Source organism: Procambarus clarkii, chromosome 15 (genome assembly GCF_040958095.1).
Source record: "Procambarus clarkii isolate CNS0578487 chromosome 15, FALCON_Pclarkii_2.0, whole genome shotgun sequence".
NCBI classification, from domain to species: Eukaryota; Metazoa; Arthropoda; class Malacostraca; order Decapoda; family Cambaridae; genus Procambarus; species Procambarus clarkii.
In genome coordinates, this window is record NC_091164.1 from 48576009 (window position 1) to 48711781 (window position 135773).

Genomic DNA, 135773 nt, shown 5'->3' on the forward strand with positions numbered 1-135773 from the left:
GGGATATTTAATGCCTCTAACCTCTCCTCGTAGCTCTTGCCCTTCAGTTCTGGGAGCCACTTAGTAGCATGTCTTTGCACCTTTTCCAGTTTGTTGATGTGCTTCTTAAGATATGGGCCAACTTCTGTTCTTGGGCACCACACAACAGCTGCATATTCTAGCTTTGGCGTAACAAAAGTCATGAACAATTTCTTTAGTATATCACCATCCATGTATTTAAACGCAATTCTAAAGTTAGAAAGCGTAGCATAGGCTCCTCGCACAATATTCTTTATGAGGTTCTCAGGTGATAGTTTTCTATCTAGAACCACCCCTAGATCTCTTTCTTTATCAGAATTCTTTAAAGATTTCTCACATAATGTATAGGTTGTGTGGGGTCTATGTTCTCCTGTTCCACATTCCATAACATGGCATTTATTAACATTAAATTCCATTTGCCAAGTGGTGCTCCATATACTTATTTTATCCAGGTTTTCTTGAAGGGCATGACAATCATCTAAATTTCTTATCCTTCCTATTATCTTAGCATCATCAGCAAACATGTTCATGTAATTCTGTATACCAACTGGTAGATCATTTATGTAGACAATAAACATCACTGGTGCAAGAACTGAACCCTGTGGTACTTCACTTGTGACATTTCTCCAGTCCGATACATTGCCTCTGATTACTGCCCTCATTTTTCTATCAGTCAGAAAATTTTTCATCCATGTTAGAAGCTTACCTGTCACCCCTCCAATATTTTCCAGTTTCCAGAACAACCTCTCTATGTGGAACTCTGTCGAATGCCTTTTTTAGGTCCAGATAGATGCAGTCAACCCAACCATCTCTTTCCTGTAATATATCTGTTGCTCGATCATAGAAACTGAGTAAATTCGATACACAGGATCTTCCAAATCGAAAACCATACTGTCTGTCTGAAATTATATCATTTCTCTCCAGGTGTTCTACCCATTTAGTTTTAATTATTTTTTCCAATATTCCAATTCCAATTTTTTCCAATAATGTGTGTGTGTGTATGTATATTTGTGTTGTTGAATATGATCGAAAGTCATAGTCTTTCTGCCCCTCTCCTTACTGCTATTGTTGTTTCTCGCATCTTTGTATTGCTTGTATGTTTGGGCAATTTTTCCCCTTTTCCTAGTTCTGCATCTCTGCTTTAGTATAAATTTTGTTGTGCCATTATCATATATTTCACAAAACTTGACATACATCTCATTTACTTCATGTCCTAACAGCAAGTGTTTGTCAAATTCCTTAAGGAAATATCTGAGTTCCCCATAATGACCTCTCCACAAGTCAGGTTTTTCAACTGCTTCAAGCTCATTTTCTTCCAGATTATAATGCATTGCATACTTTATTCCCAAAAAGACATGGTCACTTTTACCCAAGTGACAATGTCACTTGGGTAAAAGGAGGGAGGTACTGAAAGGAGGAAAAAGGGAGGTACCAAAGGAGGGAGGTACTGAATGATAAATATATCTTTCTCTTTCCTGGTAAATATAATATCCAGCATGGAGGGAACATCCCCTTCCCTCATCCTCGTAGCTTGTTTAACATGTAGAAACATGAATGTTTACAGGGTGAGGTTTACGAAATTATATATATATATATATATATATATATATATATATATATATATATATATATATATATATATATATATATATATATATATATATATATATATATAATATATATATATATATATATATATATATATATATATAATATATATATATATATATATATATATATAATATATAAAGTTTGTGTGTGTGTAATTTATATAAATAAATAATTAAATATTAATTTTGTTAATATCTTTTCAGGGAAAGCTTGCAAGTACAATTCGTATACAAGAGGGGCAACAAGAGCCAGAGGATGTCTACTAAGAAAATATATGTCTTTATCCTCACACTCTTGATATATGGTCTTCTCTGGTCTCTTTATTTTCTCTCCTCACAAATGTCCCTTTTTTTTATTTCTTTTACGTTTCTCTCCTGTTTTTCTTAACTTTTAATCTCTCCTTTCTTCCTCTCTTCTAACACCTCTCGTTTCCTGTCTCTTCTAGCTTCTCTCTTCCTTTACTTTTTATATTTGTGGTATTCATTTATGTCATTTTTATCTTGTATATTTTTCTTGTATTTTTTTCTTATCTTGTGTTTCTCTTCCCCTTCTCTTCAATGATTTCTCATTTCTCTCCTCTCTCTGTTGTTTCTGTTCTGTCTTCTCTCTCCTTGCCTTAATTTTGTTCTGTCTCCTCTTTTGTTGTGTGTGTGTCTTTCTGTCTCTGTCTGTCTCTCTCTCTCTTTCTCTGGCTCTCTTGCTCTCTCTCTCTCTCTGGCTCTCTCTCTCTCTCTCTCTCTCTCTCTCTCTCTCTCTCTCTCTCTCTCTCTCTCTCTCTCTCTCTCTCTCTCTCTCTCTCTCTCTCTCTTTCTCTTTCTTTCTCTTTCTTGCTCTCTCTCTGGCTCTCTCTCTGGCCCTCTCTCTCTCTCTCTCTCTCTCTCTCTCTCTCTTTCTCTTTCTTTCTCTTTCTTGCTCTCTCTCTGGCTCTCTTGCTCTCTCTCTCTGGCTCTCTCTCTCTCTCTCGCTCTCTCTCTCGCTCTCTTGCTCTCTCTGGCTCTCTTGCTCTCTCTCTGGCTCTCTCTCTCTCTCTGGCTCTCTTGCTCTCTCTCTGGCTCTCTTGCTCTCTCTCTTGCTCTCTCTCTGGCTCTCTTGCTCTCTCTCTGGCTCTCCTGCTCTCTTGCTCTCTCTCTCTGGCTCTCTCTCTGGCTCTGGCTCTCTCTCTCTCTGGCTCTCTCTTTCTCTCTGGCTCTCTCTCTCTCTGGCTCTGGCTCTCTGGCTCTGGCCCTCTCTCTCTCTCTCTCTCTCTCTCTCCCCCTCTCTTTCTCTCTTTCTCTGGCTCTCTCGCTCTCTCTGGCTCTCGCTCTCGCTCTCTCTGGCTCTCGCTCTCTGGCTCTCTCTCTCTGGCTCTCTCTCTCTCTGGCTCTCTCTCTCTGGCTCTGACTCTCTCTCTAGCTCTGACTCACTCTCTCTCTGGCTCTGGCTCACGCTCTCTCTCTCTCTCTGGCTCTGGCTCTCTCTCTCTGGCTCTCTCTCTGGCTCTGGCTCTCTCTCTGGCTCTGGCTCTCTCTCTCTCTCTCTGGCTCTCTCTCTCTCTCTCTGGCTCTCTCTCTCTCTCTGGCTCTTTCTGGCTCTCTCTTTCTCTCTGGCTCTCTCTTTCTCTCTGGCTCTCTCTCTCTCTCTCTGGCTCTGGCCCTCTCTCTCCCCCTCTCTCTCTTTCTCTGGCTCTCGCTCTCTCTGGCTCTCGCTCTCTCTGGCTCTCGCTCTCTGGCTCTCTCTCTCTCTGGCTCTCTCTCTCTGGCTCTCTCTCTCTCTCTGGCTCTCTCTGGCTCTGGCTCTCTCTCTCTGGCTCTGACTCTCTCTCTAGCTCTGACTCACTCTCTCTCTGGCTCTGGCTCACGCTCTCTCTCTCTGGCTCTCTCTCTCTCTGGCTCTGGCTCTCTCTCTGGCTCTGGCTCTCTCTCTCTCTCTCTGGCTCTCTCTTTCTCTCTGGCTCTCTCTCTCTCTGGCTCTGGCTCTCTCTCTGGCTCTGGCTCTCTCTCTCTCTCTCTCTCTGGCTCTGACTCTCTCTCTCTCTGGCTCTGGCTCACGCTCTCTCTCTGGCTCTCGCTCTCTCTCTCTGGCTCTCATATTTCATTTGATTTAAAAATGTCTGAGATTTTTACTTAATCTAAGTTATATTGCATGGTGCTAATATGAATATTATACATGACTTTTTTCTTTTCTTTCTCTCTCTCTTTCTCCCTTTCTTTCTTTCTCTTTCTTTCCTTCTCTCTCTCTTTTTCTTTCTCTTTCTACATGAATATTATACTTGACTGTTTACATTCACTTGTAGATTTTTATTTTTAGTTAATTAGTCCTAAACTTTTGATTAATAGATTTTTATTATTAGTCATAGAAAAACTATAGTGTTATATGTATACTCGGAAAATTTTACTTGTTTTAGTTTTAAGTAACAATAACTGCTTGTAACGTCAGACTGATCTCTGCATGACATGAATCACAGGCTGCTTGATCACAAAATCTATTGTGTTCACATATTGCATATATAGATTTTTATAGATTTTTAAATTTTTACTTTTATATTCTGTTATAGATATAGTCTATATATTTCGAGCTATTACATATATTTTGTTGTATTACTCATTCTTAATTAAAAAAATATAATATTTTAATTCTCTTTTTGTACCCTATTTATTTGTAATTTACACATACATATATAGGATGTCCATTTCTTTCTCAGATATGTCTTCTTTCTTTCTCTCCCTTTCTATTTCAGATATGAATTACAAAATTATTATACCCTAATTTACCCTAAACGTTTTAATGTAGGTAATTAAAAGATTATAAAAAAGTTTTTAGAAATGTTAATTATTTACGTTCTAAGGTCGTATATAAAAGTTCTCAAAAAACCTTTTCTAAACGTAATTATAAACGTGCTGAAAACAATGAAATGTCGTTTTTAGGATGTTTTAAAAACATGAAAATGTTTGCTGGGTTGGTGCTGGACCTGTAGCTCCAGCCCTCACTCTACTGGCAAGGGGTTGGTACTGGACCTGTAGCTTCAGCCCCCCCCCCCTCTACTGGCAGGGGGTTGGTTCTGGACCTGTAGCTCCAGCCCCCCTCTACTGGCAGGGGGTTCGTGCTGGACCTGCAGCTCCAGCCCCCCTCTACTGGCAGGTGGTTGGTGCTAGACCTGTAGCTCCAGCCCCCCTCTACTGTCAGGTGGTTGGTGCTGGACCTGTAGCTCCAGCCCCCCTCTACTGGCAGGGGGTTGGTGCTGGACCTGCAGCTCCAGCCCTCCTCTACTGGCAGGGGGTTGGTGCTAGACCTGTAGCTCCAGCCCCCCTCTACTGGCAGGGGGTTGGTGCTGGACCTGTAGCTCCAGCTCCCCTCTACTAGCAGGGGCTTGGGGTTGGACCTGTAGCTTCAGCCTCCCTCTACTAGCAGGGGGTTGGTGCTGGACCTGTAGCTCCAGCCCCCCCTCTATTGGCAGGGGGTTGGTGCTCGACCTGTAGCTTCAGCCCTCCTCTACTGGCAGGGGGTTGGACCTGTAGCTCCAGCCCCCCTCTACTGGCACGGGGGTTGGTGCTGGACCTGTAGCTCCAGCCCACCTCTACTGGCTGGGGGTTGGTGCTGTAGCTCCAGCCCCCCTCAATTCGCGGGGGGTTGGTGCTGGACCTGTAGCTCCAGCTTCTCCTCTACTGGCTGGGGGTTGGTGCTGTAGCTCCAGCCCTCCTCTACTGGCAGGGGGTTGGTGATGAACCTTTAGCTCCAGCCTCCCTCTACTGGCAGGGGGTTGGTTCAAGGCCTGTAGCTCCAGCCCCCCCCTCTACTGGCAGGGGGTTGGTGCTGGACTGTAGCTCCAGCCCTCTACTGGCAGGGGATTGCTGCTGGACCTGTAGCTCCAGCCCCCCTCTACTAGCAGGGGTTGGTGCTAGACCTGTAGCTCCAGCCCCCCCTCTCTACTGGCAGGGGGTTGGTGCTGGACCTGTAGCTCCAGCCCCCCTTCTACTGTCAGGGGTTTGGTTCAAGACATGTAGCTCCAGCCCCCCTTTACTAGCAGGGGTTGGTGCTGGACCTGTAGCTCCAGCCCCCTTCCCTCTCTACTGGCAGGGGGTTGATGCTGGACCTGAAGCTCCAGTCCCCCTCTACTGGCAGGGGGTTGGTGCTGGACCTGTAGCTCCAGCCTACCTCTACTGGCAGGGGGTTGGTGCTGGACCTGTAGCTCCAGTCTCCCCCTCTACTGGCAGGGGGTTGGTGCCGGATCAGTAACTCCAGCCCCCCTCTACTGGCAGGGGGGGGGGGGTGTTGGTGCTGGACCTGTAGCTCCAGCCCCCCCCCTCTACTGGCATGGGGTTGGTGCTGGACCTGTAGCTTCAGCCCTCACTCTACTGGCAAGGGGGGGGGGTTCTGGACCTGTAGCTCCAGCCCTCACTCTACTGGCAAGGGGTTGGTACTGGACCTGTAGCTTCAGCCCCCCCCCCTCTACTGGCAGGGGGTTGGTTCTGGACCTGTAGCTCCAGCCCCCTTCTACTGGCAGGGGGTTCGTGCTGGACCTGTAGCTCCAGCCCACCACTACTGGCAGGGGGAGGGTGCTGGACCTGTTGCTCCAGCCCCCTCTACTGGCAGGTGGTTGGTGCTGGACCTGTAGCTCCAGCCCCCCTCTACAGGCAGGGGGTTGGTGCTGGACCTGTAGCTCCAGCCCCCATCTACTGGCAGGGGGTTGGTGCTGGACCTGTAGCTCCAGACCACCTCTACTGGCAAGGGGTTGGTGCTGGACCTGTAGCTGCAGCCTCCCTCTACTAGCAGGGGGTTGGTGCTGGACCTGTAGCTCCAGCCCCCTTCTACTGGAAAGGGGTTGGGGCTGGACCTGTAGCTCCAGCCCCCCTCTACTGGCAGGTGGTTGGTGCTGGACCTGTAGCTCCAGCCCTCCCCCCCCCTCTACTGGAAGGGGGTTGGTTCTGGACCTGTAGCTCCAGCCCCCACTACTGGCAGGGGGTTGGTGCTGGACCTGTAGCTCCAGCCTCTCCTCTACTGGCATGGGGTTGGTGCTGGACCTGTAGCTTCAGCCCTCACTCTACTGGCAAGGGGGGGGGGGGGGTTCTGGACCTGTAGCTCCAGCCCTCACTCTACTGGCAAGGGGTTGGTACTGGACCTGTAGCTTCAGCCCCCCCCCCTCTACTGGCAGGGGGTTGGTTCTGGACCTGTAGCTCCAGCCCCCTTCTACTGGCAGGGGGTTCGTGCTGGACCTGTAGCTCCAGCCCACCACTACTGGCAGGGGGAGGGTGCTGGACCTGTTGCTCCAGCCCCCTCTACTGGCAGGTGGTTGGTGCTGGACCTGTAGCTCCAGCCCCCCTCTACAGGCAGGGGGTTGGTGCTGGACCTGTAGCTCCAGCCCCCATCTACTGGCAGGGGGTTGGTGCTGGACCTGTAGCTCCAGACCACCTCTACTGGCAAGGGGTTGGTGCTGGACCTGTAGCTGCAGCCTCCCTCTACTAGCAGGGGGTTGGTGCTGGACCTGTAGCTCCAGCCCCCTTCTACTGGAAAGGGGTTGGGGCTGGACCTGTAGCTCCAGCCCCCCTCTACTGGCAGGTGGTTGGTGCTGGACCTGTAGCTCCAGCCCTCCCCCCCCCTCTACTGGAAGGGGGTTGGTTCTGGACCTGTAGCTCCAGCCCCCACTACTGGCAGGGGGTTGGTGCTGGACCTGTAGCTCCAGCCTCTCCTCTACTGGCTGGGGGTTGGTGCAGTAGCTCCAGCCCCCCCTCTACTGGCAGGGGGTTGGTGCTGGACCTGTAGCTCCAGCCCCCTCTACTGGCATGGGGTTGGTGCTGGACCTGCAGCTCCATCCCCTCCCTCTACTGGCATGGGGTTGGTGCTGGACCTGTAGCTCCATCCCCTCCCTCTACTGGCAGGTAGTTGGTGCTGGACCTGTAGCTCCAGTCCCCCTCTACTGGCAGGTGGTTGGTGCTGGACCTGTAGCTCCAGCCCCCCTCTACTGGCAGGTGGTTGGTGCTGGACCTGTAGCTCCAGCCCCCCTCTACTGGCAGGGGGTTGGTGCTGGACCTGTAGCTCCAGCCCCCCTCTACTGGCAGGTGGTTGATGCTGGACCTGTAGCTCCAGCCCCCATCTACTGGCAGGGGGTTGGTGCTGGACCTGTAGCTCCAGACCACCTCTACTGGCAAGGGGTTGGTGCTGGACCTGTAGCTCCAGCCTCCCTCTACTAGCAGGGGGTTGGTGCTGGACCTGTAGCTCCAGCCCCCTTCTACTGGAAAGGGGTTGGGGCTGGACCTGTAGCTCCAGCCCCCCTCTACTGGCAGGTGGTTGGTGCTGGACCTGTAGCTCCAGCCCTCCCCCACCCCCTCTACTGGAAGGGGGTTGGTTCTGGACCTGTAGCTCCAGCCCCCACTACTGGCAGGGGGTTGGTGCTGGACCTGTAGCTCCAGCCCCTCCTCTACTGGCTGGGGGTTGGTGCAGTAGCTCCAGCCCCCCCCTCTACTGGCAGGGGGTTGGTGCTGGACCTGTAGCTCCAGCCCCCTCTACTGGCATGGGGTTGGTGCTGGACCTGCAGCTCCATCCCCTCCCTCTACTGGCATGGGGTTGGTGCTGGACCTGCAGCTCCATCCCCTCCCTCTACTGGCAGGTAGTTGGTGCTGGACCTGTAGCTCCAGTCCCCCTCTACTGGCAGGTGGTTGGTACTGGACCTGTAGCTCCAGCCCCCCTCTACTGGCAGGTGGTTGGTGCTGGACCTGTAGCTCCAGCCCCCCTCTACTGGCAGGGGGTTGGTGCTGGACCTGTAGCTCCAGCCCCCCTCTACTGGCAGGTGGTTGATGCTGGACCTGTAGCTCCAGCCCCCATCTACTGGCAGGGGGTTGGTGCTGGACCTGTAGCTCCAGACCACCTCTACTGGCAAGGGGTTGGTGCTGGACCTGTAGCTCCAGCCTCCCTCTACTAGCAGGGGGTTGGTGCTGGACCTGCAGCTCCAGTCCCCCTCTACTGGCAGGTGGTTGGTGCTGGACCTGTAGCTCCAGCCCCCCTCTACTGGCAGGTGGTTGGTGCTGGACCTGTAGCTCCAGCCCCCCTCTACTGGCAGGGGGTTGGTGCTGGACCTGTAGCTCCAGCCCCCCTCTACTGGCAGGTGGTTGATGCTGGACCTGTAGCTCCAGCCCCCATCTACTGGCAGGGGGTTGGTGCTGGACCTGTAGCTCCAGACCACCTCTACTGGCAAGGGGTTGGTGCTGGACCTGTAGCTCCAGCCTCCCTCTACTAGCAGGGGGTTGGTGCTGGACCTGTAGCTCCAGCCCCCTTCTACTGGAAAGGGGTTGGTGCTGGACCTGTAGCTCCAGCCCCCCTCTACTGGCAGGTGGTTGATGCTGGACCTGTAGCTCCAGCCCCCCTCTACTGGCAGGTGGTTGGTGCTGGACCTGTAGCTCCAGCCCCCCTCTACTGGCAGGGGGTTGGTGCTGGACCTGTAGCTCCAGCCCCCCTCTACTGGCAGGTGGTTGATGCTGGACCTGTAGCTCCAGCCCCCCTCTACTGGCAGGGGGTTGGTGCTGGACCTGTAGCTCCAGCCCCCTCTACTGGCAGGGGGTTGGTGCTGGACCTGTAGCTCCAGCCCCCTCTACTGGCAGGGGGTTGGTACTGGCATTGTTTAGGAGTTTGTTGGCAGTTTCAAGGCTTCAGTCTCTTGGAACCCACCAGTGGTCTGTTTAGGTTCGCTGTCCTCCTGGATGCTTTCCCGGTAGGTTGGTGGAGTATCACGGGCTCTCTGTGCCTCTGTGAGGGGGGCCAGGATCCCGGGTTCAATAGAGGATCACGGGTTCAATCACCATGCAGGCCAGAAATGGATCCCATGTTTCCTTTCACCTGATGTCCCTGTTCACCTACCAGAATATATTTATCCAGGAGTTAGACAACTATTTTAGATTGTATGTTAAGGAAAGTCAGTAGTTGACCTTGGGGAACCTTGATAAACCTAAGAATTGGCTTCCTCTCCTCAAAACGCAACTCAATATCTTGTGATATGACCTATGCGAGAAAATAAAAAACTTACTGTTAATTGCTTCTGGGGGATCTCTCTAGTGATTTCCTGAACTTTATTCATGATGCTGGAGGCTGAGTCTCCCAGGTGTACGGTGTCAGCTGTGGCACCTGTCTCTGTGGTCATCATCTCCAGGGCCTCCCTGATGGTCTCCTGCACCTGTCATTACCAACACAAACATTAATGTGGAACTTGGACTATAATGAAGCATCAGGCTCTGATTAAAGTAACTGGACTATAATGAAGCATCAGATTGAGTAAAGTAATTTGACAATACAAGTAACGTTGTTTCTCTACACTGACCACAGTGTAGAGAAACACCAAGATGACAGTTGACTTTATTAATAAAAATGTTCCAGGTGTTAGAGCAAAAAGTTTCCTATACATAAAGTTTACTCTCATCTTGATGTGTCTCCATGTCAAAAGTGTTTATATAGAAGCAATACTACACTCAGTTGGGTGAGAACAATGTGACCTTCAGCAGCGTACCTTCACTGAGGTGTGGACAGTCTTGACATCTGGGAAGAGTTCCTGGCACTTCTGGAGCCAATCTTCTACCTTCATGCTGCACTCATCAGCTGTGTCTATGGTTGTGCCAACCTCCTGTGGGGTGTTGACTGTGTCGAGGCTCCCCAACATGGCCTGCAGGTTAGTCTTCCCTTCCTCTCCTTGTGTTGTCATATCCACCACACTGGTATCCTCCAGTTCCAAGAGCTTCATTGCTGACTTGTTCTCCTCTACCAGAGCATAGAGTCTGTCCTGGAGCTGGAGGTGGTGAGTCTTCCAGTCCCCCAGCTGCCCCCGGTACTCCCCCAGCTGGGACAGTACTTCTTCACAGCTAGAAATGAGGCTGCTGATGATGCTCTTCTGCTCCTGCACCAGGGAACGTAACTTCTTACTGATGCCTCTGGGGGGACCTTCAGAAGGTTTTGCTGGCACTACTTCCTCAGTTGTTAGCTGGATATTTTTGAGTTTCCTAACAAAAGCCTCCACAGCATAGTTAATTGGGAACTGAGTAGCAGCTGTGGCAGTGTGCTCGGCACGGCAGCTGGGGCACGGCAGCTGACCATTCTTGATAGCATTGTGAACACACTGGGAGCAGAATGTGTGGCCGCATAGCAGTGTGCGAGGGCGTAGCTGATTGTCATCATAATCGTTAAAACACACTGAACATTCCTCTGGTTTGTTATCCTGTGGATAAAATATTTGGTAAATCTAGATGTATTTACAACAAAAAATAATATTACAGTACTGCACAATATTTCCTGATAAAAATTACATAATATTTTCATAATTTCTTTGTACAGAGGAACCTCGCTATTTGCACTACTCTCAATTCGCACTGCTAACCGGCCACTGAGGCCGAGGTGTGCAGATAACGGCAGGGAGCCGCAACCAGTGTGAGCCAGTGAACGAGGCTTTGTGTACATGCGTGTATTAGGAAAAAAACAAAAAAAAATAGTGAACGGTGATTCGTGGAACAGTGATGTGGAACGGGTATCACAACAACATATAAGTTGGAAGTGAATATTATAAATATAGAATACTAGAAATATAGAATAGTGGCAAGAGGCGGCATCAGTGGTTATAAATCAGGTATCTGGAAACTGGTGACATCACCCTGGGACAACACGAGGTCACCTGTACCGACTGGGGACCAGCCTCGCTACCCTACGCTAAGTACCTGCCATAAAGTTTGAACAAAATAACATACATAATATTACAAATATACGGTATACATATATTATTATAATTATTAAACATATAAATATATATACATATATATTGTTACAAATATACAATATACATATAATATTATAAATATATAGATATATACAACAAAACAAGGCAAAATGGGAGTAAATAAACAAATTTGTGGCCACTGTAACAACTCCTTAAAGACGAAGGTAACGGGAATTAAATGTTATATCTGTAAGACTAGATTCCATTCGGCTTGTACAGGAGTAACACTACGGCACTGAGAGCTGGTCACTTGCTCTGGGTGTGTAAAAATGACCTGCCAGCTTGGAATATCCTAAAAAACCTTCTAGATAACATGATGCATGATCGGAAAACATCATTCATTGGAAGCCTACCAGCCATCCAGGAGTGGGAAAGGAACAACAATTCTAATATACAAGGGGCGGAGGCTATAGTCAGGGATGAAACTGAAGCTGAAACTCAGGAAGTTGTAAACTCTGACTCAGTAGGCCAGGATGTAGATGACAGTAAACTAGAAAGTGTACCAGACAGCACTGACAGCTCGATAGGTACAGACACTACGACGGTTCCCGATAGAGCAATTCAGAATAGAAGGACAGACTTATGCAAATTTTATGCAAAGGGCATATGCAGACATAGATATGCTGGTAATAAGAAAGGATTAGAATGCAGTTACCAACATCCCAAAAATTTTTTAAATATGCTTAGGAAAGGTGAGTGTCGATTTGGATCAATATGTAGGTTTTTCCATCCTGACATGTGCCAAACCTCACTGGAGGACAGAAAATGCTATGACCTCAGCTGCCCACGATTTCACGTGAAAGGCACGGAACGCTACATAAAGAGTGGCAAGCAGGATAATGAATTTGGAGGAAACTATAAATTTTTTATACCAGACCGGCAGAGAATTCAAAAGGAGCAGCATGGAGAGTGTATGGAACTGGATGCCAGATCCACTTGCATTCCAGAATTACAGATACAATTATCCACCGAAAGGGAACTACAACTACGACAGACAACTGCCCTACAAGAATCAGTACTGGTCAGAACAAACACATTATGTCCACGCATAATGGGCTTGCCGAAAAAGTCTCCCATTCAAACTATCACTAATAGAGTAACCTCATTCATCTTTGCCAACATACAAGGACTGAAAACAAGAACAAACAACAAAGTACAGTTCATAAATGGCCTCCTCACTGAGTCAAAAGCAGTATTTGGAGCTTTCACAGAAACACATGCAGGGGAATTGTTGGACAGTGAGATCTGGATTCCAGGATATAACCTATACAGGTGTGAGAGGAAAATTAGGTCACATGGAGGAGTGGGTCTGTATATTAGGGAAGACCTTGTATGCTCGGAGCTCCTAAACGTTACAAATGAGGTGGTAGAGGTACTGGGATTAAAAATAGAGAAAATATAGTGATTATTCTAATATACAAACCGCCAGATGCAACGGCTGAGGAATTCACAGAACAGATAAGCAAAATAGAGAATAGCCTTGATAATTTGGAGAACCCGATACCAGATATTATCGTCCTAGGTGACTTCAACTTGCCTAGACTCAGGTGGAAAAGAGCAAACAATAATATTATACCAGGAAATCTATCAGGACCTATCCAACCACAGATTAGAGAACTACTTAGATTCTGTGACAAATTTTCACTCAATCAGCAGATATCGGAGCCAACGAGAAATGAAAATATTCTAGATCTGGTCTTTACGAACAATGAAGACATTATCAGAGACATTACGATATCAGATACCACATACAGTGGAACCTCTATTAACGAGTGGCTCTATTAACGAGTTTTTCCAGTAACGAGCAAGCCACTCGCAGCAAATTTGTCTCTATTGACGAGCTCGCCTCTATTAACGAGTGAAACCACATGGCGCTTCCTAGCGTCTCGCGGGTTCTCGCAAATTCTCGGATGCCTCCGACGCCAGTGTTGTTGTATCTCACACGACAAGCATCCCTCTGGATTTATTTGAGCTTTTCTTTGGGGTTTTAGTGGTTTTGCGACTACAATTTGTAACACACGATGTCTCCAAAGAAGCTACTTGCTAAAGATAGTGTTGTCAAGAGGAAGAAAGACACAATTACTGTGGATTTAAAGAAGGAAATTATAGCAAAGCATGAGTGTGGTGTCTGTGTGATTGATCTCACAAGGAAGTATGGCAGGTCCTCATCAACAATTTACACCTTTAGTAAGGGAATGAGGAGGTAAGGGAGGATGCTGCCTCTTCCACTGAGATCAGGGAAGTGTTTGGAATGTTTGAAAAGGTGAACGCATTCTTGGAAAAGCTGCCCTGATAAAGCAGTGACAACCTGGTGTGTGAAAATGTTTGATTAATTTATCACTTTGTGATAACACTTTATGAAAGTGTTATCACTTTCGCAGGTATATGTCGCTTGAATGTAACACACTTTTTTTCTCTTGAATGCACCCAAACACCGCTCTCAAGCGTCATTTGAGCAAATATTTCTATAAAATCCAATTCTTATCCGATCGAGATGGGGATTGTATACATGTTTGCCATGAAATTTCCGTTTTCTTTAATAACCACATTGCCTATTTGAGAAAACGGCATTGTATTGTATCTTCGTGGTAAGACTATTATATTGTTGACACAACGAGTGTAATCAACGTAGTTTTTTATTTGGTGCTGGTCTAACGCATCCTTGTGTGACATTTGAAATGAAATTTGGGTGAAATTCCCAAGAAGAGAGAGTCCGCTTGACTCAGAGGTGGATTCTCCTTCCACACCATAACCCTTCTCATCCTTCCTACCTCCCCATCGTCTCCCTCAAGCCAGCAACTACTCTTCATAAGGTAAAGTAAATATTAAAACACTACAACAAAACATTTATATTTACATGTGCAATATTATATTTACATAAAAAAAGTCATACAAGTATGGATGTTTTTGGGAGTGGAACGGATTAAATTTATTTCCTTTATTTTAAATGGGGAAATTTGTTTCCAAAGACGAGTTTTCCAGGTAACGAGCTCGGTGCCAGAACGGATTAAACTCGTTAATAGAGGTTCCACTGTACTCAGATCACAAGCTCATTGAAGTGCAAACGACCATCAATACTCAGAATAGACCTAAAACGTTGATAAGCGAGAGGGGCTATTCAGTAAATTCAATTTTAATAATAAAAGGATAGACTGGGAGATAATAAACAGGGAACTTACAAACATTCCATGGGGAACTGTTCTAGGTAATACAAGTCCTACAGAAGGAATAGAAAAACTGACTTCAGAAGCGTATCAAGTCTGTCTGAAACATGTTCCTTTGAGGAAAGCCAGAAAGAGATCTAACGTAGAAAGAGAACGCAGACGACACTATAAATGCAGGAAAAAAACCAGCGTTGAATGTAATGAAACGCCATTTTCTGGGTGAGTCCCGGAGGCTCCCCGGAGCTTTACCGGCTGATATGCTAATGTCAGACTTTGGCATCAGTCATGTGTATGGAGTTCTAGGGCCTACCGGGGACCACGAGCCAGAACCTGGCCCCCTCAGAGAGGCAAGGGGAGCAATGGCCTATAGAAACCCCCGTGTGGTTGGAAGCATTCTATGTCTGCCATCGACCGGGTCAAGCATCCAGAAAGGTAAGCATTCCAAAACAAACCCCTATTCTGGTGAAAATTGCTACCTAAGCCGAACTAGTGAATAGAACTCTTCAACAGAAAACACGGAAACTAGTATGACGTCATACGTCACCGCGCCGCTGTCTGCGCAGCTCCCCCCTCCCCGGGAGGGGGAAGGGGGAGCCCCAGACCTCCCACGCCGGCTATCCACCCATCAGTTCTGAGGCTGGATGTCAAAACACGCGAAAAACGCCGACCGGAGGGAGGGAGGGTTGCCGGGGAGCCTCCGGGACTCACCCAGAAAATGGCGTTTCATTACATTCAACGCTGGTTTTCTGGGGGGAGCCCCGTCGGCTCCCCGGAGCTAACTACCCACAGAGGAAGGTCAAAGGGACAAAACCGGGAGGCGGACACCACGCACCCCCCAAGGAGGCGAGACAACCGGCAGCAAACGCCAACCCAAGGCGCCACAGCCCCGAAAATCCCGGGAACAACACGAGAACCACGAGCAGCAAGGCCCCTGCACGAACACCAAAAATCCATGCCCGAAAGACTGCAAGGCCACGTCGCCCAGACGGCAGCGAGAGCAGCGAAGCCACGAACGCCACAGGCATGAGGGAAGAACACAGGCAGCTTAGCCGCAAGAACACGGCTGACCACCCGGGACACCATCACCCGCGAACCGGGAAGAACAGAACCGGATCAACGCAAAACGCGCTCCGGACCCAAACGCCGTGGCACGCAAACAACAGCAGAGGGCCGCCACTGAACACAAAAACGACACACCCCCGGCCCGACCAACAAAGCACCAACAAACCCTGGACCCCTCCAGAATGCAGCAACCCCACCCCGCGCCAGAAAAGATGGAGACTGCTGCCATCAAACAACCAAAACGCTAAAACCGAAGGAGCAAGAAAACACAGCGAACCGACCCCCAGAGGCAAAGGCCCAAAGGAAAGAGCCGACGAAAAAACACACCGGAACCGAAGGGGCACTACCAACCGAGGAGAAGACAGAGCACGCTGACCAGAGACCAGGATGGTGCAAGCGGCGCACGAACAGGCCGGAGGTGAAATGACGCACAAGACAGCTGACTAACGGTGCAGAAGCAACACCAAGACCGAAAGCAAGCTGAAGCGGCTCCGCCTGCGCCGCACGAAAAGAGGCGACAGTATGTGGCAAGACGACGGCCCCCAACCCCCACTAGAAAACCAAGCCGAGAGTAAACCAAGCCAACAAGAAGGACCCACCGAAGAAGGGACAGGAAAAGGAAGGACCGCCAAAATACCCCATACTGCCGCCAAGAAAGCACGCAGGTGGGACACCTACCATGAAGCCACCCGACCACCAACCGGAGGCGAGACCACGAGGCAGAACATAAGCAGCCCCGACAAGGCCCCCCCGAGCCCAGGAAAAAGGCGGAGCCGCGAGAAGATCTCGGGCGCGACCACCGAAACCCAGGCGGCACAAGGAGATGGAACGTCTGCCGAACAGAAAAACTCCGAAGCATGCAAGCCCGCCAGGAGTTCAGAAACGACGGGTCCGACGCGAGACATCGCAAGAACCCCCCCAAAAAAATAAAACAACAACAACCGGCCAGGCAAGCTAGGAAAACCAAAGAAGGCGGAAGGGTCGCCGCCAGAACAGGACCCGAACCAAGGGGCACGAACAACTGCAACAGACCGAGACAAAGAAGCACATCACAGGACACAGGCTGACAAACGCCTAAGAACACACGCAGAACATTCCTGCTGCAGAAGAGGCAGGAAGAAAGAGCAGAAGCACAAAAAAAAAAAAAACCAGGAGAACAACCAGGGGTGGACAATCAGGCAGGGACAAAAACCCCACGCAATCCCCAGGCACAAAACGGCAGCAAAGCGCCACTCCACAACCGGACACAGGAACAAGGACACGCCACCGTGAAACACGGTACCAATGCTCACGTGCAGCAGCAGCAGCAACAGGCACCACTGCAACATGCAACATGTAAATAGCAACTCCCCTCTGCAAAGGCAGAGAACGGAGCAGGCAGACCCCAGACAGGGCCAACGGAGACACGACAAAACCCTGCAGGCCCAGAAACCTGCACCAGGCGACCGACGGCGGAGAAACCCCGCTCGATACCTGCTGGATGAGGTACTGGGAGCTCTTTTACACCTCAAGCCCGGCCCAAGGTCAGGCCAGACCGGCCAGAGGATGGCCCACCAGGCAGCTGCTAGGAGCAGTCCACCGGCCCACATACCCCCACAACCAGGACGGGCCGGAACTGCCATACGAAAACAGGCCAGTGCGCCCTGGAAGTCCACGGACGAACCAGCAAGAAGGCTTATGCTCGCAAGTAGGTCGTGTAACAAGCACAGACCACTGATGGTAATACAGTGTTCCCCAAAAGTGCCAATAGCACCACTGCACTCCACTGGTACTATCCCGCAAGTTCTACCAGATAGGCGGGACCCAAGAGCCAGAGCTCAAATCCTGCAAGCACAGCCAGGAGCCTCACCAGGTGAGTACAGAACCAACCCTACAACCCCCACACCTCACAACATTAAAAAAGGAGGGTCCCCTGAACGACTCCAGCATGGGTTGGACATGCACATGAGGGGGACAGGAAGGGGTGATAAAGGGACAGTCACAGGTGTGCGAACGGTCTCAGTCGTACAAAATTATACCTAAATAAAGACAGGTATATGAACACCGCCGCATCCAGCGCCCGGCCAAAAGACGCCAGACCGCAGAAACTCACCTGGCGAATGGTGGCTCGAACTTGACACGACTCAACCGTGCCCAGAAGAACTTGGGAGCACCGCCAGGTGAAGACGCCAGAGCCGGACCCGCAGGAGAACAGGGAGAGGCGAAGGAGGCGGTCCACACCCATGACACAGAAAACCGCGGTGTCCTCCCCACAACTGGGAACCAGGACACCCCTGGCGCAAAGGGGCACATACCGCAGCCAGGGAGAAGAACGAGAGGCGAAGCACTGTAGCAAAAAAGGGCGCAAAACCCCAGCACTGAACCATCGCCCAGACCAAAACAAACTCCACGGCGCATGCGCATAACACGCTGGCCGAACCGCACACCCTCCCTGCGGGAAGGCGCCAGCCAGGACTATTGCACGAGAAAAAGAGCCAAAAGAGGAAGCAGGAACAATAAAACCGGCCAAAGAAGCAAAGAGCCCAAAAAAAGGGAACCCAAACGGGCGACAAGTAGCCCAAACGGGCGACAAGTAGCCCAAACGGCCGACAAATAGCCCAACCGGGCGACAAGTAGCCCAACCGGGCGACAAGTAGCCCAACCGGGCGACAAGTAGCCCAACCGGGCGACAAGTAACCCAACAGGGCGACAAGTAGCCCAACAGGGCGACAAGTAGCCCAACAGGGCGACAAGTAGCCCAACAGGGCGACAAGTAGCCCAACAGGGCGACAAGTAGCCCAACAGGGCGACAAGTAGCCCAACAGGGCGACAAGTAGCCCAACAGGGCGACCGACAGACGTTCCAATAATGCGGGAAGTAGCGAAAAACCTTCCCGTACCCCCGAGAACACAGAAGCCAACACTAGTCCCGAAGGCACACGAAGGCGCAGGCGCACCCGAGATCAAAAGTCACGCAGAACCCCATCGAACGGGGAAACATGACAAAAACACCGTCCCAAAAAGCGGGGGAGGAAACATCCACCCACAGGACGGAACCAACCGACTCAAAGGCCAAGGAACCGAGCCCGGGGAGGGGGCCGACGTCCAACAGCACGTACAGCGAGTGGGGAGGAAAGACCCCACTCCGCGTAACCACAAGCCCCGCCGAGAGGGGGATAAAACCCCCCACGGGGTCTAACGGGGCCAAGGCCCCCCCAAGTCAGCCCCTCCCCAGCCCCGGGAACCTACACGACAGGCCCCGGGGCCGAGCCGTTCCCCCAAAGCCCCGGCCGTACCAGAAAACTGGGGCAGCCGTGAAAACACTAAGGAAGGGAGCCCACTGGCAGACTCATACAACACGGCTGGAGGAACAGGCCCAAATGCCCCCGTCACTACCCCGGAAGGGGAATTCCCCGAGACTGCCCGAGTCTCAACACCACCAAACACCCCGCCCTGAACCTACAGACGGTAAGGAACCGGATACAGGCAGGAAGGGTGAACCAGGGGAAAGACAAGGGGGCGTGGATGGAACCGAAGCAACCAACACCCCCAAGTCCCAAAACGAAATACAACGGGGCAGCCCCGGGGCTCCCGGGGAGGAAACCACGAGAACGTTGCCACCACCAAGGCTCAAGTGCAACGCCCCTGCTGCCCGCACCCGCTTTGTTAGCACAACTGGGTAACCGAGCCACAACGAGCAACCAAACTCGCAGGACACCGGGTCGAAGGTGTCACCGACCCCACAGGCAGCAGACGGAGGCAAAACAGAGTCACCCAGAGACAAAAGGTGAGAGCAACCCTCAAACACGCTGGAAGCGAGGGGGGGGCTCTGGGGTCACATCCATCGGACCCGCGCGCCCCCAGGGGTTTCCCAGGGTCCCGAGCGTTTACTTTAAGAGGACTCGCGCTCAGGTAATCCCAGGCAGGGTACTGCTAACCGGCACCCAAGCTACCAAACAACTTTCTAAGAGCTGAACCCCCGGGACGTGTACACTCACGGGGACCTAGCAGGGGGTACCACCAGAAATACTCAGAACACAAGGGACACAAGCTGCACAGTACCCCGCGCCCCACCAGTGCAAACACTGCCCCTTACTCTAAGGCGAACAAGGGAGACAGAACACCCGAGCACACAAAGAGCGGCCGAAAACCAAGCGGTAAACGGCCAAGCAGGGGCAGGACCCAAGGAACTTGTGGAAGGTGGCCCCAAGCCCCAAGGGCAGTACTTACAGGGCACCTAGGGAAGGGAACCCTAGGCGCATGCAGCCCGAGTACTGAAGAATCACACCCGGCTCACGCACCACCTAGAAAACAGACACCACACTCTAGGTACAGTGCTGAAACAACCACTGGAGCCGGAGCACATAACCATTGCCTATAGCATCAGCCGAAGAACTGATGGGTGGATAGCCGGCGTGGGAGGTCTGGGGCTCCCCCTTCCCCCTCCCGGGGAGGGGGGAGCTGCGCAGACAGCGGCGCGGTGACGTATGACGTCATACTAGTTTCCGTGTTTTCTGTTGAAGAGTTCTATTCACTAGTTCGGCTTAGGTAGCAATTTTCACCAGAATAGGGGTTTGTTTTGGAATGCTTACCTTTCTGGATGCTTGACCCGGTCGATGGCAGACATAGAATGCTTCCAACCACACGGGGGTTTCTATAGGCCATTGCTCCCCTTGCCTCTCTGAGGGGGCCAGGTTCTGGCTCGTGGTCCCCGGTAGGCCCTAGAACTCCATACACATGACTGATGCCAAAGTCTGACATTAGCATATCAGCCGGTAAAGCTCCGGGGAGCCGACGGGGCTCCCCCCAGAAAATAACGGAACTGCTTATGCAGACACAAATTTCCCGTCAAAGAAGGAATAATTTAAATAGGGAGATTCAAGAAATCGAGCGGAAATTGAAACACTCATATGAAACTGAAGAAAGGCAGTTAGAACAGAAAGCAATTCAGAAAAAAAAGCATAATTCAAAATTGTTTCTTCTCATATGCGAAATCAAAAGCAAAAACCACTGCCAGTATTGGACTTATTCGTACAAGTGAAGGTTCATACACGGAGGATGAAAAAGAAATTAGTGAAATCCTAAAAAAGCAGTATGAGGACATGTTTAGCACTCCAATAAACAACATGAAGGTGGAAGATCCAGACAATTTCTTTATGCGGGATATTCAAACCCCTGTATATATAACTGATTTAAACACGAGCGCACTAAATTTTGAAAGAGAAATTGAAAACATGCCCATGCACTCGGCCCCAGGTACAGACTCATGGAATTCAATATTTAGAAAGAAATGCAAAGTGCCGGTAGCACAGGCACTCAGTATAGTGTGGAGGAAGAGCTTGGACACGGGGGAGATACCAGATGCACTTAAAGTAGCAGACATAGCCCCTCTACACAAGGGAGGGAGCAAAGCATTGGCAAAATATTATAGACCAGTTGCACTAACATCGCACATCATAAAAGTATTTGAGAGAGTGATTAGGAGTCAGGTCACCAATTTCATGGAGACCAATGACCTTCACAACCCAGGCCAACATGGATTTCGAGTGGGAAGATCGTGCCTCTCACAGCTACTTGAGCACTACGACAAAGTCACTGAGGCATTAGAAGAAAAACAGAATGCTGATGTGATATACACGGACTTCGCAAAGGCTTTCGATAAATGTGACCATGGCGTGATAGCACACAAAATGAAGTCAATGGGAATAACCGGTAAAGTAGGACGCTGGATACTCAGTTTTCTGTCAAACGGGACTCAGCGAGTAGCGGTCAACCATATAAAATCTAGTCCAAGTGCAGTTAAAAGCTCTGTACCTCAGGGTACAGTCCTTGCACCGCTGCTTTTCCTTATTCTCATATCAGATATAGACAAAAATACAAGTCACAGCTTCGTATCATCCTTTGCAGATGACACAAAAATCAGTATGAAAATTACCTCGGCTGAAGACATTGAAAAACTTCAAGCTGATATTAATAAAGTTTTCGACTGGGCATCAGAAAATAACATGATGTTTAACAGTGATAAATTCCAGGTACTCAGGTACGGTAAAAATGAGGACCTTCAACATAATACAGAGTACAAAACACAATCAAATGTACCCATAGTAGGAAAACAGCATGTAAATAATTTGGGAATAATAATGTCTGACGACCTAACGTTTAAGGAGTATAACCAAGCAAATATTGCGACAGCCAGAAAAATGATAGGATGGATTACGAAAACTTTCAAATCCAGGGATTCCATCACAATGGTTGTACTCTTCAAGTCACTTGTGTTGTCCCGTCTTGAGTACTGCTCAGTACTCACTTCCCCCTTCAGAGCAGGAGAGATTGCTGAAATAGAGGGAATACAGAGAACATATACGGCACGCATAGATGCAATAAAGCACCTAAATTATTGGGATTGTCTCAAAGCCCTCCAAATGTACTCACTAGAAAGAAGACGAGAGAGATATCAAATAATATACACCTGGAAGGTACTGGAGGGCCAAGTACCAAATCTACACAGTAAAATAACAACGTACTGGAGTGAACGATATGGAAGAAAATGTAGAATAGAACCAGTGAAGAGCAGAGGTGCCATAGGCACAATCAGAGAACACTGTATAAACATCAGAGGTCCGCGGTTGTTCAACGTCCTCCCAGCAAGCATAAGAAATATTGCCGGAACAACCGTGCACATTTTCAAGAGGAAACTAGATTTATTCCTCCAAGGAGTGCCGGACCAACCGGGCTGTGGTGGGCCTGCGGGCCGCTCCAAGCAACAGCCTAGTGGACCAAACTCTCACAAGTTAAGCCTGGCCTCGGACCGGGCTTGGGGAGTAGAAGAACTCCCAGAACCCCATCAACCAGGTATAGGTATAGGTATAGGTATAACCAGACCCAACACATGATGTACTCCCAGCCTGATCAACCAAGCATCAATGTTCCAAGGACCCCCTCCAGAAAGCCGCCGTCTCAATCTCCACCACAAAAGAAATAGACGGCTGCAACTGAACAAGCCAACCACCAAGACTGAAAGAGCAAAACCCCTGCACAGGCGAGCATGAAGCTCACCAACCCAACCCCCAGAGGCCAATGCCAATAGAAACAGAACCTTGGAAAACAATCTTGAACTGAAGAGGCCACCACAAACCGAGGAAAAGAGGGCAAAAGCACCCAGTCCAAGGACCAAGACGGTTCCGGCAGCGCATGAGCTGGCCAGAGGTGAAACTATACATGAGAAAGCTTGCAGAATGGGGCGGAAATGACATCCACCCTAAACACAAGCTGGAGCGGCTCCGCCAGCGCTGCAAGATAAGAGGCAACAGTAATAAGCATCAAATGATGGTCATGAAAAAGCAAAAAAAGAAAGGACAAAACAACCCGAACAGAAATAGAAGACAGCCTACAAAGAGAGAGGAAATGGCGAAAAGAACACCAGGAAACTTCACATTGTTGCCGAGAAGAAGCTCGCAGGTGAGACACCTTCAATGAACCCACCTGATCACCATACAAGTGGTGATACACCCACGCCAAAAAGACCAGACACGAAGAGCAAAGGAGTAGACCAAACCAGCCATGTGCCAGACCATCCCAATCTGCTGAAAGAGGCGGAGTCGCGGAAAATGCCCCGGGAACATAGGATTAACCCTTAAACCACGCAATACATACATACATATACGATGGTAGTAACTTTCCCAAAACTGCTCAATTCATACATATATGATTGAGGGTCTAGCGAACAATTTGAAATGCCCCGTGAGGGATAGGAGCAGCTATAGTCAAGCCGACCCCGAATGTAAACAGACACCACCTGGGGAAAAAATCCAGCGTAGGCCGCCATTGACTGCAGGCCTCAGTTGCCCGACAGAGACCATGGCGAGCGCATCACGTTCCACCAACCAACCCCGCTCAGTAAAGCGTACATAGCGGCCTTTGACTGAGGATGAAATTAATCAGAATTTTTTCCTGGATGGAGATGAACCTGATATTGACTACTCCGAGTGAACATGCTGGTGCCACGAGGGCTAGGCCTAGCTCCTCACCCATGCCTCCCCGCCCCCAATTGACACCACTTCATGCCAATCCACATAGTTCATGTGTTACTTTGTCAGATTTTTATGTTTTGGTTGACAATTCAGAGAGAGGTGAATCATTTTCTGGTTTTAGTGATTTAGAATCAGAAAATAGTTTTGCTGCCGCTAGTGCCAGTGGAGTGTGTGGTGTTGCCAAGCAACATTTTGTTGTGTCAGCAGCATCTAGTCCAACCATGCGGCACCGCATGGCACCACATGGGGACACTGATGAACAAAGCCCCTCAACATCAGCTAATTTTCCATCATCGTCCCTTCCCACCCATACTGTTTCTAGACGGGCTTCAGTTCCTGGTCCATGGATTCCTCGCCGTGGTGCCGCTGTTGCCTCTCGAAAGACACCAGGTGTATATGTGCAGTGATGGGACAGATTTTGTTCCAGAAATTACTGCCTTTGACAATTCAGATGTTGGGATTACTGACCTTTTCCCTGATACAGGTGACGATATGTTTGAGATGGACTACTTTACTGCATATTTTGATGAGCCGCTCATGCAACATATTGTTCAGGAAATGAACAAATATGCAGCTGATCTCATTCGTGAGGAGTTATCCGATTTTTCACGATTACAATGATGGAAAGATACAACTTTAGGTGAAATGTATGTGTTTTTGGCACTGTGTATGTTGATGAAGCATTGTGTCAAACATGTACTCGACCATTATTGGTGCAAAGACCAGACTGTTCCAACACCATTGTTCGGGAAATATGTCTCGAGACAGATTTGCGATACTCCTTATGTGTCTTCATTTTGCATGAAGACACATGAATGAACTTGTTGGAGAGTACTGTACAGTGATTTCTATGTACCAGCTCACAAGATGGTGATTGACGAATCCCTTGTGCTTTTTAACCCTTAAACTGCGCAAGACTGCATATAAAGTTTTGAGTAACTGACACAAAAGTGCGCAACACTGCAAGTGCAGTTTTGGAGTACTGTACTTTGCAAGATTTAAATGGCAGCGGATACACAGGGTTCACATCACCTTCCTCAGGGCTCTTGTAAACAGACGCCATTTAAAAAAAAATCATGGGCAACATTCCCGGGTGCGAGAGCCTCAGTACTGAGTGAGCCACAAAGGCTGGTGCACGCAGCATGAGCTCACAGCATTGCTGTTCAGCTTGTGACCACAGCATCGCATAAAAATGCTAAAAATATATGTAACTGGTATTATTTAGAGATGATAGTATTACAGAAGATCCCTGACTGTGATATAAATGACTAGGATTCTGATAACAGCAGGATTGTTGTGATAATTTGCACTATACTGTGTGAGGAGTAATGTTGAGGGTAGGAGGGCTGTAGCGTAGTCTGCCGAATCTATGTGGCCACCTATTACTCTTTGCACTTACTATATACCATCTTAATGGTTTGCTATGGTGAACAAATCATGTGATACTTATATATAATGTCTGTATTTAGTGAATTAAAGCACAAGCAGTATGGTGGGAGGAGGCTGTGGGTGAGTCAGGTGAGGTGAGGGAGGGAGTGGCTGCCAGTGGCAGGCTGCCTGATGTGCCGGCCAGTCCTTGCTGCCTTTTGACTTAGCACACCAACTTAGTGGTTCGTTATGGTGAACAAAAATGTAGATACAGTGGTACCTCGAATAATGAATTTAATCCGTTCCGGCGCCGTGATCGTCACGTGAAACAGACGTCATATAAAACGAATGTCCCTTTTGACAATAATGGAAATCAAATTAATCCGTTCTACCACCGAAAAACATCAATATGATATTCGATGTTTTAAATAATGGAGCAGCCTACCTTACATTCACTGAACAAACCTTTAGGACATTTTTCTTTCTTCAAATTTGTTCAGTATGTCTTTTTCATTTGTCTTATAGCAAAAGGTTCGTTCGGTGTTCGGCAGGTGGTCTGCTCCATGTTTCCTAAGCTGCTAAGAGGTCCTTAGGAGATTTACAAAAAAAAAAATCTAAAAAATAATTTTGTTTTCTAAAAATGTTAATTTGTGTTCCCTGAGCACATGAAAAATAAAAAATAAATCGTAGGCGACATATTTTGGCCACAATTGGCCGAGGAAGTCTGGCAAAATGTGGGCGTTGACAGAGCGGTCGTGAGTGGTGGTCAGCGTCACCCGAGCTATCAGGCGAGAGTTGCCACAAAGATATTATTACCTAATGAGTTCAATGTTTCTGATTGATTTTTCTTCGTTTTTTTTTGCAGTAATATTATTCAATAGTGTGTAGTGTAATAGATTTATATAATAAAAGGGGTGGATCATCGCTATACTCAAAAGTATGGTGTGCATATTAGTGATTCAATTATTATGTTCATAAAACAATAAACAAACAGTTTTACTGTTATTACACTTTGGACATAGGTTATATATAAGTATCTGCATGTTTTGTTCACCATAACGAACCACTAAGTTGGTTTTATGAGTTGAAAAGCAACGAGGAGTGACCGCCACACACCAGCCAGTTACTCGTTGCCATTCCCTCAACAACGCCTCACTCACCCACTTTCTCCTCCCACCATCCTGTTTTTTATTTTATTCACTATATACAGACGCTATATATAAGTATCACATGTTTTGTTCAACACAACTGTACAACTAAGCTGGTATAGTTAGTTCAGGCACTAAGAGATGTTGCTACACAGTCAGCTGGGGTCTGCATCCCTCACTCATTCAAGGTCAGGCGCGGGTCAGGCGCACTAAAATTTCTCTCTTCTCTCCCAACAATACTGTTTGCAGTGTTATTACACTATATACGCACATTATATATAAGTATCTACATTTGTGTTCACCATAGAGAACCACTGAGCTGGTATGGTGAATGCAGACAATAACAGGTGGCCACACAATCAGAAAACGATGCAATCTCCCTCCGTTCCTCAGCATTACTCCTCTCACAGTGCTAATTATCACAACAATCCTGCTATTATCACAATCCTGGTCATTTTTATCACAGTCAGGGGTCATCTGTAATACTGTCATCGCTAAATAATAGCAGTTACATATTTATTTTGACATTTTTAGGCGATGCTGTGGTCACAAGCTGAACAGCAATGCTGTTAGCTCATCCTGCGTGCGCCAGCCTTGGTTGCTCCAACAGTACTGTGGCTCTCACACCGGAGAATATTGCCCATGATTTTTTTTAAACATGGCGTCTGTTTACAAGAGCCCTGAGGAAGCTAATGTGAACCCTGTGTAGACGCAGGTCATTTGAATCATACCTGGCAGCCTATGGCATTTATATACACCATGCGCACTGTGGGACATGTTACTCATGGCGTATATACTGTATTGCCATGCCCAGTTTAAGGGTTACATAAATGAAAAAAAATAATGGAAATTTTTGAAAAACAAAACATATGTCACAAAGGTTCATTCTGTGGTTGCCAGGTAGGCTGCTTCATGTTTCTTTAATAAAAAAAAAAAAAAAAAAAAAATTGAAAAAAATTGAAAAACGGACAAATGCCATAAAAATTCGTTTAGTGTTTGTCGGGTAGGCTGCTCCATTATAGCAATCTTTCTTTGTTTAAAATTTGTTCCATTTGTTTTGTATTTTTCATTTACGTCTCAATAATGGAGCAGTCTACCCGACAAACACTGAACGAACCTTTATGGCATTTGTCCGTTTTTCAATTTTTTTCAATGTTTTTTTTATTTAAGAAACATGGAGCAGCCTACCCGACAAACACTGAACGAACCTTTATGGCATTTGTCCATTTTCAATTTTTTTCAATGTTTTTTTTTTTTATTTAAGAAACATGGAGCAGCCTACCTGGCGACCACCGAACGAACCTTTTTGACATTTGTTGTTTTTCAAAAAATTTAATTTCTTTTATTCTACAAAAAAGTCATTGTTTTGCAACATCTCAGCAGTCACCCATTTATATCCCAGCATCATTAGCATCTTTAAACAAAAACAACATAATTTATTTGGATCGTCGGAGGCATCTGAGAATGTGCAAGAAGCAGCGCGACCCCACCATGTGGTGTCGTCGTATTCAAACGAGCGGTCACCATACGAGGCGAATTGTCAGCGATTGGGCCGTTCGTTACGCAAAATGAGACGATCGTCATTCGAGGTACCACTGTACTTACATATTATGTGTATATATAGTGTAATAACACCAAAAGGAGTGTTTGGAGAAGCCATTTTGGTGAGGGAGGTGGCGACATCTGCATGAGTTGTCATGCTGTGTAAGGGTAGCCACTATGCTCTTTGGGCATTATACCAGCTTAGATGAGCAGTTATGGTAAACAAAACATGTAGATACTTATATGTAATGTGTGTGTATATAGTGTAATAATACCACAAACAGTATACTTGAAGGAGGAATGTTAGTGCATCTGGCCTTGAACCATTGAGGGAGGGAGGGAGGGAACATCAGTTGTGTGTGGCCACCTGTTACTGTCTGCAGTCACCATACAAGATTAGCGGTTCACTATGGTGAACACATATATAGATACTAATATATAATGTGCATATGCAGTATATTGAAATAACAGCAAAAGAAGTGTTGGGAGAAGCCAATTTGGTGAGGGAGGTGGCGTCATCTTCCTGACTTGTCATGCTGTGTAAGGGTGGCCACTATGCTCTTTGTGCACTATACCAGCTTAGATGAGCGTTATGGTGAACAAAACATGTAGATAATTATATATAATGTCTGTATGTAGTGAATAAAAGCAAAAACAGTATGGTGGGAGGAGGATGTTGGCGAGTGAGGAATTTTTGAGGGAGGGAGTGGTAGCGAGTGACTGGCTGGCCACTCCTCGTTGCTTTTTGACTCAATATTGTCATGAGAATCTCTCATAAAAGGAGATTTAGGTCTGTTCCATCATCACCTATTCTACCACATCACTCCTGCATAATCAAGAATTTACAGAAAGAGCAACAACAACTACTTTTCAGACATCCAGACAGTAATCTACTCCTCCCTCGTGGGAGGGAGACCGGCTCGAGGGAGCCGGTCAGCCGAGCGGACAGCACGCTGGACTTGTGATCCTGTGGTCCCGGGTTCGATTCTGGACGCCGGCGAGAAATAATGGGCAGAGTTTCTTTCACCCTATATCCCTGTTACCTAGCAGTAAAATAGGTACCTGGGTGTTAGTCAGCTGTCACGGGCTGCTTCCTGGGGGTGGAGGCCTGGTCGAGGACCAGGCCGCGGGGACACTAAAGCCCCAAAATCATCTCAAGATAACCTCCCTACACTCCAATGCCCGTCACCTCCATCGCACTTGGTGGCTGGGAGTTCCCGCCACCGGCCGGGACCAAGCGCAATGGTAATTTGTGTGAGCCGGCCTCCAATTATCGAAGACACCAGCGCCACCTACTTTGGTCCAGCTCCCATATAAATAGAACCAGCAACTACCAATATTCAGAATACTCCTCCGTGCTCAACTGCCTGGATCTGCTAACATACGTCTCTGTGTGGTAGTAGATTTACGCAGCCTGGCCTATAGTATTCCTGCACCATTTTATTGTTTATACTTTAATGTAAAATTAATTTGTCTGTTTGTTTTTTGTATTTTGCTCACTGTAAATAAGCCAAATTTTTAAACTACAGGTACTGTATTTTTAATGTAAATTGATTAAAGTAGTTTTTCAAGGTAAAGTATTTAAATTTTTTCTCTATGTTTTATCCTGCAGTTACCTGTGTGAAGTCAATAAGCAGTCTATTTTATTTTTACTTTTTTTGCTTTATGTGACCAGCATTCCATTTGCCCTATAGAGACTGTGCTAACAACCATTTTCAGGTCACAATATCAACTTAGTGGTTCATTATGGTGAACAAAACATGCAGATACTTATATATAATCTGTGAATATATAGTGTAATAACCACAAGTATTTTTTATTGCTTTATGAACATAATAATTGAATCCATAATATGGACACCATAATTTTGAGTACAGCGGTGATTCACACATTTTATTATATAAATATATCACACTACACATTACTGAATAATATTTCTGCAAAAAACTAAGAGAAAATCAGATACATTGAAATAATTAGGTAATTATATCTGTGTAGAAACTCCCGCCTAACAGCTGGGGCGAAGCAGACCTCGTCTGGTGCCTGTTCTGTCAACGCCTCTTTTTTGCCAGACTTCCCCGCCCTATTGCAGCCAAAATATGCCACTTTCGATTTTTTAATATTTTTCCTGTGATCAGGGAACACAAATTAACAGGTTTATAAGAGTTAAGTTTAATTAATTTATTATGCACCCCATACCCATCTTGTGCGTGGTAGTGGAAAGGGTTACAGAGGTACATAATGGGCTCAGGGATTGAACCCCCACATTTAATTTAGCTAAGTTACAATCTTGATGAGCTAGTTACAAAATTCAGTATAAGTCGTCACATTATCAATGGGTTCGAGATCAACCACAAGTACAGTTTGTAAATTAGCTCTCCACATGTGCCAGTTGCTTAGTGTTACAATTGATATGTTTGTCCGGCACACCACCCCCATCCAGTGGGCAGCGGTGGATAGGTTACAATCACTTAGTTACTACCTACATTTCGCAAACTGGGGTTATTTAGCTAAAATTTCTGGTCGCAGATCATTTTGAATGAAATATTTACACATCGTTGGAACATTTGTTATTGAATTATCTCTGAATCGACATATCTTTTCGCACTCCATCGCATAGTGACAGGGTGCGTGCAAATAATTTTGTTGACACTGTTTACATTTGGTCAGGTCTACATCAGCAGATAATGAGAATTCCCAGAGATACTTGTAATCGAGTCTAAGCCGAGCAGTAGTAACATCTAGAAGTCTACTGATTTTATTGGATAAACCGTAGATGTGTGGCTCCTCTTGCATGATAGTATGATGATAGATGGAATTATGTTATGATCTCAGCCTGCAGGAGAAACGAGTCTCCCTCCTTGAGAGTTATTCAGCAAGCCTGACCTAACTAGAAGGTCTAGCAAATATTGAGGTGATAACCCATATGAAAAATGGCTGGTTGGATATGTAAAACAATTTAAGATTATGGGCAGTAAGTAAGGAAATAGATAAATGACTGGCTAGGAGATGTGGACATTTTGCTGGAGGCGTGAGGCTCGCTTCCGGAGGACCTTGACCTCACTTGAGTGCCAGACATCGCAGGGGGAAGCCGCGCTCCGTTGAGCTCCCGCCAGAAGGGAACCCCTAGTGATATATCTCTAAGAGAAGAGAAGTGTGCAGACGTACCAGCTGTGGAATCGAGCTGGGAACGTTGTGGTCTCAAGTCCGGGTCGACGAGCAGATATTAAATCGCCCAGAAGCATTATTGTGGGCCGTGGGAGCGCCCTGACCAAGCCTCGTCAGAGGAAGAAGCGCCCTCGACCAGACGTTCTGTGGTAAGCACGATATACGCCAGTTCATAGTGATTGCATTGTAGTTGGTCGTGTGCCCAGCGACAGTAGCGATGTTTATTTATAGGTTAGACATGTTTTAATAAGGCAGAAAGCCTGAAATAAGAGAGTGGAGAGGGAGGAACACGGAGCGACGTCCGTCCTCTCTGAGCGCTGGCGGACGACTGAGGGAGCCTGGCTCCGGATGGAGGAAGACCCTCCCAGCGAGTGAGGACGCCGCCAGGCGAGGTGGAGTATGGACCCGCCCAAAACGGGGGAGTCCACTCTCACTGTATGTAGAGAACAGATAGAGGTTTGAGGCAAGCATATTGTGTGGTTATTTTTGTTTATGTGTTAAAGGGGAACATTTTATTGGAACGTCGATGGGTTGCAGGTTTGTCTTTGGGGAAGAAGTTGCTGAGAACTTCGAAGCCAGCAGATGATGTAGCTGATGAGACTCCAAGGTAGTGGAGCAGAGGACCTCGAGCTGTGAGGAGAAGCAGCAGTGAAGAGGAGTGTCACGTGCTTCTGTAGAGGTGGTGTAGCAGCCAAGAGAGCTGTGGAAGAACCTAACAGAAGGGTGAAGCACCGTAGTTGCACAAGGAAACTTCATGATAGCAGCCTGGAGGAGCTGCAGAGGATCCTGGTAGTGAAGCCCGGAAGAACCTAAGGATATTAGGGTTGTGAACTTCCAGAGGTGGAAGGGGAAGTTCTGGTGGATTACTTATAGGGAGTTGATAGTGTTTGGTTGTCAGTAGCGTGCAAGACGCAGTGAGAGGTGAGTGACTGTTGGCATTCTTATGTCAAGGAGTTTTTTTATATTGAAGTATCAATGAACATTTATACTGGTATATGTTATTGCATTCAAATGCTGGTTTTCCTATATATATATGTTATCTTGCTGATGGTGCAACAGTGTATGTAGGCTTGACCAACTTGAGGAGGTTAATAGTATCAGGTGGTGAACCAGGAGATAGGATACCACTTGATAAGCTGATAATAGAGTTCTGATGGTATTGGAGTGCAACCTGATTGTGATATTATAGAGTATAGGATTCATTATTATTATATGTGTGTATGTATCGTGTATGTGCTTTGTTCAGTAAATGTGTCACAATTTGCTGGTGTTTGCCCTTGTCCTAGTGAGGCTTCCCAGGAGGTAGTAAAGAAGGAGAGAGAGAGAGGAAGAACCATGAACCACTGCTGTGGACAGGGTAGGAGGTAATACTAGTAAGTCATAGGGGGATTGAGGAGATCATATCTCATAAGGAGAGAGTGGGGAGTCACAGCGGCTCGAGTGGGTGTGTGCACGTGACAACGAGGCTAAGTGTTGGAGCCGCATCCCCTAAACGTGTGACGTTGAGCCCCTCTCCAAGAGCCAGAAGCGCCAAGGGTGATCTCCTAGTATAAGCACTCTGCCGAGTTGTGGGTTGGGTTGTCCATAGAGAAGGATCGACGACGACAACACCAACCAACCCACAGTCTATAATAAATTGGGGGCCTGTGTCCGGGAGAGTGAACTGACACACCCACACCCTGTCCAAGAGTGGATTTGTACACCCCTGCTGAGATAAACTGTGTGACCGCAGGTGTATACTCTCTCTCTTGGGAAGACTCACAGGACAAAGATGGATAAGGTGCAAGCGTTTGTGGAGTCAGGCAAGCCTGAGGATTTAGAAGGTTGCACGAGGGATCAATTGAAACAAATAGCAGAAAAATGTGGCATCAGGTTGAAAGCATCTAAAGTAGCTGGGATGAAGGATGAGATCCTGAGGCAGTTGAGAGCCAGAAGTGAAGCGGCAGAACAAGGAGCCCAGGAAGGAGCTGAAAGTAGAAAGGAGGATGATGGGCAGGATGACGTGAGATCCCAGGGATCGAGTAGGAGCAGCAAGAGTAGCCGCAGTAGTAGGAGTAGCCGGAATAGGAGCTTGGAGAGATTCCAGTTAGAGCTCCAGATGCAGCGTGAGGACAAGGAGAGACAGTTCCAGCTGGAAAAGATGAGATTGGAACTCCAGATGAAAAATGAAGCCGAGAAGGAAAAAGAGAAAACCAGACTGGAAATAGAAAAAGAGAAAACCAGAGTAAGAGAACTGGAGTTGGAACAAGAAAAAGAAAAAGCCCAGGTCGAAAAAGAAAAAGCCCAGGTCGAGAAAGAAAAAGCCCAAGTCGAAAAAGAAAAAGAGAGAACAAAACAAATGCAGATAGAAGCGAATAGAACCTTGGCTGAGCAAAGGATTGAACATGGGTTGCCAGAGAGCACCACCCAGGTATCACACCCACCAGATGTTAGGGTTAGGGAGAAGGACATTCCCTTGTTTGTTCCCGAAGAGGCAGAGAGCTTCTTCGAGCATTTTGAGAAAGTAGCCAGTATCAAGGAGTGGCCACAGGAGGAATGGGCCCAGCTGGTCCAGTTAAGATTGACCGGTGCAGCCAGGGAGGCATACACCCAATTGTCGCTGGAAGAGTGCCAGGATTACGCCACAGTAAAGAGCAGCATATTGCGCTCGTTTCAGTTAACCCCAGAAGCTTATAGGAAGCGCTTCAGAGAAATGATCAAAGTTGGAGCATGTACGTTTGCTGAGACAGCAAGAGATCTGGAAAGACGATTCCAGAAGTGGATTGAGGCTGCTGGAGTTGGATCTTACGCTGACCTGAAGCAACTGATGGTCATGGAAAAGTTCTTGGAGATGATGCATCCCGAAACAAAGTTCAAGATCCAAGAAGCAGGGATAAAGGAGGTGAAAGATGCCGCAGATAGGGCGGATATGATTACTGAAGCGTACAAGAGCTTGAGGGAGAACAGAGTAAGAAGCGAGGCGAGACGCAGCAATGGCAGATCCAATGGAGTCTGGGGAGGAAGAAATTATGAGAGACCCAGGAGAGTCTGGGGTGAGAAAAAGTTTGATAAATGGGCAGATAAAAGTAAGTACCCTAAAACTCAGAAGAGTAGGTCGCGCACTTCGTCTGAAAGTGAGGATGGAGGAGCTAAACAAGAAACTAAGCGTTATCCAGGAAATCAAGAGTCCAGTAAAGCCCCACAGAGTACGAGTAGTACGTCTGGCCCGAGGAACTCCAATACGAGTGGGCAGAGTCAGAGCTACTCTGGTACATATAGAAGAGACTTTTCCCAGATGAGATGTTACAATTGTAACGGTTTGGGTCACGTGATGCGAGATTGTCGGCAGGGCAAGAGAGTTGTGACCCTGGCCATGTGTGACCCCCGAAGCAAATATATCAATGTGTTCCAAGACAAACCACAGAGAGCGAACTTAGTGAACGAGAGGTATAGGCCGTTCATGAGCAAAGGTTGGATCAGTGTAGGAGGCCAACCTGAGGTAGAAGTTGGTATCTTAAGAGATACCGGAGCTAATCAGAGCTTGATTGCGAGAAGCCTGATTGGGAATGGTCGACGGTTAGCTGGCAGTGGGAAGATGAAAGTATATGGGTTATTGTCGGAGAGTGACATGCCCGTATGTGCTGTCCAGCTAAGGTCGGAATATGTGTCGGCAGAGGTGGTGTTGGGAGTGTGCCCCGACATACCTGTTCCAGGAGTCCAAGTGATCCTGGGGAATGACTTGTGCGGGACAAAGGTGTTGCCGAGAGTCGTAGCGGAGACTGTGCCAGAGGAGTGCCCAGAAGGCCACGGCACGGGTGGGACACCTGAGAGTGCGAACCTGACTGACATCCGAGGAGATGCGTCAGGAGACCGCCAAGCCATTGAGTACCCTGTCTCGGTAGTGACGAAGGCAGAAGTGGCCGACGAGGGAGACGCTGGAGAAGATGAGACAGTGTCGATTCAGCCGGTGGAAGAGATCGATGTAGACATAGCGTGGCTGTTTGATGAAGGTCCAGCCCAGGCAAATGGAGTCTCGGTGAGGTCGAAAGTGAAGATGGCCCAGCCGAAGAAGAATACTGTGGAGAGAGTTGACCTGAGTAAAGCCCAGACTGCTGAAATTAAGAGTCAGAAGGTGAATGCAACTGTGCTGAGTAGGAATGAGGGAAGATGTGGACATGCTGAGGACGGGAGTAGAGCGTCACGTTGTCCACGAGCACAGAGGCATAGGGATAGTGGAGTTAAGTTGTTTGAGATGTCAAGAGTTGACATGTTTCACAGACAACGTGGAGGAGAGATAGTGAAGAAGAGTAATAACCGAGAAAATGAAAGGAGAGGAGACAGTATGTGTGGAGAGATGCTTACGAGCACTTTGGGAGAGGCAAAGCGACATGTATGGTCGAGTGCTGTTGGATGTAGTATAGTGCCCGAAGAAACTTTTAGGGAACGAAGAAGAGTCGAAGGAGAAGAAATGGAGTGGTATAGAGGTAAAAAGTGTGGGAAGAGGAAGATGATACAAGCATGGAGGAATAGAGGAAAGCCGAGGACTCGGTGGGAGTCGAACAGGATGAGGTCTCAGATAAATAAGGAGACGAAAAGGAGGAGCGTCGGTGAAGACGAGGGGGTGAAGTATGATGACAGGAGACGAAAGTATAATGGCAGTAGATGGAAGTGTGAAGACGACAGAGGAGATACAGACAGTAGATGTCTGACTCTGGACGTGAAGAGAAGAAGACGAGGAAACGGAGGGTGGAGACAATAAGTAGAGTGGACCGATGGAGTGCAGGCGTCCAAGGAGGACAGCCTAGCCAAGAGGTGCCAGAGAGGTCAGATCATTTGTGAGAAGAACATGTTCCTGGAGAGAGGTGAGCCAGATGTTGCAAGGAGCAACGAACTAATTGTAGACTCCTAAGAGAGTATATCGGGTGAAGAACGAGACAGTGTGGTGGCGGATGTATTATCCCGAGCTTTGCCACTGGAATAACTCTCAAAAATAAGGGGAGGGGAGTGTTATGATCTCAGCCTGCAGGAGAAACGAGTCTCCCTCCTTGAGAGTTATTCAGCAAGCCTGACCTAACTAGAAGGTCTAGCAAATATTGAGGTGATAACCCATATGAAAAATGGCTGGTTGGATATGTAAAACAATTTAAGATTATGGGCAGTAAGTAAGGAAATAGATAAATGACTGGCTAGGAGATGTGGACATTTTGCTGGAGGCGTGAGGCTCGCTTCCGGAGGACCTTGACCTCACTTGAGTGCCAGACATCGCAGGGGGAAGCCGCGCTCCGTTGAGCTCCCGCCAGAAGGGAACCCCTAGTGATATATCTCTAAGAGAAGAGAAGTGTGCAGACGTACCAGCTGTGGAATCGAGCTGGGAACGTTGTGGTCTCAAGTCCGGGTCGACGAGCAGATATTAAATCGCCCAGAAGCATTATTGTGGGCCGTGGGAGCGCCCTGACCAAGCCTCGTCAGAGGAAGAAGCGCCCTCGACCAGACGTTCTGTGGTAAGCACGATATACGCCAGTTCATAGTGATTGCATTGTAGTTGGTCGTGTGCCCAGCGACAGTAGCGATGTTTATTTATAGGTTAGACATGTTTTAATAAGGCAGAAAGCCTGAAATAAGAGAGTGGAGAGGGAGGAACACGGAGCGACGTCCGTCCTCTCTGAGCGCTGGCGGACGACTGAGGGAGCCTGGCTCCGGATGGAGGAAGACCCTCCCAGCGAGTGAGGACGCCGCCAGGCGAGGTGGAGTATGGACCCGCCCAAAACGGGGGAGTCCACTCTCACTGTATGTAGAGAACAGATAGAGGTTTGAGGCAAGCATATTGTGTGGTTATTTTTGTTTATGTGTTAAAGGGGAACATTTTATTGGAACGTCGATGGGTTGCAGGTTTGTCTTTGGGGAAGAAGTTGCTGAGAACTTCGAAGCCAGCAGATGATGTAGCTGATGAGACTCCAAGGTAGTGGAGCAGAGGACCTCGAGCTGTGAGGAGAAGCAGCAGTGAAGAGGAGTGTCACGTGCTTCTGTAGAGGTGGTGTAGTAGCCAAGAGAGCTGTGGAAGAACCTAACAGAAGGGTGAAGCACCGTAGTTGCACAAGGAAACTTCATGATAGCAGCCTGGAGGAGCTGCAGAGGATCCTGGTAGTGAAGCCCGGAAGAACCTAAGGATATTAGGGTTGTGAACTTCCAGAGGTGGAAGGGGAAGTTCTGGTGGATTACTTATAGGGAGTTGATAGTGTTTGGTTGTCAGTAGCGTGCAAGACGCAGTGAGAGGTGAGTGACTGTTGGCATTCTTATGTCAAGGAGTTTTTTATATTGAAGTATCAATGAACATTTATACTGGTATATGTTATTGCATTCAAATGCTGGTTTTCCTATATATATATGTTATCTTGCTGATGGTGCAACAGTGTATGTAGGCTTGACCAACTTGAGGAGGTTAATAGTATCAGGTGGTGAACCAGGAGATAGGATACCACTTGATAAGCTGATAATAGAGTTCTGATGGTATTGGAGTGCAACCTGATTGTGATATTATAGAGTATAGGATTCATTATTATTATATGTGTGTATGTATCGTGTATGTGCTTTGTTCAGTAAATGTGTCACAATTTGCTGGTGTTTGCCCTTGTCCTAGTGAGGCTTCCCAGGAGGTAGTAAAGAAGGAGAGAGAGAGAGGAAGAACCATGAACCACTGCTGTGGACAGGGTAGGAGGTAATACTAGTAAGTCATAGGGGGATTGAGGAGATCATATCTCATAAGGAGAGAGTGGGGAGTCACAGCGGCTCGAGTGGGTGTGTGCACGTGACAACGAGGCTAAGTGTTGGAGCCGCATCCCCTAAACGTGTGACGTTGAGCCCCTCTCCAAGAGCCAGAAGCGCCAAGGGTGATCTCCTAGTATAAGCACTCTGCCGAGTTGTGGGTTGGGTTGTCCATAGAGAAGGATCGACGACGACAACACCAACCAACCCACGAGTCTATAATAATTACTAGTGTCGATTTCACTTTGCCTCAAATCTACAAGATATTGTTGAAGTTCTCGGTGTACTGCTGCTCTCAGATTGCTCATTGACAATCCAAGGTTACACTCAACGTCTCCTTTAAAGGCAGATTCTTTGAGTAACTCATCAGCTCTATCATGCATTCGGAGGCCAATATGAGATGAAGACCACATGAAACAGACTGTTACCATCATTAATAATTTTCTTGTATTTGTCTCTAGCTTCAGACACGAGCATGTTACAGTTACGTCTTAAAGAATTGAGAGCAATTAAGGATAAGGAGTCACTTACAATTAATATATCAAGTTTGGAAACTTGTACACATTTCAGTGCAAGGAGCAAGGCAAATAATTCGGTCTGAAGGGTAGAGGCCCAGTTGTTTATACGGACTCCCCACACAAAATATAAGCCATCGCCCATTGTCACAACAACTGCACTTCCAGCTGTCCCCTTGGTGTGGTGTAGGAAACCATCAGTGTATATGATTTGAGAGAGAGAATGCTCTGTGGACAGAGCATCAATATGGCTTAAGGCGTTGAGCTTTGCCTCATGACAAAGATTGGGCTGATCTCAAATTTGCTTCTGGAGTGGAAAGGGTCTAATCTCCCACGGTGCTGGAATGTGCTATTGTTGTCTCTCTTGGTACAAATGATAAATCTGATACATTCTGAGTTCAGTTCCAGTTTTAGTTATCCATTTGGAACAATGCTGACCTTCAATAAAGAAATTCTGGAGGGCATCTGTGCAAGGGTTAGAATGAGTTAGCCTAAGCATTTTTATACAAATTTGACAGTTAATTTCAGTAACAAGATCAACAACGCTGGTAATATTAAGTTTCTTTCTCATGTTAAGTATCTTTGTGGTACGAGGGCACCCAAGGATTATTCTCAATGCTTCATTCTGCAATTTTTCAAGCCCTCCAAGCTTACTTTCAGGCATCAAAGCAAGCAGAGGTGCGGCATAATCCACTAAAGATCTGATGTATGCAAGGTACATCATTTTGACAATTCTGACATTGGCACCATAGCCTGAGTGATAACCTGCAACAGCCTTGAGAGCTCGGAGCCTCTCTTTATACTGACGACAGAGTCTGAATACAACAGAACCATACAGTGGCACCTCAATGCCAAGGTATTTGAATCTGTTTACATAGTCAAGCTGGGAGCTATCAGACAGTTGCATCTTGTGAACAGCTCCTCCCTGCCTAGATGGGCGATACTAAATCGGTTTATAAGAACAAAAAAAAAAATTGGATTTTTTTTTACGCACCTGTGGGTTTCAAAGGCCAAATAGTTCCTAGCAGCTTGGAGAATAACCCTTAAACCGCTAATTGTTAAACATAAAATATATGTATAAATATATTTTAAGCCTAAATCTTAAAATTGCATATAGCACACATTTTGCCTCAAATATATACATGGTAATCACTCATTTGCTGTTGCTAAAAGTTTAGTGTCTCCTCTATGGCTGCCCTAAACATTCAGATACTGGATGGTGATGTTGGCAAGCAATGGTCATCATTTTCTTACAAAGGCCCTAGAAGAAAAGTGAAGGACTCTGGATTTTTTTTCAAGATGGGGGATGATTACTGGAGGTCTGAAGAAGCAGATGTGAGCTCTATGTGTGTGTAGGACTATTTTTAACTATTTTAAATATGCAACACATATATATATGATTTGCGCCGTTTTGTGACAGTTACTCAAATCATATATGTATGATTTGCGCTGTTTAACCCTTAAAGTGCGCATCACGTCATATGACGTGCTGGACGTTGTTCCAGTAAACTGCGCATCACGTCATATGATGTGTTGGAGTACTACACAAGATTTAAACAGCCCGCGGATACACAGGGTTCATCACACCTTCATCAGGGCTCTTGTAAACAGACGCCATTTAAAAAAAAAATCGTGGGCCAAACTCTCGGGTGTTATTGGCCTCAGTATTGAGTGAGCAACCAAGCCTGATGCATGCAGCATGAGCTAACAGCACTGCTGTTCAGCTTGTGACCACAGCATCGCCTAAAAATGCCAAATTATACTTGTTCATGCTATTATGTAGCAATGATATTATTACAGAAGACCCCTGACTGTGATAAAACTGACCAGGGTTCTGATAATAGCAGGATTGTGGTGATATTTAGCGCTGTGCGCCATGGAAGGAGGTGTAATGTTGTGGGAGGGAGAGTGGTGGCGATGTCTTTTGACTGTGTGTGGCCACCTTTTATTGACTGCACTCACCATACCAGCTTAGTGGTTCGCTATGGTGAACACAAATGTAGATACTTATATATAACATGTGTATAGAGGGTATAAACAGCAAGAGAAGGTTTGGAGCCGCCATTTTGGTGAGGGCGGTGGCGTTGTCTGCACGGTGGCGTCGTGCAGACGACGGTGTTGTTTACTGGTTACCACGATGGTCTTTGGGCACCATACCAGTTTATTTGTACAAGTATGATGAATAAAACAAGTAGATATTTATATATAATGTGTGTATATAGCGTAATAACACCACACAGTATTGTTGGAGGAGAAATATTAGTGCGTCTGGCCTTGAGAGCGGCCGCCGATCAGCTGACTGTGTGAGTAGCCACATCTCTGTGCCTTTACTCACCATACAAGCTTAGATGTACAGGTATGGTGAACAAAACATGTAGATACTTATATATAACGTCTGTATATAGGATATATAGCGTAATAACACCACACAGTATTGTTGGAGGAGAAATATTAATGCGTCTGACCTTGCGGGCGGCCGCCGATCAGCTGACTGTGTGAGTAGCCACATCTCTGTGCCTTTACTTACCATACAAGCTTAGATGTACAGTTATGGTAAACAAAACATGTAGATACTTATATATAACGTCTGTATATAGTGAATAGAGCAAAAACATTATTGTGGGAGGAGAATGAGGGTGAGTCAGATGACTGGAGGGAGGGCGGGAGTGGCTGGCTGGTACACGGCGGTCACTCCTCGTTACTTTTTGACTCATAATAGCTACTTAGTGGTTCGTTATAGTGAACAAAACATGCAAATACTTATATATAACCTGTGCTTATAGTGTAATAACCAACAAAGTATTTGTTCACTGACTGATGAACATAATTGAATCAACAATATGCACACCATATTTTTTAGTACACCAACGATTCACTCATTTTATTATATAAATATATCAAACTACACACTATTGAATAATATTACAGCAAAAAAAGTATGAAAAATCAATCAGAGACATTGAAATAATTCGGTAATTATCTCTTTGTGGCAACTCTGGCCTGACAGCTTGCGAGCAACAGACCGCCTGGGACGCACGCTGAGTCAGCGCCTATAATTTGCCAGACTTCCCAGCCGTATAGCGGGCAATATATGCCACTTACGATTTTTTTATTATTTTTCCCGTGATCAGTGAACACAAATTAACAGGTTAGAAAGAAAAAATCATTTTTTTTTTTTCAAAATGACCTGCGCCTGTGGGGATGGCAGGATATTAAACCCCGAGCATGTTAAGGGTTAAGGGTTAAAGGACGTCTTGCCTTCAAGCTGTATATTCCCTCCAAACGCCACAGATTTGGATTGAAATTCTTTGTACTCTGTGACTGTGAAACAGGAATTGTGTTACACATGATAATGTATTCACCTAGTTGTGCTTGCGGGGACTGAGCTTTGCTCTTTCGGCCCACCTCTCAATTGTCAATCAACTGTTACTAACTACTGAATAATTTTTTTCCCCACACACACCCCAGGAAGAAGCTCCATAACAGCTGTCTAACACCCAGGTACCTATTTACTGCTAGGTAACAGGGGCATTCAGGGTGAAAGAAACTTTGCCCATTTGTTTCTGCCTGGACTGGGAATCGAATCCAGGCCACAGAATTACGAGTCCTGCACGCAGTCTGCTCAGCTACCAGACCCCCAGTGTATACGGATATATGTATATGGGTACAAATGTAGACATTCCTGCTAATGACCAACATGGCTTCTCGGGTAGTGTTGTGAAGGTACTGCTTGCACCATAACTGAACAAGGGGCCACATATACACAGATAACTATTTTACCTGTTCGTTGCTATGTTCTTGCTTGATAATAGAACTGTTGTGTGTGGCACAGTGAAGACAAAACGAAGGGAAATGCCAGTGTTTGACACTGCTATGCAGGTTGGTGATTGCGAGCTAAGAAAAACTGATGCTATGCTTTCAGTGTGGTGGGAGGACGGACATGAAGTGAACATGTTGACCACCGTTCACGATGGTACAATGGTGAACAGTGGCAAGGTGAACAAAACCACAAAACAACCATTATACAAACCAGACTGTGTTTTGGACTATAACATCAATATGCGTTTGGTGGATAAATGTGATATGATGGTGGGGGCAGTGGAATGTGTACGTAAAACAGGGAAGTGGACCAAGATGATGTTTTTCCACCTTGTTGACGTAACAATGTTGAACAGTTACAATATGTATCTTGTCAAAACAGGTGGTAAACGAAATTTCCGTGCGTTCAGTTTTACTGTAGTGACACAATTCTAGAAAAGTTTGCCAAACCAATTCCTGGCATACAAAGGCCCATTGTGAACCCAGTATTGCACCATGCTCCTACACCCAGGCTTGCTCTCAAGGATGCCTTTCTGATACACAATATAAGGTATTTACCACCAACTGGAAAGTGTGCAGTAGGCCAGTGTGAGTGCATTGTATGTAAGATCACAGAAAAGAGGGAACAGAAAGGTAAATTGGTCTTGGTGCACAGTGTATAAGGTCCCTTTGTGCTATGTCAAATATTTTGACGAGTATCAGTCTCAAGGACTTCTAAGTGTCCAATACTGGTGCAAAAACATGTAAATATTAAGTGAGTGTATATAGTGAAAACAATTCATAATTTTTTTTATATTTCCTGAAAAATAAAACATTTTTGTGCACATACATGTGACTCTAATTTGTGACAATAATAAATTTATAACAGTTGTATTATAATAAAACATCAAGTGACCACATATTGTACCATATCAGTGAAAAAAATGGTTGTAAAATACGCCATAGATACTGTAAATAATGCAGCGAAAATAAATTTGCAGCAACTACCTTAATACCTAAGGTAAATACCTTAGCAACTCGGTCTCCTTCAACGCCGTGCCTGACTTTCCCGGGACGCACCACCCTCCAGCGATGACGATCTGTGACATCGTCGGCCAAATTCCTGGCTCATTTACGCCATTGGTAAGTACAATTAATTTTATTTTATATTGTTCTTGTGCTCAGGGAACACAAATAAACACATTTATAAGAAAACAAAAATTTAGTAATTATTTTTATGTTGTGCCTGGCGGTGTTGCAGGCCAAAAAGCCCTTAGCAGTTTGAGGGTTAAGTAGCGAATGCATACAAGCGATTAACAATCAGCATCTATATAACAAACCATTGTCCTATGGAGTTGATTTCACTTCCTGACACATTTTTTAAAAAATATGAAATGTTTTGTGGCTATTTATGATATTATTGTAAATATGCATTCTGCTAGTTAATATCATTAATTCAATTTGTGACAATTTGAACAAAGAAGTGCGAGTGTGTACAGGAGGCTGATATGCCAGCAAACTCTCCAGGCAACAATATATCCTGGATAAGTTACTCCCAAACATTGTCACTTGGACCACCGACTTCCTATGATATCACCTGCCACATATTTGCAGTGGACCCTTGGTTTACGAATTTAAGTCATTCCAAGAGATGGTTTGTACACCAAAAATTTGTAAAATTAAATGAATTTTCCCATAAGAAAACATTAGCTACAGCTTTATCTGGATGAAGTTTTTCAGCAAAACTTTGCATATTGCACACATTTTCTTAATGATGAAGGGACATCCTCTACTGCCTCTATTTAACTATTTTTTTAGGTTGAACTTTACCACTGATTTTACCCATTGCATGATATATAATAACAACTTTTATGTTCAGAAACCAAAAAAGCAGACAAACAATGAAATTCTTCACAAAGAATTAAATTGCAGTCATCACTAGATGGGATACACTGGTAAACTGAGGGTGCCTTGCCCCACGCCTAACAGAACCCACATGCCCGTCGACACATACATGCATCAACAAACTCGAAATCCGAGGCAAACCTTGTATACCAAGTCAAATTTTACAGAAAAATTGACCTTATTTACCGAAAAATTTGTAAAGAGGGGCATTCGTAAACTGAAGTTCCACTATATTTCTTATTTAATTATGAAATTATATTATTTCAGAGTAAAAATAAGTTTTCATGTTCTGCATTCAGCACTAACTTAATAAATTGTAAATGCTAGTAGAGTGGTGCCTCAGTTTAAGAGTTTAATCCGTTCCTGGAGACAGCTCATATTCCGAAAACTCGTATTCTGAAGCTAATTTCCCCATAAGAAATAATGGAAAATGAATTAATCCTTTCCTGACTACCTCAAAAAAACCCACTTCAAACAAAATTTTATACCTAATTCATCTAAATAAACCTACAAAACTATGTTCAAGATATTACTTACCCTTGTTGATGAATGCTGTAGGTGTATGGAAGATGGTGAGGAGGGGGGAGGAGGAGAGGGGTTACTGTTTGGAAGGGGAGTCCCCTTCCATTATAACATCAGGCAGTGAGGACCTTTCTGGTGTGCACTCCCTTGCACATTTTGCCTGCATACCACTAGGTCCTGGTTGTGGCTCACTGCTCGATTTTCTCACAACAAATCTGTCCGTGGAAGCTTGTTTTTCCCTTCTTTTTCCCTTCTTCGCAAGCTGTCTCTGTAGTAAGGCATCACATTGTCATTGAAAAGATTAAGACAATGGCCTACTACAGCTTTCTCTGGGTGAGTCTTTTCAAAAAAAGTTTGCATCTCTTCCCACATCTGACACGCCTTCTTAATTTCTGCAGAAGGGACATTCGCTACTGCCTCATCCTCCTCCACTGGTGAAACATTCTCAGCTGGGTCTTCTTGCAGTTCCTTTTGAAGGGCTTGGAGTTCTTCGGTGGTCAGTTCTTCGTTGTGTTCTTCCACCAACTCCTCCACATCATCACCATCCAATTCCAAGCCCATTTGCCGGCCCAGAGTAACAATTTCCTCAACAATAAGTGCATCATTTACAGGCCCAAATCCCTCAAAGTCTAGTTCTATCACACATTCAGGCCACAATTGTCTCCAGCCAGAGATCAGGGTTCTTTGAGTCACTTCTTGCCAGGCTTTGTCAATAAGTTTTAAAGAACTACAAATGTTAAAATGGTCTTTCCAGAACACTTTGAGAGTGAGGTTTGTGGCTTCAGTCACTTCAAAACATTTCCGGAAAAGTGCCCTTTCATCCAGTTTCTTAAAATTCGCTATGATTTTCTGGTCCATAGGCTGAATTAGAGGAGTGGTGTTAGGAGGAAGGAACTTTATTGTGAGAAATTTACTGTATCTGTGCATCAATTCATCTTCCAATCCTGGAGGATGAGCAGGAGCATTGTTGAGAAGCAGGGCCTTGAGTGGCAAATGTTTCTCCTGCAGATATTTTTCTATGGCAAGGCACAGCACTTCATTCACCCACTCCGAAAAAAAATCCTTGTCACCCATGCCTTTTTATTAGCCTTCCACATCACACACATTTGGGTGTTCTACACTTTATACTGTTTGAAAACCCTTGGATTTTCAGAATGATACACTAGCAAGGGTTTAATTTTCAAATCCCCACTCGCATTTGAACACAGCACAAGCGTAAACCTATCTTTCATAGGCTTGTGTCCGGGCAAGGATTTTTCCTCCTTGGTAATGTATGTCCTCTTGGGCAATCTTTTCCAGAACAGTCCTGTTTTGTCACAATTAAACACTTGTTGCAGTAGGTATGCCTCAGCATCTGTAAACTCTTTAAATTCTTCAATAAATTGTTCAGCGGCTGGTTTGTCTGAGCTGGCTGCCTCCCAACACTATGAATACCACTTCTTTTCCTAAATTTTTCAAACCATCCTCTGCTTGCCTTAAACTCTTTCTTATCTGCATCACTCGTTCCAGGGGTTTTCTTTACAAGGTCTTCGTGCAATACCCTGGCTTTCTCACAAATGATGGCCTCCGAAACACTATCACCCTTTAACTCCTTGTCGTGTATCCAAATTAATAACAACTTTTCCACTTCAAGTATTTGTGGTCTTTGTTTCGTGATTGTTCTTCGTCTTTTGCCACTTTAGCACTCATAATCTCATTTTTCTTCTTAAGTATAGTGCATATTGTTGATGTGGCTTTGTTGTACTGCCTACAAAGTTCAACAACACATGTACCATTCTCATGCTTCCGAATGATCTCTTTGTTTCTCCTCTATGGTCATCCTCACATGGGCTTTCTTGCCTTGATCCTTACCACTGGCTTTCTTGGGACCCATGGTGAGATATATAATAACAAATTGTATAGTCAAATGACCAAAAATCCAACAAAACACTGAAAATCCGGGTGAAGAATTGATGTGGGATAGTCGCTGGGCGCGAGACAATGGTAAACTGAGGGGCAGAGGGGATATGATCGCCGTACCACCACGCGCTAGGTCGGCCTGAACGCGTATCAACAAACTCGCTTTCCGAGGTAACCCTCGCCTTCCGAGACACATTTTCCAAGGAAATCCTGCTCGTATTCCGAAAAACTCGTATACAGGGACACTCGTATTCTGAGGTACCACTGTACTTATATATAATGTGAGCATATAGTATAATAACAGCACAAACAATGTAATTACCTAAGTGTAGTTACAGGATGAGAGCTACGCTCGTGGTGTCCCGTCTTCCCAGCACTCTGTCATATAACGCTTTGAAACTACTGACGGTCTTGGCCTCCACCACCTTCTCCCCTAACTTGTTCCAACCGTCTACCACTCCGCTTGCGAAAGTGAATTTTCTTATATTTCTTCGGCATCTGTGTTTAGCTAGTTTATATCTATGACCTCTTGTTCTTAAAGTTCCAGGTCTCAGGAAATCTTCCCTATCGATTTTATCAATTCCTATTACTATTTTGTATGTAGTGATCATATCACCTCTTTTTCTTCTGTCTTCTAGTTTTGGCATATTTAATGCCTCTAACCTTTCCTCGTAGCTCTTGCCCTTCAGTTCTGGGAGCCACTTAGTAGCATGTCTTTGCACCTTTTCCAGTTTGTTGATGTGCTTCTTAAGATATGGGCACCACACAACTGCTGCATATTCTAGCTTTGGCCTAACAAAAGTCGTGAACAATTTCCTTAGTATATCGCCATCCATGTATTTAAAAAGCAATTCTGAAGTTAGAAAGCGTGGCATAGGCTCCTCGCACAATATTCTTTATGTGGTACTCAGGTGATAGTTTTCTATCTAGAACCACCCCTAGATCTTTCTTTATCAGAATTCTTTAAAGATTTCTCACATAATATATAGGTTGTGTGTGGTCTATGTTCTCCTATTCCACATTCCATAACATGGCATTTATTAACATTAAATTCCATTTGCCAAGTGGCGCTCCATGTACTTATTTTGTCCAGGTCTTCTTGAAGGGCATGACAATCATCTAAGTTTCTTATCCTTCCTATTATCTTAGCATCATCAGCAAACATGTTCATATAATTCTGTATACCAACTGGTAGATCATTTATGTAGACAATAAACATCACTGGTGCAAGAACTGAACCCTGTGGTACTCCACTTGTGACATTTCTCCAGTCCGATACATTGCCTCTGATCACAGCCCTCATTTTTCTATCAGTCGGAAAAATTTTTCATCCATGTTAGAAGCGTACCTGTCACTCCTCCAATATTTTCCAGTTTCCAGAACAACCTCTTATGTGGAACTCTGTCGAAAGCCTTTTTTAGGTCCAGATAAATGCAGTCAACCCAACCATCTCTTTCCTGTAATATCTCTGTGATGGGAGGAGGAATCTTAGTGATTGAAGCAGCATCAGCTGTGTGTTGTAACCTCTGTTGCTCTCTGAACTCACCATACCAGCTTAGTTGTACAGTTATGGTAAACAAAAAGTGTAGATACTTATATATAATGTGTGTAGTGTAATAACACCACAAACAGTATGGTTAAAGGAGGAATGTTAGTGCATCTGGTCTTGAACGAGTGAGAGAGGGGAGGCAACGTCAGCTGACACTATGGTGTGTGGCAACCTCTGTTGCTCTCTGAACTCACCATACCAGCTTAACCACTGTGTTGCTTGGCCTCTAAATATGGCAACCCCCCCCCCCTCACCCCCGTGCACAGGAAATAAATTCTCTGGAATTTGTTTTTAACCCTTAAACTGCACAACATGTCATATGCAGGGTTGAGAAATTTGCAATAAATTGCGCATCATGTCATATGACGCGATGGAGTACTACACAAGATTTAAACGGCTCGCGGATACAGGGGTTCACCTCAACTTCATCAGGGCTCTTGTAAACAGATGCCATTTAAAAAAAATATCGTGGGCCACATTCCCGGTTGTGAGGGCCTCAGTAGTGAGTGAGCCACCAAGGCTGGCGCACGCAGCATGAGCTCACAGCAGACCAGCTTGTGACCACAGCATCGCCTAAAAATGCCAAAATATATATGTACATGCTATTATTTAGCGATGATAGTATTACAGAAGATCCCCGACTGATAAAAATGACCAGGATTCTGATAATAGCAGGATTGTTGTGATAATTAGCGCTGTAGTGGGAGGAGTAATCTTGGTGGGAAGGGAGGTAGCGTTATCTGCTGACTCTGTGTAACCACCTTTTACTGTCTGAACTTACTATACCAGCTTAGTTGTTCGCTATGGTGAACAAAACTTGCAGATACTTATATATAATGTCTGTATATAGTGAATAAAAGCAAAAACAGTATGGTGGGAGGAGAATGGTGGCAAATTAGATGAGGTGACAGAGGGAGCAAGTGACAGCCAGTGGCGGGCTGCCTCTTCCAGCCACTGTCACTCAGCATACCAATTTAGTGGTTCATTATGGTGAACACAAATGTAGATACATATATATAACGTCTATATTATATAGTATGATAACAGCAAAAGGAGTGTGGGGAAGAAGCCATTTTGGAGAGGGAGGTGGCGACATTTGCATGATTTATCATGCTGGGTAGGGGTGGCCACTATAATCTTTGGGCACTGTACCAGCTTAGTTGAACAGTTATGGTGAACAAAACATGTAAATACTTATATATAATGTGTGTATATAGTGTAATAACACTACAAAAAGTATTGTTGGGGGAGAAATTTTAGTACATCTGACCTTAAATGTGTGAGGGAGGCAGCCACCAGCTGACTGTGTGTAGCGAAGTCTCTTAGTGCCTGAACTAACTATATCAGCTTAGTTGTACAGTTGTGGTGAACAAAACATGTAGATACTTATATATAATGTCTGTATATAATGAATAAAGGCAAAACAGTATGGTGGGAGGAGAATGTGGGCGAGTGAGGTGTTGCGGGAGTGAGTGGCAGCAAATGGCTGGCTGGTGTGTTGTGGTCACTCCTCATTGCTTTTTGACTCATAATACCAACTTAGTGGTTCGTTATGGTGAACAAAACATGCAGATACTTATATATAACCTGTGTATACAGTGTAATAACCGACAACTTTTTGATGAACATAATAATTGAATTAACACTATGCACACCATAATTTTGAGTACAGCGATGATTCACACATTTTATTATATAAATATATCACACTATTGAATAATATTACAGCAAAAAAATAAACAAGAAAAATCAATCAGAGACATTAGTAATTATCTCTTTGTGGCCACTCCTGCCTGACAGCTGGGGCCGAGCAGAATGCCTGGGACGCATGATGAGTATGCGCCTGTTTTTTGCCAGACTTACCCGCCCTATAGCGGGCCAAATATGTCACTTACGATTTTTTTTTATTATTTTTTCCCATGATCAGAGAACACATATTAACAGGTTTAGAAGAATTTTTTTTTTTTTTGGTATGCGCCTGTGGGTGACAATGGCCAAATAACCCTTAGCAACACAAGGGTTAATGCCTAACCACTCCTCGTAGCTCCTGTCCTTCATTTCTGGGAGCCATTTAGCTGCATGTCTTTGCACCTTTTCCAGTTAGTTGATGTGCTTCTTAAGATATGGGCACCATACAACCACTGCATATTCCATTCCAGCTTTGGTCTAACAAAAGTTGTGAACAATTTCTTTAGAATCTTACCATCCATGTATTTACAACCCGTTCTTGCACTTGCCTACAGTCAATATTGGCTTATTTAATAAGTGCATATGTGATATACTAATTGATTGTGAATATTTTAGTTTAACTTGAAAAGCTTCATAGAAAACACCCTCACCTAACCTTCTTAGTATGTTAAGATAAGCATCTTATTGCTTCTTAATTACAATTATTACTTAACCTATAAACAGTATAGGTTAAGTAAAGTAATAATTGTAAATAGAGTGGTACCTCGCATAACGATCGCCCCAAAAGACGAACATTTTGGGTAACGAACGGCCCGATCGGCGTCAAATCGTCCCGTATGACGAACGCTGGTTTGAGTAACGTCAACACCACATGGTGGGCCAGGTGGGGTCGCGCTGCTTCTTGCACATTCTTAGACGCCTCCGACGATGCACATAAATTATGTTGTTCTTGTTTAAAGATGCTAATGATACTGGGATATAATGGGGTGACTGCTGAGATGTTGCAAAGCATTGACGTTTTTGTAGGAAAAAAGAAATGAAATGTCTGATATACAACAAATGTCAAAAAGGTTCATTCGGTGTTCGGCAGGTAGGCTGCTCCATTATAACAATCTTTCTTTGTTTCAAATGTGTTCCATTTGTTTTGTATTTGTCATTTACGTCTCAATAATGGAGAAGCCTACCTTACATACACTGAATAAACCATTATGACATTTTCCTTTCTTCAAATGTGTTCAATATTTATTTTTCATTTGTCTTATAGCAAAATGTTCGTTCGGTGGTCGGCAGGTAGGCTGCTCCATGTTTCTTACATACAAAAAACGTAAATAATAAAAAAAATGAAGATTTTTGAAAACCAGTACAAATGTCAAAAAGGTTCGTTCGGTCGTCTACAGGTCGGCTGCTCCATGTTTCTTAAATAAAAAATAAAAAAACGAAAAATAAAAGAACTGTTGAAACAATTTGAAAAATGGACAAATGCCATAAAGGTTCGTTCAGTGTTTGTCGGGTAGGCTGCTCCATTATTGAGACATAAGTGACAAATACAAAACAAATGGAACACATTTGAAACAAAGAAAGATTGTCATAATGGAGCAGCCTACCCAACAAACACTGAACGAACCTTTTGCTATAACGAATATGAAAGACAAGGGCTGCTGGCTGGGTTAGTACTGCGTGAGCAACCATTTGTGGCACACGTGCCTCTGGCTCTCAAACACCTGTCCCACACGGTGTTGAAAGACTGCGCTCAGTCGGTGCAATTCAGACCCTATTGTTTGAAGAACATAAGGGTCATAACATTGGTGAAGCTAGGCGCAATAAGGGCTTAACACAACGGTCGGATGCCAGTGATACAGCACCTATGAGGATGATACAGCGAGCGTATCCAGTTGTAGCTCTGAGCCCCACCCTTGCCATCTCGAATTTATATAGATGATACATAGATGAATCGTTTTCTGCGTTCAGTGATGATGCATCTGATACAAGTAGCATAGATGAACAGTGTTAGCAGCTTCCATGGTGGTGTTGTTCATTGATATTTTCAAGAATACCTGAATCTCTTCCTGACTGATGGACACTCTTTGAGGCTAGCTGAATCTCTTCCTGACTGATGGACACTCTTTGAGGCTAGCTGAATCTCTTCCTGTGTGGGACCTTACAAAGCGATCTTTTCAAGACTACCTTACAAATTGAGCTTTTCCTATAATCGTTTCAATACTACCATATGCTTTACAAGCTTGGCTACATACCACCTACAAGTACTAAAGCCAAGGGTGCACGCGAGTGCGTTATTTGCAAGCACACAGAACGATGAAACAGGAAACGAAAATCTATCTGTAGCTGGTGCAAGGAGAGCAAAGTCGCGCTGTGTACCATTGACTACTTCATTGACTATTACGCACCTCCAAAGTACTGAGTGTGTAATACAGTGTATTATTGTGTAAATAATATGTGAAACTGTACATATTGTAATTTTAGTGAATTTTTACCACGTAATATTGTGACAATAAACATTTATTGTGGACACATTACTGACACATGTATCACAGTTTCATGGAAAATTATGAACATTCTACTGTATACATATTGTAAAGGTCACAAATATGCATCATATACGATAAAAGAAACAAATAAAACCGCATTGGAAATGCATAGAAAAAATATTTGAAAATATATTTGTGGCAACACGCGGTGCTTGAATGGCCTGCGCGACCGTGTCTGGGAGCTTCACACACGGGCGACCAGGCCCTGATGACGTCACAGCGCACCTTGTCGACTCCCTCACAGCCAAAGTAAGTGGAATTTGGTAATTATTTTTAGATAGACATGTTCAGGGACGGTAATTTATCATTTTGCAAAGAAAAATGATATTTTGGGGAACATTTGATGTCATGCACACTGGGGGAATTTCACAATAAACACAGTGCATCACACTGGTTATATGGGGGACACTCGTTTTGTATGACGTCCGTTTCACACGACGAACATGGAACGGATTAAATTCGTTATGCGAGGTACCACTGTATGAAGCAATAAGATGCTTATCTTAACATACTAAGAAGGTTAGGTGAGGTCGGTGTTTTCTATGAAGCTTTTCAAGGTAAACTAAAATATTCAAAATCAATTAGTATGTCACATATGCACTTATTAAATAAGCCAATATTGACTATCAGCAAGTGCAAGAACGGGTTGGTATTTAGAAGCAATTTTTAAGATAGAAAATATAATATAGGCTCCTCACACAATGTTCTTTATGTGGTCCTCAGGTGATAGTTTTCTATCTAGAACCACTCCTAGCTCTCTTTCTTTATCCAAATTCTTTATCGATTTCTCACATTTCATAGAGGTGTCTAGATATGAAGTGAAAAAATTGCTAAAGGAGCTAAGTAAGAACAAAGCATTTGGCCCAGATGGAGTTTCACCATGGGTCCTGAGAGAATGTGCACCTGAGCTCAGCATTCCACTTCAACAGATTTTTCAGGCATCCCCGTGAACAGGAGTCCTAGCAGATGTGTGGAAAAAGGCTAACACAGAAGAAATGTTTGCACTACAAGGTTGATATTCACTATGCTACCTATTTCAGACTCCCAGTTGATATTAGAGGCCGCAGCAGCACTCTACAACAGTGCCAGCAGGGAAGATCCCATCATATATAGACCTGTATTACTATGCTACCTATTTCAGACTCCCAGTTGATACTAGAGGCAGCAGCAGCAATCTACAAAAGTGGCAGCAGGGAAGATCCCATCATATATAGACCTGTATCATTGACAAGTGTAATAGTCAAAATATAAGAAAAAATAATTAAAACTAAATGGGTAGAACCCCTGGAGAAAAACTATATAATAACAGACAGACAGTATGGTTTTGGATCTGGAAAATCCTGTGTAACAAATGTACTCAGCTTCTAGGATCTAGCCACAGAGATTTTATAGGAAAGATATGGTTGGGTATTTTTATTTTGGCTCTCCTAATTATTTTGAACAGCATTGATGAGTATCTCCTTGAAACTGCTTTGGAGATGACCCCCTAACCTATACTGGTACTTCTTCTCATGGTCATGTTTTTTATTAACAAATTTAGGTATACCCTTAGTAATCCATGGATTGTTTAACCTTTTAGTTGTGACTTGTTAGTACTGGACAGTGGGTATTATAGATGCTACCACAAACAATATGGTGGAAGTGCTGATAATCAAAATAGGGATCCTAAATGTAGTTATTGTCCTTGTATATAAGTCACCAGAGGCAAATCATCAGCAGTTTAACCATTAAACTGTGCATGGCGTATATATACACCCTGAGTAACATGTCCCACGGTACGCATGGCGTATATATACGCCATAGGGTGCCAGGCCCGATTCAAATGGCCCGCAGCTACACGGGGTTCACATTAGCTTCCTCAGGGCTCTTGTAAACAGATGCCATTTTAAAAAATAATCATGGGCAATATTCCCAGGTGTAAGAGGCACAGTACTGTTGGAGCAACCAAGGCTGGCGCACGCAGCATGAGCGAACAGCATTGCTGTTCAGCTTGTGACCACAACATCGCCGAAAAATGTCAAAATAAATATATAATTGTTATTATTTAGCGATGACAATATTACAAGATGACCCCTGACTGTGATATAAATAACCAGGGTTGTGATAATAGCAGGATTGTTGTAATAATTAGCGATGTGGGAGGAGCGATGCTGAGAGACGGAGGGAGATAGCATCGTTTACTGACTGTGTGGCCACCTGTTATTGTTTGCATTCACCATACCAGCTCAGTGGTTCTCTATGGTGAACACAAATGTAGATACTTATATATACAGTAATGTGTGTATTAGTGTAATAACAGCAAAAAGATTATGCTGGGAGGAGCCATATGGGTGACGGAGGTGACGTCGTCTGCACGATTTGTCTAGCTGTTTAGAGGGTGGCCACTATGCTCTTTGGGCACACTACAAGCTTAGGTGTACAGTTATGGTGCATACAACATGTAGATACTTATTTATAATATGTATATATAGGGTAATAACACTGCAAACAGTATTGTTGGGGGAGAAAGTTTAGTGCGTGTGACCTTGAATGAGTGAGGGAGCCGCCATCTGTGTATAGCGACGACTCTTAGTGCCTGAACTAACTATTTCAGCTTAGCTGTACAGTTGTGGTGAACAAAATATATACATACATATATGTAACGTCTGTATATAGTATAATAACACCACAAATGGTATTGTTGGGGGAGAAAGTTTAGTGCGTGTGTTGAGGGAGTGGCAGCGAGTGGCTGGCTGGTGTGTCGCGGTAACTCCTCGTTGCTTTTCGACTCTCAATACCAACTTAGTGGTTCATTATGGTGAACAAAACATGCAGATACTTATATATAACCTGTGTATAGAGTGTAATAGCAGCAAAACTATTTGTTTATTGTTTTATGAACATAATAATTGAATCACTAATATGCACACCATACTTTTGAGTATAGCGATTATTCACCACTTTTATTATATAAATATATTACAATACACACTATTGAAAAATATTACTGCAAAAAAATAAGAAAAAAATCAATCGGAGACATTGAAACAATTAGGTAATAATATATTTGTGGCAACTCCTACCTGTCAGCGCGGGTGACGCTGACCGGCTCTGACGACCGCTCTGTCAACGCCCACTTTTTGCCAGACTTCCTCGGTCAACTGCGCCCAAAATATGTCACCTACGATTTTTTTTTTATTTTTCCCGTGCTCAGGGGACACAAATTAACATGTTTAGAAGACGAAAAAAAAATTTGAATTTTGTTTTTCTTGTGCACAGGGGTGTAAATGTCCTCAGGACCCCTGAGCAGTGGAAGGGTTAAAGCAACGGCCTGTTAGACCAAGTTATCAGAAGTCAAGCCTGGCCGCCCAAGTCAGGCTTGGGGAGTAGAAGAACTGCCGAAACCCTCTCCAGTTATGCTCCGTATGAGAGAGAAACTTTAATGATACTATTAAAAGTCTATCAGAAAAGATAAAAACAATCACCATAGCACCAAAGAGATGCTCACTAAACTCGCTTATCCCAATGATAAGATCTCATTCAATAAACTGCAAATAAAAAAAACATTCTATACATTAACCCTTTAACTGCTAGGGACTTTTTGGCCTGCAATACCACCAGGCACAACAATAAAAAAATCCAAAAAATTCTTTCATCGTATAAAACTATTCATTTGTGTACCCTGATCACGGAAAAATTAAAAAAAAAAATCACAGGTGACTTATTTTGGCCGCAATAGGGCGGGGAAGTCTGGCAAAAAAACAGGCATTGACAGAGCAAGTGTCCGAGGCAGTCTGCTATGCCCGAGCTGTCAGGCGGAAGTTGCCACAAAGATATTATTACCTAATTATTTCAGTGTCTTTGATTGATTTTTTCCTAGTTTCTTTGTAGTAATACTATTCAGTAAAGTGTAGTGATATATTTATATAATAAAATGTGTGAACCATCACTATACTCAAAACTATGGTGTGCATATCAGTGATTCAATTATTATGTTCATGAAACAATAAACAAATAGTTTTGCTGTTATTACTCTATATTCACAGTATAAGTATAAGTACAGTGTGTCCTCACTTAAACGAATTATATGGGGCGAAGCCGATTCGTTCCAGTGCGGAATTCGTTCCATCCGTCCGGCCCCAACAACCTTCTTATTTTTTTTTTTTTAAACATATGCCAGGACACATTAGTTTGTTTCTTTGTTGTGTGGTGCTTCATTATAATATCTTTCATGCTCTTTTGGTGTCAATAATCTGAGATGCGAGAATCACCATCCCCCACCCCACTCACACCATCCCCCACACCACCCACACCATCCCCCACACCACCCACACCATCCCCTACACCACCCACACCATCCTCCCAACCCGTTCTCGCAAATTCGTAAAGTCAATATTGACTTATTAACTACGTGCATAGGTGATATACTAAACATAATAGATACCCTTAAAAATATTCATAGAAAACACCGACCTTACCTAACCTTGTTAGTATCTTAAGATAAGCATCTTATTGCTTCGTAATTACAATTATTACTTAACCTATACCTATTATAGGTTAGGTAATAATTGTAATTACGAAGCAATAAGATGCTTATCTTAACATACTAAGTAGGTTAGGTAAGATCGGTGTTTTCTATGAATCTTTTTAAGGGTATCTATTATGTTAAGTATGTCACCTATGCACATATTTAATAAGTCAGTATTGACTTATTAAATTTGCGAGAACGGGTTGCATCCTCCACACCACCCACACCATTCTCCACACCACCCATACCATCCCCACACCACCCATACCATCCCCCACACCACCCATACCATCCCCCACACCACCCACACCATCCCCACCATCCTCCACACAACCCACACCATCCTCCACACCACCCATACCATCCCCCACACCACCCATACCATCCCCCACACCACCCACACCATCCCCCACACCACCTACACCATCCCCCACACCACCCACACCATCCTCCACACCACCCACACCATCCTCCACACCACCCATACCATCCCCACACCACCCATACCATCCCCCACACCACCCATACCATCCCCCACACCATCCCCCAACACCACCCACACCATCCCCCACACCACCCACACCATCCCCCACACCACTAACACCATTCGCCCCCACCACCCACACTCCCCACACCACCACCCACACACCCCACACCACCACCCACACACCCCACACCACCACCCACACACCTCACACCACCACCCACATCATCCCCCACACACCCCATACCACCCACATCATCCCCCACACACCCCACACCACCCACATCATCCCCCACACCACCCACACCATCCCCCACACCACTAACACCATTCGCCCCACCACCCACACCACCACCTACACCATCCCCCACACCACCACCTACACCATCCCCCACCACACCCCCCACAGCACCACCTACACCATCCCCCACACCACACCATCCATGGGGTGTATTGAAGCAGCAGGCTTGGAAGCGTCTCAACTCGCCCGACAAAAAAAATGATGGGTTGACAGGTCTCCTCTCACACCTACAGGACCCCCCACCCCCCAGGTACCCGGCCATACACACCACAATGCCAAGTCAGCTATTGTTTTCTACAGGAAACAATAAAACATGTTAATGATTAATAATGTATATTAATACACGAAAATTAACATATTTTGGCATAAATATTTTACAGCTAAGATTGAGATTTATAATAGAGAATGAATGAGAGGTTTGGCAGCCATGCGTGGTCAGCACCCTTCTCTCTCCACTTCCACCTCCCTTGACAACACCTTCCACCACTGACCCCACCTGCCTCCTTCCACCACCTGCCTCCCCTGACACCACCTGCCTCCCCTGACACCGCCTGCCTCCCCTGACCCCACCTGCCTCCCCTGACCCCACCTGCCTCCCCTGACCCCACCTGCCTCCCCTGACACCACCTGCCTCCCCTGACACCGCCTGCCTCCTCTGATACCACCTGCCTCCCCTGACACCGCCTGCCTCCCCTGACAACACCTTCCACCACTGACCTCACCTGCCTCTTTCCACCGCCTGCCTCCCTGCCTCCCTTGACCCCACCTGCCTCCCCTGACACCACCTGCCTCCCCTGACCCCACCTGCCTCCCCTGACCCCACCTGCCTCCCCTGACCCCACCTGCCTCCCCTGACCCCACCTGCCTCCCCTGACACCACCTGCCTCCCCTGACACCGCCTGCCTCCCCTGACACCGCCTGCCTCCCCTGACACCGCCTGCCTCCCCTGACACCGCCTGCCTCCCCTGACACCGCCTGCCTCCCCTGACACCACCTGCCTCCCCTGACACCACCTGCCTCCCCTGACCCCACCTGCCTCCCCTGACACCACCTGCCTCCCCTGACCCCACCTACCTCCCCTGACACCACCTGCCTCCCCTGACCCCACCTGCCTCCCATGACACCGCCTGCCTCCCCTGACACCGCCTGCCTCCCCTGACCCCACCTGCCTCCCCTGACCCCACCTGCCTCCCCTGACCCCACCTGCCTCCCCTGACCCCACCTGCCTCCCATGACACCGCCTGCCTCCTCTGATACCACCTGCCTCCCCTGACACCGCCTGCCTCCCCTGACACCACCACAAATGATGCTGGCCACCTTTTATCACCAAGGCCTAACGTTCACACGACCTGTGCTTGTTTTATTGGTCTACTCAAAATTTATTCTAAATAGATATTAGTACAGTACGTAGGCTGTTAGAGGGGAGGGAGGGAGGGAGGGATCCAGGAAACAAACCCCCCCTCCCACCCACCCCCCCAATGGCTCAGGGAGCGACCGGCCGGCCACACAATGCCAGCTGTTATCTACACCCCAATTGTATTAAAAATTCTGTGAAAAGGAAATGTGTTCAAACTGTTTAAAATATGTACTGTATATATTACAATTTTCACCATTATTATTGCTCCAATATGACATTTTTCTAATAAAAAGGCTATTTTCAGTGTAGATAATGATATAATTATCATTAAATTGACTCTTGGCATCTGACGACGAGAGGAGAGTGAGTGGTCTCTGTGGTCAGGTGGAGGAAGGAGGGTGGGGGCGGGGGAGCATGGAGGTGCCAGTCACGTGTTGCCTCTTGCCTCCTGGCAACAACTCTCTCACTAATGCCCCCTGACACCATTTTATCACCATTTTTATCACCATTTCTCCCTAGAAACAATGGGTAAGGATAATAAAACACTACATGACTGTTTACACTCTGGCGAATCATAGTTGATGACAGCCAGCTCCGACGCTCGGCCTCAGTGACCGCTTGGACGAACATTCCTCACTTAATCGAACATTTATATGTTCCACTGAACATTTGGTACCGAATTCAATTTGTTCGGCTCTTCCGGGAATTCGATAGAGCGGGGTTCGTTAGTCTGAGGAAGCACTGTACAGTGGTACCTCGATTAACGAGCGGCTCTATCTACGAGCATTTTGAGTAACGAGAGAGGCACTCGCAGCAAATTTGTCTCTATTGACATACTTCACCTCTATTAACGAGCAAAACCACATGGTGCTTCCTAACGTCTAGCGGGTTCTCGCAAATTCTCGGACGCCTCCGACGCCAGAGTTGTTGTTGTTGTATCGCACACGACAAGCATCCCTCTGCATTTATTTGCGCTTTTCTTTGTTTTTGTTTTTTTTGTGGTTTTGTGACTACAATTTGTAACGCACGATGTTGCCAAAGAAGCTGCTTGTTAAAGATAGTGTTGTCAAGAGGAAGAAACACACAATTACTATGGATTTGAAGAAGGAAATTATAGCAAAGCATGAGTGTGGTGTCTGTGTGACTGATCTCACAAGGAAGTATGGCAGGTCCTCATCAACAATTTGCACCATTGGTAAGGGAATGAGAAGGTAAGGGAGGATGCTGCCTCTTCCAGTGAGATCAGTAAAGTGTTGGGAATGTTTGAAAAGGTAACCGCATTCTTGGAAAAGCTGCCCTGATAAAGCAGTGACAACCCAGTCTGTGAACATGTTTAATGACAATTTGCTGTCTCATTTTAGGAACATCCTAAAACAGAGACAAAAGCAATTGTCAATAAATATGTTCTTTGCAAAAGTAGAGAAAAGAGGAGCCAGTAACAGTGAACCACAACCCGGTCCCAGTGAGGGTGAAATTCCCAAGAAGAGAGAGCCGGCTTGACTCAGAGGTGGATTCTCCTTCCACACTATAACCCCTCCCCACCCTCAAGCCAGCAACGACTCTTCATAAGGTAAACATGAAAACAGCACAACAAAAACATTTATAATTACATATGCAGTATCATATTTACATTATAAAATGTCATACAAGTATGGATGTTTTTAGGAGTGGAACGGATTAAATTTATTTCCTTTAATTTAAATAGGGAAATTTGTTTCTTATGACGCGTTTTCCACGTAACGAGCTCGGTGCCAGAACGGATTAAACTCGTTGATCGAGGTGCCACTGTATATGTATGTTTTGTTCACCATAACGAACCACTAAGTTAGTATGGCGAGTCAAATGGCCGCCATACAACAGCCACCCAGCCACTGGCCGCGACTCCCTCACCTCCTCACTCGCCAACATTCTCCTCTCACCATAGTGTTTTTGCTTTTTATTCACTATATACAGACATAATATATAAGTATCTACATGTGTTGTTCACCATAACTGTACATCTAAGCTGGTATCGTGAGTTCAGGCAATAAGAGACGTAGCTACACACACACAATCAGCTGGTGGCTGCCTCTCTCAATGGTTCAAGGGCCAGATGCACTAATAATTCTCCTCTAACAATACTGCTTGTGATGTTATTACACTATATATACACACATTATATATAGGAATCTACATGTTTTATTCACCATAACTGTACAAATAAGCTGGTATGGTGCCCAAAGACCAAAGTGGCCACCAGTACACAACATGACTTGTCATGCAGATGACACCACCTACCTCACCAAATGGCTGCTACCAACACACTCCTATTACTGTTATTACACTCTATACACACGTTATATATAAGTATCTACATTTGTGTTCACCATAGCAAACCACTAAGCTGGTATGGTGAGAGCAGACAGTAAAAGGTGGCCACACTGAGTCAGCAGACAGCAGACTCCCTACCTGCTACCTCCCTCCCCACCAAAATTACACCTCCCACCACAGCGCTAATTATCACCACAATCCTGCTATTATCAGAATCATGGTCATTTTCATCACAGTCAGGAGGTCTTCTGTAAAACTATCACTGCTAAATAATACCATGTACATGTATGTATATCACGAAAATAAACACGTGATTAAGAATGTGACAATGTCAGACCACGGAGGAAAAATGAAACAGGAAATTTCCTTAAGTACTTTCGTATATTAAATACATCTTCAGAAGGTCATTTTACAGATCGAGTGATGGGTATAAATAGGCAGGAGAGAGTGGTGAAGTAAGGTGAGGTACAATACTTGGACAACGCAGAAGGCCCATTGGCCCATCAGATGCACCCAATTGGCCCATCCGATGTAGCCCAATGGCCCATCTGATACAGCAGACATACAAGCATAATGCATAGGTAATTATAACATAAAGAGGTAAATATATACAATAAATTAGTGAGACAAATGTTTTTCAATGATTCTACTTAAATCGCCCTTTAGCTGATCTATTAGAAATGGATCTAAGTTATATAGACCACTGCTAATATTCAAATTACTTTCTTTGGTGATCTGTATCAAAGCGGATTCAATTATGTTTCTGTTATAGGTGCTTTTACAATTTGTTATTGAAGACGCACTCTCCCAATCAATTTGGTGAGCTTTTTCTGACAAATGCACAAACAAAGCATTAGATAATTGGCCATGTCTTACAGAGTATTTATGCTGCGATATTCTACATTTTAAATCTTTAACATAAATCTATGTCGGGCAAACATCTAAAGATTTAAAATGTAGAATATCGCAGCATAAATACTCTGTAAGACATGGCCAATTATCTAATGCTTTGTTTGTGCATTTGTCAGAAAAAGCTCACCAAATTGATTGGGAGAGTGCGTCTTCAATAACAAATTGTAAAAGCACCTATAACAGAAACATAATTGAATCCGCTTTGATACAGATCACCAAAGAAAGTAATTTGAATATTAGCAGTGGTCTATATAACTTAGATCCATTTCTAATAGATCAGCTAAAGGGCGATTTAAGTAGAATCATTGAAAAACATTTGTCTCACTAATTTATTGTATATATTTACCTCTTTATGTTATAATTACCTATGCATTATGCTTGTATGTCTGCTGTATCAGATGGGCCATTGGGCTACATCGGATGGGCCAATTGGGTGCATCTGATGGGCCAATGGGCCTTCTGCGTTGTCCAAGTATTGTACCTCACCTTACTTCACCACTCTCTCCTGCCTATTTATACCCATCACTCGATCTGTAAAATGACCTTCTGAAGATGTATTTAATATACGAAAGTACTTAAGGAAATTTCCTGTTTCATTTTTCCTCCGTGGTCTGACATTGTCACCATGTACATATATATATATATTTTGACATTTTCAGGCGATGCTGTGGTCACAAGCTGAACAGTAGTGCTGTGAGCTCATGCTGCGTGTGCCAGCCTTGGTGGCTCACTCAGAACTGAAGCTCTCACATGAGGATATGTTAACCAACCATTTTTTTTCTAGGCGGCGTCTGTTTACTATCAGCCGTGGCTGGACTAAAGCTGCCCCTGTCCCTTGCGGGGCATATAAAATTGTGCGCTAGACCCTTAATTGTACATGTATGTATTGCGTGGTGTTCGGGAAAGTTACTCCCATTGTGTATGTATTCCGCGTTTAGGGGTTAATGAGTGCCTACCCAAGCAGCGTTGATCCTCCTCTACAGAATGCATCATATTCGCAAACAAAATCCAAATTTTATCAAGCAGTGTTACACCAGGAATGGAACGATCATTGCTAAGAAAGAGGCAAAAGACATGAAATAAAAAATGTCCAACAATTATAGGCTTTCTTTGTTGATTGTGACACAACTGGAAACCAGCAAACTTCCAATGTCATTGCTGAAACTAACACATGAGTGACCAAGCCTTACCTAGCCTAACCATATTTAAATTTTGGCTTTTTTATATTTCTATATTAATTAATAAATGCTCTTTTTTATATTATTGGCCTCAATTTCATGTAATTTACCCTCTTATAACTATTACTACAATGACTTCAATTTTATAAAATGTAATAATTTTTTGAATGCTTAATTTGTCTAGTTATCAGATTCTTAGTTTACAATATTTGCAACTTACCCATTTATCTGTTGATACTAACAATTCAATTTCCCAAAATGTTATAAACCTTGAACTATTAATTTGTCAAATCATCTGAATCTTTAATTCATTACTTTCTGAATTAAAAATTAATAATTTAATTTCTCACTTATATATCTGCCCATTAATATTAGCTACTAGTCTTATTTGCTGTCTAATATTTCAGTATTGTTAATGGATTCTTAAGCTTTAAGTACATCAGTGCTTCCAGCCCATATGTGTTTGTTTCTATGGCATACGCTTATCCAACTTGTCTTATTACCATATGATATTACTGTACTGTATTACAATCTTAAGAGATTACTGAATTTTTAATTTGATTAATTATGTTTCCTTTTTTATTAATTATTTTGAATCTGAATCCATTTATTTATTCATAATCTTAATCTAATTGTCTAATTCTTTTTTTTTTTTTTTTTTTTTTGCCTGTGTATTGCCTGCTTATATTGCATATCCTTACCCATCTTGTATTATTACCATATAATATTCATGTATTACAATATTAATCTAATTCTTAACTTAGCTAATTATTTGTATTCCATTTGATTAATTATTTGAATCTCAATTCGTTTACTCTAGAAATCTTAATTTAATTAATTATCTAATTTCCCACTCTTCTGTTCTTTATTATTTTTACTTTTATATCTGGTACATTTTATTACTTATATCAGTACAGTATCTGCTAAATGCTATTACAGTGGTACCTCGGAATGCGAGTGTCCCTGTATGCGAGTTTTTCGGAAGACGAGCAGTATTTACTCCAAAAATTTGTCTCGGAAGGCGAGGGTTACCTTGGGACGCGAGTTTGTTGATACGCGTACAGGCCGACCTAGCGCGTGGTGGTTCGGCGATCGTCGCCCCTCTGCCCCGCCGCCCCTCTGCCCCGCCGCCCCTCAGTTTACCATTGTCTCGCGCTCAGTGACTACCCCCACATCAATTCTTCTCGCGGATTTTCAGTGTTTTGTTGGATTTTTGGTGATTTGTCTATACAATTTGTTATTATATATCTCACCATGGGTCCCAAGAAAGCCAGTGGTAAGGATAAAGGCCAGAAAGCTCATGTGAGGATGACAATAGAGGAGAAACAAGAGATCATTCGGAAGCATGAGAACGGTACACGTGTTGTTGAACTTTGTAGGCAGTACAACAAAGCCACATCAACAATATGCACTATACTTAAGAAGAAAAATGAGATTATGGGTGCTAAAGTGGCAAAAGGAGTAAGAACATTAACGGCACAAAGACCACAAAACCTTGAAGAAGTGGAAAAGTTGTTATTAATTTGGATACACGACAAGGAGTTGAGAGGTGATAGTGTTTCGGAGGCCATTATTTGTGAGAAAGCCAGGGTGTTGCACGAAGACCTTCTAAAGAATACCCCTGCAACGAGTGATGCAGATACGAAAGAGTTTAAGGCAAGCAGGGGCTGGTTTGAAAAATTTAGAAAGAGAAGTGGTATCCATAGTGTTACAAGGCATGGGGAGGCAGCCAGCTCAGACAAACCAGCCGCTGGACGATTTATTGACGAATTTAAAGAGTTCGCAGAGGCTGAGGGATACCTACCGCAACAAGTGTTTAATTGTGACGAAACAGGACTGTTTTGGAAAAGAATGCCCAAGAGGACATACATTACCAAGGAGGAAAAATCCTTGCCTGGACACAAGCCTATGAAAGATAGGTTTACGCTTGTGCTGTGTGGAAATGTGAGTGGTGATTTGAAAATTAAACCCTTGCTAGTGTATCATTCTGAAAATCCAAGGGTTTTCAAACAGTATAATGTGCAGAAAACCCATTTGTGTGTGATGTGGAAGTCTAATAAAAAAGCATGGGTGACTAGGCTTATTTTTTCGGAGTGGGTGAATGAAATGCTGTGCCCTGCCATAGAAAAATATCTGCAGGAGAAACAATTGCCACTCAAAGCCGTGCTTCTCCTTGACAATGCTCCTGCTCATCCTCCAGGCTTGGAAGATGATTTGTTGCCTAGATACAATAAATTCCTCAGAGTTAAATTCCTTCCTCCTAACACCACTCCTCTAATTCAGCCTATGGACCAGAAAATCATAGCGAATTTTAAGAAACTTTATGAAAGGGCACTTTTCCGGAAATGTTTTGAAGTGACTGAAGCCACAAACCTCACCCTCAAAGAGTTCTGGAGAGAGCATTTTAACATTTGTAGTGCTTTAAAACTCGTTGACAAATCCTGGCAAGAAGTGACTCAAAGAACCCTGATCTCTGGCTGGAGAAAATTGTGGCCTGAATGTGTGAGAGAACTATACTTTGAGGGGTTTGAGCCTATAAATGATGCGCCTATTGTTGAGGAAATTGTTAGTCTAGGCCAGCAAATGGGCTTGTAATTGGATGGTGATGATGTGGAGGAGTTGGTGGAAGAACACAACGAAGAACTGACCACCGAAGAACTCCTAGCCCTTCAACAGGAACAGCAAGCCAACGCAGCAGCGAATGATTCTGCAGTGGAGGAGGAGGTGGCAGCAGCACCAGCGAATGTCCCTTCTGCAGTAATTAAGAAGGTGTGTCAGATGTGGGAAGAGATTCAAACAACTGTTGAACACTCACCCAGAGAAAGCTGTAGTAGGCCGTTGTCTTAATCTTTTCAATGACAATGTGATGCCTTACTACAGAGACAGCTTGCGAAGAAGGGAAAAGCAAGCTTCCATGGACAGATTTGTGGTGAGGAAATCGAGCAGTGAGCCTCAACCAGGACCTAGTGGCACTCAGGTAAAACGTCCCAGGGAGAGCACACCAGAAAGGTCCTCACTGCCTGATGTGATTATGGAAGGGGACTCCCCTTCCAAACAGTAACTCCTCTCCTCCTCCCCCCTCCTCACCATCTTCCATACGCCTACAGCACTCGACAGCAAGGTAAGTAATAACTGGAACATAGTTTTGTAGGTTTATTTAGATGAATTAGGTAAATTAGGTATAAAAATTTAGTATGATGTGGGGTTTTTGGGGTAGTCAAGAACGGATTAATTCATTTCCCTTTATTTCTTATGGGGAAATTAGCTTCGGAATGCAAGTTTTCGGAATACGAGGCGTCTCCAGGAACGGATTAAACTCGTAAACTGAGGTATGCCTGTACTTACATATCTGCTGAATAATATTTGCAATCACTTCTCTATTCCTGCATTTTTTCTTTTCAAATACAGTGCATCATCACTCTAACAGACCCCACTCTAACGAATTCCCGGATGGTCCAAATGAATTGCATTTGGCACTAAATGTTCAGTGGAACATACAAAAATTCATTTGTGTTGTTCTACTGATGGTGATGACCTAGTCCGGCATGGCAGGGCTGTGAGAGCTGTGTACTGTACACACTCTCCACATCGTTCACTTCAATATCCATATCACTAGTAGCAGATACCTGTGTTAGGTCTTTTTCCAGATTTGGGATATCAAAATCATTGGCATGCTCATCTTCAAGCAATATGCCTTGTATTCCAACATCAGATGATGTTTTCTTAAAAACACGGCCGACTAGGGCTGGGAGCTCGATATGGATGAATACGACATGGTTGCCACCTTGAATATGAGCCTGGCCATGACTGTGGGGAATGCTGGGAATTTTTTTCAATCTGCCAAACACGTCAGGAATCCATCTTGTACCCAAGTCAACACCGCGTTGGACAGGTGTTTGGGAGCCAAAGACACATGTGCCACCCATTGTTGCTCACTCAGTACTAATCCAGCCAGCAGCCCTACGACATTCTGGGAATTTTTTCCAAAATGGCTGCCTCTCACTGGAGGTCCTAAGAGTCCATTTTGTACCCAACCTACCGCAAGCACGCTTTGACCGTATACGAAGAAATAAAAAATACTTTTGTCAGTTGGCGCAGTAAAGGCGAATGGCATTTGTCGTTTGGCGCAGTGCAGTGGTTAAGGTGTTATGCGCACCCCTGATTGAGCAAAATTATGCACTATTTGCATTTCAGAGGGTTAATACACTCAACATAACTGGGTAATAACACCATGATTAACCCTTAAACTGCACAACATGTCATATGATGTGTTGAGTAACTTGCTATAAATTGTGCATCACGTCATATGAGGTGATGGAATACCGCACAAGATTTGAATGGCCAGCGGGGTAGGGGGGGGGGGTCCCCATATGCTGCCCAGGGGCTATAGTAAACCAGCTGCCATTTTGTTAAAAAAAAAATCCAGCTCACGCTACCAATGCATGGGAGGCCCCAATTACGCAGCGGTCACCATGGCGAATGCACGGCCAAACGGCTCCCAAGCACGAACCACGCAATCACTTACTCAAGAGAAAATAACTAGTGAACTATTTTCTGATGGTGAGGAAAGCGATTTTTGATGACTCTGACATTGATAAGGACTACAGACAATTGACCGATGATAGTAGCACAGACAGTGAATATGAGATACAGTACAGTCTCCTCCCATGGCGAGGCCTGCACGCTCACCCGTGCCTCCTCGCCCAGTGTCTACTCCAATTCACCCACGACCACACAGTTCTTGTGCTTATTTAGAGTACGAGGATATTTTGGACGATGAGTCAGAGGAAGGTGACTTATTTTCTGGTTTTAGTGAAGTGGATTCAGAGCATAGTGTTACCGTGCCTGTTGCTAGTACCTGTGGTGATACCGGGGAGAATTTGTCGTGTCAGCAGCGTCTCGCCCAGCCAAGCGCCGCTGCATGGCACCACATGAGGAACCAAGACCCTCATGTTCACGTGATTTCACCTCATGTTCACATAGCGGCCGTACTTTGTGAAGACGGGCTTCAGCTCCTGGTCCACGGTGTGCAACGCTTCCTCGCTGTCGTGCCGCTGTTGCGTCTCGCAGGACAGCAGGTGTACTTGTGTGGAGTGATGGTGACGATTTTATTCCTCTAATTCCTGCCTTTGGCAATAAAGAAGTTGGATTACAGACCTTTTCCCTGATAATGGTGAGGACATGTGTGAAATGGATTACTTTACAACATTTTATGATGAGCCGCTCATGGAATATATTGTACACCAAATGAACCTTCATGCGACTCATCTCATTGGAAAAGAGATAACAGAATATTCACGATTGCAGCGTTGGAAAAACACTACTATAGGTGAAATGTATGTATTTTTGGCAATATGTATGTTAATGAAACATTGTGTCAAACACGCTATCACAGATTATTGGAGCAAAGACCAGACTATTCCAACACCTTTCTTCGGGAAATATATGTCCCGAGACAGGTTTCAGATACTCCTCAGGTGTCTTCATTTTGCATTAATGAGGACCGGACAGAGGATGATAGACTTTGGAGAGTCAGGCACTATATGAATGAAGTGATTGGAAAGTTCAGAGATTTCTACGTACCAGCACAGAAGCTGGTGATTGACAACTCCCTTGTGCTTTTCAGAGGACGTGTTGCATTCAAGCAGTACATTCACTCCAAACGAAACAGATTTGGATTGAAATTCTTTGTTGTTTGTGACTGTGAAACAGGATACGTGTTACACACAATTCTGTATTCTGCTAGCGATGTAGACATTCTCGGTAACGACCAACATGGTTTCTCAAGTGGTGTGGTAAAGTCACTGATGACACCATGGATGAACAAGGGCCACATTTTATACACGGATAACTGCTATACAAGTCCCTTGCAAGCTAGGTTCTTGATTTAAAACAGAACTGGATTGTTTGGCACAGTAAAGCCAAGAAGAAGGGAAATGCCAGTGTTTGACAAACTTGAAGTTGGTGACTGCCAACTAAGAAAAGGTGATCAAATACACTCAGTTAGGTGGAAAGACAAGAGAGAAGTGAACTTGCTGACAACCGTTCATGATGGTGCAATGATGAACTGTGGCAAGGTGAACCAAGTAATGCAAGAACCAATAAGCCAGATTGTGTTCTTGACTATAATATCAACATGCATTTGGTTCATAAATCTGACATGATGGTGGGCACTGTCGAGTGAGTGGGGAAAACATTGAAGTGGACGGAAAAAGTGTTTTTCGATCTTGTTAACATAACCATGTTGAACAGCTATAATATGTATCTGGTGAAAACTGGACGTAAACCAAGTTTCCGTTCGTTTGCTTTTACACTTGGGACACAGTTATTAGCAAAGTTTGGCAAAGATGTTCCTGGCATACAAAGATCAATCATGAACGCAGTGTTGCAGTATGTTGCTGCACCCAGGCTCGCTCACACGGAGGGCTTTCAAGCACACAGACTAAAACATTTGCCACCAGCTGGAAAGCGTGCAATAGGCCAACGTGATTGCTTAGTTTGTAGAACAATAAGAGAGATCAGAAACGTAAACTTGTGCAAACATGGTGCGAAGCGTGTGCAGTCCCATTGTGTGCTGTCAACTGCTTCTACAACTACCACTCTCTCCAAGAATTCTAAATGTGCAATAATAGTGCAAAAACCTGTAAATAGTGTGTGCATGTGTGTAAATATAATAATAAACAATGTGAATACATATTATATTTGCATAATGGGAAAATATTTTTGTGTGCATGTGTATACTCAATGTATGCAACATTTATTACCATTGAACATGAAGTAACATTATATGTAACACAATTAGTGAATAATATTTGTGATAAAATACGCCTAGACACTGTAAATAATGCAGCAAAAATAAATTTGTGGCAATTCTGACTGTTTGAAGACTACGCGCAATGCCTCTGGGACGCACCTTGCATGAGCAAGCATGCAGGGTGTGACCTCATCGCTCATATTGTCGGCTCATTTATGTCATTTGTATGTACGATTAATTTTTCTCTCTCTCTCGAGGTCAGGGAACACAAGTTAACAGGTTAGGAAGAATTTTTTTTTTCTTTTTTGTTACACGCCTGTGGGTGACAAGGGACAAATAGCCCTTAGCAACAAACGGGTTAATACACTCAACATCACTGGGTCATGCCAATATGATTAATACACTCACCATCACTGGGTAATGACAATATGATTAATACACTCACCATCACTGAGTAATGACAATATGATTAATACACTCACCATCACTGGGTAATGACTATAATTAATACACTCGCTATCACTGGTAAATGACAACATCAACATTAATACACTAGTTAATGAAAATATCTTGATTAATACACTCACAATCACTGGTTATTGACATCAACATGATAAACACACACACACTTGTAGTACAGTAAGAATAAAATTGTCCTTACCATCATTAATGGGCAGAAGTTGTGTTTGCTATCGTCCTGGGTAGTTGAGCAGAGACTGGAAGCAGTATTACCTATTAAGGCAAAATAAAACAAATTTAAGGTTTCTATGACTAAATTTTCCCCACCAAAACATAGTAAATGTTTAGAATACATTAAATAATTTTGTTTAGGTATTGTGCTTTGAGCAAAAGTAAGGAGGGTGGGCAGGAGTAAGGCGGGTGGGCAGGAGTAAGGAGGGTGGGCAGGAGTAAGGAGGGTGGGCAGGAATAAGGAGGGGTGGGCAAGAGTAAGGAGGGTGGGCAAGAAAGGGGAAGGGGGTATGGGCAGGTTCTCGGCTGCCTCCCTTCCCTCTCTGACAGCCTACGTAATACAAACCACATGTATTAACCCTAAAGCTGCTACAGCCTGGACTGTAAAAGCTGGGGCTGGACAAAAAACCAGCGTTGAATGTAATGAAACGCCATTTTCTGGGTGAGTCCCGGAGGCTCCCCGGAGCTATCCCAGGCTGATATGCTAATGTCAGACTTTGGCATCAGTCATGTGTATGGAGTTCTTAGGCCTACCGGGGACCACGGCCAGAACCGGGCCCCCTCAGAGAGGCAAGGGGAGCAATGGCCTATAGAAGCCCCCGTGTAGTTGGAAGCATTCTATGTCTGCCATCGACCGGAACAGGCACCCAGAAAGGTAAGCGCCCCAAAACAAACCCCTATTCTGGTTAAAATTGCTACCTAATACCGAACTAGTGGATAGAACTCCCCAACCGAAAACAAGCAAATTAGTGTGACGTCACACACTGCCGCGCCGCTGTCTGCGCAGCTCCCCCCTCCCCGGGAGGGGGAAGGGGGAGCCCCAGACCCCCCGCGCCGGCTACCCACACCTCAGTTCTTGAGGCTGGATGTCAAAAACGCGAAAAACCGCCGACCGGAGGGAGGGAGGGATGCCGGGGAGCCTCCGGGACTCACCCAGAAAATGGCGTTTCATTACATTCAACGCTGGTTTTCTGGGGGGAGCCCCGTCGGCTCCCCGGAGCTAACTACCCACAGACAGAAAAAGAGGGACTTACCCGGGAGGCGGTCGTCGCTCACCCCTCAACTCGAAGCCGAGACAACTGGCTGCAACCGCCGACCCAAAGCAACACAGGCCCGACGAGGGCCAGGGACATTCACAAGGTAACGAGCAGCCAGGACCCTGTTCAACCGCCAAAATCCCCGCGCCCGAATATCAGACCAAGACATATTCCCAAAGACGGCAGCAAGAGCCGCGAACTTACGAACGTCATGGGCACGGGGATAGACCGCAGGCTGGCTAGACCTAATAACCCTGCGGACGACCTGAGAGACCCGAACCCGCGAACAGGGAAGAAGGGAAACCGGATCAACCCACAGCGCATCCCCGGACACAGAAGCTGTGGCGCGCAAATAACGGCGAAGCGCCGCAACCGGACACAAAACATGATGCACCCCCGGCCTGACCAACCAAGCATCAACCACCCATGGACCCCTCCGGAACGCAGCAGTCTCATTCTTCGCCAGAAAAGAAGGAGACGGCTGCAAACGAACAAAACTATCACCACGACCAAAAGAGCAGAAACCCCTGCGCCGGAGGAGAGCATGAAGCTCCCCTACCCGACCCCCAGAGGCCAAAGCCAACAAGAAAAGTGCCTTGGAAAAACAATCCTGGACCAAAGGGGCCACAACGAAACGAGGAGATGAAAGGAAAGCGAGCACTCTGTCCAAAGACCAGGACGGCTCAGGCGACGCATGAGCAGGCCGGAGGTGAAACAATGCACGAGACAGCTTGCGAAACGGCGCAGACGTAACATCGATACCGAAAGCAAGCTGAAGCGGCTCCGCCAGCGCCGCACGATACGAAGCGACAGTGTTAGGCATAAGATGACGGTCCTGAAACAACCACGAGAGGAAGGACAAGACCACCCGAACAGACAAGGAGCTAACACGACGAAGACGCAAAAAGAAACGGAAGGACCGCCAGGAAACTTCATACTGCCGCCGAGAAGAAGCCCTCAGGTGGGACACCAACAAGGAGGCCACCTGATCACCATAGAGATGATGATAGACTCGAGTCAAAAAAACCATACGCGAAGACTCGAGGAGAAGATCGAACCAGCTACGTGACGTACCGGCCCGATCTGCTGAAAGAGGCGGAGCCGCGGGAAAACCCTCGGGTTCGGACACCGAGCAACCAGCGCCTGAAACCAAGGCTGGGCCGGCCACCAAGGGGCCAGAAGGACAACTCTCCCCCGGTAAGTCTCTAAGCGAGTCAGGACCTGGAGCAACAGCCGAACCGGGGGAAAGAGGTACAGGAACCCCCACCTCGACCAGTCGAGCCGAAAGGCATCGACCCCGACGGCCTCGCAATCGGGGAAGGGCGCCGCATAAACGGGAAGACGCCGCGACCACGCCGACGCGAAGAGGTCCACCTCGGGGCGCCCGAACGTCTGGCAAAGCCAACGGAAGGACTCGTCGTCGACCGTCCACTCCGTGGAGAGGGGAACGAAGCGAGACAGGGCGTCGGCCAAGACGTTGGACACGCCCCGTACGTGAACCGCCAGGAGAGCCAAACCACGAGAACTCAGCAGACGAGTCACCCGAAGCGACCAACCCCAAAGAGACAAGGACCGCATCGAACCCCCGCGGTTCAGGCAATGAACCACCGGAGAGCAGTCCGAATGGAGCCGAATCGTCGATCCGCGGGCCACCCGAATCCTCCCCAGAGCAAACCACACTGCCGCGAACTCCCGCACCGTACTGTGAGCTCGACGGAAGGACGGATCCCAACGCCCCTGGCCGGCCTGATGAGCACTGGTCACAAAACCCCAGCCGAGAGACGACGCATCCGTGTACACATCGAGCGAGGGCTCGGGTAGGCGCCAAGGCACTGAACCCCGAAAAACCCGAAGAGGAAGCCGGTGACGCAGCAACCGACGCAAGTCCCCCGGGGGTCGAACTCTGCGATCGCGAGAGAGGCGGAAGGGGGAACCCCGAAGGAACCAGAACAGCCGTCGAAGCCAAACCCGACCCGGCGGGTAGACCACCATCGCGAAGTTCAGGCTCCCGCACAGCCCCTCGAGCAACCGCCGGGTGACCCGAGGGCCCTCCAGAAACAGACGAAGGCGGGACCGCAGCCGCAGGAGAGACTCCGGAGGGAGAGACAAGGAGGCGGTCCGAGAGTCCCACACGAGACCCAGCCAAGTCCGAACCTGAGAGGGAACCAGATGGGACTTCCTCCAGTTCACCAAGAACCCGAACCCGGCGAGCTGGGAAAGAACCAAATCCCTGGCTAGCAAGCAAGCTGACTGGCTGGGAGCCCAAACCAGCCAGTCGTCGAGGTAGGCCAACACCCGAACACCTAGGAGACGCAAACGAGCCACCACAACCCGTGTAAGGCGTGTGAACACGCGAGGTGCCAGGTTCAACCCGAACGGGAGACAACGAAAGCGGTAACTCAGACGCCCCACTACAAAACCGAGCCAGTCCCTGAACCGCGGATGAATCGGGACATGCCAATAAGCGTCCCGGAGGTCCAGGGACACCATCCAAGCACCCGGCTCCAAGAGGAGCCGAACCTGAGACAGCGTAGTCATCCGAAAGGAGGGGCAATGAACCCAGGGGTTCAGACGGGACAAGTCCAGAATGAACCGCAGGTCCGCACAGTCCCGTTTCGGAACCGGAAACAGACGGGAAACCCATCTGAGGGACGACGTCGTTTCGACGACGCCCAAGCGTACCCACTCCAAGACGACTCGACAGAGCGCAGGGGAAGAAGCCTGCCCCGCCAGCCCCGACCCCCCAAAGGGGGGAGGGGCCACCCAACGCCACCGCAGGCCGCGAGACACGACCCGAAAGGCCCACGAATCGTGGGACCAGGCGCGGGCGAACAGCGCAAGCCGCCCCCCCATCGCCCCGTCAAAGGGGCAAACCGCGAAAGGGCCGGCGACCCTTACGAGACCCAGAACCCCGCACAGCGCGAACACCGCGCCGACCAGACGAGGGAGGGTCCGCAGGAGGAGCCAACCCCAAACCTGACACCAGAGGCCTACCACGACGAGAGGAACCCCGAGCCCTGGCACGACCTTTCCGGGAAGACCCACCCCGGGACCCCCGGAAAACCAACAAGTCCGACATCGGACGACAAGCCGCCGACGCAGCCTGAATAAACTGCGCCACGGCCGACTCCCCAAACAGGAGAGGACAAAAAGGTGAAGAACGCCTAAGAGCCAGAGCCCAAGCAGATTCCACGGAGGAACCCAGCACCGCCTGCCGACACGCGAGACGGGAAGCATAGAACAGGGAAACCGCATCCCGCAAAATCGGCGTGAACAGCTTCAACAAGGCAGCCGACGAACGCGCAGCCGAGGACAAGGTGCCGGACCCCGGGACGGACCCAAGCGTCCCCACATCCTCCACGAGCCAATCCGAAGACAGCTCCAGGAGGGAAAAGAACCGCAAGGCCGAACACAAAAGGCCCCGAGCGCGCAAGTCCTCCGCCACGAGCGCCGCCGAAAGGGAGGGAACCTGCACATGGAGCTGAATAACGCCCACATCGCGGGGAAGGGCAGGGGCAAACAAGCACTCATTCAGGTACTCAAGTTCACCCCCCAGGAAAACCTGAAGCACCGTGGAAGCTTCCCGCCACTCCAGCGTGCGGGAACGACAGAAGGAATGCCAGGAATCCAGACCAAACAAGGGGCAGTCTGCTAGCCAGGACGACTCCGGAACCTCGTAACGGAGCCAGAAAGGGAACGAAGTCCCAAACCTGAACGTGGACGGATCCATTTCCGAGGCATAATCCGGGTCACGCAGGAGGTAAGCTGCAAAGGCCGCTCGCACCACACCAGGTTGGATGCGATAAGCCGAAAACCTCCGGAAGGACGGAACCGACGTACCTGGGGGAACACGGAACCGTCCCCGGGGAGGGGCCGACACCAAATCCAACTCGTACGCAGAGGGGGGGAAAGAAAACCCCACTCCTTGTAACAATAAGCCCCGCTCAGTGGGAAGAAAAACCCAGGCGGGGTCCAGCGGGGCCCAAGGCCCCCAAGTCAGCCCCTCCCCAGCCTCGAGGTCCGTCACCACAGGACCCGAGGCCGAGTCCTCTCCCCAAGCCCCGACCCCACAAGACAAGGACGGAGCAGCCGGAAAAGCTGGAGGAAGGGGGGCCCACTGGTCAGACCCTGAAGCTTCGGCCGGGAGACAAGACTCGAATGCCTCTGCCGCCCCCCCGGAAGGGGCAACCCCCGAAGCTGCCCGAGTCTCGAGATCAAGTAACCCCTGCTCCGACCCCGAAACCCTCAGACGCTTCGGGGCCGGAAGCAGGGGCGGGGGACCAGAACGAACAGAAGGGGAAGGACGAGGAGGTGCGGACTGAACCAGGATCGAAGCGACCCCCACCCCCAAGTCCGGGTCTCGAAAAGCAAAGCGGGGCAGCCCCGGGGCATCCGGGGAAGCAACCAACCGAGCGCGTTGCAACAGACGAAACCTAGACTGCAACGCACGTGCCGCCTGTACCCGAATAGAATCATCAGAGGATTGGGTAAATTGAGTCACAAGCAAGCAGCAACACTCACAGGACTCAGGGTCGAAAGTATCACCGACCCAACAGGCAGCGTGGCAGAGGCAAAAACAATGAGGGTCACCCTGAGACAAGGGGACCGAGCAACCCTCAAACTCGCACACAGCGAGTGGGGACTCCGGGGTCACATCCATCGGACCCACGCGCCCCCTAGGGGATTCCCAGGGTCCTGAGCGTTTACTTTAAGAGGACTCGCGCTCAGGTAGTCCCAGGCAGGGTGCTGCAAACCGGCGCCCAAAACTACCAAGCAAACTTCTAAAGCTGAACCCCAGGGACGTGTACACTCACGGGGACCTAGCAGGGGGCGCCACCGAGGAGAACAGTGGAAGGGCAAAAACAAACTGAATAAAATGATAGAACCCCCCACCAGGCAAAAACAAAAAGAAAAACAAAACCCCGCAAGAGGACAGCGAACCCCAAGGAACAGAGCCGGCCGCGATGTCGGGAAATACAAGCTGAGCAGCACCCTGCGCCCCTACCAGTGCAAACTGCCTCTTACCTGCCGGTAACAAGGGAGAACAGAACACCCAAGAGCCCAACAGGCGGCCGAAAAACCGAAAGGTAAAACGGACCAGCAGAGGCAGACCCCGAGGAGCCTGTGGAAGGCGGCCCCAAGCCCCAAGGGCAGTACTTACAGGGCACCTAGGGAAGGCAGCCCTAGGCGCATGCAGCCCGAGTACTGAAGATAACTCCTGGCTCTCGCACCCACAAAACTAACACCACACTCAAAGCACAGTGCAGTAGCGACACCGGAGCCAGAGCACACGACCATCGCCTATAGCATCAGCCTCAAGAACTAAGGTGTGGGTAGCCGGCGCGGGGGGTCTGGGGCTCCCCCTTCCCCCTCCCGGGGAGGGGGGAGCTGCGCAGACAGCGGCGCGGCAGTGTGTGACGTCACACTAATTTGCTTGTTTTCGGTTGGGGAGTTCTATCCACTAGTTCGGTATTAGGTAGCAATTTTAACCAGAATAGGGGTTTGTTTTGGGGCGCTTACCTTTCTGGGTGCCTGTTCCGGTCGATGGCAGACATAGAATGCTTCCAACTACACGGGGGCTTCTATAGGCCATTGCTCCCCTTGCCTCTCTGAGGGGGCCCGGTTCTGGCCGTGGTCCCCGGTAGGCCTAAGAACTCCATACACATGACTGATGCCAAAGTCTGACATTAGCATATCAGCCTGGGATAGCTCCGGGGAGCCGACGGGGCTCCCCCCAGAAAATATTTGAATTATGTGAAAATTAATATTAAATGTTAAACAAATCTCCAACTTATTGGCTTAAGCATCATGAAAGTTTCATTCAATATTTTCAGAAATGTATTTTAGACAATTTTGTTTAAAAAGGAGAACATTTTGTTGATAAGGAGAACAGCTCCTATTAACTGGAACTGAGGGATAATGCAGTAATAAAGAGATACAAGCACTTGACCAATGTACAAAGAAGAAGAATAGTAGCAAGAAGTGTCCACAAAGTGGATATGCAGTTGGTGTCTGTATAGCATTGCTGAGTAATACATCATAATACCAATAATAATGAATATGTTATCATGCTCTATTCTGTTAAATATCATAAAAATGCATTGCCTAATGTTAATATCTGTTACTTTCACCAATGTCCATTTTTTTTGTCGCCTTTGTTTATTTCATTTTGTTGTAACCTCTACATCCTGGAGAGTGCATACCCATCCCTAACTATGTCAAGATAGAATGAAATTGGTCACCAAATAAATCAGTCACAACTGGCAGAACTTGGGACTTTGATTTTTTTTGACTGAGTTTTTCACAGATTTCAAATTCTATTTTCTTTTTCTCTTTAGGCGGTTTTGATGATTAGGGACCAGATTAGGGCTTTATCACTTCTATAAAGTATACATTTTTATCCTCTAAATCATTATAATTTTCCCTATATTTAGTTTTTTGGGGGGTTATTTTTTCTTAACATCATTTCAACACATATTGACCTACAACTTTCACATATTCGAATACGAATGCCAAACAACGTTTATTAAAACATCTAAGTAAATTAATGAATTAGAACTACCTTATTCATTGTTGATAACTTCAACTTCAATTATCTCAAACTTTGAGTCAGCTTCAAAAAATACAGTTTCTGACTGATACCTGGTTGATGGGGTTCTGGGAGTTCTTCTACTCCCCCAAGTCCGGCCTGAGGCCAGGCTTGACTTGTGAACGTTTGATCCACCAGGCTGTTGCTTGTAGCGGCCCGCAGGCCCACATATCCAGTGAAGTGTTAAGTCTGCAGACACTAACAATGCTCTCTTCTGCCATGTGAGGGATTCTAATCATCTCATTGATTAGTCTTCCTCCAAAATAATCTTTCCTGCCTCTACTCTACACAGACGCCGTCTTGTTGAATCGGCTCTAATACACAATGTACCCAACATGAGCTTGAGTCCTGGCTTTGTTGCTGTGGACTCTTCCCTTTCACAGTATATACTCAAATGCTCTAATCTTTCTAACAAACGTGACCTTACATAAGCTTACCCTTTCCATTTACCTTTCTTTCTCTTTTTTCTCTCTTTTTTCTGTTCATTGTCTTCTCCTACATTCCCTTGCTTTCCTCTTCTCATTATTTTCTCCTTCTCTTTCGGTGGTTATAATAGGAACTGCCTCGTATGGGCCAATAGGCCCTCTACAGTTCCTACAACTAGCCCCTCTACTACACCTTACTTTGCTCCTCATCTCTCGTGCCTTTTTATTGCCTGTCTCTACTTCCTCATCACAATCGACTTGAGAATGGTCCAGGATGGACTGAAACGTCGTCGTCCCTTCACATTCTAGTGTGTGGTCTTGTCATCATCCACCACCGCCCGGACTGATTCTCACCATTTTTGCAAATAACGTTCACAGCTGTCTGTTCTACAATCCTATTAGAATGGATTTTTCACAGACCCTAAACGTTTGTAGTTATCAATTTTTTTCTAAATTTGACGCATAATTCAAATGCCACATTGACGATTTTTTTTACAGTAAACTAAACTGAAAACATATATTCTAAATCTATGAAAATGAAGATCATATACTATTCTGTGAGCAAAATAACACCAAATGAACAATTGGTGATAGTATATATTTTTGCAGCTGATCTCAAAATCTGAAGTATTCAATATTCAATTTTATAATTATTTTTTATTTTCGTATTTTTCAAGTTACGTTTGTGATCATTTAGACAAAGTTGCAGGATTTGCTAATATGCACAAAAAACTGGAAAGCATTAGAGCAAATTTGAGAAATTGAACTTTGCCATCAGGTCCTGTCGTATATGTATGCCATGCACAGCTGAAGGGTTAATACAGAACTGTACTGTATAAAATGCATAAAACTTCAAAACTAACAATATTTCTCTAATTATAACAATAATAATATTTTAAATAAAACAATTTGTAACAGTCAATATGTACATTAAATTTTCAGTATGCCTATAAAATAAGCACAAGTCATGTTAATGCGTTGGGCCTGGATGAGATGGCTGGCACCATGTGCTTCTCCTCTTCCTGGGGTAAAAACATCGGGTTCACGTGCAAAGGATTTTTGTGATAAATTTCAACAATTTTTACTGTTTGAACTCATTTAATCTGTCAAGATGTCTCAGAGCAGCATTCATGGTATTGAAGGTATAAACCAAAAGAGAAAACATTTGTCAATTGATCAGACAGTTGACTTCACAGAGAAAGTAGAGCGTGGATACTCTGTCACTCGACTTGCCCAAGAATTCAACATCGGTAAAACTACAATTTGTGATATAAAAAAGCAGAGGATAATATTAAGAAATTCTTTGCTCAAACTCATGCAATAGGCAACAGGAAAAATTGAGGCCTGCAAAGTATACGGATTTGGACTCGTCTGTATTTAAATGGTTTACACAGCATGGTGCGAAAGGAATTGCTGTTTCAGTTGATTCTATTAGAAATGCAGCTGAAAGACTTGCTGTAAAGTTAAACACAGACAATTTCAAGGCTAGCATTGAATGGGAATGTCGATTTAAAGAGAGGCATGGCATCATTAACAAGATTGTGCTCTAACGCAGATGGCAGTCACCGAACAAAGTATGCAATTGTTGGGAAATCTGCCAACCCAAAAGCATTGAAAAACTGCATGAACAGACTACCTGTCATCTACTACAACACAAAAAATGCCTGGTTCACACAGATTATTTTTGAGGATTGGTTCCAGAATGCCTTTTATAAATTAGTAAAAAAGCAGCAGATCAATGAGTATAGAATTCATCCTGCTGAGGTAAAGGTAATGCTGTTGACAGATAATGCCCCAGCTCACCCCATTGCTAAATTAACATCGCTTGATGGCAAAATAACATGTATGGCTTTACCATCAAACACTACATCTGTAATACAGCCCATGGATTAAGGGTTATCTATGCTCTCAAAAGGCTTTGTCTGGCTAATGTCCGAGGCTAATGCCTGAGCTATGAATTTAGACATTATGGAAGTTCTGCTCTCTGAGGAAGACGAGATACTTAACCACTGCACTGCGCAACGAGCTTGTAGGCGCTTGACGGGTGGTGCGTAACACACCTCAGGGATCTTATAGGTATAGCGTATGATTCAAAACTCCCGCAGCTACATGGGGTTCACATCAGCCTCCTCAGGGCTCTTATAAACAGACGTCATTTAAAAAAAAATCGTGGGCAACATTCCCGGGTGTAAGAGCCTCAATACTGAGTGAGCAACCAAGGCTGGCGCACGCAGCATGAGCTCACAGCACTGCTGTTCAGCTTGTGACCACAGCATTGCCAAATAATGTCAAAATATATATGTAACTGGTATTATTTAGCCATGATAGGACGATAATAGCAGGATTGTGGTGATAATTAGTGCTGTGCATAGTATCGTGGGAGGTGGAATTTTGGTGAGGGAGGGAGGGAATTGAGGTAGCGTCAGTGTGTGGCAGCCACTCTTGTTTTGCTCACCATACTAGCTTAGTGGTTCACTATGGTGAACACAAATGTAGATACATATATATAATGTGTGTGTATATAGTGTAATAAACAGCAACAGGAGTATATTGGGAGGAACCATTTTGGTGAGGGAGGTGGTATCGTACTCGTAGCATTGTCGTCTGCTGTGTGACTTGTCATGCAGTGTATGGTGGCCACTGTGCTGTTTGGACATAATACGAGTTTAGTTGTACGGTTATGGTGAATAAAACATGTTGATATTTATACATAATGTGTGTAAATAGTGTAATAAAAACAATAACAGTATGGTGGGAGGAGGAATGTTGGCGAGTAAGGTGTTGGAGAAGTGAGGGAGGGCTGGTTGGGTGTGGCTGCTCAATCTTGTTTTTTGGGCTCACCATACCAACTTAGTGGTTCGTTATGGTGAACACATATGTAGATGGTTATATACAATGTGTGTATATAGTGTAATAACAGCAAAAACACTGTTTGATCGTAGAATATAATATACACCTTACATCTTGTATAATCTATGATTGAACAACTGACCACTATCGTACCTTCCTCATAGCAAACATGGACATAACACCACCAGAAAGCAAGAAACTCTCATTTAGGCTACACAGTGAATCAGCTTTAGGCAATCTCTCAAATGCACTTCACAATATTAACTGGGAATCTGAATTCAAGAATACACAGGATATAAACTCATTAACCACTGCACTGCGCAAAGCGCCTTTAGGCGCTCAGAGAGTTGTGCTTTTTGTTTTTTAATTTGGCTATATTTTAATGTTTTTTAATGTTTTCATTACTATTTGTGTTTTGAAATGGAAATAGTTGACTTTGGAAACATTTTGACATTAAATTTACCTGAACATTTGTAAAAATAACAAAAATATGTCCTTGACAATTGCACCAAGACGTTTTTGCCGAAAATAGGTGAGCAGTGCAAGGGTTAACTAACCTCTTTCTCTCCAAAACTCTAAACTTCTTCAATACTCACTGTCCCCTCCTTATCAAACAAGTAACTGACAAAAGAATAAACAATCCGTGGCTCACAAGTGGCATACTCAAATCAATCAACAAAAAACTTGAATATGAAAAGAAATCTAGGATTGGCCTAGTTACAAAGGAAGTAGTTAAAAGGTACTCATCAGTGCTTACCAGTATCATAAGAAAAGCTAAACTTTCATATTATGAGAATAGATTCAAAGAAGCAAAAGGCAACATGAAAAACACATGGAAAACCATCTCTAATATCCTAGGAACAAAAGGACACTCCCACAACCAGATAATACTCTCTAAGGATAGCTACACAGTGTCAACTGATTTAAAAATGGCAAATGAATTTAATAGCTTCTTTTCATCGGTTGGTGCTAACCTTGCCAGTAAAATCCCACAGACTCAGACACATATCAATACATATCTTTCAGGCAGCTATACAAACTATCTTCTCCTTTCACCAGTCAGCCCGACAGATGTTGTGTCCATCATACACTCACTAAAAACCAAAGCTGGGAACATCAGTGAAATCCCATCCACTGTATACAAGAGCGCCTCCCATGCCCTTGCGCCACCCATAGCTCTGTTGTTCAACAAATCCCTAGTGTCATACCTTCCCTGATATCCTTAAAAAAGCAAGAGTAACACCAGTTCATAAAGGAGGCAATCCGGCAGACATAAACAATTATAGACCAATATCAAACCTACCCATACTATCAAAAATATTTGAAAAAAATATCTACAAACAGCTCTACTCCTACCTCGTAAAATTTGACATACTCAGCCCCCGTCAGTTTGGTTTCTGCTCCCAAAAAGAGTACCAACAATGCAATTATTAGTCTCCTTGATATAATTTACTCAGCCCTTGACAAAAATGAGTTTCCGATTGGACTCTTCATTGACCTGAGAAAGGCCTTTGATACTGTTAATCACAACTACCTCTTACGTAAACTCCATCATTATGGTGTAACGGGGGGTGGGGGAAATAGCTCTCTTTAGTCCATTAGTTCACCCCCCAGTTAGTCAACTATTCTAGAGTTCCCCCCAGAGTTTCTACTGCAACCTCTCTTGTTCAACACCTTGTAACCCAGGTATTTGATTACCTAGGTGCTACAACTACAAGGCACCGTAACTTGATCAGCTACCCACAAACTCCAGAGAAACTCCAGAACCATTTCACTGCCACAATCGTATACGAGAACCAATAGGGAAGAAATGGATAATGAAGTAATGAGTGAGGGTTTGGGATGAGAGAGGTAGGGAGGTGGGAGGAGCAAGGAGGGTTGTCAGTTGAAAGGGAGAGTTTGGAGAGGGGCGGAGGGAGAAGAGAGAGATTGTACAGAGATGAGTGGAGGTAGAGGTAGAAGGGTAGGTAGGTAGGTAGAAGTACAAAAGTAGACAGTAGTAGTAGTAGTGCTGCCACCATCCATTCTAGACAGTACATACATGACAAGGAATGGAGCTTGTCTGTATCAAAAGATGTTATTAGCATAAGTCAACTGGAATCATGTTCCAGGCAAGATTCTTTAATCCCATAGTCTCAAGAGTACTCTACACTTTAGTCTGCATATTGTATCCAAAAATCCCAAATCTAGGAACAATTAAAATCAGATTAAAAGTAAGTGAATTTCTCAATAAATTCATCAAGTATATTTAAAAGGATAGATATCATAATTCAAGCAAACAAACTGAAGGTTCACTATTAAATTACAAAGTGAGCCACTACCCAAGAATTTGAGACCATTACCACTGTCTGCCCCTGCTAGTCACACAACACTATTAAACACGACTAAGTCACCTTCCATGTTCAACTCACCAAGTGTCTGCCAATAGCTGGATAGAGAGGGAGGGGGGGGGACTGTAGTTGACAGGAACAGTCCCGCCCCGTCCGGCTGACAGCCTCCCTGGCTATGCTGTCCTCTGTTCTGCTCTGCTGGCTGTTCTCCTATTGCTTATCCTCCCGAATCTACAGCTCTTCAAGTGTATATTGGGAAACCTAGTAGCTAACTCTGCCCACAAGTAGATAGCCCCAGGCACTCTACCAAGCCACACCTAAAACTGGCGGCTTGTTTGAAGGCTATCAGGCTACAATTATCAGATTAGCAGAAGCAAGGTGAAATTTGCTTGAGCTGACCTCAGGTCAACTTGAGGTCATTAACGCTTAGAGGTGTGAGTTTCAGGCCGACTGAATATATATATATATATATATATATATATATATATATATATATATATATATATATATATATATATATATATATATATATACAGTGGTATCTCCCATAACGAATTTAATCCGTTCCATGTTCGTCATGTGAAACGGACGTCATACAAAACGAGAGTCCCCCATGTAACCAGTGTGATGCACTGTGTTTATTGTGAAATTTCCCTAGTGTGCATGACATCAAATGTTCCCCAAAATATAATTTTTCTTTGTAAAATGATAAATTACCGTCCCTGAACATGTCTATGTAAAAATAATTACCAAATTCCACTTACTTTGGCTGTGAGGGCGTGGACAAGGTGCGCTGTGACGTCATCAGGGGCTGGTCGCCCGTGTGTGAAGCTCCCAGACACGGTCGCGCAGGCCATTCAAGCACCGCGTGTTGCCACAAATATATTTTCAAATATTTTTCCTATGCATTTCCAATGCGGTTTTATTTGTTTCTTTTATCGTATATGATGCATATTTGTGACCTTTACAATATGTATACAGTAGAATGTTCATAATTTTCCATGAAACTGTGATACATGTGTCAGTAATGTGTCCACAATAAATGTTTATTGTCACAATATTATGTGGTAAAAATGCACTAATATTACAATATGTACAGTTTCACATACTATTTACACAGTAACACACTGTATTACACACTCAGTACTTTGGAGGTGCGTAATAGTCAACGAAGTAGTCAATGGTACACAGCGCGACTTTGCTCTCCTTGCACCAGCTACAGATAGATTTTTGTTTCCTGTTTCATCGTTCTGTGTGCTTGCAAATAATGCACTCGCGTGCACCCTTGGCTTTAGTACTTGTAGGTGGTATATAGCCAAGCTTGTAAAGCATAAGGTAGTATTGAAACGATTATAGGAAAAGCTCAATTTGTAAGGTAGTCTTGAAAAGATCGCTTTGTAAGGTCCCACACAGGAAGAGATTCAGCTAGCCTCAAAGAGTGTCCATCAGTCAGGAAGAGATTCAGCTAGCCTCAAAGAGTGTCCATCAGTCAGGAAAAGATTCAGGTATTCTTAAAAATATCAATAAACACCACCACCATGGAAGCCGCTAACACTGTTCATCTATGCTACTTGTATCAGATGCATCATCACTGAACGCAGAAAACGATTCATCTATGTATCATCTATATACATTAGAGATGGCAAGGGTGGGGCTCAGAGCTACACCTGGATACGCTCGCTGTATCATCCTCATAGGTGCTGTATCACAGGCATCCGACCGTTGTGTTAAGCCCTTATTGCGCCTAGCTTCACCAATGTTATGACCCTTATGTTCTTCAAACAATAGGGTCTGAATTGCACTGACTGAGTACAGTCTTTCAACACCGTGTGGGACAGGTGTTTGAGAGCCAGAGGCACGTGTGCTACAAATGGTTGCTCACGCACTACTAACCCAGCCAGCAGCCCTTGTCTTTCATATTCGTTATAGCAAAAGGTTCGTTCAGTGTTTGTTGGGTAGGCTGCTCCATTATGACAATCTTTCTTTGTTTCAAATGTGTTCCATTTGTTTTGTATTTATCACTTACGTCTCAATAATGGAGCAGCCTACCCGACAAACACTGAACGAACCTTTATGACATTTGTCCATTTTTCAAATTGTTTCAACAGTTCTTTTATTTTTCGTTTTTTTTTTTTTTAAGAAACATGGAGCAGTCGACCTGTAGACCACCGAACGAACATTTTTGACATTTGTACTGGTTTTCAAAATTCTTCATATTTTTTATTATTTACGTTTTTTGTATGTAAGAAACATGGAGCAGCCTACCTGCCGACCACCGAACGAACCTTTTGCTATAAGACAAATGAAAAATAAATATTGAACACATTTGAAGAAAGGAAAATGTCATAATGGTTTATTCAGTGTATGTAAGGTAGGCTTCTCCATTATTGAGACGTAAATGACAAATAAAAAACAAATGGAACACATTTGAAACAAAGAAAGATTGTTATAATGGAGCAGCCTACCTGCCGAACACCGAACGAACTTTTTTGACATTTGTTGTATATCAGATATTTCATTTCTTTTTTCCTACAAAAACGTCAATGCTTTGCAACATCTCAGCAGTCACCCTTTTATATCCCAGCATCATTAGCATCTTTAAACAAGAACAACATAATTTATGTGCATCGTCGGAGGCGTCTAAGAATGTGCAAGCAGCAGCGCGACCCCACCATGTGGTGTTGACGTTACTCAAACCAGCGTTCGTCATACGGGACGATTTGACGCCGATCGGGCCGTTCGTTACCCAAAATATTCGTCTTTTGGGGCAATCGTTATGCGAGGTACCACTGTATATATAAAATACAACAAAACAAAACACCTTTACGGTGTTACAATGGAATCCAAGGCCATGCCCTGGACTATATCCAATCCTATCATAGTGATAGACACCAATGTGTAGCCATTAATGATATAACCTCTCCCACTCTACCAATAACCGTTGGAGTGCCACAGGGCAGCATCTTGGGACCTCTCCTATTTCTTATATACAGTACATCAATGATCTGCCTAATGTCTCTAACATTCTGAAACCTATATTGTTTGCTGATCATACTACCCTCATCTATTCTAACCCCAACCTACATACACTAAATAATGTTGTTAATAATGAACTAAAAAAAGTCCAATTATGGATGTCAATCAACAAACTATCACTTAACATAGGAAAGACCTACTACATCTTATTTGATAGCAAATCAACAAATGCAATTCAGCTTCAGATAGACAATGTTAACATTAGTAATAAAAATGATGGAAAGTTTCATGGCCTATTCTTAGACAAGAGACTCAACTTCAGCACCCACATACAACACATAACTAAGAAAGTCTCTAAAACAGTTGGTATACTCTCCAAAATCAGATATTATGTACCTAACTCTGCTCTCATCTCACTATATTATGCACTTATCTATCCCTATCTTAATTATGGTATCTGTGCATGGGGTTCAACCACTGCAAACCACCTCAAGTCCATCATTACCCAGCAAAAATCTGCTATCAGAATAATAACCAATTCTGCTTTCAGACAACACTCAGCCCCCTTGTTTAACTCCCTAAACATGCTAAATATAATCTCACTCCACACATTCTCTTGTGTCAACTACATTTACAAAACCCTGTTCTTAAATGCAAATCTTGCACTGAAACTCTCTCTGGACAGATGTAATAGGACCCATTATCACTGTTGGAAATTTCCAACACTAATACAATACTATTGTATTATAATAAATCAGTATTATTATATACTAACTACAGTAGTCACTAAAACTTACTAACAGTAATGTTCAAATAAACTAACCATTATATCTACATATGGATGCTGGAATTCTTACGAAACCAAGCACCAGTATTGTGTCAGATTATATCTAGTTAAACACATTTATGGCCAGTGTGCTAGAGAATTGAATGTGGTTCTCTAAAATCATCAGTATTCCGTGTGATAATTATTTACGGATAACATAACTCACAAATAATTCTAAATCGAGAGTTTTTAGTTACAATTGTTATCAAGTAATAGTTTTTCTGTCACGCGTGAATGCCATGGAGAAAACTATAATCTTCTCCATTTCTCGTTTACCACCATAAGACGAGAAAACAATAATATTTAAATCTCTAGAATCACAACCCAGTCTTTATTAAAGTATTTCAACCACAATTGCGCGAAATAGTATTATTTGTGATAAATAGTTTCTGTGGTGAATGCGGGACGCGGGTTGAGGGAGAAGGAGACGCCATTGTGTGTGTGTGGCAGGCTCGTGTTGCGGAGTGAGCAGCGAGCATACGTACTTGGAGAGCAAAGTCGTGACGTTGAGATTATCACCAAGAATTACACTGATACTCAGCTTAGAACGAATAATTATTCTTCCACGTGATCTACAGTGCTTGGTCAAATAATAACGCATCAATATTCAAACCAAACTCTCAACCACGTGTACAACATTGTGGAAGTTTGAGGCTGAGACGCAATACCGGCAGACTTCAGCATACACTGCACTCACGATAAGTATATAGTTCTTTCTTGATGCATCATTAGAGATTGTATATTTCGTGGGCAGTCTGTCGTTACATCGCAAGACGACTAAAAATCCAATGTTAGTACCGCACTAATCTTTATTTCTATTTTCATAAATATTGAGATTTAAGTAGCCTAGTTCAATGCTACGTAATATCCTTTAAATTACAGCTCGTATGTGAGGAGTCAACGAGCCGTTAACTACATTCGTGTTATTCACCTCTAAGGGCTTCTATGTGGAGATCCTGAGATCACGAGGACGAGGCACGGAAGATGTCATAGAAATCGTCTTAAAGCTAAGACTTTTTGTACACATTTAATTGCTCCAATTTATTCTACATATCCATGATATTATCATATTGAATGCTTGTCATGTGAACTGGAGATGGATGTGTTTACTTAGATGATTGCTCTTTAATTCTAACAATCATTAATATTTTATATTTAAATTTACCTATTGATTCTATAATAATTTGGTCACAATATTCTTTATTCAACAATGAACTGGTGCACGAACCACACTAGTTCCTAGATGTATATGAAGTTCTAGCAATACCCCCCCAATGTAGGTGTTTGAGGCTCTGACTTTAGTTAATTAACCATACAGTCCCTTATTTATTTAAGTGATTATTCTTTCTAATATTTATCCAGACACTGGTTCTTCCTGGTGTTTCTAATGATCACTTTTTATTAGTTTCCCTCTTTTCTCAAAAGTGGGTGGTCCTTCGTTATTAATTTGATTAATTAAATAATTAAATAATTGAGTCAAGCCCCAGATATCCCACATTATGGTCCTTATCGAACCAGATAAATATAGATATAGATACATACTAATTAGTAATAACTAATCACCGTGTAAAGTAGTCTAGACTAACCACATTAATTAACTGTGTCTACCGGCAGCGTAACACATAGGTTAGCCTAATTCACACCAATTCATTGCTACTTATACCTCATGTATAAGGTAGCACTCGTGGGACACAGTCAATTACCCACAACATTTAGACCTACACCTCATACTGAGGTAAGAATCTTTAGGTCACCAGGAGCAACAGCTCATAACTTCTATAATAATTCCTCACTAACACCAATTATGTGTTAACCATTATTGGGCTATACAAATATTTCAATGTATGGCTGTCAGCAGACTGTCCATTATAGCCTAAATGCAATCCATAATTACTGATTCACTCAAGTCAGTGAATTCATTAACATTTTAGGATCCAGTATACTAATACAAATTGCTGATCCCATACTAATTAATCATTACTAACCCTGATAACATTTTATTCCACAATTAGGAAGTACATTCAGGAGTTAAATATTATTTATGGCAGTAGAATACTTGAAAAACACAATTAATTCTCTTGTGTTCATTTAATTTCTTATACACATAATTTCTACGAGTGTATATATTTATTAAATTACAAAATCCAAAAACATAGCACTATTTGCACATTATTGCACCACATTTATTGTAGTTATTATGCCAACCCAACAGAGGTAGGATATTTCAGACTGACATGGTACTAAGATTTGTACAAATCCAGTCTACACCATTAGCTGCATTAATAGGTAGGATTATTACCTAACTAGTACTGTTAGACAGTGCTGGTGCATTATTAATTTAAGTAGTGCTGACCCGAATAGGTGGGATTAACCATTTATTGTGTAATTATATTTTATTAGATATTTCTATGTACATCTTTGAGTGTTACTGTAAGTTCACTACCCATCCAAGGCTGATTTTGAAGAGCTAAGCTAAGGAACACCTGTAGTGAGACCAAGGTACCACTCAAATCTTAGTTGCTTATTATTAGGTAGGTAGCTAACCTCTAAATGAGGTAAATTACAATCTGCCTCAAGAAAATATCAGGCTGTCAATAATTATACCTGCACTACATAAAAGAAGCAAGTGCCATAGCTGTCCAAATAGCTATATAAGCCCTATAAGGCTCAAATTTACAGCCTGAATGGCTACTCCTGCAATATTAGGGAGAATCTGTATTGGCCTGAGAGGTCTTCAAAATCACCTATCAAGACTACTTGACAAATGTGACAACTGTTTAGAAACTAACTCAGTTGACTTCTTCGACCTAAACATTTCCACAAATGTGGCGAGCCAAAAATATGTCCAGGTGAAGGATACAATCGAGTCTTATAGAAACATACTCCTTAGCAGTAATACTGACCCAGACGAATTGCGTCTGATAGAATCTGATCTTGCCAGCTATGAAAATACAATTCAAAACAAGTTAGATCAATATAACAAAGTGCTTGCGACACAAAATGTTCCTGAGTGGATAGAACATTTTTGTAGTAAACCTACACCCAAGCAAGCACCCAGCTCAGATGAAATACATGAGCTACCTCAAAATGAGGAGAATCCTCTAATCAATACTGATCACTACACAGGATCAACAACTGAAGTTCAACCTTCATTTTCTACCATCTCATCCAATACAACTTCACGTAATAATTTATTTACAGAGTCTGATCAATTTTCAGACAGCTCTTTTCAATGTTCCCTGGATTCTATAAATTCAATGCATGAGGCTACTGAAGTAACTAGCTCCTCACAGGAACCCAGAGAAACAAGTGAAGCTGCAGATGAAACTCTTAGTGAAGCTGTAATAATCAGTGAATCTAAACCAGAAAATGATAAAGCTAATGCTGCAGCAGCAGCCGAAGCTGTAATTAAAGCTGAGGCTAAGCAAGAAGCCTTAAGCAACACAAGTAATGGTCACAATTACTCACACCAGCCTTCTAGAGTAAGTGCTAACAATAAGAAGACTGTTATAAACCTTGTACACCAATTACTAGATTTATCTCCACCAGAACAATCAGTTGACTCTTTACAAGCCTTTAGTTTTCAGCTTGAGTCACTGTTAAAAATCCTTCAGTAAAGAGGTGGATCACCCAACTGTTGAGTGGATGACTAAAATTATCATCCAAAGAAAATTGTCTGGTGACACACTCAATAAATTATATGTATACCAGAATGGTAATACCCTGTCAAGGCAGGATATATTTACAGGTTTGCGCAATATAAGCAATCATAGAGCAAACCAGGCACTTAATGCCTCTTCTGAATGCACCAAAACTGTACCCACATCAGTTTCCTTACCTGGAACTCTTAAAGTGACACTGTCACTAGGTAATAAGGGTACTAATAATCGATGTAATAACAATAAGTCAAACACTGATTCATCAGTAAGGCCCAAGAGCCCCACAGGTGCTCCTAAGAGACCTATTAGTCCAAAGAGCACTCCCAAGAGCCCCACAGGTGCTCCTAAGAGACCTATTAGTCCAAAGAGCACTCCCAAGAGCCCCACAGGTGCTCCTAAGAGACCTAATAGTCCAAAGAGCACTCCCAATAACTCCACAGGTGCTCCTAAGAGACCTAATAGTCCAAAGAGCACTCCCAAGAGCCCAGTAATGGCTCCCCAGAGTACACCAAGTACTCACAAGAGAATAAATAACAAGCAAATGCAAGCAGCAAAACCATCTCAACCTGCAGTTACTGTTTTACCTAAACCGGTAACCCCTAAACGAACTGTAGGATGGGGAATGTGCTTGTTTTGCAATCAAAAACATTCTCTGTACAAATGTACCAATTACCCTAATAGACACACAAGAGTCAGACGACTCAAACAGTTACTCAAATGTACTAGGTGTCTCAAATCACATAATGTTAATAGCTGTGACACCCCCACTGAACACCTGCAATAGGTGTAGAAGGGGCAAGCATCATGCTGCACTGTGCATATTAGTTAGGACAAATTATGTCAATCCTAGAATAGGAGGTAGAGAATCTACACCAGTACAGTGCTGCAAGGTACGAGATGTGTACAGCATAATTTCCCAAGCATCTCAAGTGGATGCTGCTTTGCCCACTGCCCAACTTCAAGTAAAGAACAGAGGAGCCAAGAACACCACTCGTGGACTATTTGATCAAGGCTCCCAGAGAACTTTCATTACTCAAAAGGCGGCAGAGGCATTCAATTTACAACCAATCAGACAGGAAAAATTAAACCTGTCAGGGTTCATGATAAATCGAGGAACCCATGAATACTCAGTAGTTCAACCGCTTGTATGACTAGGTAGTCATGCCAAGGCTGTCCAAGCCATTGTTGTAGATCAAATTCCTTTTGACCTAGATATTAAGGGTCTGGGGTACACAGCCCACTTCCTGCAGGAACGTGAAATTAATTTGGCTGACAACAAGTTAATGTCTGACCGCCTTAACAATGTGAATGTACTAATAGGAGCAGACTACTATTACCAGTTCATAACTGGACATGTTAAACGATTAGGCATGAATATGCTCCAATCTGCAGGTGGCTACTTACTTACTGGTAAAGTTCTGAATGTGAACAAGCCTAAGCCTGCTAACAATAACAAATTAGTCAGCTGTAAATCAATTCTCCAGCAGCAAGCTAAAATGAGTAACACAGCTGAGTAATAAACCCAGATTGAATGTAGTGCAATTAGTATTCGCCGAGATGTTTCATAGCTCTCAGTGGAAAACCAGTGGTCTGTACCTAAACAAGTACAAGTCACAGTGACCAAGCCATTGAATCCACTGCAGACCTAGAATTATTCTCGACAAGTAATAATTGACCACACTCAGTCTCCCTAGGTAATTAATAATATTAGGCTAGAGAATCTAGCACTCCCTAGGTAATTAATAATATTAGGCTAGAGAATCTAGCACTCAATGCATCTAGCATTTCCTGAATTTAGCAATACTATGAAGTCATCAAGCAACTTCTATAATTATAAATTCACTGGGACCAAGGTCCAAAATACTTGCGCTTAAGGTTTGCCAAGAAAACCTTATTAATACAATGTTTTCTGCACTAAGAGTTAGTGAAAATACTTGCATCAATTTTTGTTTGAGTTGTTTTTCTTTCGTTTCTGTTTAATTATTGTAGGAGCGCAGCACGAACAAACTTGCAAACTTACCAATATGTAAGTGAGTCTACAGAGAACTAATAACCCGTGAAATGTTTAGGTTGGGAAAATGTTATAAATTATCTTTGAATAGGATTAATCGTAGCAGCAATTAAATTTCCAGCAACCTTAGGTTTCCCTTTGTTTAATGCATTATCATTAAACATCAGCATTGTTAATTAACATGCTTAATGAGCTCAATATAGCTCACCTTTGAATTAACGTAATAATTGAGTGCTTATGCGAATACGAGCTCAATATTGCTCGCCATGATAATTGAACGCTATAATGCTCCACCTCGTTAATTCGAGTTCAATATAACTCGCCCTGAGTTAACGTAACAATTGAGGGCTTTAATGTTCCCCATGCTAATATGAGCACTGCTCGCCATGATAATTGAACAATACAATGCTCCACCTCGTTAATTCGAGATCAATATAACTCACCGTTAACATGCTTAATGAGCTCAATATAGCTCCCCATGTTAACGAGCTCAATATAGCTCACCCTGTTAACTCTGTTAACGAGTTCAATATAACTCATCCTGTTAACACTTTCGCGCTCTCCGCAAAGGTCACTCAGCCAACCGAATGTGCGCGCTGCGTTTTTATCGCTTAAGCGTAAAAACAAAAATGTGTATACTCTTTTTACTCTTCTGACCTTAGTTCTCATGCTATGTATTTAATTTTGGTACCAACGTGTTCGCAATAAAATTCTCTAGAAGAACATTAGTAAAATAAGTCACGAAACATATAGGGATACCAGCACCAAATAAATAACTACGTAGATGACTCGCCGTGAGCGCCCATCAGCAACAAAATGTTTTTACTCTTGGGATTGTAATCACCTCCACACTTGTTCTACAGCGTTAATTTTGGTATCAATGGACTCGCAATGAAATTCCCAACACGGTGATATGAATATAAGCGTAGAATAATGATGCAGCCCGCCCGCAAGAGTGTGGGAAGTGGTGAAATTGTTACCCGGTATCGGTGACGGGACGACGCACGGCGCTTTGAAAGTTTATACTTATTTCACTCTCATGACATTAATTTTCTATGTACGTCATTCATTTTTATGTCAATGTGTTCGCAATAGAATGTTCTATGTGCCCATAGGTAAAAAATATCAACAAAGCGTAAGTTAGAATAGCGCCAAATATAAAACAACGCTGGAACATATCAGTGAGCGTCAAACACACACGAAATATTTTTACTTTTGTTATGTTTGTCAAGATTATACTTGTTGCACGCAGTTATTTTTGGTTGTATATTGATCGGAATAAAATTCCATAAACAGACATATGCATATAATACATGATATGGGGGAAGAATTACCAGTATAAACGGCTAAAGTCACCCACCTGCAACCCGTTTGGGACAAAATACCATTTGATCGAAGTTATCCACACCTTTCATGAACTTATTGTACCATGCAGCCTAGTGGTGAGAAAGAGAGCCTCATAGCGCGCAGTTTGAAACAAACCCAAAATAAATCGGATAAAAATTGAATTTTATACAAATATTTTAAAAGTTGACATAACTTTATGTCCACTATGCGTTTACGTTAGACGAAACCGAACGCGCCGGTGCGTCCAGATAGCGCGAAAGTGTTAACTTGCTTAATGAGCTCAATATAGCTCCCCATGTTAACGAGCTCAATGTAGCTCACCCTGTTAACTCTGTTAACGAGTTCAATATAACTCATCCTGTTAACATGCTTAATGAGCTCAATATAGCTCCCCATGTTAACGAGCTCAATATAGCTCACCCTGTTAACTCTGTTAACGAGCTCAATATAGCTCACCATGTTCACGAGCTCAATACAGCTCCCAATGATAATTTGAGTACATTTTTGCTCACAATTTAGCTAGAGTAACTTCATTAAGAATTAGTGAGTTATCACAATTAGCTTAGTCCTCTACTTAGGTACGTTAGAAATTTAAACCATTTATTTAGGTAGGTTTAGGGACTTTAGTTAGTGTCAACTGAGTACTAGCCTAGTCTGTACTCATAATTAATTACAGTTGACTATACTTAAAGAGACTGATTTAATAAACTCAATTTTCATTTAAAAGTTGAGGATGTATTAATGAGTTTACAGTGTCAAGCCTATGAGCTGCAGTCCAATTAGCTCATAAGTCAGAATGACTAGGCTACTAATCTCACTGTCGACTCTGAATCTTCCTTGATTTTAATTAACAAACTTTTTCAGTTCTCTAATATTACACTATTTTACCTAGTTAGCAAATTAGTTATACCATCAGTCAGAATGACTACTGCACGGCAGTGCATATTAAATCAAATTTCCTCATTTGATTTTGGGGTGATCATGATGCTGCGTGATGTTATTGTCTAGTAACTCAATAGTTAAAAGTCACAGCGACCCTAGACAGTGACTTTACTGTAGTGTCATGGTCTCCCTTGATCTTGAATGACCCAATAATACTTTACTGTATAATAATGTAGAATACAACTTATGCAATAATGTTATCAGTTTTTAGGAACTTTTTCTGAGTTTGCCTACAATTCAGCAACTATGTAATACGCCATTACATGTCACTGCAACCCTAGTTGTTGAGTTTATTGTAAGCTTTAGGGAGTTCCTGATTGCAATTAACTTAATCATTTAATATTTCATATTTAATACATGTTTCCACCAGAGCAGTTGCTCAACAATGCAAACGGAAACTACAAGCCTATTATAGCTCTAAGAGCAAATAATTTCCCATCCAATTTGAGTAATCATGATGATACTGTGTTGTGATGTCAAGTAACAAATCAGTTACAAGTCACAATTTTCCAAGACATTCACCTCACAGTGGATTCTCAGTTACTTTAAATTGTATGATTTAATCCTTAATTTGTTTGTGTAAGCTATCAACTATAACATTATTTCGTCTAGAGTATCTAAGAGTTTGCAAGACTTTAAGACTTAGTAACATAAACATTACATGTCATAGCGACACCAGTCCCAGAGTTTATTGTAGGCTTTATTAGTCATTAACTTTAGATGATTCACAATAACATGTTCCATTCAACATGAATTTCTTTGCAAGACTTAAATTTCTTGTATGTCCTTGACAATTACGGGGCATCCGTTATGTGTGTACTAACATATTAACATTAATACTAACTTCGGGATAGGTATGTCAGTACTCAACATTGCACTGCGACCCGAGAAATCTCCCCCCGGAGTTATGTTGGAAATTTCCAACACTAATACAATACTATTGTATTATAATAAATCAGTATTATTATATAGTAACTACAGTAGTCACTAAAACTTACTAACAGTAATGTTCACATAAACTAGCCATTATATCTACATATGGATGCTGGAATTCTTACGAAACCAAGCACCAGTATTGCGTCAGATTATATCTAGTTAAACACATTTATGGCCAGTGTGCTAGAGAATTGAACGTGGTTCTCTAAAATCATCAGTATTCCGTGTGATAATTATTTACGAATAACATAACTCACAAATAATTCTAAATCGAGAGTTTTTAGTTACAATTGTTATCAAGTAATAGTTTTTCTGTTACGCGTGAATGCCATGGAGAAAACTATAATCTTCTCCATTTCTCGTTTACCACCATAAGACGAGAAAACAATAATATTTAAATCTCTAGAATCACAACCCAGTTTTTATTAAAGTATTTCAACCACAATTGCGCGAAATAGTATTATTCATGATAAATAGTTTCTGTGGTGAATGCGGGACACGGGTTGAGGGAGAAGGAGACGCCATTGTGTGTGCAGGCGATGAGTCACAATAACGTGGCTGAAGTATGTTGACCAGACCACACACTAGAAGTTGAAGGGACGACGACGTTTCGGTCCGTCCTGGACCATTCTCAAGTCGATTGTGATGAGGAGGTAGGGTCAGGCAATAAATAGGCATGAGAGAGCTGAGGAGGAAAGTCAGGTGTAGGGGATAGTAGTAATGATAACTGCATAAGGCCTATTGGCCCATACGAGGCAGCTCCTATTATAACCACCGAAGGAGAATCTCTTCTCCTTCGGTGGTTATAATATGAGCTGCCTCGTATGGGCCAATAGGCCTTCTGCAGTTCTCATTACTACTAGCAAGGACACACCTTCCGCGGATGTCCAGGCAACAGGACCAGCACTAGCAAGGACTCACCTTCCAAGGATGTCCAGGCCACTAGACCAGCACCCAGCACTAGCAAGGACACACCTTCTGAGGATGCCCAGGCCACTAGACCAGCACCCAGCACTAGCCATAACTTACCTGGGAGTACCAATTGAGCTGTACAACACAGTTCTAATGACATTAAATGTACAAAGTGTAGTTTATATGATATAAGTGTACTGCAGTAGTGTGATTCTAGTGGTCTGTACTTTATGTACAGACTGTAGTGTATAATGTACATTTGTTAGAAAAGTTACTGTTCTTTAAACAATTTATATTCATATGTGTGGCACTCTCAGGATATTGAGACTAACAAAGTTTGCACTACACAACTCATCTGGTAGGGTAAGTACAGTACTGTAACGTGCAATATCAATTTATTTCATTGCAATACAAATTCTTTATTATTTAAATTTTTCATAAGGCAAATGTGGACTAGCATATGCATTAATGTGATTGTATTTTTTTTTTGGGGGGGGGGGGAGGGGGGTTGCTGGGGCCGAACGGAAGGAATGAATTCCACACTGGAATGAATCTGCTATGCCCCATATAGTTCATTCAAGCGAGTACACACATTTAATTTCTACATTTAATGTCATCTAATTTCATGCATTTCTTTGATAAAGTGTTTACTCGTGTCCTTTATGATCTTTGTTATTTGTAAGTGTTGGCCAAATTAACCTTAAATTATAGTATGTTACTTTATGTTCAGATATGTTCAAAGAAAATGTTATGAGGAATAGTTCACTTGCTTTTCTGAATTAGACCTTGTATTTCCATCCTGTAATTAATGTAAATAAACTACTGTACTGTTGCTAGAACTACTGACTCCATAATGTAATAGTCTATGCTTGTCATCCTTAAGTATTACCTTCTTTGTATTAATTTTTTATTTTCCTTGAACATTCTCATTTTGTTAGCTTACTTCTCTAATAGTATTAAGTGTTTTATCCCGTCACAACTTTAATTAAAAAATTTCTATATTATTATTAATTTTACCCAAAACGCTTTGCGTAATAGTGGCTTCATTAGTATGTGTAACTTCTGTCCCTTCAATTGAACAATATTCTTATGTTCTTTGCACACACAAACTTTTGAATAAATAATAATATTATTATTATTATTTACACAGAAAATCACACTAAAGTGATATACATCAATGAGAAAATTCCCTCGGGCTGTGAGATGATGCGAACCTGCAATGTTTGCATCACCTCACAGCCCCAGTGGATTGTTCATTGATGTATATCACCTTAGTGTGATTTTCTGTGTATCTGAAGTTGTGCATACAATGTTGAACTACAGTACTTTATCCTTCACCTGAGTGCTTGGGGGTCTTACATAAAACTTGGACTGGCTTCAGGACTGTGATATCAGGATATCACAGACTTCCTGTGATATCAGTAGAAATCCGATTGTAAGAAAGTCAGTGGTGGTACAGTAGTAGAGTATGCGGCTGGCAATGCCTTGGTCATGGGTTTGCAACACTACACAGTCCCAGTGAAATTTCTTATTATTATTATTATTATAAAAGTTATCATTATTCGATAGGCCAATGTCCACATCCCAACAATGCCATTGGCATATAATTTACCCCAACAATTCTAATGGCCTACATCTACACCTCCAACAATTCCATAGTCCTATTTCCATACCCCAACATTATTATTGTTGAAAAAAAATGCTGTTTGTTGACCAACTTGTATATTGGCTATTTTCTACCATGTTCCCCCCCTTTTTCATCTTTTATTATTTTTATTTTTTTCTTTCAATGCAATTATACTTTAAGCTTAATTACTATTAAGTTTTAGTCTAAGTGTTTTTTTTCCCCACCTCACCTTGCCCGAAACACTATGCGTACTAGTGGCTTTAGGTATTTTATGTACTACCTCTATCTTTAAATCAAACAGAATGTTTGTACTGTAACTCTGCAACTATGTATGTACTTTTCCTAAATAAATTTTTATTATTTTTATTATTAACAATTGTATGTTGGGGGTGTAAGACAATGTTGGAGCAGACAATGGTCGAGCAGAAAGCTCAGTACTCACTTCCCCCCTTCAGAGCAGGAGAAATTGCTGAAATAGAGGGAATACAGAGAACATATACGGCACGCATCGTTGAGATTAAACACCTAAATTATTGGGATCGTCTCAAAGCTCTCCAAATGTACTCTCTAGAAAGGAGACGAGAGAGATACCAAATAATATACACATGGAAAATACTGGAGGGCCAGATCCCAAAACTACACAGTAAAATAACAACGTACTGGAGTGAATGATATGGAAGAAAATGCAGGATTGAACTAGTGAAGAGCAGAGGTGCCATAGGCACAATCAGAGAACATAAGAACATAAGAGCAAAGGCAACTGCAGACTGCCTATTGGCCCATACGAGGCAGCTCCTATTTATAACCACCCAATCCCGCTCATATACATGTCCAACCCGCGCTTGAAACAATCGAGGGACCCCACCTCCACCACATTACGCGGTAATTGGTTCCACAAATCAACAATCAACAACCCTGTTACCGAACCAGTATTTACCCAAGTCTTTCCTAAATCTAAATTTATCCAATTTAAGTTTCGTGTTCTGTCTTGTGCTGATACTTTTAATACCCTATTAATATCCCCTTTGTTGTGTCCATTCATCCACTTGTAAACCTCTATCATGTCACCCCTAACTCTTCGCTGTATAAACATCAGAGGTCCACGGTTGTTCAACGTTCTCCCAGTGACCATAAGAAATATTGCCGGAACAACCGTGGACATCTTCAAGAGAAAACTGGACTGTTTTCTAAGAGAAGTTCCGGATCAGCCAGGCTGTGGTGGGTATGTGGCCCTGCGGGCCGCTCCAAGCAACAGCCTGGTGGACCAAACTCTCACAAGTCGAGCCTAGCCTCGGGCCGGGCTTGGGAAGTAGAAGAACTCCCAGAACCCCATCAACCAGGTATCAAGCAGGTAATGCACTCAAGTACTTACGGAGGATGATGAGAGTGCGAGGAACAAGGTGGTCAGGCGGAGCCAGTGACTCCTTCCTTCAACAGTTTTGTCTCTCCCTCGTGGTATATCCTCAATGTCTTCAGTGGTGTGGCCTCACCACAAACTTACGCTGCCATAAGTGTCCTGAGAGTACTGTGGGAGGGACAATTTGGCGGGTATTGTGGACACAGGTCTTTAAGACAGGCGAACCTCACGAGTCGTGGAGACGTCTATCCACCTTTGTTGTGATGACGTCACTCGCTCGCTCGCTTACTCGCCACGTCGCTCTTCCCATTTTCTTTGGTTACTGATCTTTGCCGACGTTTAATTTACTTGAGACACTAATATTGGTGGCCTCAACGAGGACAGGAAGTTGGCGGCTTGTCAAAGATCCTACCCATTTGCCTGGATGATCTTTTTTATCTGTATTTTAAAACCCAGTAGAGTTTTGGCGTTTACCTTACCTACTCTTTGGCAGGTAGGCTGTTCCACGGGTTTACAACCATACGGGTGAAAAAGCCTCTCCTGTTTTCTGTCCTACATTGTGGCTTGTTGAGCTTGAACCCGTTGCTCCTCGTTCGTGTTACATTTGACCTTTTGAAGAAAGTGTCCGGATCAACATCGTCCAAATTGTTTAGTATTTTAAGTGTTTCGATGAGCTCCGCCCTGTCATGCCTGGTTTGCTGTGTTGTTTGGCCAGTGGCCCTCAACCCTTCCTGATATGAGAGATGACTAAGCTCTGGTATGATTTTTGTTGCCCGGTGTTGCATCTTCTCCAGGGCAACTATGTCTTTCTGAAGATAAGGTCTCAATTAATGCCTGTATGCAATAATCCAGGTGGGGACGCACCAGAGACTTATACAATTAAACGACTACTTTAGTTTCCTTGAAGGTAAAGGCACGCTTGATTATTCCCAAGATATGGTTCGCTCTTTTTTACTGCCGCTCCCACTTGTTGTGCAACTTTTAGTGAATGATGGATTCTGATTCCAATGTCGCATTCTTCATCTATCTGTTGTAAGGTAAAGCTGGCAATTTGGTAGTTGTGCCCTACAGGCAAGGTCTTGCATTTATCGACATTAAAGAGCATTTGCCAGTCATCTGACCATTGGTGGAGTTCATGTAGATCTCTTTGTAAGGTCTCAATATCACTTTAACTTACTTCTTTATCACAGATCTTAGTGTCATCTGCAAATTTAATGATGTGGTTTGTAATATTCTCATCTATGTCATTGATGTATATGACAAAAATGGTTGATCCCAAAATGGACCCCTGTGGGACCCCACTTAGTACATTTCCCCACTCAGATTCATTCCCATTTAGCAGGACCTTTTGTTTTCTATTGTAACAAGTATATGCAGATGAAAAGTTACAATAACGTGACTGAAAAATGTTGACCAAACCACACACTAGAAACTGAAGAGACGACGACGTTTCGGTCCGTCCTGGACCATTATCAAGTTGATTATGATGAGACGTTGTTGTTGTTGTTATAGATTCAGCTACTCGGAACAAGTTCCAAGTAGCACGGGCTAAGGTGAGCCCGTAGTGGACTTACCTAGCACAGAAGCGGGGCAAGTAGCACGGGCTATGGAGAGCCCATAGTGGACTTACCTGGCACAGAAGCGAGGCAAGTAGCACGAGCTATGGTGAGCCCGTAGTGGACTTACCTGGCACAGGAGCGGTGCAAGTAGCACGGGCTATGGAGAGCCCGTAGTGGACTTACCTGGCACAGGAGCGGTGCTGTAACTGTGTGTGTCATGAGACGAGATTGAGGATTGATGAAGATTGTAATTAAGATTATGAAGACTTTAACCGTGGGGGACGTTACTTGGCCCGTGGGGGACGTTACTTGGCCCGTGGGGGACGTTACTTGGCCCGTAGGGGACGTTACTTGGCCCGTGGGGGACGTTACTTGGCCCGTGGGGGACGTTACTTGGCCCGTGGGGTACGTTACTTGGCCCGTGGGGGACGTTACTTGGCCCGTGGGGGACGTTACTTGGAACGTGGGGGACGTTACTTGGCCCGTGGGGGACGTTACTTGGACCGTGGGGGACGTTACTTGGCCCGTGGGGGACGTTACATGGACCGTGGGGGACGTCACTTGGCTTGTGGGGGACGTTACTTGGACCGTGGGGGACGTTACTTGGACCGTGGGGGACGTCACTTGGCCCGTGGGGGACGTTACTTGGACCGTGGGGGACGTTACTTGGCCCGTGGGGGAACGTTACTTGGCCCGTGGGGGAACGTTACTTGGCCCGTAGGGGAAGATTACTTGGACCGTGGGGGACGTTACTTGGCCCGTGGGGGACGTTACTTGGACCGTGGGGGACGGGTACTGACGTTACTTGGCCCGTGGGGGACGTTACTTGGCCCGTGGGGGACGTTACTTGGACCGTGGGGGGACGTTACTTGGCCCGTGGGGGACGTTACTTGGCCCGTGGGGGACGTTACTTGGACCGTGGGGGACGGGTACTGACGTTACTTGGACCGTGGGGGACGTTACTTGGCCCGTGGGGGAACGTTACTTGGCCCGTAGGGGAAGATTACTTGGACCGTGGGGGACGTTACTTGGACCGTGGGGGACGTTACTTGGCCCGTGGGGGACGTTACTTGGACCGTAGGGGACGTTACTTGGCCCGTGGGGGACGTTACTTGGCCCATGGGGGGGGACGTTACTTGGCTCGTATGGGACGTTACTTGGCCCGTGGGGGGACGTTACTTGGCTCGTAGGGGACGTTACTTGGCCCGTGGGGGACGTTACTTGGACCGTGGGGGACGTTACTTGGCCCGTGGGGGACGTTACTTGGCCCGTGGGGGACGTTACTTGGACCGTGGGGGACGGGTACTGACGTTACTTGGCCCGTGGGGGACGTTACTTGGCCCGTGGGGGACGTTACTTGGACCGTGGGGGGACGTTACTTGGCCCGTGGGGGACGTTACTTGGCCCGTGGGGGACGTTACTTGGACCGTGGGGGACGGGTACTGACGTTACTTGGACCGTGGGGGACGTTACTTGGCCCGTGGGGGACGTTACTTGGACCGTGGGGGACGGGTACTGACGTTACTTGGACCGTGGGGGACGTTACTTGGCCCGTGGGGGACGTTACTTGGACCGTGGGGGACGGGTACTGACGTTACTTGGACCGTAGGGGACGTTACTTGGCCCGTGGGGGACGTTACTTGGACCATGGGGGACGGGTACTAACGTTATATATATATATATATATATATATATATATATATATATATATATATATATATATATATATATATCGTACCTAGTAGCCAGAATGCACTTCTCGGCCTACTATGCAAGGCCCGATTTGCCTAATAAGCCAAGTTTTCCTGAATTAATATATTTTCTCTAATTTTTTCTTATGAAATGATAAAGCTACCCATTTCATTACGTATGATGTCAATTTTTTTTTTATTGGAGTTAAAATTAACGTAGTATAATGACTGAACCTGACCAACCCTACCTAACCTAACCTAACCTAACCTATCTTTATAGGTTAGGTTAGGTTAGGTTAGGTAGCCGAAAAAAGTTAGGTTAGGTAGTCGAAAAATAATTAATTCATGAAAACTTGGCTTATTAGGCAAATTGGGCCTTGCATAGTAGGCTGATAAGTGCGTTCTGGCTACTAGGTACGACATATATATATATATATATATATATATATATATATATATATATATATATATATATATATATATATATTTATATTTATATATATATATATATATATATATATATATATATATTTATATATATATATATATATATATATATATATATATATATATATATATATATATATGTATATATATAAGTATATATATATAAATATAAATATATATATATATAAATATATATATAAATATATATATATAAATATATATATATATATATATATATATATATATATATATATATATATATATATATATATATATATATATATATATATATATATAGTTTTCAGTTTTCTGCCAGTTTTCTTTTTCAGCACCTTAGTGTGGCAATCCAGAGAGGAAATGCTCACTGCATCCACGGTTCCTGCCCGCCATCTGAGGAGCTGGAGGAGCTTTTCAACTTGTGACAAGCAGCCTTGTACCCTGCATGTAATCAATATTGTAACTTTTTTTGTGTAATGACATTTTCAAATAAAGTTAGATAAATATACACACTTAACAAAAGAATAGGGGTGGTAGGAGAAGAAAATATGAAAGTGTTCAGTGAGGATCCACAAGGTCTTCTCTGAGTACTCTTTATTTTCTTCTCCGAGGCTATGGGTCCCTACACTTGCACCAGAGGTGGTACCCCTTCTAGGTTTTATATATATATATATATATATATATATATATATATATATATATATATATATATATATATATATATATATATATATATAAATATATATATATATATATATATATATATATATATATATATATATATATATATATATATATATATATATATATATATATATATATATATATATATATATATATATATATATATGTCGTACCTAGTAGCCAGAACGCACTTCTCCGCCTACTATGCAAGGCCCGATTTGCCTAATTAGCCAAGTTTTCTTGAAATAATATATTTTCTCTAATTTTTTTCTTATGAAATGATAAAGCTATACCCACTTCATTATGTATGAGGTCAATTTTTTTTTATTGGAGTTAAAATTAACGTAGATATATGACCGAAGCTAACCAACCCTACCTAACCTAACCTAACCTACCTTTATTGGTTAGGTTAGGTTAGGTAGCCGAAAAAGTTAGGTTAGGTTAGGTAGTCGAAATAAAATTAATTCATGAAAACTTGTCTTATTAGGCAAATCGAGCCTTGCATAGTAGGCAGAGAAGTGCGTTCTGGCTACTAGGTACGACATATATATTTATATATATATATGTTGTACCTAGTAGCCAGAACGTCGTACTCGGCCTGCTATACCTTACCTTGAGGTTACCTTGAGGTGCTTCCGGGGCTTAGCGTCCCCGCGGCCCGGTCGTCGACCAGGCCTCCTGGTTGCCGGACTGATCAACCAGGCTGTTGGACGCGGCTGCTCGCAGCCTGACGTACGAGTCACAGCCTGGTTGATCAGGTATCCTTTGGAGGTGCTTATCCAGTTCTCTCTTGAACACTGTGAGGGGTCGGCCAGTTATGCCCCTTATGTGTAGTGGAAGCGTGTTGAACAGTCTCGGACCTCTGATGTTGATAGAGTTCTCTCTCAGAGTACCAGTTGCACCTCTGTTTTTCAACGGGGGTATTCTGCACATCCTGCCATGTCTTCTGGTCTCATGTGATGTTATTTCTGTGTGCAGGTTTGGGACCAGCCCCTCTAATATTTTCCACGTGTAAATTATTATGTACCTCTCCCGCCTGCGCTCAAGGGAGTACAGTTTTAGGCTCTTTAGTCGGTCCCAATAGTTTAGATGTTTTACTGAGTGGATTCTAGCAGTAAATGATCTCTGCACGCTCTCCACGTCAGTAATTTCTCCAGCTTTGAAAGGTGCTGTCATTGTGCAGCAGTACTCCACTCTAGAGAGCACAAGCGTTTTGAAAAGTATCATCATCGGTATAGCATCTCTAGTGTGAAAAGTTCTTGTTATCCAACCTGTTATTTTTCTTGCAGTTGTGACGGCTACTTTATTGTGTTCTTTAAAGGTAAGGTCTTCCGACATGAGTACACCCAGATCCTTTACATTGCCTTTTCGTTCTATGTTATGATTTGCCTGAGTTTTGTACGTGGTTTCCGTTTTTATATTTTCATTTTTTCCATAGCGCATGAGCTGGAACTTATCTTCGTTAAACACCATATTATTTTCTGTAGCCCATAGAAAAACCTGATCTACATCTGACTGGAGGTTCGCCGTGTCCTCTATGTTGCCTACTTTCATGAAGATCCTAGTGTCATCTGCAAAGGATGATACAGTGCTATAGGTAGTGTTCTTGTCTATGTCCGAAATGAGGATGAGAAAAAGTACTGGAGCAAGCACAGTACCCTGGGGGACTGAGCTCTTCACGGTTGATGGGCTGGATTTTATTTTGTTGACTATTACACATTGGGTTCTGTTGGTCAGGAAATTGTAGATCCATCTGCCTATTTTTCCGGTAATTCCTTTTGAACGCATTTTATGTGCAATAACACCATGGTCACATTTATCAAAAGCTTTTGCGAAATCTGTGTAAATTACATCCGCGTTATGTTTGTCTTCCATAGCATCTAATGCCATATCATAGTGGTCCAGCAACTGCGACAGGCAAGAGCACCCTGTTCTGAAACCATGTTGTCCGGGGTTATGGAGTTGCTGTGATTCCATGTACTTTGTGATTTTACTTCTTAGCACTCTCTCAAAAATTTTTATGATGTGCGATGTTAGCGCTATCGGTCTGTAATTTTTTGCCTCTGCCTTATTTCCTCCTTTATGAAGTGGTGCTATCTCTGCTGTTTTTAGTATATCAGGAATAACGCCAGTATCTAGGCTTTGTCTCCACAGAATGTGGAGGGCCTGCGATAGTGGTTTTTTACAGTTCTTTATGAATATGGAGTTCCAAGAATCCGGGCCTGGTGCAGAGTGCATAGGCATACTGTTTATGGCTTCTTCAAAATCCAGTGGAGATAGGGTGACGTCTGATATATGATTTGATGTTGGTATCGTATCCATGAAAAATTCATTTGGGTTATCAATCTTTAGTGTGTTTAATGGCTCGCTGAAAACAGAGTCGTATTGCGTCCTCAGTAGCTCGCTCATTTCTTTGTTGTCATCGGTGAAAGTTCCATCTCCATTTCGCAGGGGCCCGATACTAGATGTGGTTTTTGATCTTGATTTTGCATAGGAGAAAAAATATTTCGGATTTCTTTCTATTTCACTGATGGCCTTTTGCTCTCTTTGCCTCTCCTGGGTTCTGTATGATTCTTGTAGCTTCCGTTCAATTGTTTCTATTTCTCTACCTAACCTTCTTCGCCGTTCTTGAGATAGGGTGCGACTCTCAAGTTGTTCCGCGATTCGTTTTCTTCGCCTATATAGGGAACGACGTTCCCGTTCCAATCTGCATCTCTTCCTCTTTTTTCTTAGAGGTATGCGGTTTGAACATATTTCTAGTGCTACTGAGCTTATTTTTTCCAGGCACTGGTTCAGGTTTGCATTTCCTAGCTGTTCTTCCCAGTTTATTTCTGTGAAGTCCTGGTTTATTCGCTCCCAGTTTATCTGTTTATTATTGAAGTTGAATTTGCTGAAATCTCCTCCACCGGGAATCTGGACTGGTTTTGAAGGTCTACTCCCCATGGTTGTCATAACTTCAATTAAGTTGTGATCTGAGTAACAGGTATTTGTAATCATTATGTTCCTGATCAATTCATCATTATTAGTGAAAATGAGGTCCAGCGTGTTCTCCTTCCTAGTTGGTTCTACTATTTGCTGGTTTAAGGCAAACCTGTCGCACATCCGTAGCAGGTCATTTGCATGTGCCTGTTCATTTAGGCTACTTCCTGGTATTCTTTCTGATATTACTGTATTAGCCAGGTGCTTCCATTTCAGGTGCCGTAGGTTGAAGTCCCCAAGCAGGATGATGTTCGGAGCTGGATTTGTGAGGTTTTCCAAGCAGTGTTCTATTTTCATTAGTTGGTCTTTAAACTGCTGAGGGTTTGCCTCCGGTGACTTATATACCAGGACAATAACTACATTTAGAATCTCTATTTTGATTATCAGCACTTCCACCATATCATTTGAGGTGTTTAGCAGCTCAGTACAGATGAGTGTGTCTTTGATGTAGAGGCTGACCCCACCCTGAAGCCGGTGTTTCCTATCACATCTGAAAAGATTGTACTCTGAGATCCATATTTCACCATCATGGTAGTCCTTTGTGTGGGTTTCTGTTAGGGCTGCAAACACTGCATTTGCCTCATGAAGGAGACCATCTATAAATTGAACTTTGTTGGTTTTGCGTGTTTTTATACCCTGGATGTTGGCAAATATAAATGATGTTATCGTGTTAGTGGAAGTGCTGGAAGCCTTACTTGGTGTTAATATCTGAGGCTCTGATAAGGAGGCCACTGTGTTTGCGTCCAGGGTGTGTCGTTTTGGAAGTGATTCGTCCAGTTTTGGTAGTAGGACGGGTGTTGTCTGGTGTAGTACCTGTGTGCTTGTTGGTAATTTGAATTCCAGTCTTGTGGGTATCTCCGTTCCCCTCTGTAATCCTGTAGTGGTTCCATCTGACTGTTCCTCTCTCTTGTATTTACTACTCTGTTTCTGTCTTCCTCTAAAAAATTTCCAGTAGTGTCATATTGATCTTCCCGTCTATAACGCTCTGTACCTCTCACATGGAATTCCGGACACTGAAGATTGTAGCATTTTTTGTCCCTAATTGAAAATTGACATAATTTAGGGTGGAAGTATCTACACCCTGTTCCAAAACGGCATGTACCCCTCGCCAACATGTTCCTGCATTTTCGAGGATGCAGAAAATGGCATTTTGCTCCTAATTTTCCATATTTGCATATTCCTTTAGCGTAGAATTTGCAAATGTGTTCCGGTTTTGCGTTTTTCAAGGTATTTATATCTGTGACTGTCTTGTCTACCTCTTTAATGGAGCCATCTCCGTTTTTCGTCCCAATTCCTTCATCTATGCACTCTGTCTCACTGTTGCTCTCATTGTTTATATTATCTGGCTCTGTAATATTGCTGTTATTTTGTACCACAATACCCTCTTCCTCCACATTACTGCTGCAGTTCTCTAAACTATCTGTTCCTGAGTTTTGGTCGTTATCCAATGTTGACTTTTCCCAGTCCGCATATATCACTGGTAACTTGTCTGTGAATGATAATCTCTGTGACTCGGGAATGTTTTTCATCAGTTTAGTTATGTTCTCTAACATTAATCTGTCATCTTTGCAAACCCAGTAAATTCCTTGCCTTTTTATGCATCCTGGAGCTAATTCTGTACAGCCCAGGTGGAATCTTATGTTACAGATGCAGCACGTTACGCCTGCATTTCGTTTTTCCAGTACTCCCGAACACTCGCCACACCTCTCCATTGTCTGGTGTATTGTGTTGTATTTGAGAGTCACTGTATGGATCACTTGTTGATGTCAGTCCTTTTAACTCTTTATAAAATTATATATGTATATATATTTATATGTTTAATATTTATAATATTATATGTATACCGTATATTAGTAATATTATGTATGTTATTTTGTTCAGACTTTATGGCAGGTACTTAGCGTAGGGTAGCGAAGCTGGTCCCCGGTGAATACAGGTGACCTCTTGTTGTCCCAGGTTGATGTCACCAGTTTCCAGTTACCCGATTTATAACCACTGATGCCGCCTCTTGCCACTATTCCATATTTCTAGTATTCTATATGTGACGATAATCTCCTTCAAGAGATTGAGCCTGCTCTTCCCTCCAAAATACGTCGATACATACGTCCCTATATAACTAATATGGAAGAAATATCCAACAACGACAACAACACCAAGTTTTGCCAGAAGCGCAAAACGTATGCAGCCAGGAACACCTGCTCCACCTCGAACCACCAAACTACCTGTCTTGTCGCCTGCTCATCGCTGATTGGCTGCGGGTCCAGTTGCAACTGCACTCCACCCACCACACTACTTGATGTCTGGGGCCACACGACCACCAGATCTCAGAATATCCAGTGCTTTCATCAGGTTAACACGTCTCGTTGGTAGACTAAGCTGTGGCTTACGTGTACTAAGAGAGGTGATAGCTTAAAGCCAATATTCCTGCACCTCTTATTTGATTGTATATTGCTCACTTGTTATTACTCACTTGTCTTAACGTAACTTTTCATTTTGTCATTTGATTATTCTTACTATTTTGATTGATTGATTTTATTATATGAATTTGTATGTCCATTTTATTCATGTTTTGCTTTTCTAACGTAATTAAAATTTCATTGTTAAATTCACTTGTGTTTTGTGTGTCTTCTCATTACCTTACCACAGACGAAGTTCCAGATTTTCTATTTTTTGTTTCTATATGTGACGAGGCCATACCCCTAGCTTTTGAACAGCCGAACACCAACGCGTTACCGTCACATATTATATGGGGGCCTGCCCGGGAGCCTCGCTCAGGTACTGGTGCCAAGTAGTAATTTATGGTAAGCGTATTTAACATTGTTAACGTAGCTTTTACTATTTTTCATATTCAATTTCATTTTTATATGGTGTGGTGTATTGTGCATTACGAGAGTAGCATATGGTGAAGGTGAGACAACTTTGGATTACGTGGTGACTGTAGGCCGCAGTCATACTCTTAATTGGTCATCTCTCCCTCCGTGTTATTACTCGTGTTTACCATTTTTGTCCCTTGGATATTTCTTATTTTGACAGATCATCATATTGGTACCCTGGTACTGTGGTCTGCCCTGGGTCAAGTGCACCCAATCTTCTGCAATCTGACTGTAGGAGGACAAAGAGGGCCATAGTTCCTCTAGCTCGAACTTTAGTTGCTGAATTGGGATCTCAGCAGCAGTTCTCGTCACCAGTTGACACCTCGCACCCCTACACGTCAGTCAGAGATGATGATACATACAACGGTAGGGAATTAGCTTACTTTTTCAGAGCACAAAAGTTCGCTAATTCTGTAAGTATCATATTAATTTCAGTAGGAAAAACTTGCTTATGTCCTATAGAGATTCTGCAAGGTATGCCTACATCCTTGGACTACCAATTTTACTTTTGAAGCAATTTACTGTTTCATTTGTTTTCGAAACTCTGTTTCATTTGTTAGTAGGATTTTCTTGCCCTTATCCTCTTACATGAGTACCGGGTACAAGATTTCCTGCGCCCTTGATTTAAATTAATCATTTAACATCTTTTACTTAACTTTAATTGTTAAAGATCCCACAGGATAGGTACCAGTTGCCACGTTGTCCTGTTTCTGACATTCACTATAACTGTATATTCGTTGTACATTTATTTGCTAATTTCACCATGTTTCATCTCCAAGCTTTCCGTGCAAATCCAGCAGGTGCAATAGGGACTTTAAGTCGTGCCAAGAGGACTGAATTACAAACTCTTGCACATGAGTACCAACTAGAAGTTCCCTACCAAGCCAACAAAAATGACATACACAACCTGTTGCTGGATTACTATTTAGAGCAAGGTAAGATAGACTCTGAAACTCATGAATCTTACTATATTGCAGATAAAACTGATTTGGCAACGCTGAAACTCAAAGTAGAGCTGGCCAAGATTGAACGCGAGCAGCAAAGGGAAGCCATCGAACAACAAGAACGAGCAGCTGCCATACGAAGGGAAGAACAAGAACGTGAAGCTGCCTTGAGGAGAGAAGAACAAGAACGAGAAATCACCCTCAAGGAACGTGAAACTGCCTTGAGGAGAGAAGAACACGAACGTGGAATCGCCCTCCAGGAACGTGAGGTTGCACTACTCCAGGAGCGGGAACGAGTACAGCTTGAAACCAAACGACGCGAGTTGGAGATGCAACGCGAACATGACAAGCAACAAGCGACTCTGGCTCTAGAGTGTCGTCAACACGAAATCGCCTTGGAAACTTCACACTTCGCTCAACGCCAGCAAGCTACTGCCAATCTTCCCGTCAGTTTTAATATATCACATGCAAGTAAGTTAATGCCATCCTTTGTAGAAGCAGAAGTTGATGTGTTTTTCACCACCTTTGAAACCCTTGCTAATCAACTCAGTTGGCCTGTCGACCAATGGGCCACACTTCTCAGAGTCCATCTTACAGGTAGAGCTGCAGTCACACTCAGTACTCTGGCGTCTGAGAATGACTACCAGACTCTGAAACAAGCAGTGTTGGACGCCTACCTCCTCTCCACAGAAAGTTATCGAAGGAAATTCCGTGACCACCTGAAGGCAAGTACCACTACCTTCCTCGAGTTGGCTAACACAAAACGGAGATATTTTATGAAATGGCTGGAAGCAGCACATGTCTCTACTTTTACAGAACTCGTCAACCTGATGATAGTTGAAGAATTCTTGAGGCGTGTGCCGCCTCCTGTCCGTCTATACTTATCAGATAAAGAAGAAACCGACTACCTGAAGTGTGCTAAGTCGGCTGACACTTACAGCCTCATCCACCGGCTGACACCCGAACCATCCTCCAGTAAGAAGTCGTGGTACAGTTACGAGAAAGGGAGCACCGATCAAGCTGGCTCGCAATTGTACTGCAAGTATTGTAGACTCTATGGACATACCATAGACAAGTGTGGTAAGTCTCAATACAAGGGAACCACTGACCCACAGAAACCCAAACCAACTCCTCCTAAGTCCGGTAAGCCTGTGATGAATGTTGGTGTTAATGTTAATGATCTTTCTCTTTTCAGTAACCACCTGTATACTGGAACTGTCTCTGCCAACGGTTTAAATCCGGAGGGACGTTTCAAATTGAAGATCTTGAGGGACACAGCGGCTCTTCAATCCATCATCTTGAAGTCGGCTGTGCCCAACATCGCCTACACCGGAGAAACTGTCTTCATCACTGACCTCACTGCTACCACTCCATACCCTCTCGCCAGATTCCACCTGGATTGTTCCTACGTGAACGGAGAAGTCCAAGTCGCCGTCAGGGAAAAGCCTTTTCCCATGCCTGGAGTGCAACTTCTCCTGGGCAACGACTTGGCAGAAGACCTACAACCGACCAACCTGATCGTCATGGACAAACCCCAGGTGTGTACCTCTGTGCCAATTAACCCTATACTAGCGTATGTTCCAGCAGAGGTTCAAGAGAGTGAAGTTTCTCCTCCGGTTCTCGTGACCACCCGTGCACAAGCCGCACGTCCACAGCCAGCTGACTCTACTGCTACCGCTGTCCCTCAAGACCCTCAGAAACTACCCCCGCATCTGACCAAGTTGGAGTTCCGTAAGTTGCAGAGGAAAGATCTTACTTTAACACCATTGTTTTTCCAGGCTGAGACTCAACCCGACAGTATTCCTGGGTTCTTCCTATAGAACGACTTGCTCTACCGCAGATATAGACCCAGAAAACTGAAGGAGGAGGACGATTGGGCCAACATCGAACAACTTGTGATTCCTACCAGCCTGCGGCCCACTATTCTACACCTGGCCCACGGAGCACTCTCCCACTACGGATTCAACAAGACTTACCATGGAATTCGTCAAGACTACTACTGGCCAGGTATGGTAAATAGCGTCAAACAGTACGTAAAACAGTGTCATACATGTCAGATGGCAGGCAAACCGAACATCTCCATTCCCAGAGCGCCACTGATTCCCATACAGGTGCCTGCGGAACCTTTCCACAGACTTATAATAGACTGTGTTGGTCCTTTACCTCGGACCAGTTCAGGTAACGCCTATATCTTAACCATCCTGTGTCCTACCACCAGATTTCCCATAGCAGTTCCAGTGAAGAACTTCACGGCTGCTACGGTAGTAAAACATCTATTGAAGATCTTCACTCAATACGGATTTCCCAGGGAGATTCAGAGCGACTGTGGTACCAACTACACCAGTGATCTCTTCAAAAGGACACTGGAGGAGTTCAACATCAAACAGGTATTGTCCAGCCCCTATCATCCTGCTTCACAGGGTTCTCTTGAGTGTAGTCATCAGACTATCAAAGCACTCTTGAAAAAGTTTTGTAGTGAAACCTCTAAGGATTGGGATAAGCAAATCGACCTTATAATGTGTATTTACAGAAGTCTTCCCAATGAGTCCCTAGGAGTATCTCCTTATGAGATGCTCTACGGCCGTAAGTGCCGTACTCCCCTTAAGGCTTTCAAAGACTCTCTCCGAGATGCCACCTTCAGTGAGCATCAGAATGTGCCCCAGTTTCTTCAAAACCTTCAACACATTCTAGTGAGAGTCCACCGCTTTGCCCATGATAATCTATTGAAAGCCCAGGAGAGGATGAAGACTCATTACGACCAGACCAGCAAAGTAAGAAAATTTAAGCCGGGAGACTTCATCCTAGCATACTTCCCTATCCCAGGTTCACCTTTACAAAACAGATTTTCAGGACCCTACCGAGTCAAGGAGTGCAGAAATAACAACAACTACGTTATAGAGACTCCAGATAGGCGGCGGAAGACCCAGCTGTGCCACGTCAACCTCCTGAAGCAATATAATGGTACTCCTCACACTGTCCTAATCAATTACTCTACCTTCACAGAACCCTACATCCACAGTGAGACCATCCCAGCTTCTCCTCCCGAAAGCACCGACAAGAAGTCCACGCTTTCTCATTCAAAAATCCATATTGATAATCCCAACCATTTTCAGGACCCTAATAGTGCTCCTTTGCCATATTCTAATACCACTCTCACCTCGTCAGATAAGCCCTTTATCCTCCATGTCGACGCCAATGGTACCGACGTTGGTGGGGTCGTGATGCAGCAACGAGGCGAGGAGAATACATCTGTCAGCGACTACTGCTACAAGGAACTATGGAACAATTGGCAAGGAGCTACTCTTCATCATCCTGAAGCTCCAGCACTTCACTCCACACCTGAAAAGTGCTCGGTCTACCGTCAACACGGACCACACCACCCTACACCTCCTGCAGCACGCCCACTTCTCATCTCAACGTCTTCTACTATGGGCTTGATAACTGCAGAAACTCCACCTGGAGACATGCTATACCAAGATTCCGACAACATCTTAGCCAATGATCTCTCCAGAGTTTATGAAGTAGAAGTGACTCCATCTATTACTCCACCACATAACGACGTACTTCTTCCAGAACCGCAGGCTTCGGGGGAGAGTTGTGACGATAATCTCCTTCAAGAGATTGAGCCTGCTCTTCCCTCCAAAATACGTCGATACATACGTCCCTATATAACTAATATGGAAGAAATATCCAACAACGACAACAACACCAAGTTTTGCCAGAAGCGCAAAACGTATGCAACCAGGAACACCTGCTCTACCTCGAACCACCGGGTCCAGTTGCAACTGCACTCCACCCACCACACTACTTGATGTCTGGGGCCACACGACCACCAGATCTCAGAATATCCAGTGCTTTCATCAGGTTAACACGTCTCGTTGGTAGACTAAGCTGTGGCTTACGTGTACTAAGAGAGGTGATAGCTTAAAGCCAATATTCCTGCACCTCTTATTTGATTGTATATTGCTCACTTGTTATTACTCAATTGTCTTAACGTAACTTTTCATTTTGTCATTTGATTATTCTTACTATTTTGATTGATTGATTTTATTATACGAATTTGTATGTCCATTTTATTCATGTTTTGCTTTTCTAACGTAATTAAAATTTCATTGTTAAATTTACTTGTGTTTTGTGTGTCTTCTCATTACCTTACCACAGACGAAGTTCCAGATTTTCTATTTTTTGTTTCTATATGTGACGAGGCCATACCCCTAGCTTTTGAACAGCCGAACACCAACGCATTACCGTCACATATATTTATAATATTTTATGCACGATTTTCCTTCACTTCCATCTTATATGTTGTTGTGATACCCGTTCCACTTCACTGTTCCACGAATCACCGTTCACTATTTTTTTCCTAATACACGCATGTACACAAAGCCTCGTTCACTGGCTCACACGTGTCTCCCGTTTATTCTCTATTTAGCACAAAGTTCTATTGTTAATGACTATTTTCAATTTATTAGCGGGTCACTATGCACTTTGTTATGTCTGTAATCAGTAATGCACGGCAGTAGTCCTAAAAATCCCGGTTAATGACACGATTTTAACGGAGCGCGCACGGTACGTCTTCCCCCTCCCTCGACCTCGACTCTCCTATGCAAGGCCCGATTTGCCTAATAAGCCAAATTTTCCTGAATTAATATATTTTCTCTATTTTTTTTCTTATGAAATGATAAAGCTACCCATTTCATTATGTATGAGGTCAATTTTTTTTTATTGGAGTTAAAATTAACGTAGATATATGACCGAACCTTGACAACCCTACCTAACCTAACCTATCTTTATAGGTTAGGTTAGGTTAGGTAGCCGAGAAAGTTAGGTTAGGTAGTCGAAAAACAATTAATTCATGAAAACTTGGCTTATTAGGGAAATTGGGCCTTGCATAGTAGGCTGAGAAGTGCGTTCTGGCTACTAGGTACGACAAATATATATATATATATATATATATATATATATATATATATATATATATATATATATATATATATATATATATATATATATATATATATATATATATATATATATTATTAAATTTCACAGTTTCGATCAAAACTGATCGAAACTGTGAACGCCAAGAAATCCGGACTCCACCTGCCAAAGATCACTGGGGAATATAAACCTGGATATGCGTATGGAAATGTCAAGACACACAGGCCTGGAAACCCACTTCGGCCAATCATTAGCCAGATACCCACACCCACGTACAGACTGGCGAAGCGACTCAATGGCCTGCTGACTCCATATGTTCCTTGCGCCTTCAGCCTGAAGTCTCCAAAGGAATTTGTTGACTTACTGCGGGGCACACGGGCCACAGGGATAATTAAGAGCCTCGTTGGACGTAGAATCGCTGTTTACCAACGTACCTGTGGACGAGACAATCGGGATGATAGCCGACAGAGTGTATCGTGATCCAGCCTGTACTCCTCTTGATATACCAGAAAATATTTTGAGGAAACTACTCCAAGCTTGTACTAAAGAGGCACCCTTCTTGAGCCCGGATGGGCACATGTATAAGCAAGTAGATGGGGTCGCCATGGGTTCTCCCCTAGGTGTCCTGTTTGCAAACTTCTACATGGGTACTATCGAGCAAAAAGTCTTAGTCGACATGAACTTGAAACCGGCCATATACTGCAGGTATGTTGACGACATTTTTACACAGGTACCTGATGTCAGACATCTGCAGGAGCTGAAGGAGGCATTTGAGCAGAGTTCCGTGCTGCGTTTCACTTACGAGATGGAAAAGGATGGGAAGCTGCCCTTTCTAGATGTAACAGTCATGGAAAAGAGCGGAGGTTTCCACACTGCAGTCTACACTAAGGAAACGAACATAGGAATGTGCCTAAATGCCAACAGCGACTGCCCAGACAGGTACTAGAGGAGTGTTGTTAACACATATGTCGACCGTGCTCTCAGCCACAGCTCAGAATGGAAGCAAGTCGACGAAGAACTCTGTAGGGTATGGCAGGTCCTAGTCAACAACGGCTTCTCCAATGGTTTCGTCGAAGACATCATAAGAAGGAAAGTGAAACGCCATGCAACCTCTGAAGAGACAACTAACACAACACCTATTAGACTATTTTACAGGAACTTCTTTTCCACAGCTCATAAAACGGAGGAAAGGGTCCTGAAAGATATTGTTAATAGAAACGTTATCCCTACAGACAAAAATCAGAGGATACAACTGACGATTTACTATAAAACCAGAAAAACGGCCAGCCTACTCATGAGAAACTCCCCAGACACAAAGCAGAACGCTTTAAAAGAGACCAACGTCGTCTATGCCTTCAAATGCCCACTTGGGGACTGTAAGCTCCAAAAAACCCAGTATGTAGGCAAGACAACAACATCTCTTTCTAGGCGTTTAACGATGCATAAGCAACAGGGCTCCATTAAGGAACATATAATCTCTTCCCACAACCAAACCATCGCCAGAGAAATCCTAGTAAACAACACAGAAATCATCGATAGATACAGCGATAGTAGACGGCTTGACGTTTGCGAGGCACTGCACATTAAGAAGTTAACACCAGCAATCAACAGCCAATTAATGCACAACTATATTCTACCCACCTCAAGACTCCGCTCCAATATAGAGGCATCAAGAAGTATGGACCAATAGGCTTTCTACAATCACTTCCATTTCAATACCCATTGTTTCATGTTCTGTCTTGTGTTGATGAAATTAATACCCTATTAAATACCACCTCATCCCATCCACCTCACTCAAATGTAGATATAAACAAATCGGAGATATGTAAGTTCTATTCAGTTGTGTATGTGTAAAGTCTTTTAAAATGTAATAAGTTTTACGAAACGCGCTCAAGTGTCGCGTCAGACTAGAAATGAAAATGAATTTTGGAGAATTGATTTTTGAATTACCTCCAACAGTGAAAAGAAATGTACGAAAGATTGAGAAAATTCGTGTTAGAATTATCAATGATACAACTTCTTCCGCTCTACCAATTACCGTTGGAGTGCCACAGGGCAGCATCTTAGGACCTCTTCTATTTCTTATATATATAAACGATCTGCCTAATGTCTCTAATATTCTCAAACCTATATTGTTTGCTGACGATACTACCCTTATCTACTCAAACCTCAACCCACATACACTAAATAATGTTGTGAATAATGAATTAAAAAAAGTCCACTTATGGATGTCAACGAACAAACTAACATTAAACATCGAAAAGACTTACTACATCTTATTTGGAAGCAAATCATCAAATGCAATTCAGCTACAGATAGACAACATTAACATCAGTAATAAAAATGATGGCAAGTTTCTTGGCCTATTCCTAGACAAGAGACTTAACTTCAGCACCCACATTCAACACATAACTAAGAAAGTCTCTAAGACAGTTGGTATACTCTCCAAAATCAGATATTATGTTCCTAACTCTGCTCTCCTCTCACTATATTATGCACTAATCTACCCCTATCTTAATTATGGTATCTGTGCATGGGGGTCTACCACTGCAAACCACCTTAAGCCCATCATCACACAGCAAAAATCTGCTATCAGAATAATAACTAACTCTGCTTTCAGACAACACTCAGCTCCCTTGTTTAAATCTCTAAACTTGCTAAATATTAACTCCCTCCACACATTCTCTTGTGTCAACTACATTTACAAAACCCTGTTCTTAAATGCAAACCATGCTCTGAAACTCTCCCTGGACAGATGTAATAGGACCCATTATCACCACACCAGAAATAAATATCTCTTTGATATCCCCAGGGTCAAACTTAATCTGTGTAAACACTCTATGCAAATTAAGGGACCTAGTCTATGGAACTCACTCCCTAGTGAATTGAAAAACTGTAAAACTTTTGCCTTATTTAAAAGCAAAACCAAAAAGTACCTAACTTCATCTATTTAGTTTCCTACACTGAGCTTTAAATTTGCTCTGTACCTAGTGGTACCCAATCTCATAATTTTTATGTAATATCAAACAACCTTATCATTGTGTTCATTGCTGTCTTCTTTTATGTGCTAGCCATATGCTGTATTGTGACTACCAATTTTTGTCAACTACCATTCAAGCTGTCATTGCAATCAATCTTATATTGTTTCTGCTGTATTGTGCCTACCAATTTGTTGTCAACTACCATTTTAAGCTGTCATTGCAATCAATCATAGCTACCTATGTGCTTTAATATACTGTACCTATAATTTTCTCTCATCTTTTTTTTTTCATTCCATGTAATCTGTTATCATTTTTTTGTCTATAAATTTTGCAAGTATTTACCTCCTTAAAATTTTCTTAGATTAAGGACCTGCCCGAAACGCTGCGCGTGCTAGTGGCTTTACAAGACTGTAATTACCATAATTGTATCCTCACATTCCTTATGTACATTCTTGTATATGCATTAATAAATAAAATAAATTAATCTTACTTTTTCGGTCATATTTAATAATAATATATGCCTACAGGAAAGACTGCTACCAAAATATACTAATATAATGTATATATATATATATATATATATATATATATATATATATATATATATATATATATATATATATATATATATATATATATGTCGTACCTAGTACAATACAATACAATACAATTTATTTAGGTAAGGTACATACATACAATAAATATTTACAAGGATTGTTTGACTTATAGGTAGAGCTAGTTCATACAATGCCTAAAGCCACTATTACGCAAAGCGTTTCGGGCATGATAAACTTAAATGACAAGCTTAATACTAATTGAGCATAATGAGTAGAATGAAAACAAGAAATGAAAACATAGATGAAAAAGCAGCACAAATACAATTATGTCGACAAACAGCGCTCTTTAAAGAAAAAAACAGACATTGGTTGACAATAGAAGGGTAAGGTAGGTTACAGGGAATTTATTAGGTATAGCTTCGCTTTTAACTTAAACTGGTTGAGAGAGTCTTTAACATGGTTGGGAAGGTCATTCCACATTCTGGGCCCCTTGATTTGTAGAGCATTTCTAGTTTGATTAAGTCGTACTCTAGGAATATCAAAACTGTATTTATTTCTGGTGTGATGCTCATGGGTTCTGATACAACCTTCTATGAAGCTTTTGAGATCAGGATTGGCATTATAGTTTAGCGTTTTATATATGTATAATACACATGAGAGAATGTGCAGTGACTTAATGTCTAACATATTCAGAGATTTAAGTAGGGGTACCGAGTGATGTCTGGGGCCAGAATTGGATATTGTCCTAATAGCAGCTTTGTGTTGAGTAATTAGAGGACGTAAGTGATTTTGGGTAGTAGAGCCCCAAGCACAAATACCATAGTTGAGATATGGATAGATAAGGGAGTAATAGAGAGTCACCAGGGCAGGGCGTAGTACATAATATCTGATCTTAGAAAGAATGCCCACAGTTTTTGAAACTTTTTTTGATATGTTTAGAATGTGTCCCTGGAAATTAAGCTTGTGGTCAATGAGAATGCCAAGGAATTTGCCATCTAATTTGTTACAAATTTGGGTATTGTTTATTTTGAGATTTTTTTGATTAGAGGATTTATTGCCAAACAGAATATATAAGGTTTTGTCAATGTTAAGGGTGAGTTTGTTGGCAGTTAGCCACAGATGGACTTTATTTAGCTCAGTATTTACTGTGGCATTTAGAGCAAGGGGATCAGGACTGGAGTAAATGAAGGTTGTGTCGTCAGCAAATAGAATTGGTTTGAGGTGTTGGGAGGCATTTGGAAGGTCATTAATGTTGATGAGAAAGAGGAGAGGGCCAAGTATGCTGCCCTGGGGAACACCAATGTTGATGGGTAGGGTGGGAGAAATTGTATTATTCACAGAAACATATTGGAGCCTGTCAGTAAGGTAGGATTTGAGGTATTGTAGGGAGTGTCCTCTGACTCCATAATGATGTAATTTAAGAAGAAGGTTTTGGTGGTTGACAGTGTCAAAAGCTTTACGCAGGTCCACAAACAACCAAACAGGGAACTCATTTTTATCAAGAGCTGTATGAATCGAGTTAAGCATACTAATAAGTGCATCGTTAGTGCTTTTTTTGGGTCTGAAGCCATATTGGCAAGGGCTAAGTATATTGAGTTTGGCTAGATATGAGTAAAGCTGCTTATAGATTAGTTTTTCAAAAATTTTTGACAAGTTTGGCAGGATAGATATAGGTCTGTAGTTGTTAACATCTGTGAGATTACCACATTTGTGGACAGGCGTTACTCTCGCTTTTTTTAGAATATCTGGGAAGGTTTGGAGTTCAAGTGACTTGTTGAAGAGCAAAGCAATAGCAGGGGCTAAAGATCTGGAGGCTTTTTTGTAAATTAAAGTTGGTATCTCCTCAAGGGCACCAGACTTGGTTTTAAGGGAAAGGATTATCTCATTGACGTCAGTGGAATTAATAGGCTTTAGGTACAGAGACTGTGGATAGTTACCTGAAAGATAGTCATTAATGTCTGTACTGGAAGATGGAATATCATTTGCAAGGGATGAACCAATGGAAGAGAAGAACCTATTGAACTCAATAGCAGAATCAGAGGCTGAAAGCTGACCATCGTTATTAGACAGGAGAGTCGGTTTGTTATTTAAAGACTTTTTTGATCCCAATATTTGTGAAATTGTTCTCCAAGTTTGTTTAATGTTGCTCTTTATTTGGGTAAATTTATCTTCGTAGTATTTAGTTTTGGCTCGTCTAATTATCTTAGACAGCAATAATGAGTAATTCTTTGAGAATTCTTTGGAGACAATTCCTAACCTATACTTCTTCCCAAGGTCATGTTTTTTATTAATAGATTTAAGTATTCCCTTTGTAAGCCAGGGATTGTTAAGCCTTTTGGTTGTGACTTGTTTTGTAAGCATAGTACAGTGGGTATTATAAAGGCTAAGAGTTTTTTGAAGAAAAGATTGCACTGCTAGGTTGATGTCCACTATGTTACCTAACTCGGACTCCCAGTTGACATTATCAGCAGCAGTTATAAAATTGTCTATAGCAGTTTCATTGTGTAGTCTAAAACGTATCACTCTTGACTCAACAGGTGGTTTGCTAATGTTAGTTAAGAGAAATGTGGGGTAATGATCTGTAGTGCTATCGGTGATTATACCTGAAGTAAGCGGAGAGGTTTTGTTTGTCCAGATGTGATCGAGCGTCGTGGCAGTGCTATCAGTGATTCTAGTAGGTCTAGTGATTAAGGGTATGAGGAAGCAGGAATTCATACAGTTGAGGAAGCTAACAGCAGTGGGGTGTTCAGGCTCGCAGAGGTCAATATTAAAGTCCCCTGTGATAATTAGGTGGTTTTTGTTCAGTCTGTTATCAAGTATTAGATTTCTAAGGTTTGAGTTGAATTCGGACACATCAGTGTTAGGAATTCTATAAACTGCACCCACAGTCAGGACAGACTCGACACCCTTGACTCTGAAGCTGGCGAAGATATACTCCCCATAGCAGTCTCTGGTTCTAATTTCTTTTAAGCATGTTAGTTCTTGGTGGTAGTAAAGAGCAGTGCCACCACCTCTCTGAAGTTGACGACAGTTGTGAATTGCTGAGTAGTTAGGCATGTTAAAGAGCTGAGTAGTATCCTCTTTCAACCATGTTTCAGTAAGTATAATAAAAGAGAATTTGTTGTCAATAGCTTCAATCAAGGCACTAACATCATCGAAGTGTTTACCTAGGGATCTAACGTTCAAATTGATTACAGAGATATTGTGAGTATGAGTTAATACATTGTTTACATCATGTGCTGCAAAATATCTGCAATTTAGATCATTAAAGTGATAATTGTCATAGATAGTGGATAAGAGGTTAAGTTCAGGGTCTATACATGTCTGCATAAAAAAAGCTGATTGCAGGAAAACAAGGGAAGAAAGGCAAATAACAAGGTAGAAATAAGCTATAAAATAGGGAAAAAGATGTACACAATACAGAACAAAGCAAACTCAAAAGGGGCTTACAGGGGTACAATGGAGTAAGGGAGTATGGCTAGGCTAGGCAACCTAGGTAATAAATGAGATTAACGAAAAAACATATAAACATGGACTATACAAAACACAGGATATAGAAATACAAAACAAAAATATAAACAAGACTAAGCAATACAAAAACAAATTGAGCAAAAATGAAAAATGAGGTAGATTGCTTACAAGTACTCTCAGGTACACTGTAAGTAACAATTTGCAATTTGAGATGCAGGCAAAGCCAGGGGTACAATGGAGTAAGGGAGCATGGCGAGGCTAGGCAACCTAGGTAATAAATGGAATCAAAGAAAAGTTGAATAATAAGCATAGGCAAATTTAAGCTAATGATTATTAACTATAAATAGTTCAGTTATGACTGTATAATTAATAAGACCTGAAGAACTATTTATGCACTCAATTAAATAATTTCAGTAAATGACTAGTTAAGAGTAAGTTAAAAATTAAGTCAGAAAATGAAACAATGAGACTTAGGAAACCTAGCCCCACTAGTTGACAGGGGGTTAATTAAGTTAATTCACTGGGAGTGGTAATGAGCTGAGACAGACCACATTGGGAGAAGAAAGCGTTGAGGTTCTCTTCTTTAGTAATTGTGAACATTTTGCCCTCTGCGGTTTTTCTCACCTTTATCAGTCCATCTCTAACGAAGCACTGATGAATCGCATCTGGTTTTTTTTGACGGATTTGACGCAGGCGGTAGAGGAGGTGCTGTCTGTTCCTAGTCAAGCACTCGTTGATGTATAATCCCTTCCGTTGGGCTACAGCTGTCCGGACTAGATTGGATTTCGTGAACTGGGAAGACAGCTTCAGGCGAATTTTCCAGATTCAGATTCAGATTCAGATGTTTATTCAGGTAAGGTATATACATACAAGTGATGTTACATTAATGGATTGATATATAGATAGAGCTAGTACATACAATGCCTAAAGCCACTATTACGCAATGCGTTTCGGGCAAGAAAAACATTAATATCTAGAACTTAATACTAATTGAGCATAAAGAATAAAAAGTGTTGAGAACAAATACAAATAAAGATAAAAAAAGGGGGAACATGACTGAAAAAGCAGCACAAATACAATAGGTTGACAAACAGTGTTGATTAAAAAAAAAAAAAAAGAAAATAACAGACATGGGTTGACAATAGAGGAGTGAGGTAGATTACAGGGAATTTATTAGGTAGTGTTTAGTTTTTATCTTAAACTGGTTGAGAGAGGTACAGTCTTTAACATGGTTGGGAAGGTCATTCCACATTCTGGGCCCCTTGATTTGCAGAGCATTTCCTAGTTTGATTAAGACGTACTCTAGGAATATCAAAACTGTATTTATTTCTGGTGTGGTGCTCATGGGTTCTGTTACAACCTTCTATGAAGCTTTTAAGATCAGGATTGGCATTATAGTTTAGCGTTTTATATATGTATAATACACATGAGAGAATGTGCAGTGACTTAATATCTAACATATTCAGAGATTTGAGTAGGGGTACCGAGTGATGTCTGGGGCCAGAGTTGGATATTGTTCTAATAGCAGCTTTGTGTTGGGTAATTAGAGGACGTAAGTGATTTTGGGTAGTAGAACCCCAAGCACAAATACCATAGTTGAGATAAGGATAGATAAGGGAGTAATAGAGAGTCACCAGGGCAGGGCGTGGTACATAATATCTGATCTTAGAAAGAATGCCCACAGTTTTTGAAACTTTTTTTGATATATTTAGAATGTGTCCCTGGAAATTCAGCTTGTGGTCAATGAGAATGCCAAGGAATTTGCCATCTAATTTGTTACAAATTTGGGTATTGTTTATTTTGAGATTTATAAGACTAGAGGATTTATTGCCAAACAGAATATAGAAAGTTTTGTCAATGTTAAGGGTGAGTTTGTTGGCAGTTAGCCAAAGATGGACTTTATTTAGCTCAGTATTTACTGTGGCATTTAGAGCAAGAGGGTCAGGACTGGAGTAAATGAAGGTTGTGTCGTCAGCAAATAGAATTGGTTTGAGGTGTTGGGAGGCATTTGGAAGGTCATTAATGTAGATGAGAAAGAGGAGAGGGCCAAGTATGCTGCCCTGAGGAACACCAATGTTGATGGGTAGGGTGGGAGAAATTGTATTATTCACAGAAACATATTGGAGCCTGTCAGTAAGGTAGGACTCGAGGTATTGTAGGGAGTGTCCTCTGACTCCATAATGATGTAATTTAAGAAGAAGGTTATGGTGGTTGACAGTATCAAAAGCTTTACGCAGGTCCACAAATAACCCAACAGGGAACTCCTTTTTATCAAGAGCTGTATGAATCGAGTTAAGCATACTAATAAGTGCATCGTTAGTGCTTATTTTGGGTCTGAAGCCATATTGGCAAGGGCTAAGTATATTGAGTTTGGCTAGATATGAGTAAAGCTGCTTATATATAAGTTTTTCAAAATTTTTTGACAAGTTTGGAAGGATTGATATAGGTCTGTAGTTGTTAACATCTGTGGGGTCACCACATTTGTGGACAGGCGTTACTCTCGCTTTTTTTAGAATATCTGGAAAGGTTTGGAGTTCAAGTGACTTGTTGAAGAGCAAAGCAATAGCAGGGGCTAAAGATCTGGAGGCTTTTTTGTAAATTAAAGTTGGTATCTCCTCAAGGGCACCAGACTTGGTTTTAAGGGAAAGGATTATCTCATTGACGTCAGTGGAGTTAATAGGCTTTAGGTACAGAGACTGTGGATAGTTACCTGTAAGATAGTCCTTAATGTCAGTACTGGAAGATGGAATATCATTTGCAAGGGATGAACCAATGGAAGAGAAGAACCTATTGAACTCAATAGCAGAATCAGAGGCTGAAAGCTGACCATCGTTATTAGACAGGAGAGTCGGTTTGTTATTTAAAGATTTCTTTGATCCCAATATTTGTGAAATTGTGCTCCAAGTTTGTTTAATGTTGCTCTTTATTTGAGTAAATTTATCTTCGTAGTATTTAGTTTTGGCTCGTCTAATTATCTTAGATAGCAATAATGAGTAATTCTTTGAGAATTCTTTGGAGACAATTCCTAACCTATACTTCTTCTCAAGGTCGTGTTTTTTGTTAATGGATTTCAGTATTCCCTTTGTAAGCCAAGGATTGTTAAGCCTTCCGTTGGTTTTGACTTGATGGATTCTTTTTGCCTACTCTGTAGGCAGCAATAACGTCAGATTTGTTTCGAATGAGCTGCAATTTGTCTTTTAAGAGATCCAGAGCTATTTCGACACAGTTTTCACCATCATGTTCCACAGGTATATCTTGGGACGACACTATAACAGAGTCTAGCAGCTTTTGCTGGTCTTGTTCATCCTGGGAGACAGAACGCTGGGCTGAAAATGTACTGATACATGCAGTCATTTTGTTGAGAGCTTCCTCCTGTTTTTAGTAGCCAGAACGCACTTCTCAGCCTACTATGCAAGGCCCGATTTGCCTAATAAGCCAAGTTTTCATGAAATAATTGTTTTTCGACTACCTAACCTACCTAACCTAACCTAACTTTTTCGGCTACCTAACCTAACCTAACCTATAAAGATAGGTTAGGTTAGGTTAGGTAGGGTTGGTTAGGTTCGGTCATATATATCTACGTTAATTTTAACTCCAATAAAAAAATTGACCTCATACATAATGAAATGGGTAGCTTTATCATTTCATAAGAAAAAAAGTAGAGAAAATATATTAATTCAGGAAAACTTGGCTTATTAGGCAAATCGGGCCTTGCATAGTAGGCCGAGAAGTGCGTTCTGGCTACTAGGTACGACATATATATATATATATATATATATATATATATATATATATATATATATATATATATATATATATATATATATATATATTTTATTAAATATGACCGAAAAAGTAAGATTAATAATTCTAACACGAATTTTCTCAATCTTTCGTATATTATGCTTCACTGTTGGAGGTAAATCAAAAATCACTTCTCCAAAATTCATTTTTATTTCTAGTCTGACGCGACACGGGCGCGTTTCGTAAAACTTATTACATTTTCAAAGACTTCACAAATACACAACTGATTAGAACTTGCGTTTCCCTGTTTTTATATCTACATTTGAGTGAGGTGGGAAGGGTGATGTGGCATTACATTTGAGTAAGGTGGGAAGGATGATGTGGCATTAGAGGATATTAATAGGGTATTAAAAGTATCAACACAAGACAGAACACGAAACAACGGATATTGAATAGAAGTGTTTGTAGAAAGCCTATTGGTCCATATTTCTTGATGCTTCTATATTGGAGCGGAGTCTTGAGGTGGGTAGAATATAGTTGTGCAATAATTGGCTGTTGATTGCTGGTGTTGACTTCTTGATGTGTAGTGCCTCGCAAACGTCGAGCCGCCTGCTATCGCTGTATCTATCGATGATTTCTGTGTTGTTTACTAGGATTTCTCTGGCGATGGTTTGGTTATGGGAAGAGATTATATGTTCCTTAATGGAGCCCTGTTGTTTATGCATCGTTAAACGCCTAGAAAGAGATGTTGTTGTCTTGCCTATATACTGGGTTTTTTGGAGCTTACAGTCCCCAAGTGGGCATTTGAAGGCATAGACGACGTTAGTCTCTTTTAAAGCGTTCTGTTTCGTGTCTGGAGAGTTTCTCATGAGTAGGCTGGCCGTTTTTCTGGTTTTATAGTAAATCGTCAGTTGTATCCTCTGATTTTTGTCTGTAGGGATAACGTTTCTATTAACAATATCTTTCAGGACCCTTTCCTCTGTTTTATGAGCTGTGGAAAAGAAGTTCCTGTAAAATAGTCTAATAGGGGGTATAGGTGTTGTGTTAGTTGTCTCTTCGGAGGTTGCATGGCTTTTCACTTTCCTTCTTATGATGTCTTCGATGAAACCATTGGAGAAGCCGTTATTGACTAGAACCTGCCTTACCCTACAGAGTTCTTCGTCGACTTGCTTCCATTCTGAGCTGTGGCTGAGAGCACGGTCGACGTATGCGTTAACAACACTCCTCTTGTACCTGTCAGGGCAGTCGCTGTTGGCATTTAGGCACATTCCTATGTTTGTTTCCTTTGTGTAGACTGCAGTGTGGAAACCTCCGCCCTTTTCCATGACTGTTACATCTAGAAAAGGCAGCTTCCCATCCTTTTCCGTCTCGTAAGTGAAACGCAGCACGGAACTCTGCTCAAATGCCTCCTTCAGCTCCTGCAGATGTCTGACATCAGGTACCTGTGTAAAAATGTCGTCAACATACCTGCAGTATATGGCCGGTTTCAAGTTCATGTCGACTAAGACTTTTTGCTCGATGGTACCCATGTAGAAGTTTGCAAACAGGACACCTAGGGGAGAACCCATAGCGACCCCATCTACTTGCTTATACATGTGCCCATCCGGGCTCAAGAAGGGTGCCTCTTTAGTACAAGCTTGGAGTAGTTTCCTCAGAATACTTTCTGGCATGTCAAGAGGAGTACAGGCTGGATCACGATACACTCTGTCGGCTATCATTCCGATTGTCTCGTCCACAGGTACGTTGGTAAACAGCGATTCTACGTCCAACGAGGCTCTTATCCCTGTGGCCCGTGCGCCCCGCAGTAAGTCCACAAATTCCTTTGGAGACTTCAGGCTGAAGGCGCAAGGAACATAAGGAGTCAGCAGGCCGTTGAGTCGCTTCGCCAATCTGTACGTGGGTGTGGGTATCTGACTAATGATTGGCCGAAGTGGGTTTCCAGGCTTGTGCGTCTTGACATTTCCATACGCATATCCAGGTTTATATTCCCCAATGATCTTTGGCAGGTGGAGTCCGGATTTCTTGGCGTTCACAGTTTCGATCAGTTTGTTGACCTTTGCTTTTAATTCGGCTGTAGTGTCCTTCGTTACCCTTTGGAACTTAGTTTGGTCAGAGAGTATGATGTTCATTTTCGCCAGATATTCGTCTTTTTTAAGAATGACATATATTGGCGACTTGTCACCTCTCCTGACAACTATCTCCTTGTTCTCTCGAAGGCTTTTAGCTGCCGCTCTAAGCTCGGGGGACAGTATGGTGCTTCTGTAGTTGCCTCGATTCTTTCCTCCTTCTGCAATAAGTTCTGCTTGTAAGGTATCTTTGGTAGTGACCTTCTTTTGTGTCTCGAGGTCGAATATGTCGTCCAATAGAATTTCCAACTCCACTTTCCGAGCCATTTCACTCGGTCTGGACATAACATGACAGTTTATGCCCAGATTTAGGAGAGTGACTTGGTCCTCAGTGAGGTTAATTCCTGCAAGGTTCAGGAAGCCATCTCTTGGTCGTGGAATTGCCATAGGTCCTCCATATAATGTTGTTAGTTTCTTGATAATCCTTGTTTCAGTGCTGAGGTGATGTTGGTCTGTGAGGATGTCGAGGTGTTGTTCAATGCGGGTACGGATACTATGGTCGATGTTGCTATTTCTCCACTCGTTTGTAGCATGAAGTAGTTGCGTTTTTTTGTCTTTGATTTCATTCTCTGCCTTGTATATCTGATCACGAATCAGATCCTGGCGATATTTTATCGTGAAGGCTTGATTCCTTGCTGCTGGGTCGTGCACTTTAACAGTATGTTGACGACATTTTTACACAGGTACCTGATGTCAGACATCTGCAGGAGCTGAAGGAGGCATTTGAGCAGAGTTCCGTGCTGCGTTTCACTTACGAGACGGAAAAGGATGGGAAGCTGCCTTTTCTAGATGTAACAGTCATGGAAAAGGGCGGAGGTTTCCACACTGCAGTCTACACAAAGGAAACAAACATAGGAATGTGCCTAAATGCCAACAGCGACTGCCCTGACAGGTACAAGAGGAGTGTTGTTAACGCATACGTCGACCGTGCTCTCAGCCACAGCTCAGAATGGAAGCAAGTCGACGAAGAACTCTGTAGGGTAAGGCAGGTTCTAGTCAATAACGGCTTCTCCAATGGTTTCATCGAAGACATCATAAGAAGGAAAGTGAAAAGCCATGCAACCTCCGAAGAGACAACTAACACAACACCTATACCCCCTATTAGACTATTTTACAGGAACTTCTTTTCCACAGCTCATAAAACAGAGGAAAGGGTCCTGAAAGATATTGTTAATAGAAACGTTATCCCTACAGACAAAAATCAGAGGATACAACTGACGATTTACTATAAAACCAGAAAAACGGCCAGCCTACTCATGAGAAACTCTCCAGACACGAAACAGAACGCTTTAAAAGAGACTAACGTCGTCTATGCCTTCAAATGCCCACTTGGGGACTGTAAGCTCCAAAAAACCCAGTATATAGGCAAGACAACAACATCTCTTTCTAGGCGTTTAACGATGCATAAACAACAGGGCTCCATTAAGGAACATATAATCTCTTCCCATAACCAAACCATCGCCAGAGAAATCCTAGTAAACAACACAGAAATCATCGATAGATACAGCGATAGCAGGCGGCTCGACGTTTGCGAGGCACTACACATCAAGAAGTCAACACCAGCAATCAACAGCCAATTATTGCACAACTATATTCTACCCACCTCAAGACTCCGCTCCAATATAGAAGCATCAAGAAATATGGACCAATAGGCTTTCTACAAACACTTCTATTCAATATCCGTTGTTTCGTGTTCTGTCTTGTGTTGATACTTTTAATACCCTATTAATATCCTCTAATGCCACATCATCCTTCCCACCTTACTCAAATGTAATGCCACATCACCCTTCCCACCTCACTCAAATGTAGATATAAAAACAGGGAAACGCAAGTTCTAATCAGTTGTGTATTTGTGAAGTCTTTGAAAATGTAATAAGTTTTACGAAACGCGCCCGTGTCGCGTCAGACTAGAAATAAAAATGAATTTTGGAGAAGTGATTTTTGATTTACCTCCAACAGTGAAGCATAATATACGAAAGATTGAGAAAATTCGTGTTAGAATTATTAATCTTACTTTTTCGGTCATATTTAATAAAATATGTCTACAGGAAAGACTGCTACCAAAATATACTAATATATATATATATATATATATATATATATATATATATATATATATATATATATATATATATATATATATATATATATATATATATATATATATATATATATATATATATATATATCACTAAGAACTCTTTGACCCGGCCAGGATTCGAACCCATGCAGTCCAGGGTCACCCCTAAACGTACACAGTACCGTGACCACCACACCAATGATCGAATCCTGGCCGGGTCAAAGAGTTCTTAGTGATATTTGGCTTGCGCGTTCATGCAGCTTTCTCACATATATATATATATATATATATATATATATATATATATATATATATATATATATATATATATATATATATATATATATATATATATATATACATATATATATATATATATATATATATATATATATATATATATATATATATATATATATATATATATATATATATATATATATATATATGTCGTACCTAGTAGCCAGAACGCACTTCTCAGCCTACTATGCAAGGCCCGATTTGCCTAATAAGCCAAGTTTTCATGAATTAATGTTTTTTCGACTACCTAACCTACCTAACCTAACCTAACCTAACTTTTTCGGCTACCTAACCTAACCTATAGAGATAGGTTAGGTTAGGTTAGGTAGGGTTGGTTAGGTTCGGTCATATAACTACGTTAGTTTTAATACCAATAAAAAAAAATTGACCTCATACATAATGAAATGGGTAGCTTTATCACTTCATAAGAAAAAAAATTGAGAAAATATATTAATTCAGGAAAACTTGGCTTATTAGGCAAATCGTGCCTTGCATAGTAGGCTGAGAAGTGCGTTCTGGCTACTTGGTACGACATATATATATATATGCGGAAAATCCACAGAGAAATATGAAATGAGGTGAACGTTTCGGCTTGTTAAAGCCTTTGTCAACACCAGACTGACTAAGGAGAAGGGAGAAGGGGGGAGGATATATAGGCCGACACCTGACCAACCCATCCCTAAGGAAAGAATTTTTTGGGAAAGAATTAACCAAAAACAGGTATAGCTTAGCTTAGAATGGTCAAAGAGGATTAAGTGGTCAGAGAATAAGGATGAAAGATTAAAGAAAAGCCTCATGAACATACAATATATGAATATACAATTATAATGAGACATTGTAAGCCTCTCTATCAGAGTTGTTTCTTTTATTTATTTATTTATTTATGCATATACAAGAATGTACATAAGGAATGTGAGGATACAAATATGGTAATTACAGTCTTGTAAAGCCACTAGCACGCGCAGCGTTTCGGGCAGGTCCTTAATCTAAGAAAATTTTAAAGAGGTAAATACTTGCAAAATTATAGACAAAAAATAATAACAGATTACATGAAATGAAAAAAAAAGATGAGAGAAAATTGTAGGTACAGTATATTAAAGCACATAGGTAGCTAAACTGTTGTGCAATATTATAACTTAAAAATGGATCAAGTTTTTACATTCCAGTACTAACATTAAGAAGATTTGGACACTGACTGATTAGAGCAGACTCAATCAAATCTTCTTTCAAATCAATCAAATCTTTCAAATCTTCTCAATCAAAAATTCTTTCCTTAGGGATGGGTTGGTCAGGTGTCGGCCTATATATCCTCCCCCCTTCTCCTTAGTCAGTCTGGTGTTGACAAAGGCTTTAACAAGCCGAAACGTTCACCTCATTTCATATTTCTCTGTGGATGATTATTGATTGGAGTGCAATGATTATTGTGGAGTGTACCACAGTGTGGTCTTAATTTCTTTTATTGTTCCCAGGGCCGTGACAAGTGTGATTTATATATATATATATATATATATATATATATATATATATATATATATATATAAATATATATATATAAATATATATATTTATATATATATATATATATATATATATATATATATATATATATATATATATATATATATATATATGTGTGTATTGTGGTTGCAGTATTAACATAATTTTGGTAGAATTTGGTGAGTGACAAGGCTGCTGGAGAGCCCGCCATCGCTCTGTCGAGTAACGTAACTCTCGAGAGTGTTTATCGGCATGCGTGGTAGATAAATCTCTCACCCATGTGATTTAAGGAGTGCGAGATCTCCTTAGTGTTCCCAATAACGTTTGATAGCTGTAGGCTACATGTGACAGCAGTAATTACATATAAGAACACTGTTTTTCCCAAAACGGTGGGTTTTCTGAGGGGAAGAGAAAACGTATGTCTGGAAGCTGATTTTAACCGCCCCAAGCTGCGCGCACAACGAGCCGAGGTTATATAAACTCGGACGCAGACTGCGTGGCCCTCTTCCCGACAAGCCAGCAGCTGCTCTCTTACAAAACGCTGCTCACTGCTGCTCAGCGAGTCGTAAACACAGAAGTTTAGCCTGCCCAACTGTTCCCCCAGCATGGACCCTACACCAGTTCCTATCGACAACGGCTCGGAACGACCCGTCAGGGGCGTCCTGCCCTTCTCAACATTTAAGGTAGTGTTTGTGTTGGCGCGCCGGACCAGTGTTTGTGTTGTTGGCGCGCCGGACCAGTGTTTATCTGTGTTGGCACGCGCGCCCCTGAAGCACGCCTGTTGGTTCAGCCTTGGTGACCAAATGCAGGTGCAGTGGACCTAAAGAGGGAGGTGACCCTCGGTGTTATAGGGCACTGGTTTTTCTCCAGTAGGTGGCTGTTATTTGAAGCACAATCGGGAGGAGGCCTGTCCACCCCCCCACCCCCACCTCCCCCATCTGCTCAGCCCTGTACCTTAAGCTCCCTCACCCAGTCGACGTGAGGTCTGCTGCTTGGGCGACTTCTGTTGTGCAGTTAATTATTGTTCATGTTCTGTATATAAGTGCTTCTTTAAAGTCTGACTGTTAGTCATGGCGTGCTTCCTCACGCTACAATATTTACTGTAATTTTACCTTTGCTTTTCCCCATGCCTATGTTTATATATTGGGTGGTGCTGTTATTGTTGTTCCAGGACATTTAATGCTCAAGCCAGCTCCTATTTAGTGCTGTTGTTTTACCCTACTCTAAACGCTGGCTATAAATTTTTTTTATATTATTGTCTTTCAGTTACAATGTGTTATGCCTCGCAATTTATTTATCCGCAATTTATTTATCTTGGACCCGTGATGCGGGTCCAAGCCTCTTGCTGTTACCTTCCTTGGGCTTGCAACTACGATTTGTTTCTCTCTGCAATTTATTATTACAATTTATGCATTGCCCTCGTGCATGTTTTATTAACTTATTAAAACTCTTGCTTCTTGTATTGAGTTATTTATTAAGTAAAGTAACCTAGGTTGTGCTAGTTTCTGAGTTACAAGCCTCATGCCTTTGACTTTAAGATTATCTTGGTATTGCGTACCATTAATTTACCTCAATTTATTACTGCAATTTATGCGGGTCAAGCTGCATGTTATTTACTCTTACTGGTTTTGCAATTGTGATTGTTTAACTATTGTTTGCCATTAAGTTATTAAATAACTCAGGTGGCGCAGAGTACGGCCCCCACCCCCCTTGCCTCTTGCTTTAAGATTACTGGCCCTGCATTTACGTTTAGTTACATCAGCTAATTATTCCCGCAAATTATGCAGCGTCTTGCTGCATGTGTATTTATTTTTACTGGTTTACAATTATGTTTGTTTAACATTTTGCTTATTGCTTTTAAGTTATTAGGTAAAGTCAGCTAGGTTAGGCTAGCTGCTGTGTCACAGGCCTCCGGCCTCTAGCTTTAAGTTTTTATGGACTTGTATTTTCCATAAGTTTCCTTAATTTATTAATGAATTTTATGCAGTGTCAAGCTGCATATTTTCTTTTGCTGGTTTTACATTTATGTTTGTTTAACTTCTGCTTTGCCTTTAAGTTATTATGTAAAGTCAGCTAGGATGTGATAGTTGCAGGGATCGGGCCCTTGCCTCATGCTTTAAGTTTATTCTGGCCCTGCATTTACGTTTAGTTTCCTCAGCAAATTTCTCGCATTTTACATCGCTCTTGCTGCATGTTTTTACTTTACTGGTTTACAATTATGTTTGTTTAACTTATGCTTCACCTTTAAGTTAAGTAAAGTCAGCTAGGATGTCCTAGACGCTGTATTCGGGCCTCATGCCTCTCCCTTTAAGTTTATCTTGGACTCGTATTATGATTAGTTCCATCAGCAATTTATTGCTAGTTATGCATTGCCTAAGTGCATGTCATTTTACTTTCCGTTTTACCTTTATACTTGTTTTCTGACCAGGGGGAAAAAGACACAGGCCGAATGGGCTTAAATTTTTTATTAGTAAATTAAATTCTGCAGAACATGTAAATAATATAAGTAGGAATTAACAAATGTAACATGTCCATGTCTGAGGACTAATTAACTTAAAATGTACCCCCGTAGTAGTAAGCATAGCCTAGACATGGCAAACACGTTCTGCAG

General features: G+C 43.3%; 1 protein-coding gene and 1 long non-coding RNA gene across 2 annotated transcripts; both read right to left on the reverse strand.

The window, feature by feature from the left end:
* Positions 1–9428: 9428 nt before the first annotated feature.
* On the reverse strand, positions 9429–100548 carry LOC138365094 (tripartite motif-containing protein 59-like). The gene is made up of 5 exons (XM_069325205.1): positions 100307–100548; positions 70439–70509; positions 10097–10798; positions 9620–9766; positions 9429–9449 (listed from the first exon to the last, which is right to left on the reverse strand). Exons 2-5 carry the CDS (start codon positions 70442–70444, stop codon positions 9429–9431), a joined length of 876 nt encoding a protein of 291 aa, XP_069181306.1. The 5' UTR covers positions 70445–70509; positions 100307–100548.
* Positions 85786–86494, reverse strand: LOC138364947 (uncharacterized). Its single transcript, XR_011228639.1, has 2 exons — positions 86184–86494; positions 85786–85983 (listed from the first exon to the last, which is right to left on the reverse strand). It is a non-coding gene; the product is annotated as an uncharacterized lncRNA (long non-coding RNA).
* Positions 100549–135773: the final 35225 nt, after the last annotated feature.

Excerpts from the sequence above, each read along its gene's own strand:
- LOC138365094 (XM_069325205.1), bottom strand. Across the intron at positions 9,767-10,096 it reads CTGTCCACACCTCAGTGAAG|GTGCAGGAGACCATCAGGGA; the intron begins GTACGCTGCTGA and ends TGGTAATGACAG. Across the intron at positions 9,450-9,619 it reads TCCCCCAGAAGCAATTAACA|GTGAACAGGGACATCAGGTG; the intron begins GTAAGTTTTTTA and ends ATATTCTGGTAG.